Source organism: Phyllostomus hastatus, unplaced genomic scaffold (assembly GCF_019186645.2).
Source record: "Phyllostomus hastatus isolate PE091 unplaced genomic scaffold, TTU_PhHast_1.1 phas_contig_30, whole genome shotgun sequence".
NCBI classification, from domain to species: domain Eukaryota; kingdom Metazoa; phylum Chordata; class Mammalia; order Chiroptera; family Phyllostomidae; genus Phyllostomus; species Phyllostomus hastatus.
In genome coordinates, this window is record NW_025333841.1 from 9,148,338 (window position 1) to 9,292,516 (window position 144,179).

Sequence of the window (144,179 nt, forward strand, 5' to 3'; positions counted from 1 at the left end):
CCAGAGAAATTGCATGTTCACTTGGCTCATGGGTATATAAGTGAGGGTGGTCAGGATGGGGAACTGTTTTACTCAAATTGTGTTGACATGTGGTAATAAGCATGCTGATAAATATCGCTATGCTCTTCCAGGCACCTGTGAGGCATTGTTACAATGAAGAAGGGACTGCATTATTACTATTACTGACTTGTTCAGTATACTTTTCAAATACCATCAAGCATGCTGCTAAAAATTCTAGTATTCAAATATGTGTCATAGATTTAAGAAAACATTGGGAACCCTTGCTGCCAGGCAAGTTTCACTGCTTTTAACCATTCTTCCCCTATGTAGGCAGCACAGGGAAGTACACCTTATTCCTGCTTATATTTTTAAATTAAAAAAAATATGAAGGTAGATAAAACCATAGAATTAAGCTGAATTCACTTATGAGGCAAACAACAGTAACAACAAAACAAGACATATTCTCAAAAGGAGTACTGGACGTGGGAGACCTGGGTCTGTTCTAAACTTTGCAACTAAGTGTGTGACATTAACCAAGTCATTTTCTCTCTCATTGCCTCAATTTTTTTCATCCATAAAATAAGTGGTGAAGTGAATGGCAAATCTGTGATCACTCCATCTGTGATCCTGTGTAAACCCATTATTCTGGATTGGAGATAAATGTGTTGCTTGAAATAAAGTCTTCAAAGGTTAAGAAGTGTTTTGATTCATTTATTGAGTTGGCAAAAAGTCCATTTAGTTTTTTCCATAAAATAAAAGACACATTTTTCATTTTCACCAATAAGTTTATTGATCTGGATATTTTGAGTATGTCGAGTATCTTCCGCTATTGGCTTCTAGTGGGTAGAGGCCAGGGGTGCTGCTAAACATCTTCAATGCATAAGACAGCCCCACAGCAAAGAATTATTTGGCCAAAATGTCAATAGTACCAAGAAACTTCGCAAACCACTTTTGATGTGTTTGATCAGTCACAGCACCTTCTCCAGATCTGCACAAATCTTTTTTTGTTTTTTCAGTTGTGTTTTTACCTTTTTTGAAACAATAAAGCCTAATATGCCAAAAATGTTGCATATTTTCTCCTATCTTCAATATAAAATGGCTGCACCAAAATTCATCAATTTTGTTCAGTTTTTTTAAATGCATGCTGACATGACAGCTGTCACAATACAAATTAACAAAATTAAAAATAGTTTCAAATAAAGTTAAAGACAACTAAGCACTATTAGAGCCATCATACAGAAAAATTAAACAAACTTTTTAGTCAACCCAATATGTCTGGATTTAATTGGTGCCTTAGATGCAGAGAGTTGAATTAATCAAACCCAGGTCCTGCTGCATTTATTATTGTTGGTATCTTGTTGATTTCTTTATTACCGGTCATCCCCACATCTTATTCACATTCTCCTCCCTCCCTCATTAGCAACCATTCTCTTCTTTTTAATGTCTATATTTTTGTTTGTATGTGTTTTTACAGAATGTATAGTATCATTTTCAGTGAATGTCCTTTTGATTTCTCTAACTGGTGTTATTATATGTATAATATATACATATATATACATATATATTATAATATAATATATATTATTATTTTTCTTGATATTTTCACCCAGCATTATTGCTCTATGTACATCTAATCCCTTGCCTCTAATTGCTGAAAACTAGTCCAGAATGTTCGTCCACTTCATTTTGCTTCTCTATTCTCTCAGTGATGAATGCCAGATTGCCTTCAACTCCTTGTCACCATAAATAACACTAAGATAAGAAGCATTCCAATTTAGAAAAGAATTGTTGGTGAGGGTGCAAATAAGAAAGAGAGCTGCTTCTGAGCTGTGGCTAGAATGATGAATAGCCACTGTTAGGGTCTCCTTTTCTCCAGTGTGCTGTGGAGCCTCAGGTGATGGAACTAAGTCCAAATGCTACAACTGGATTAGTATTCATGATTTGGGTTGCTGTAGTGCAAAGTAATTATGTTAGTGGATTTTCTTCACTGAATTGACTTGTTTGAATCAATAAACCCATTTGGTCAGAGATTTTGACATTGTGTAGACCCTCCACTCTCACCTCCAGGTGATGACTTCACACAATCCCCCAAGTGACGCACACCATGGTCTTCTACCTCAAGCTTACAAATTTTTCTGTTTCCCCGCTCAGAGCTTCCTCCCATTCTCCATAGCAGCTATTTTAAACCTCCTCTATCCTATCACTTGTCCTCTCACTCTCAGCAGGCTACATCACTTCCTACTTCATAGAGAAAATGGAAGCTATCAAATGAGAGCTTCCTTAAATTCCTATTACCAAATCTAGAAATTTGCCTGCATCCATACCCACCCTCTTCTCCTTCCTTTCTGTTACAATGAAGTGCCCTGTCTCCTGTGTAAGAGGAATCCTTACATCTGTGCTGTTGGTCCCATCCCCTCCTTCCTTGCTCTATTGGCTGAATTATACCTTCTCCCCCTTAACATTTCAACCTTCATACTTCTATTAGTTACTTCCCATCACCATGTGTGTTCAACTCTTTCTGATTTTAATACTATGTTTTTAAAATATCTCTCAACCTTAATCCCTTCCAGTGACCTTTACCTCCACCACCAACTCCAGCAATTTAGCAACTAAATTTATTGAAAGAGCTACATTGGCCCCCATACATACTCAACCTCTTAAACCTCACCAAAGTTTCCTTGTAACTAAATCCAGAAGACCAATTCCTCTCCTTATACTTCTGTCTTCACCAATATTTGTCACTATTGAGTACTTTGTCCATTGTGAACCTTTCTTTCCTGGCTTGAATGACACTTCATACTCCTAATTTTATTCCTACCTCTCTAGTAACTCCTTCAAGCTGTCCTTTGCAGGATGATCCATTTGTATCTGACCCTTGGTGTTCTGCATTTCTGCACCTACTTGCCTCCATTATTCCACTATGCTATCCCTCTATAACCCCATTCTTTCATTGCTATGTGTATCTTAAAATCTCTATCTCCATTCCTAACCACACCTATCTGCTGCACATGGACATATCCAACTCCCTTCTAGGCATCTTCACATGAATGTTCCACAGGAATCTCAAAATTAGATGTCCAAGACTGAATTTATCATCTTTCTCAACAATCTCCCCTGATCACCTCCACTGTTAGTTTCTGTGAATGAATGTCATCATCAGCCATTTGATTTACCAAGTCAGAGAAACTCATAATACTGTATATATTTTTATCATTACTAAAATTTTAAACTACAAAGCATAGATGCTTGTTAAACGAGTTAAACCAGGGAATTAGGCCCTGGCTGGTGTGGCTCAGTGGATTCAACGGCATCCTAGGAACCAAAGGGTCGCGGATTTGATTCCCAGTCAGGGCACATCCCTGGGCTGTGGGCCAGGTCTCCAGCTGGGAGCATGCAAGAGGCAACCACACATTGATGATTCTGTCCCTCTCTTTCTCACTCCATTTCTCTAAAAATAAATTACATCTTTATAAAAACAATGCATTAGTACATAAAATAAAATATGAAAGCCCCATCCAGTCAGAGGTAAAGCACTATTAACAAGGAGATGTGTATCCTTATAGCCTTCTTTGGGTGCTTATATACGCACATGCATACACATGAAAGTTTTGTTTTTACATATATTTTATCATACTATATGTACTGTTTTGCAACTTGCATTTTAGCATAAAAATATATTGTGAATATCTTTATATTATTAATCATATTGATATAACTTATTTTTTGTATTAGGTGCATACCATCCCATATTATGTATAGCCTACATTTATTTAACTATTATAATATTGTTAGACTTTATTTCCAGTTTTCACTATTCCAGGATTGCAGTAAATAACTCTGCCCATAAATCTTTGCATTTGTTTGCTAGGATAGCAGGCTAGAAACGGTATTTCTGGGATAAGTATATGTACATTTAAGTTTGGATGGATAATGCAAATGCGACCTCAAAAAACTTGTATGGCTTCTCCAAGGAGGACACACAGAGGATCAAGAGACACATGAAAAACTGCTCAATATCGCTAGCTATCAGAGAGATGCAAATTAAAACCACAATGAGATACCACTTCACACTGGTCAGAATGGCCGTCATAAACAAAGCAACAAACAACAAATGTTGGAGAGGTTGTGGAGAAAGGGGGACCCTAGTGCACTGTTGGTGGAATTGCAGACTGGTACAACCACCATGGAAAACAGTATGGAACTTTCTCAGAAAACTAAAAATGGATCTGTCTTTTGACCCAGCAATTCCACTGCTGGGATTATATCCTAAAAACCCTGAAACACCAATCCAAAAGAACCTATGCACCCCAATGATCATAGCAGCACAATTTACAATAGCCAAATGCTGGAAGCATCCTAGGTGCTCATCAGTAAGTGAATGGATCAAAAAACTATGGTATATTTACACAGTGGAATTCTATGCAGCAGAAAGAAAGAAGGAGCTCCTACCCTTTGCAACAGTATGGTTGGAGCTGGAAAGCATTATGCTAAGTGAAATAAGCCAGGCAGTGAAAGACAAATATCATATGATCTCACCTTTAGCAGGAACCTAAACAACAAAACAAACAAACAAGCAAAATATAACCAAAGACACTGAAATAGAGAACAGGCTGACAGTGACCAGAGGAGAGAGGGGAGGGAATTTCAGGGGACTTTCAGGGGAGAATAGAAAGGGTTTGCAGGAACAAGTATAAAGGACACATGGACAAGTATAAAGGACACAAGGACACATGTGCAGGTGGAAATGGGAGGAAGGTGGGGAGGGATGGGTGGGTGGACTTGGATGAGAGTAAAGGACAGAAAGCTGTACTTGAACAATGATTAAAATATTTTTTTAAAAAAGAAGTGAATCCATTCTGTGGGAGATTCAAACCCATAAATAGTCACATTCAATTGTAAGACATGTATGGGATGGGGCCACACAAGGGAGCCACCAAAAAAAAAGGAACAAAAAAAAACTTGTATGGCTTTTTTCCTTCTACTTTTCAATTGAAAGACAGCATACATATAATAAAGTACAGCATTTTAAGTGTGCAGCCCAGATGAACTTTTATATGTGTATATGTACCTGTATAACCACCATCTAGATCAAAGTATATACCATTTCCAGCCCCCAGGAAGCTTTCCCCTTGCACTTTCCCAGTATATACCTCTCTCCCAGAGATAACCATTATTCTGACGTCTATAATCATCAATTATTTGTCTGTTCATATAAATGAACTCATACATTATATACTCTTTGTGTATTATTTGGCTCAACATATTTTTTATGTTTATCAATGTTGTTATGTGCATCCATAGTTCATCTTTTTTTTACCATTATATAGAGTTCCATTGTATAAGCATCCCATAATTCATTTATCCATTCACTTCTTGGTGAGTATCTGGGTTTTTTCCACTTTTTTTGGCTGACTGTTAGGAATAAAGTGGCTATGAACATCTGTGTACAAGTATTTTGTGGACACATGTTTGCATCTTTTTAAGGTATATGAGTAGGAATGTAATTGCTGGTTAGTGAAGTATGTTTAATTTTTTTATTTTTTAATTCTCACCAAGGATATGCTTTATTGATTTTTTTAGAGACAGGAAGGAAAGAAGGGAAGAAGGGAAGAGAGGGAGAGAGAGAGAGAGAGAGAGAGAGATTGATTCCATACGTGCCCTGACCAGGGCTAGTTTTTTTATTAGAAACTATGAAACACTTTTCCAAAGAGGCTATTCCTGTTTGTCTTCCCACCAGTTGTGTAAATTGGAACCACCAATAATAATACATGAAAATATCACACACTGTATTGTTATTGCCCATTTAATTTTTTGTCTCCTCAGACAATTGTAGGAACTGTGTCTTGTTCAGTATGTCAAACACACTGGATACTCAATAAATATTTCTGTAATTAGATTCATAATTAAGTAGCCACTGTTTATTATGTCTAAAAGTCTCAACCACACATGAAAGGTTAACATATGTTACCAAGGACAAATTGTTATAGATATGGACCCCAAAGACAGTCCTAGTTTGTTAGGGGCAGAACTTTAGCTTATTCATTGCTCCATCCTCTATGGCATAGGACAGACACAGAAGAAGTACCTGTAATGACCAGCATGTTATATTTAGGTATATAACAGATTAAAAGAATGCTAAATCTTCCTGAAACCTTTAGTTGCTCACATTTATTGATTCAGATTAAAGGGAAGCAGAGAGAAAAGCACTCATTACCTTCACAGCCACTAGCTCCAATATTAGGAAATATTCCCCTAACCTCAAACCCACAACCTTTCTTTTAAAATTTATACAAGACTATTTATTGCATCATTTACTCAAAATAGCAAAAGTTTGGAAACCATCATTAGGAAACCTGTTTAAAAAGTTATAGTAGAGCCATGCAATGGAATACAGTATAATCTTTTAGAAAAAGAACTTCTTTATGTCCTGATACATTGCTAAATATTAAACAGCAGAAATTTTAAAAGTCAAGATGCAGAAGAGTATGTACATTATACTACCATTTAATATAATAAAGGAAGGGGAGAGAGACTAGGAAGACTATGTTCTGAGTGGAAGATAGCTAGCGTCTAATCCAATTCACTGTCAGCCTTCACAACCTGATTTGTGAGGTTCACTGAAAGACCCAGATGATGCTAGCTGATGAAATCTGCTCCACCATAAAATACAACCCTATGTCTCAACCCCTGAAAAGGTCAGTGTCTGAAGATTTATGGAGCCAGTTACACTAGGTCTTTAGTCTTCCCCCATAACTCCCTCTAAAGCTTTCAATTTCTAGGGGAATTTTTGGCTCATGATTTTTTTTCCAAAAATCTTTCTTGCATGAACTAGACCTTAATCAAAATTCACTAAGATTCATTTCAATTTCTACTTCCATTGCTGCCCACAACTAGCATGATGGATGAGCTGGCTAACATTTTGAAGGTAATATCTATCTATCTATCATCTATCTATCTACCACCTATTTAGCATATCCCCTGATTTGAGTGCCTTCACCCTATTAATGTAGCATATCCTTCAGTCTTGCCTCCTCTCACATCTAAGTGGCATGGGGTGTAAGCAAAAATCTACAGCCTTGTTCCCATGATGAATACTAGGTTAACATAAGAAAATCTTAGAAACTTGGGAATTTGCCAGTCCCAACTTTGTTTAATTTGCATAATTGTTCTCCTAAGACTGCATATATTAAGGAAACATCTGTAGTTTTTCTTTTTTTTAAAGATTTTATTTATTTATTTTTACAGAGATGGAAAGGGAGAGAGAGAGAGAGAAACATCAATGTGTACTTGCCTCTTGCGCGCCCCCTACTGGGGACCTGGCCCACAACCCAGGCATGTGCCCTGACTGGGAATCGAACAGTCGACCCTTTGGTTCGCAGGCTGGTGCTCAATCTACTGAGCCACACCAGTCAGGGCTCTTTTGGATTTTTTAAATAGTCACACCAGAGTCCTCCAATGCAGGGCCTTGAATGTCATATGTCTTCCCCTTTTCTGTGGAACTCACTTGTGAATATTATGCTTTTAGCATGGTGAGAGCAAGAATACAAGCGGCATTCCTTCTCATTTTCTTTTTAGACAAATGTGATCTTTCTAATCAGAGCTAAAGAGTCCTAGAAGTGAGGATCAAAATATATTTTCAAATATTTGGGGAAACTCTTAGAAAGTTGTAGGTTGAAGCATCTTCATGAAAGAATGTAATCAGTTGTCAATTCCCCTGGAGAGATGTGACAACACCATAGACAAACTCATTTCATATATTGATTTTTCTTAGAATGAGGTCAACCTGTCTACCCAAGATCTCTAAAAATCACATTTCTAATAACATTCCTCTATCATTCTTATATTGAGCTCTTAAGCTTACTCAAAACATCCTGGTATACCTTAAGCCTTTAAAAAATAAATGAATGCATATGTGAGGCATGTGGTGTGGGAGAGAGACCACCTCTTTTAAACATTATTGTACCCTTATTGAAGATGTATGTTATTGAGTTAGCCATTCATTCAAGCAAAATACCATCAGTCTATATTGTATGTAGTGGACATATGTGGGTTTTCCTCACCTACTCATCCATTCCTAACAGCACCTTAATTTCTTTTTGCAAGGTGATTTATCCCACAGTATGGGTATTCTTGGTGGAATGGTAAATCTAAGCTTCTGTCTTACAACTATCAAAAACAAAGGGGTCCCTGAAGATGTGGCTTTCTTCTGTCACATCCTTATCTCACTGCTCAACCTATCAGAAATATCTCATGAGATGCTGAATCTTAATCTGGTAACATGAGACTACAAGAAATTACAGTTTATTCTTCCTAGTAGTAGTACCCTCACAAGAAGATTCCCTGCTAGGAGACTACCTCTGTGGTTTCTGATTTGCAAACCTCTATCTTTTTTCAAGCCCTGTTCTTTAACTTTCCCATAAATTTCTTGAGTTGTCAAAACCCTTTCAACCAATGTCCTTTTCTTTGAGTAGTCAGAATGGACAATATTATCAGTTCAAAGACATTTGCTTTCTGTTGTTGGCAGCCAAAGAACTTTGGCTGAAACATTGTGGTAGGCACTGACGGTACATTAGTCAACAAGACAGGCAAGGTTCATGCCCTCATGAAGCCTAAATATTAGTGGAAAACATAGGTTTACTGAGCACTAAGATAAAAAATCCTAAGTAGGAAAAGTCAGTCATTGCTTTCATATACACATGTACTTTACACCATTCATTCATTCATTCATACAACAAATGTTTATGACATGTCTATGAGGTGCCAGACATTGTAAATATGAATTTAATCCATATCATTTGTTTTGCCTAATCAACAGATTTATAACTAGGTCCTTTCCCCATTACTCCAAACTCCTTGTGTCTCTGAAGGTCAGGACCAGAAACATCAATTAACCATAAGACTGAACTGTTGAAGATGCAAGCCCTACCTCCTTTAACCCCTCCATTTCCCAACCTTTCCATATCCCTAGATATAGGGGAGGTAGGCCATCACAGATTGTCACTGCCACCTTTGGGACTTCTGAAAAAAAAACAAACAGTAAGGATTAGGGTCCTGGGCAAGAGCCTCTACAAACTTGCTCCAGAGAAAGTTCAGTACTAGCCAGTGTTTTCCAGTTTGTCCACAGAGTACCCAAAGCACAGTCATTTTCAGGGTACCCAGAGCCAGTACCCTGAAAGCTCCAAGGGGCTTTGTAAATTTGTTGACTTAGTAATGAAGATTTGCTCTTGGTATTGACAAATGGAGTCCTGCCTTACCCAAGCTGTCCCCCAAGAAAAACTGGAGTACAATACTTTGAGCCCTGACTAAATACTGCAACATTTCCTGCTGGTGAAACACCTCTCTTCTACCATATTCCTGTTTTAATCATTCACTACTCCAGTGTCTATATTTGGTCTCCCCAGGTAAATAGTAAGTAGCTGGAGGTAATGGCATAATTATGACATGTCCGAATCTCTCTCTTCATGTCAGGACTCAACGAATGCTTGGTAATTGATTGTTGATTGAAAGCAGCTCAAAGATTCTAAGATCTTTTTTCCACAGTCACTTAGATCTGTCTTCACAGACGTTTCAGCTATTTTGTGGGCCTAGGGAGAGCAAACCAAAGGATGTTTGAAGGATATTTAATCAGTGCTTTCCTGTAATTTCAAACTGCCATCTAATTTATGGTAAACCCATGTTTTACTAATTAGCAGGGGAAGTTATGATAAGAATCATGAACTTTTCTATAAAATAGTATTTCTGTTCTTGACAGCATGTCAGGTCATTATAGACAGGCTGTGCATTCATTAATCCAGCAACAGCAGAACAATCAGAATCCTATTACTCTCTGAAAATAAATACAATCATGGACATTTTCACAGCCAAAAATGATCCCCCAAATCAAAGCATTTGCAGAAGTATGTATTTGTACATTTGCTACTTGCACCCAAGTCTTATCCCTAAATCTGTTTTTGAATGAAGCTGACAATATTTTCAGTTCAAAGATATTTTCTAACATTTGAGACACTTTGTTCATCATTTATGTTAATCCTTATTCACTCACTGACTGGCTCACCTTCCTCTACAACAAAAAAGTACACAAAGCCCTATGGGGAACAAAGGATGTGGAGTTTCCTAAGAGTAAAATTTCATAAGCAAAGAGATTGACTCTGAGGTAGAAAACTAGGGGCCTGAGGGCATACCTACCTTTTTATATTACATGGGATGGCAAAGGGGGGAAAAGAAGAGTTTAAGAATTTTATACCAGTGACAGACACCAGTTCTCCAGTCTATGTAGTAGTTAGTGTTAAAGTTTACTTAAAGGATTCGACGTGGTACCATTCATAGAGCAGACATGGTGGGTGAGGCCATAAAGGGGTGAGAGGTAAGTGGGTGGGGGATAGAAAGAGATAAGGGTTAAAATATTGTTTCACTATGCTAGAAAACTTGTAGACATCATATCACTTAAACCTCACTTCAGCTCAAGGTTGAATATACTATTATTATTAATTCCCCAAGTGTCACATGTAGGAATCTGTCACATCTCTGTCAAGAGCTGGGATTTGAACCTATGTCTGTTGTCTTGGCAGCCCACCACATCATACATACTCACAATGGTAATGGGAGATTAGATGTATGGTACTAAAAACAAAGAGTTTATCTTTCTTTCTAATTGGAAGGGTCCAATGGTCTTTTATTTATTTATATATACATTTATTTATTGTTTGAAGAGGTAATATATTCTCTCAGTACAAGATTTGAAAGATATAAATATGCCCTGTTACACTTCCTAAAGGCAATTCATGATATCAGTTGTTTGTGTATCCTTCTAGAATGTTCATATCTTTACTCATTTTTACCCAAGGCCAAATGCAAGCAGCCTGCCTGGCTGAGAAGCCTTGGCCGCAGTATTTGGAATGGGATTAAGAAGGCCACCCATCATGCTAATGTAAAGCAGGCAAAATTCATCTTCAATGCTCATTGTTTTGCCTTTGGATGACTCTTCTTGTCTCTGTCTCCTACTGTCCTGCTTACCCTGAGTTGTCCTTTCCTCCCTAAAGAGAAATTCCAGCTTCAGATAGTTCTTATTCTGTTACATTCCTCTGAACCCTGCTTACTATTGCCTCACATGCTGTCTTGGCTGAGAAATGTATCCCCACTAGGGAATTCTTGGGTATCTGTGGATTGATGAGCCACCCTTTTCACAAAACATGTTTACATTTTAAAAAGGGGCTACAATCAAAACAATGACTTCGATAATGGGGACTGCAGGTAATTTGTCATGACAGACCAACAGGATACTGAGGGTTTTTTTGTGTGTGTTTTTCCCCCTAAAGGTATCACCTTGTGGCTCTTCCTATCTGCTTACTCTGTGGGTGTCAGGTCAACTTGGTATCCAGAAACTTTGGCCACCTGAAATTGTTTGACTCTCAAGGCAGTAAGGACCCTTATCTTGATTTTTTTCTTTCAACAGTATGTGGACAATTAGATTTTTTAAACTAAATCTCAAAAGCTGTAGACATTTATCCCCTAATATAACTAAAACCTTAAATCTTATCTAAAAAAGAAATAACTATAGCAATAAATAGGAGAAATATTCTGAGTTTAATATTCACTAAGTGCTATCTCATTCTTTCCCTTCCAAAATAATATTTAGAAAATGAAGCTGGAGGAGATGGCTTCACAAATTCAACATTTTCCTCAACCTGGGGGTAGGGGGAGGTGGATGCCTCTTTTGGAATTTATTGAAGAAATCTTTGTTTATGAATGGAATTCATTTTGATTTCCTCAGGTAATATTCTTTCCACACAATAAGACACACCATCACAACTCAAGGGAGAAAAGTAGGGATCTTCATCAAAGTCACCTGTATTAACAAACAAACAAACAAAAAGAACATTTTCAGCCATATCATTGGGGACTCTGCATATAGCAGAAGCATAAGAATATTTTATCTAATGAAGAAATGAATAAAGGAATTTGGAAGGAAGTAAAAGTGTGGTGCTTTCCATAGATAGTTTAATATAAATTCAGGGTGAATTAATTTATCTTGACAGCACTGTTTAGACAATTACAAGTACATATGTTCTTCCTGCATTGTAAATAATAAACTGTGTCATTCACAGCAACCTTAACCTAGGGGATGATATGCATGGGCAAACCTAGGAGGCCTTCAGGAGAGACAACATAAAATGGTAACACGCAAATCTAGATCATCTGTGAATTTAATATTCTTGCTCTGGAAGCTTAGCTGTTTCTCAGCCTGAGAGGGCCTAGTGGTACAGAACACACAAGTTTTCACTCTGTGCTAATAGAATTGAGCTTCTGGCTGCCACAGGTCTGATGGCAACATCCAGATTGCAGTTTTAGAATCTGGGCCTAAAAGGCTAGACTACCTGCCCCACTGGCTGGCTGAGTTACTTTACAAATCCAGGCACCTTAGTTCTCTGGATCTATTGCTTGGTACAACATTAATATCCTGGATGTGGAACTTGCTGCTGTTCCTCATAAGCAAAATGTGTACATTTTATTCATATATTTGCTAATGAAACTATCTCACAGGGACAGCAGGGGAACTGATACTAATCAATCCCTTTGCAAAAATGATTTTACTCTGTATTTTAAAAAAATCTACTCTTTAAAAAATGACTTTACCCAATCAGTCCCAATTATTATGTATTTAAGGAGCTTCCATAGCCCCTACTGTCTATATGCTGTGGCTCCCCAGTGCCTCCATAGGAACACCAGAACATATCTGCTAGTTGGTCAGAGTTTGATGGATACTTGTGGCCAAGGAAAAAATTTTTTCATATGCACCAAATTTTCCATGCAGAAATGTAGACTGAGACTCCATTTGTACACTAGTCCAATTAGCCTAAACTGGAAAATAGTGTTGCCTTAAATAGTAATGAATTGAAGATAGAGTGAATGCAGCTCTGAAGAGAAAAATAATATCCCCAAGGTCAAGATTAGTGACAGAGCTGGGACTTGATTCAAAGCCTTCTGACTCCAGGTTTGATGCTTTAAAAAAAAAACCACCATGCTGATTCCAAATTGGCTGCAGCCCTTGGAAATAGAACTTTCATATGGAACCAACATAATAAAAAATATAAGTAGATAAGGCAGTTTTACAGCCAGTGCTGAGAAGGTGGGAGAATGATTATAGCTAGGCCACCAAATGAATTCTGTGTGTGTGAAGTAGGGTCTACTTTGGTCTTTAAGAAAGCAACCAAAGGCCGCTTCACCATCATCCAGCTGAAAGCACAGAACACAGAGTCATCACATCGACTTGAATACTTAAGTTCTTCCTCTCTTTACCTTTCTCTTCACTTAAGGCCTTTAGGCCAATTATCTCCCTATATTTCCCTCCCAATACCCATCTTCACTTCAACACCTGTTTCTGTACCTAGAAATTTGGCTTCCTATGGAAGAAGGTGAGCATCTATGAGTATTGTACAGCTCAGAGGGTATTCTTGGTAGAGTGTGGTGAGCACTAGCCTGAGAGTCAGGAGACTCAAGCCCTGGCTCCAGTTCTCTGCTGATGGGCTGAGTGACTGTCCACAAGGCATTTTGCTTTTTCTGCATAAGGTTGCTTGCTCACCTATAAAATGAGGAGATTGCACCAGACAATGCCTAAGGTTTCTTCTGGTTTTAGTAATATATATAGTTGTTTTTAATTACCCATTGTTTTTACCTTCAGTCTCTTTTCTCCTCCATTAGTCTAATAATCCCCCAGATCTGTACATACTAAGTGCTTTTATACACATTTTTTTTCTCAGCAAAGAATGAGCTCATGTATGTACATGTGCTTTTAGGTTTCAGAAAGAAGAATTTCCCAAGACCACATATGTGGCCTCATATTAATTCAGAATCTCTGAAATATAACTGTAGACAACACAGCTGTTTCTCTCACCATTTGGAAAGCTTATTTCTGAAGGTGTGCCTTGTGTAGAGCCTAAAGATTTGAAAGTGGAACTAGTTGCAGTTGACTTGAGGGATGGTGTCAACAATTTGTGCTCAAAGGTTTTCTTCACTCTTTTCTGCTTACACCCAACATTTAGCTCATACCTGCAACTCCAATCTGAAATGACACCAAAAAAGTTAAAAACATAAAACTCATTAAACTGTATACTTCATATGGGTAAATTATACCTCATAATCCTGTTCAAAAAATATAAAATCCAATGTACAGAGTATTTGCTCTGGAAGGAGTCAGATTTTCTATGAAGTGGTATAAGCAGAGCCAGTTCTCCTACCAAGGATGCCTGCTTTCCCTAGAGCCTGGAACAGGGACCAGCAGGTTTTACTGACATGCCCAGCATAAAGGAGTAAAATTCCTGTATCACTTATAGAAACTTTGAGTTCAAGCACTGCCTTACCTAAAGGAGTTTTGCATCAAGATTCAGAGAAGCTGCCTGAATTGGATGGAAGAGGCTTTTGATAAACATAGAATTAGTTTGCCTGGACTGGAGATATTCTCAGAGGCTTCATCAGACTCTGCTATAACTCCCACTGTGCTGGAAGGGACACTGGTCCATCCATGGAGCCCTCTAGCCAGGCATGTTAAGGATGCTGACAAGTTCTCCACCTACACCATCCCCTTTTAGTTCCCACATTCACTCAACCCACTGTTGGCTATGGGCCAGAAAGCCCCTGTGACACAGTGCCTAGAACACAATAGGCACTCAATCAATGTTCTTTTAATTGAATCAAGACTCAGGTGACAGCGAGGACAAGCAATCCAAGGAACCTGGGCCAAAAGAGAAGCTTCACTAACTTAAAACATGGCCCAAGTCACATCCTTCCCCTGACTTCATTAGTCTCAGCACAGAAGCACAAATCATTTCCATGACATGGAAACAGCTTCATTTTGATGTTGATGCTGTATGGGCTCAAGTAAGGGGAAAGGTTAATCTGATTAGCTTTATAAAACCTGCAATTTTCAAAACCTTACCCAAACTGGCATCTTACCTGAAGAGTTGTCCAATTGCAACCACCCAGAACAGAAGTATACCTGCCACTGCTCCCGCACACACTCCTTCATCACACAGTGGAACACAAAAATGAGGAATCCTATAACAGAAGAAGGTTAGTCTTTTTCAGCTTTTTTTACTAGCTGTCACCAATGCCTAGATTCAGGTCTACTCTTCTCACCATAGACACACCTTCTAAAAAACCTCATGGCCATTATTGGCTTTCTGATCTCATCTTCCTAGCCTCCCTGCCAAAGGCAGTGATGGCAAAATGATCTGTATCAAGATTTCATGTCAACCCAAGGGCTGATGTCCTTCCTAGAGCTTGAGAGATCAGGTCTGCATTGATAGCTAGCCCCCAAGATGGCTCTCAATGATCCCAACATCCTGGCATTCATATCCTCATATAGTTTCCTCTAGAGGACATGGTAGAAGTAATGGTACATCACTTCCAAAATTAGGTAATACAAGACCTCTCTCTCCCCACCCCTCTCATCACTCACTTTGAAGGAACCCAAGTGTTGTGTCTTTTTTTAAAGATTTGATTTATTCATTTTTAGAGAGGGGGAAAGGAGGAAGAAAGACAGAGAGAGAAACATCAATGTGTAGATGCCTCACACACCCGCTACTGGGGACCTTGCCCACAACCCAGGTATGTGCCCTGACTGGGGATCGAACTGGTGACCCTGTGGTTCACAGGCCAGCACTCAATCCACTGAGCCACACCAGCCAGGACTAAGTGTTGTGTCTTGAGGACACCTTAATAGCCTTGTGGATAAGCCCACATGTGAGAAACTGAGGCTTCCAGTCTATAGCCATGTGAGCGAGCCTTCCTGGAAGCAGATTTGCTAGACTTAGTAAAGTCTTGAGATGATTAAAGCCCTGGCTGGCATATTGACTGTACCTTTGTAAGAGTCCCTGGGCCAGAATCATCCAGCTAAGCTTCTCCTGAATCCATGGCCCTCAGAAACTGTGTGTTTATTGTTTTAGGCTGCTAAAATTTGAGGGTAATTTGTTACACAGCAATAAATAACAAATACATACACTCATCATTTACATAATTACAGGGAGTGGAGATCATAAATTTGGCCCCCTACTTTTCCACTGCCAGCCCTGATTTTTCTCTGCAAGTGGGACAGAGGAGCTGAACATGTCTGCCAGCAATATTGGCCATTTCCCATACCTACCCTCTGAAATATCTTCTTGGGAGATAAAAGTAGGACTCAAGATGATCCTGATTACAATGCCCTAGAAAGCCAATTTAATTTCCTAAGGTTTGGAGGTAGAATGGGCAGAAATAATTCTTGTAAACATCCTGGCTTTTTTTATGGTCCATGGTAAAAGTCTTTTTATTCACAAAGCCTTTCCAGATACCTCAAACTGAAACTCATCTTTCCCTCTTCTGAATTCCCATAGCACTTTGTTATATTTGCTATATTTGGCCATATTATTCTCCATGTATTGTCAATTTCTCCACCTAGCTGTAATATCTTTCAGGGATGAAATATCTTTCATTTTCATCTTTATATCACTACTCCCTTTTCCTCTAGTACTATATGTATCAGCTCAATAGCTATTTGTTGACTTGAACCCCAAGGCACTTGATACACAAACTCTCACAGCCTTCTGCAACCCTAGTAATACCTTCTTGGGTCTCAAACTATTTCTTTTGGCCCAAGTGCAGTTTTGAAACCTTTGTTTTCTAAACAGTGTTCAGCTTGCTCTCTCATTGGCCAGTTATCCTGAAGGCAGCAATTAGTGATGGATCACAGTTGTCTTAGCTCATTGCAAGCTGAGCATGAGTCAACAGTAAATGCCCCCAAAGCTCACTTCAGCTAGGACATTAGTGGGAGTAAAGGATCTTTACTGAGGCAGGTGAGAATTTCCTGCCATCTGCCCTGGTTTGGTACTTCCTCCTACCAGTACCATGCTCTATTTGGGAGACTTTGTTTTAAGAAGATAATGAAAAATTGAAATATTCAAGAATACTTAGAGGAAACAAGAATAGGGATGGACTTGAGGAAACACTGAAAGAGCTGAGTTGTTGTATTGGATAAGAGAAAACTTGGAGTGGGAAATAAAGGGTGGGGAGAGATGGTAGCTATAGTCACAGCTACCATCTGAAAGGGCTGTCATGAAAAGGATAAATTAGGCTTGTTCAGTGTGGTTGCCAGGTTAGAACTAGAAACAACGGGAGGAAGCTACAAACAACCATGTAGTAACAAATCACAGCTAATATGTACTAAGCAATGACTAGACCATAAACTTTGTGCTATTAGTTTTATATTTATAGATGAGAGGTGTTGGAGATCCAGAAGTCTAGTAAACTTGACCCAGTCATCAGCTCAGCTGATGTTGAGCTGGCAGCATTAAGATTAAAGATAGGCAGTCTGGCTGCAAAGACCAAGGGCTTAACCACTCCACTATACTACTATCAGAAAAGGATGACCTGGATAAGATTCAGAGTTGTTTAGAAGCTACAATGGCAATCATGTTATAATATATAAATGTATTTAATGAACATGTTGTACACCTCAAATTTATACAATGTTATATGCCAAATACATTTCAATGTAAAAAAGAGAGAAGTTAAATGTTTTGCTCTGTGGAATAGTCAGCTCTCTGTCACTTAAAATTTTCAGGTAGAGGCACATGCCTTCCTATCACTTGATGGCAAGTTGGATTAGGAAGTTTTTGGTTCCCTGGTCCCAGCCTTGAGACTGTCTGATTCCAGGTGGGAGACAGAAATCTGGAGGCTGAGCAGAATGACAGTCTCACCACCTCCCCTGAAGGCTTTGACTCCACTTGTAACCAAACAACTGTGGTGATGAATCCAGCACCCTTTTCTGAGCAGCAGTCACCTGGAAAGTGGTACAGCAACCCAATGAGATAAAATCCTAGTCTCAGAGCAAGTAAAACTCTTCCAGCTCCAGCATGAAAAGGGGCAACAGTGACAACAAGCCCCTATTACTGCTCTGATTTCCTGCATGGAGTTTAGTTAGTTCTCAGACTTAAAGGTTATTCTGTGAATTCCAATGAGCTGCCTGCCAGCTCTCCCTCTCTGCCTGACAGCCTTCCTTTTTCTTTCCAATAACAGATTGATCTGCTTACTCATTAGAACATAAGCATGAGAGAAAATGTCAGGTTTTTGTCACCTGCATTTTTATTTGTGTATTCCTCCTTCAGAAATGGCTAATTATGATTATAATTTTTTTTCACACCTGACCACAGGGAAACCCCCTTCACCCAAAATTGCAAACTTGCCATCCATCTTTTAAATGGCTAATTTCTTCACTTGCTTCACTGCATTCTTGTTTTGAGTATTTGGGGTGTGTGAGTGTGTCTGTGTGTGTGTGTCTTGAGTTTAAAACTCGGGCCCTGTAAACACCCTTTCTGCATGATGGTATGTTCTCTCTTGTAGGCAGAACTAGGAACTAGGAATGCTTGGTGCTTAGTTGACATAAAGCGTATCTGATAGACAGAGACAGCTTAGCTCTGTTGATGTTGGATCTATGGGACTTTGGTTTTAGTTCTCAGGAAAACTCCAATTGGATTCTGCTTCTACCCATATAGGCTTCCTGCTTAGATACTACATTCCCTTCCACCATAGGAATGAAGTACTTGCTGTTTTGAAAACACCCTTATCTCCTTATAAGTTTTAAAATGCTTTGCTTTCTGGTTCTTTTATCAGCTTTCCCTTTAACCCCTCTTTCCATATGGTAAGTACATTCTCCTCGAAGTGAGTGACCTAGAGAGAAGCCTGCAGTTATTGCTGAGGAAGAAATCTGCATAGGCACCTAGTTCTTAATCTACTCTGTACATTCTACACTGAGACTGGTTAGTTCTTAAAACACCATGATACTAAGACCAAGGTAATCTCAGTGTAATTCAGGTAGTTACATCAAGAGGTAAAGTATAGAATCATCACCAGTGTCTCAGTCAACAATCTAGGATACAACCAAGTGCTGGTAGCCTCAAAGGAAACCAAGAGACAGTGGGGTAGAGAGTTCACAAACATTTTGTCCTTATTATAACAAGGAATAAAAGTGGCATGTGAAGGAAGAACGACACATTTTGTGTTTTTCACAATCTAATAAGAGTATAGCTATATAAGGCTAGCATTACCTGGTGGGACAAAAAGTTTCATTTGATACACCTCACTGCTGCAAAATGAAATAGTTTCTTCAATCACTATATATGCCTTATTCTAGATTGTTCCCCCATTTCCATGTAGCACCTGACAAATACTTGGCATACCATAATTGCACACCAATTCATATTTCCCAAGATTCCTCAGGGGTTAACAACCACAATGACAAAGTGTTCTGAAGTTTTTAAAATGCTGGGTTAAGATAATTTTTAAAGGTATTTTTTCCAACATAATTTCTCAAGACTTTCACCATGTTAATGTATACTGTGCCATTTCAAGAATGGGACATGTAGTTTGCCACATTTCCCAAACTTCTTTGACCATAGAACCATTTTCCTCCTAGAGCACCCTATGGGACCACCAATGGACTGCACTCTGGTAAAAAGCATTTATCAAATGAATAGTTAAAAGCACTAAAGGAGACCCTAACTCAATGAACTGCCCAAGTCGACTCGCAGCCTGCTGCAGTGGCCCAAATCAACTGGGCCAAACTTGAGGATAAGAGCATGGGGTGGAGTTTGTGACTCCCTGGAAATCACTCTTCATGCCTCTTCCAAGAGTTTGTAATAGGAAAAATCAGTCCAAAATGAACATCAACAATTACTCAGAGATATATTAATCAGAACCCCAGCTTTTACTTCTCACATCATCTTTGACCTACCATTTAATTACTCCATTGTTATTTCCTCCTTTCACCAGAAAATAGGAAGGGCATTAAAGAGCTATAGAGCCATTAGTTTAGTATCATCTAATTCAACCAGTTCTGGCAACTTTTTCAAGGTTTATTTGTAACAAAACCAAGACTAGAAACTTAGCCTCTTCCCTTGACACCACTGCTCTTTGCCCTTTACCTTCATTCTCCTGTGACTCTACAATTTCCTAGCCTGGCTCCTTTTTACAATGTATTAGGATATCTGATGCAGCCATAGTCTGTGGGGTCAAAAGATTAATGTTTCTACTGTCCAGTAATTGCTATGTTCAACTGGATAGTGCACTTCAAAATGTCAACACAAGTTCATATCTCTACAGTTATAAGCACAATATTGTTGATGCAATGCAAGAAGAAGTAGTGCCAATCAATGTTTGTTATAGACTTAAAACTAGCTGGAGTTCAGTGAGCTATCTGAGCTTCTCTTTACAGCCCTGAGGAAGAGAGATTGGGCTATTTAATGAAGTCCTAACATCTAGGTAATATTTTTAATGGCTGTCTGCCAACTCATTGGCAGCAGAGACCTCTTGGAGTATCTTTCTTTTTTTCCCTCCTTTAAATCCCTGAAAGATGAGATTATTTTCCAAAATACAAAGAAGAAAATGTTACCTTGCAAAGTATTAAAAATGGCAAAAAGATACAAGAAAAAGATCCTCACAGGTCCCCAAGCGAAAAAGATAACCCCCCAGGTGAGGCCAAGTAAGAATGTCAGGCTTGTTGTGCCTTTGAGGTCATGCAGGATCATGTTCCGCCAAGTCTTCTGGCCTTGAGATTTCATGGAATTCAGTTGAGCAAGAACAGTGCAAAACATGGAGAAATTCATGAGAAATATGAGGCAAAAATAAGCCACAACTGAGATGTAAAAGGTAGAATCATCTTTAATCCAACAGCTGTAAGAGACAAAACAGACAAGACCATTGTGAGGTACAGAAACATAAACTCACATTTTGCAGTGAGAATCTGAAGGTTCCCTAGACAATTTCATTCCACCTGAGAACACCTAGTTGACAAACCTCTGGGACAAGAACCTCAATCTCCTGAGCCACACAGTTCAAGCTTCTTTCTAGTGTCAAAATCAGAAAACCCAGAGGATATTTCTGCCCTACATATTCAGAAACCTCTCAGTCCAATTCCCTAGAAGGCTCTTCTCTTCCTCAACAGCATAAAAATAAGTTATGTATTGCCCCCAAAGTGGCCTTCCTTCATCTTATACCTGAGTTTTTATATGCAGTACAAATTTTGCTTTGCATGATAAATGTCACAATAAAAGGACAAGAGTAATGACGCTTTTCTGAATGTTACATCAATGATAAGCTTATTAGAGTTAATGGAAATGTAACAAAAGAGCTCAGGTTGTATTGCTTTAAAATAATATATATATTTTAAAACTCTAAGCACAGCTACCAGTTTGGACTATAGAAGGCAACACTGGCTACTGGAGTGATTAATGGCTCTACCATTTCTATTTAAAAAGAAATATGTGGTAACTTATGAGAACGGATATTCATCTAATAACATTTCCTATTACTGGTGGTATTACCTCTAATTATTAATATAGACAAGTTTCATTAATTCCTCTGTATGTCAACTTAGCTGAAACCTCTTTTCCAGAACCAGGAAAATTTCTTGTGATCATATTACTTATGTTGATGTGGATACTTTCATGTATGTGTGAGTTTGTACATGTTTGTGTATCTTGGGAAAAAGGGGAGAAGAATTTAATTACCCTAATAGAAGCTTAATACTTAAGCTTCCCTGAATATCATCTTAAGCTTTAAAGGAAGCTATAGAAAACTTTTTTAAATGACAAAGCTATATATATTTTTGCATTTTTCTTTTTAAATTATATTTTATTGCTTATGCTATTACAGTTGTCCCAATTTTCCCTCTCTGTTCCCATCCACCCAGCACACCCACTCCCTCAGGCAATCCCCACACCATTGTTCATGTCCATGGGTCATGTGTATAAGTTCTTTGGCTACTCCACTTCTTATACTGTACTTTACATCCCCATGGCTATTCTGTAACTACCTATTTTTACTTCTTTTTAAAAAGATTGTTTTAATTTATTTTTTTAGAGAGGGGAAGGGAGAGATAAAGTGAGGGAAAGAAACATCAATGTGTGGTTGCCTCTCACATAACCCTGACTGGGGACCTGGCCTGCAATCCAGGCATGTGCCCTGACTGGGAATCAAACCAGTGACCCTTTGATTTGCAAGCCAGCACTCAATCCACAAAGACACACCAGCCAGGGTGACATTTTATATAATAATGGTTTGGTGATGATGAACTCTTTTCATTTTTTCTTGTCTGGGAAGCTCTTTATCTGCCCTTTGATTGTAAATGGTATCTTTGCTGGGTATAACAATCTTGGCTATAGGTCCCTGCTTTTCATGAGTTTGAATATTTCTTGCCAGTCCCTTCTTGCCTGCAAAGTTTCTGTAGAGAAATTAGCTGACAGTCTTATGGGAACTCTCCCATAGATAACTAACTGCTTTTCTCTTGCTGCTTTTAAGATTCCCTCTTTACCCTTAATTTTTGGCATTTTAATTATGATGTGTTTTAGAGTGGGCTTCTTTGTATCCATCTTGTTTGGGACTCTCTGTGCCTCCTGGACTTGCATGTCAGTTTCTTTCACCAAATAAGGGGAGTTTTCTTTTGTTATTTTTTAAAATAGATTTCCAATTTCTTGCTCTTTCTCTTCTCCTTCTGGCATCCCTATGATGTGAATATTGGACCTCTTGAAGTTGTTCCAGAGGTTGCTTGTACTATCTTCATGTTTTTTGGATTCTTTTTTCTTCTTGTTCTGATTGGTTGTTTTTTGTTTCCTTATGTTCCATATCATTGCTTTGATTCTCAGCTTTATTCACTCTACTGTTGTTTCCTTGTAAGTTGTTCTTTATTTCAATGAGTGTATCCTTCCTTTCTTACTGGATATTTTTTATGTTATTGAGGTCCCCACTAAGTTCCTTGAGCATCCTTATAAGCCCTGTTTTGAAATCTGTATTTGATAGATTGCTTATCTCCATTTTGTTTAGTTCCTTTTCTGGAGTTTTGATCTGTTCTTTCATTTGGGTCATGTTTCTTTGTCACTTCATTTTGGAAGCCTCCTTGTGTTTGTTTCTATGTATTAGGTAGAGTTGCTATGACTCCGTCTTGTTAGCATGGCCTATCATAGTAGGTGTCCTGTAGAGTCCAGTGGCACAGCCTCCCCTTTCAGCCATATGGGAATGCAAGGTGTACCCTATGTGTAAGCTGAGTACACCCTCCTCTCCTATTGGGGCCTTGATTCATGTTGGCAGATCAATGGGATGAATTTACCCAGGCCAGTCAGCTTCAATAACTGTCTGTGACTACAGACCACCAACATCCACCCTCTGTGGAAAAATCACCTGTGTTGGGGCAGGGTGGTTGTTGGTGCTCTGATGTGGTCTGTAGCTGTCCACTGGGTGTGCAGGCTCTGGGCTTTCCCAGGTGGTGCAGGCCAAGATCAACCCTCACCTGTGTTTTTCCCAGGGCCACTCTGCCTGAGCTATAACTCAATCTGAGGTGGCTGCTACTTGTGCTGGGCTTGGAGATTCCCAGGTGAAGCCAAGTGTGAATCTTGGCTGGCTGCTGCTAGTATCATGCCTGGGGCCACTTATCAAGAGGCACTGTGACTGGGACTCACTGAGGCTAGCTGTTGATTGTTTGAAAGGATTTAGGAAGTTGTGAAGCATGAGCCAAAACCAGCCACTGATATGGAAAAGCCAACATTTACAGCTGTGAGTTGGGTGGGATGGAGCCTCAGGGGTCTCCAGGGCAGGGAAAACAGTGTTATCCAGGTTGATGGAGTCTCAGATATGGAGTTTCAGATGGATCCTCCCAGCTCTGTGCCTCTGTGGTGAGGGATGGGTTCAGAAAGGACAATGGCGTCTGCCTGCCTTTCTGTCTTGGAGAAAGCTGTCCCCCAGCTCTTAACTTGATGCCCGACACTTCAGTGCCTCCCTATATGCCACTGGTGCCTTTCAAACTCCTACCCTATTGCTGGAGCTCAGAGGATGTGAGTCTGATTAAGGCCATGTGTGAGTTTCTTAAGAGGAACTGCTCGGGACTCCAAAAGTTTCTTTCACTGACTGAATCCCTGATGGTTTTTGCAGCCTGAAGTTGTGGGGATTTATCTTCCTGGCACTGGAACCCTGGGATGAGGTCCTGGTGTGGGGCTGGGACTTCTTGCTCCCAAGAAATCCCTCCTGAATTTTTATCCACCACACGTGGATGTGGGACCAACCCATTCCACGTCTCTGCCCCTTCTACCAGTCTGGATGCTTATGGTTTCTTCAATTCCATAGTAGTCAGACTTCTATTCAACTTGATTTCTGACTGTTCTGTGTGATGCTTGTTGTATATCTTAGCTGTAATTTTGATGTGGTTGTACGAAGAGATATGCTGTAGTAACCTATGCTGCCACCTTGACTGGAAGTCCCTGAGCACTATATGTTTAGATAGAAAATCATCCCCAAGACATAGTGTTAAGTATTGGATTAGCTAAAAAGTCCATTTAGTTTTTTTTCTGTAAAATAAAAGACACATTTTGCATTTTCACTAATGACTTTATTTATTTGATTATTTTGACTATGTCAGCTATCTCCAGTGTGGTAAAACATGATTGTTCTCAATTAATGTTTTGATTTCATTGCTATCAACTTCAACTGGTCTACCACAGAGCATTGTCCAGTGAGAAATCTCTAGCACAAAATTTTGCAAACCACTTTCGACACATTTGATCAGTCACAGCACCTTCTCCACACATTGCACAAAACCTTTTTTTGTGTTTCAGTTATGTTTTCACCTCTCTTCAAATAATAAAGCACAATATGCTGGGAACATTGCGTATTTTCTTCCATCTTCAATATTAAAATGGCTACACAAAAGTTCACCAATTTTGATGTTTGTTTTGAATGCACATTGATATGACAGCTGTCACAATACAATCTAACAAAATTGTTTTCAATGAAATTAAAGACAGTTAAGTGCTACTAGAGCCATCTTACGGGGGAAAAACAATTGAATTTTTTTGCCAACCCAATACCAAGTAATGTATACCTACCATTTGGATAACAAAGTGTGCAAGAGACTATCTACACAAATTTGATTGTTTGTAATAAGAGTTGCATCAAGAGAGAGAAACTGGGTATCTGGGGCTGGGAGTGGAGCCTATTTTCCATCCTCTACCCTTGTATACATTTGAATTTGTACCATGTATTGTATCTGCATTATTTCTTCAAAATATAAATATATATATATATATATATATATATATATATATATATATATATTTTAAAGATCTTAGAACAGTCTGCCTCTTACTAATCATTTCACATATATAAGGCCTTTTTTCAGGGCTAGTGGAGTTAGTTTTGTTCTGACTTTGCTTTTGCTTTTCATCTTTGAAGAAGAATAACCATTAGATAGATAATGGGGGGCACTTTAAGTCACAAAACAGGCAAGAAGGGAGGATGGAAGATTAGATGAGTAGGGAAAAGGGAGAGAAAGAACAGATAACAAGAAATTTTAATTAGAAAGCATATGCTGACAGTAGTATTTTGACCTTCTGAAAACTGTCATGTCAGTATGAAAAACAGAGAAGCCTGGGGGACAAGACTTCCTACCATTGATTTCATTCCAGTGGGAGAGGAAATCTGTAGTTAAAAAGTGCTTGACAGGCAATGCTAAAAAAATATGGATATGGGTAAGTAGCCCTGGGTGGTGTGGCTCAATGGATTGAGTGCTGGCCTGAAAACCAAAGGGTCACAGGTTCAGTTCCCAGTCTAGAGCACATGCCTGGGTTGTAGGCCTGGTCCCCAGTAGGGGGTGCACAAGAGTCAACCACACACTGTTTCTCTTTCTCTCTTTCTCCCTCCCTTCCCCTCTCTCTAAAAATAAACCAACCCAAAAGAACCTATGCACCCTAATGTTCATAGCAGCACAATTTATAATAGCCAAGTGCTGGAAGCAACCTGAGTGCCCATCAGCAAATGAGTGGATCAAAAAACTATGGTATATTTACAAAATGGAATTCTACACAGCAGAGAGAAAGAAAGAGCTTATACACTTTGCAACAGCATGGATGGGACTGGAGAGCATTATGCTAAGTGAAATAAACCAGGCAGAGAGGGACAAATACCATATGATCTCACCATTAACTGGAACATAATTAACAAAAGAAAAAAGCAAACAAAATATAACCAGAGTCATTGAAATTAAGAACAATTTAACAATAGCCAGAGGGGAGGGGACAGTGGGGAGAAGGGTTTTCAGGAACTACTATAAAGTACACATGGACAAAACCAAGGAGGAGGGTGGAAGCAAGGGAGGGAGGTGGGTTTGACTGGGGTAGGGGGTAAGTGCTGGGGGAAAATGCAGACAACTGTAATTGAACAACAATAAAATAATTTTTAAAAAGGAGGTTCTAGAGAGATGAAGCAAAGTAAATGGCTAGCCTCTTTAGCTATAAATGAGAGATCCAAAGGGATGGATTTATACCTCGAAAAAAAAAGAGAGAGAAAATGAAAGAAGAAAGGGAAGAAAAGGGGAAAGAAAGAAAGAGAGGGGGGAGGAAAAGAAAAGAAAAACAATAAGACAACAAAGCTAATTTACAAAGGGAAGAGATGGAGTCATCTTCAGGGGAGAGTTTTGTTGTCTAGAGGTAGAAAATGTTTCAACATGTCTTTATATTTCCTTATAGTGGCCCCTCCATGTCCTTCCAAGTTCTGGAAGTTTTCTAATTATAATAGCTGTCAGTTGTATAGCACTTACCCGTGGAACAAGGCACATGTTTAGCAGTTTATATATATGATGTCATTTTAATTTGAGAGCAAACATTAATATCCCCATTTTCCAGAGCAGGAAATGGAAGTAAGAAGTAGTAAACTAAGTTGCCCAAGGCAGTACAGAGCCCACGCACCTAATCATTATGTGAGTGTGTCTGTGATTGTGTTTAAGCCAGAAAGGCTGAGGCTGAACCTTCCCTGAAGATTCAGCATCAAGACCAAGCCCAGGCCTGGAACATCCTACCATACCCTGTTGGTCAAGAATATCATCACCTAAGAAGCAGAGATGTTGGTACTTACAATGAAGACGTGGAGCTCAGACTTCCATATAGATCTTTCTTCACACTGAGTATGATTGCCACCATAATTGCTGGGACCCCTAGTGTTGGGAAGCAAACCAAAGTCATCCCATTAGGAAGCAGGAGAAATATCCTGATCAATGAGTGACTCTGTGCGCTATGTTAAGACACTGTTTAAATGAACCACGGATGTGTGGGCCTCAAAATACCATTGTTTGCAAAATGTTTGTAAATTCTTCCAAGTTAAACATTTCTAGGAGTTCTCCAATCTGCTAAATTAAACAGCATGCCAATGGCTCCAATACAACACCCACTGGTTATTAAAAATAGCTCAAGCACCAAAAATCAACTTGGCAATAGAAGAATCTAGTTCATTGGAATGCAAGTTCACATCAAGCCTTTCTTCTCAGATGATGAGCCACCAATTTTTTCTCTTGTTCAATACTGCCCCTCATTTCCTGGCATCTTTTTGTCTTGGTCACCTTGCATGAAGGACACAGGCAATTAGCTGCAGCCCTCAGTGTTTTTCTGACAGAGGACCTGTTTTTGCACTCGTTACTAGTTTGACATTTTGACTAGATTGACCAGTTAATGACAAGTCAATTCAGCCAGATTATAATAAAGCAATCTGTTCAGTTAAAGTAGTCAAACAGGATGTGAGTATAGACACAAGGTTTAAATATCCAATTTCATGTATATTTGCAAAGCTTAAATTATTTATTTATTTCTAACAATGTATTTCTCCTAAATAAAGAGCATTATTACATCTGCGCACATTTTAGGGGTTTTGTAAAAAGCTGTTATAGAGTGACAAGCATCTTGAGAAATTCCCCACTGTTCTATTATTTTTGTTAAAATTATATATTATTGATTATGCTGTTACAGTTGTCCTGATTTTTCCCCCTTTGGCCCCCCTCCACCCAGCATCCCTCACTTCCTCAGGCAATAACACCTCCATTGTTCATGTCTATAGGTCATGTATATAAATTCTTTGTCTACTCAATTTCCTATGCTGTACTCGCAATAGCTATTCTGTAACTACCTATTTCTACTTCTTAATCACCTCACCTCTTTGCCCACTGTCTCACACCACTCTCCTATCTGGTAACCATCAAAATGCTGTCCATATCCATGATTCTGTCTCTGTTCTTCTTATTTGCTTAGTTTGCTTTTTAGATTCAATTGTTGATAGATTTGTATTCATTCCCATTTTATAGTTCATAGTTTTGATCTTCTTTTTCTTAAATAAGTCCCTTTAACATTTCATATAATAATGGTTTAGTGATGATGAACTCTTTTCATTTTTTCTTGTCTGGGAAGCTCTTTATCTGCCCTTTGATTGTAAATGGTATCTATGCTGGGTATAACAATCTTGGCTATAGGTCCCTGCTTTTCATGAATTTGAATATTTCTTGCCAGTCCCTTCTTGCCTGCAGAGTTTCTGTAGAGAAATCAGCTGAAAGTCTTAGGGGAACTCATTTATAGGTAACTCTCTGCTTTTCTCTTGCTGCTTTTAAGATTCTCTCTTTATCCTTAACCTTTGGCATTTTAATCATCATGTGTCTTAGAGTGGGCTTCTTTGCATCCATCTTGTTTGAGACTCTCTGTGCTTCCTGGACTTGCATGTCAATTTCCTTCACCAAATAAGGGGAGTTTTCTTTTGTTATTTTTTAAAATAGATTTCCAATTTCTTGCTCTTTCTCTTCTCCTTCTGGCATCCCTATGATGCAAATGTTAGACCTGTTTTGTTTTGTTTTTTTCATTTTGGACCTCTTCAACTTGTCCCAGAAGCTGCTTATACTATTCTCATTTTAAAAAAATATTTTACTCATTTATTTTTAGAGAGAGGGGAAGGGAGGGAGAAAGAGTGGGAGAGAAACATCAATGGGTGGTTGCCTCTCGAGTGCCCCCCACCGGGGACCTGGCCTGCAACCCAGGCATGTGCCTTCACTAGGAATCCAACCAGTGACCCTTTGGTTCATAGTCCAGTGCTCAATCCACTGAGCCACACCATCCAGGGCTGTACTCACTTTTTGGATTTTTTTTTTCTTCTTGTTCTGTTTGGTTGTTTGCTTTTTTACTTTCCATATCATTGATTTGATTCTTGGTTTTATTCACTCTACTGTTGTTTCCCTGCAAATTGTTCTTTATTTCAATTAGTATGTCCTTCATTTCTGAAGGTAAAAATACCTTCATTATGCTGATGAGGTCCTCACTAAGTTCCTTGAGCATTCTTGTAACCACTATTTTGAACTCTGCATCTGATAGGTTGCTATCTTCATTTCATTTAGGTCTTTTTCTGGAGTTGTGATCTGTTCTTTCATTTGGACTATGTTTCTTTGTGTCTTCATTTTGGAAGCCTCCCTGTGTTTGTTTTTATGTATGGGGTACAGCTGCTTTGACTCCGTGTCTTGGTGGTGTGCCCTAATGTAGTACATGTCCTATAGGGCCCAGTGCACATCCTCCCCTATCACCCAAGCTGGGTACTTGGGGTGCATTCTTTGTGTGGGCTGAGTACACCCTCCTCTTGTATTTGAGCCTCAGTTGCTGTTGGCATATCAATGGGAAGGATTTACCCAGGCCAGTCCACTGCAAAGATTGTCTGTGACCATTGACCACCAACCTCCTTCCTCCATGAAGGATCAGCTTTGTAGGTGTAGGATGCTGGTGTTCTAGGGTGGTCTGTAGCTGTTCACTGGGTCCACTGGCCCTGGGGTTTCTAGGTGGTACAGGCCAAGGTCAGCCCTTACCTGTGTTTTTCCCAGGGCCACCCTATCTGAACTAGAAAGCAATCTGAGCTGGCTGCTACTTGTGCTGGGCTTGGAGATTCCCCGGTGAAGCTAAGTTGTGAATCTAGGCTGGCTCCTGCTAGTCCTGGGCCTGGGCCCACTGTCCTATTCTGTAATAAACAGGACAGTCCCTTCAGATATGTATTTTGCTCATATAGCACAGTTCCTAGTATGATGTACACATTTGAAAAAAATACCATTTGGACACCAAAGCGGGGAGGGATCGTGGGAGGTTCACATTACAATGGAAGTTGTGAGGCAGTCCCCAAGCTGTGTTTATACTTTGATAATTCAAACTGAAAAAAAAAAGATTCTTTCTGGTTGTACTTTTTTCAATATGGACAAATCTATTGCTTTGGACAGGGACTTAAATAAAAGACTAAAACCTTTTCAGTTGGTTGCATTATTAGAAAGACAGAACTCCAAACATAAACAGATGCTAATATTCCTTTTCTTTTTTTTTTTTTAATTCTTAGCAATGGAGGTTGCTTTTTTTTTAATCTTTTTTTTTAAAGATTTTATTTATTTATTTATTTTTTAGAGAGGGAAGGAAGGGAGATAGACAGAGAGAGAGAGAAACATCAATGTGCGGTTGCTGGGGATTATGGCCTGCAACCTAGGCGTGTACCCTGGCTGGGAATCGAACCTGGGACACTTTGGTTCCCAGCCTGCGCTCAATCCACTGAGCTACGCCAGCCAGGGCTAATATTCCTTCTCCTTAGTTGATTGTTTATCAAATATTTAAATGCTCCAAAACTCCCTGTGGTGGGACAGCTCTGCACTGGCTCACTGGTGACCTTGCAGGCATCCACTAGGCAAATTCTTGAATCAGAATTAATCTGAATTTTGATGGAATGGCTTCTGATCTTCCACAAATTCAAGAAGGCAGCAGGCCTATGAGGTGCTCCAAGGATATCGCCTGCTCTCCTCTCTATTTCCTCTGGTAGTCTTTCATTGCCTCCAAGTTCTGAGGAGATGTGGAGCTTTGCACCCTGCCTCCTCAAAACAGAGCTGCAGAATATTGTATGGCATAGCTTCAGTTTAGTGCTGGCTATTCAACAACAAGGAATCCCGCAACTCATGTGGCAGCCATCTGTTCCCTTTTGTCTTGGTATCATTCTTCATTGTGTGAGGCAAAGTCTTGGGAACTAACACCTTTAGCTACTCTTCATTTCACTATCAATGTAGGTGATAAACAGAATACAACAGTTGCTTGAGCTTGTGTATGTACTTGACATTACCCAAGTTTTTCCTGCCTCCAAAGTATCAAGCCTTAGCCTTTCCTAACTCTTGAGTACCCTAGGAAGTGGCTGTGGAAGATGATCAAAGTGGTAAGAAGTCAGCCCTGGGGAACACCAACATTTAAGGAGCAAGGATCCGAAAAAGGAAGGGTCTGAAGAGGAAGTTGAAAGTGAATGATGATGAGCGAGAAGGAAGGCCAGTCCTGAGTGCTATTTACAGCCCCTTCACTATTAGCCATATGTGTATTTTCAGCTCTTTGGATTATTTGTGAAGCCTCTTTCACAACTTTTTCAATCTTCCAGTTGACAGTTTACAGATAAAGGCTGCAAGGTGTAAATGAGAGAGTATTGACTACTTTTGGCTCTGTTTCTGACAGATTCCAAAGTGTACTAAAACATTTTTTTAGATTTTCATTTGTTTAGCGTTTGCCTATCTCTGCTTCTCACGTTAGCAGAGATGAGAGCACTGATTGTATCCAGCTGAAAGCTTGTACTATGTCAATGAACTCATTAAAAGGATGAGTAGCTAATTGAAAAGCTATTGTCTTTAGAAAGGCAGTGGAAAATAAAATCTGTGTCCCTATGTATTCTATGCATAACACTTAATATACATCTCCTATGTGTCCAACACATTTTCTGAATTAAAAATCTGTTTCAAATATGGAAAGGGGGAGGGGAGAAATTAGATGAACTGACCCTGTCAGTTAGAAATACAGGAAAACAAACCAATAAAATGACATTTAATTTAGGAAATTTTCATGCTGAATTCCATTCCTGGCTTCTTCCAGAGGGCAGCAGTGATGGTGATAGTCATGAGGTATGGTAAGAATGAGAGCATATCTGATAGAGCATTTTTTCATACATTGCAAGTCCTTTTTTATTCCTTAGGCAATATGATATCACAGAGGTCAAAATCCAAACTGTGAAGACAGCCTCCCTGGTTCAAATCCCAGTTCTTCCAGTTAGTAACTGGTTGTGTGAGTTTTGGCAAATTACCTAATCCCTCTGTGGCTCACTGTCTTAATCTATTAAATGGGAATAATAATGGGATATTTTCCATAGAGATTTTGTGAGGATTAAATAAGTATGTAAAGCACTTAGAACAGTTTCTAGCACATGTAAGTGCTGTATAAGTAAGTTCTTGTTGGGATTGTGACTTCCATAAAGGGAAGGATAAAATCAGACAGGTCACTAGTATAGATCAGCAAATAGCCTATACACAAGCAGGTGCTCACTAAATATTTGCAGACTGATTCCTCATCATGAAGGTTAGAAGTTGAATTTCTAGATCAACATAGGCAAAAAAAGAGATGTACACCCAAACTTCAGTGAGGCAATCTTAATTCCTTGTCTATGATTATAACAGAATTTGACCCCAAATAATTTGTCTAATGGAGCCAGAATTAGAACTAAAGATACACAGTCTTAAAACAGAGGCACCGAGGACAATGGCAGCATACTTACCCCAACCAACTAGGCAAAATTTAAGGATATAATTGGGAGTGTATATGTTGAAGACTTTAACTAGAGCAAAATACATGTGGACCGCCTCCAGGCCCATCCATGTCAAAGAAACAAGCAGGAAGTAATGAAGCACCACTGCTGCTGTAATACAAAGTCCCTCTGTCTGAAATGATGACCAAGAATTGACCAGAAATACCAGGTTTAGCATCAGTAGTGCGGTACACAAATTGATCAGGATTTTGGAAGGATGATCTTTTCGAAGTTTGCTAAAAGAAAAGGGATATGTTTAGTTAAGTGGGGTCTCTGTTTTTAATCAAGACTTGCTACATCCTATCTGCATAATAAGTGACAGAATGAAAACTGCCTATTAAAACTAAATTACTCTTATCACCTTACATGTACTGAATTTTAGAGTCCCCCGCCTTCTTTCTAAGTTGAGTCAAAGTATCCTAAGTATAATGACTTTTATTAACAGGATTAATAATAGCTTCTATCAACTAAGCAGTCTCCTTTTCTTCTTTTACTTTTTGGGAAAGAAAAAGGGAAGGAATATACTTGATATACAATTCTATTATCACTCCTTCTTCAGACTCAAGGCTGTATCTACATATGACCAAATAGCAAGGTGACTATGTAAACCATTTCAAGTAGTTACTTCAATATTTCCAAAGATCCAGACATTTGGCATCATGGAAATATGACCTTAAATTTCACTACATGATTACAATTGTACTTTGTGAAAAGTGACCCTGTATTTTAGAAAAATACACATTTTCCTTTCATTCTTTTTCAATTTCTTTTAAATATTTATTGATTTAAATTTTACAGTTTTCATCTGGTGTTTGTGGGAGTTTTTTAATTGTGACAAATAGTGAAATACATAAATTTCAGGAACATCTATAAATGACATATGGACAAAACCAAAGGAGGGTAGGATCAAGGGTGGGAAGTGGGGATGGCTGTCGGGGGGGGGGATGCTGGGGGGGGGGAATGTAGACAACTGTACTTGAACAACAATTTTAAAAAGTTTAAAAATAATAAAAAATTATAAAACAAGTGAGCATTACTCTAACCTAATTCTAAGGAAAATAATTTCTTGGGGTATAGCTTCATTTTCATTAATTTTTATGGGCCTTTTATATATGAATGTTTTGGAGACAGGAAGTGGAGTCTGGAAAAAATATGTCTCCAACAGTCCAAGGATTCTTTATTATAATATTTTCTTGGAATTTCCTATAGCTTGGGCCCTTTTTATTTATTGTTAATATTTTACTTGTATCATACCAATGTGATTACCATTTGACATGATGGAAATTTGAGGGCTGTTCTCTTTTTCAAGATATCAGAATGCTTTTATATATAACACTTTAGCATGTATAGTTTTAAAAACTGACACTAGTCTAATGTTAACTTTTAGGGCATTTCAGTAATAATAAATGTATTCATTCAACCCACACCAACAACAAAGAACTCAATGAATCTTGACATGTGAATATACCTAAGGAACCTCCACCCAGATCAGGAAGTAAAATATTTTAAACATCTCAGAAATCTCCTACATTCCTTCTCCCATTAAATACCCTCCATTAAAGGTAAGCAATATTGTAACTTCTGTCCCCATAGATTTAGTTTTGCCTGTACTTGGAACTTCATGTAAATGGAACCATCTTATCTTACTTGCTTCCTTTGCTCAACTCTGTCTATGAGAATTAGATATTATGGTGCATTGTGTAGAAGTAGCTCATTCTTTTTTTTTAATCCTCACCCAAGGATATGTCATTATTGATTTTATAGAAAGAGGAAGAGAGAGAAAGAGAGAGAAACATCAATGTGAGAAGAGAAATATTGATTGATTGCCTCCCATATGCACCCTGACCAGGGATCAAACCTGCAACCTAAGTATGTGCCCTGACCAGGAATAGAACGAGCAACTTTTAGGTGTATAAGACAATGCTCCAACAAACTGAGCCACCTGGCCAGGGCCCTTTTTTTTTACTGCTATGAAGCATTTTATTTTATAAATATACCAGAATTTATTAATCTGTCACTTGTTAATATATATTGGGTTTTTCCATTTTTGGCCACTATGAATGAAGCTGCTGTGAATATTCTCATATATATCTTTTGGTGGACACATATAATCATTTCTCTCTAATAGTGATATTTCTGGGTCAATGGCTAGATGATATTTATCTTTAGTAGGTATTGCCAAAGAATTTTCCAAATTGCCTATGCCATTCCTGCATTCCCACCAGCAATGTATGAGTCCTAACTGCCCCACACCCTTATTGATACTTGCTATTTTCAACTTTTAAAGTTTCAGCTATTCTGGTGAATGTATAGAACTATAATTGTGGTTTTAATCAGCATTACCCTGATAAGTAATAATGTTGATAACCTTGCCATATGTTTATTAGCCATTTGGGTAAAGATTAAAGTTTGGCATGGATATCTTCTTGTGTGAGGTACCTGTTCAAGTCATTTGTGCATTTTTAAATTGTATTGCATGTCTTTTGCTTTTTGATACATGAGTTTCTATATATTCTGCATATAAGTCTTTTGTAAAATATATGCCTTAAGAATATCTTCTCCCAATCTATGATTTAACTTTGCACTATTGCAATGATGTCTTTTGGTGAAAGACATTTTTAATGAAGGGGAAGGGGCAAGCAGAGGAGCACAGATGGAGGACTCATGGGCATGGACAACAAGGGCAATTGACTATGGGAGTAGGGTGGTGATAGGGTGGCAGTAAACAATGGGGAAAAGAGCAGAACAACTGTAACTGAGCAACAATAAATTTTCTAAATTTTTTTTTATTTTAATGAAGTCCAATTTATCAACTTTTTCTTTTATGATTAGTGTTTTTGTATCTTATTAGAGAAATATTTTTATGTCTTGACCTTCTTGCTTAAAAAAACTCCATTATAATGTTTTATTTTAGAAGAACCTTGGTTGTTTCCTTTTTTAACCTGTCCACTTCATAATTAGTGGATCTGACCTCTTCCTTTTGTGATGAATCAGAGCCTTTTATGAAATTTACAAGGTTAAAGTAACAACAATGTCCATCAAACCAAATTAAATTTACTTAGAGCAAGATTTTATTAACTTACTGAAAAGCTATATATGTCATCATCACAATTCCTAGGAAAATGGAGGAGATTCCACATCCAGTGTATGTTATAAGCATTAATATCCGTTCATTCACTGTATCCACTGCAGACCTGGATAAATCCTAGGGAAAGCAATGTGTTGTATTTTATACATTTTCCAGAGCAAGTTTATGGTAAAACATTTCTAGTGCTCAATAACAGGCAGTTCTTAGGGTATGCAGCATTATTTAAACTAAAGTATGTAGGTGGGTATATGACAAGACTGCATATTGTTTGTTGAATATGCCTAGTGCAACTTACAGTGTACAGGGCATAAAGAGCCTTCAACAGCACTGAAAGAACATTTAGTCCTTGGTTTTACTATCATTAACATGTTCTACACTTAAAATATAACGAAACTAATAGATGTGAATTGGGGATGCAAAGTGAATCATTATCTGAACTGATTATCCGAAAATACTACACAGATCATCAAAATACAAATGTTTCTTTTGCTTAGACCTTAAATAACTTTCATAAAATTAAGAGATGAAATGGACCTCAGAGATCACATAATCCAGTGATTTCTTAACCTGAGGACAATAAAAGACCTGAAATGGCATAGAAAATAATGTGAGTATGTGTGTACATTGTCCTGAAAAGAAGATTCACAGCTTTTGTCAGATGGTTTTAGAGATTCATGACTCATAAAAGGTTAAGAGGCAGTAGTCTGGCAGTTCTTAACTGGAAGTAATTTTTGTCCCTCTTCTAGGGACATTTGGCAATGTCTGCAGACATTTTTGTTTGTCACCATAGGGGAGGATATTATGGGCATCTAGTAGGTGGAAGCCAGGGATACTGCTAAACACCCTACAATGCACTGAAAAATGCCCTCAAACAAACAATGACTTGCTCAAGAATATCAATAATGGCAAAGTTAAGAAATCCTCGTCTACTCCAATCTTTCACATTTCAGAAGACAGATCTAAGGCCCAAACAAGTGAAACAACATGACCAAGATCACATAAGTACTTAGTGACAGAGCTGGAATATGAACCCTGGTCTTTTGACATCTATGGTAATGTTCCAACCAATTTGGAAGGAGCTAAACAAAATTCTGACAGTTCAAAAAGTATCAGTAGAGTACCTCTTATTTGCTGAGTAAATATGGTAAAAATAAAGAAATATAAAACAGACCCTCAACCCTCAATGAGCTTACCATTAGTAGAATAAGCAACTTATTCATGACACATTCAAATAACAGTATATAACATATAATAAAGTAATTGAAGAGAACTAAGAAAATGCTCATTGGTGAGCAGAGAAGAACATATTTGAGAGCCATTTTGAAGGAAAATTCAGCAAGTCTTGATGTTAAGGAGGACGATAGGGAATGAAGGAGATAGAAGAGTTAACAATGACTCTGAAACTCTAAGCCTTGGTATGTGAATTGCCCTTGTTGGTTAACTACTGCAAGTACTTTTATAAAAAAAATACATCTTTCCTTCACTACAACTTTACAATACTCATTAAAATTAAAAATTTTAATTACTATACTATATACTCCAGCAGTTATACTTCCATCAATTTATCCTACATAAATATTTACAGCAATGATAGATAAATGAATAAAACTGGTTATTATACCATTGTTTATAATGGAGAAAACAGTAACAACTAAAATGCTTACCCATAGAGGACTGGTTAAATTCATTGTGTTAAATATACACAATGGAATAATATGAAGACATTTAAAAATGGAAAGAGATGGATACATATTCTCCTGAAAGGTGTCCAATATATATTGTTAGGTGAAAAGCAAGTGGTAAAAACAGTATAAATTACTTGATCTCATTTTTATAAAACACATATATTTTAATATACATGTAGGAAAAGATTCTGAAATGATATACATAAATGTATTAAAGGTGATGATCTCCTGCAGCGGTTGTAGGAACCTTTTCTGTGATGTTTAAATTTTGAGGAGCAGGCATTAGTTTTATAAAGAGAAAAATAAATATTTACTTTCATCTGCTCTAGTCTAGGTGAACACAGGTGAGCTTTTTTTCCTTGCATGACACTTTTCTATAATTTAGTTCACAAATATATTCCTCACCTGTAATCTAATAAAAGTCAAATTTCTCTCAAGGAATGATTAAGATACAACTCACCATTAAGACTCCAAAATGGGTGAGGTGATCACAATGACAGATTGTGTAATTCACATTTATTTCCTTTACTTTACAGCCTGATGAATTCCATCCACCTTGGCCATCTGCAGGAGACAAAAGGAAATTCCAAAGCCATTTCTTGTTTTCTCAGAAATATTTAACTTTTCATTATATGCACCTTCTGAATGTGTCTTATAATTAGTATTGTTTGTTAAGTCAGCAAGATAGAAGTATAATTGAACAATGGAATTAAATTAAGTCTAGTAAGTCTAGTAAATTAAGTCTAAATTGATTTCAGGGGACTTCATAAGTGTCATAACTTCTTGGCTTTCATTTTTCCTGTTCTTGTAAAGATTATGACAGACTCTAATCATGCACAACAGTCCTGCCATCATGCTGGAGTGATGGAGTAAGGACTGTACTTTTTAAAGTAGCACAAACAGGAAACAGGTAGATCTTAAACTCTTTGAAGGACATGAGTTATGGAATATAAGCTGACACTTGGGCCTACTCAGTGAGACTAGAATAAACATCTGAAACTACCAGTTCAACCCAGAATTCAAATGATATCAAGTGCTTTACATTCAAGCCAGATCATGGTCTGAAGTTCCTTAGGGCCAATATAGCCTCTGGTGTACTTAACACCTGCCTAGTTTCTCCCTCCTGAGCATATTCAGGGTTCTAGCAACTACCTTCAAAACTCCATAACCTGTAGATCTTGGGTAGTAGACCAGATTTAGAGTAAAACCTCCAGGGTAGCACCAGACCAAAGAGGTTATTCTAGGGCAGGCAGCCCAGGATGATTAACATTTTTCCATCCAGGATAATTCCATAGATGCCAGAGGTTCTGGATTCATGTACAGAGGGGTGGGGGCAAAGGGTGGAGCCCAGGAACTGGCATTAATGAACACGTAGATCAAATTATTGATGCTGTTGGGGACACAGCTCATCATTTTTCAGGATTCTTATCCTGGGAGACTTGGAGGGCACAGGAAAGGATAATGCTATTTCTGTTGTAGGAAAAGAGTAGTATTCCCACATCCCAAGGACTTCAGTAGGAAGAGACTTTCTCTTTTCTCTCAGAATTCCAAGAATACTGAAAAAGGACAAGCTCCAGGAAGAGTTATCCACAGGTAGAAGGACTGGTCACATGGCCATTCCTGGCATTCCAGGGGAAATTGATTCTGTGTGGAAGTTTTCTGAGATTTGGCAATATCCCTGAAGATTTCAATGGAGGTGGCAAGTTTAGGATGGACCCATTCAACATCTTATTCCTATCCTCTTCTCTTACTGTCCCCAAACACTCATACCTAGCCAATTGGGAAGGGCCCTTAGAAATCAAGCAGGAAGTCTTATCCCCTCAATGAAAAGATAAAAAGATTGGAGCCCCAAGAGAGTAAATGGACTGCCCAAGGACATACAATCAGGCCAGAAGAGATGAGGAAAATAAGAGAAGGAACTAGTAGTAGATGTTGTAAATCTCCTACAGAAGACATGGGAAAACACAGACAGTCAGGTGTTCATTCTTCAACTTTCTTCAAACAGCTTGAGGTTATTCTGCACTGGATCCTCTAGCCTTCTTTCTTCTAACTTTGCCTACCCCTGTGTTGTGTGATTTTCTGATCTCCTAAATAAGTCTCTTATCAAAAAGAAAGTATTTTTAAAACCCCAATACCCTAATAGTTTATAAAACTCATTTGTATCTTGGTCAATAAGAGTTCTCTGTCAGGTCTGATAAGACAGTAGCTTCCGTGTGACTCCCTCCTTTCAGTTGCCAAACAGGAAAATGGTCAGAGGCAAAGTCTCATTGAAAGCCAAAGACAAAGTTTGCTAAGAAAAATACTTACTGTTATTACCAAAGTCCCAAAAGACACAGTGAACTTGATCATAATTCTAGAAAAAAAGAAAAATCAGAGGTAAACACCTTTCCTTGTGATAGTTACCACACAATGACAACTACACACAAGTGGCTTTTCTCAAAGTTTTTTTGAACACTAGGCACACACCTACACGTGGACCATTTGTGAGTTGGTTTTAAGAGTAACCCCAGGTAACCTGGGATTTACAAGCAAGAAAACAGCATGCTATATTGCATGGTGATCTAATGTGTGTCCTTTAAAATATTTGGTAACAAAGGAATTTTTCACACCCTCCTGGTGTGAGGCCCAGGAGGAGCATGTGGATGGTCGGTGCAGATCTGATGAGTGGTAAGTGTTGCTTGTGAAACTTTTTAATTTGGAGCTCACAGGTGAATTGAAGCCTTATTGATACAAGGTTGAACTGCTTCCTTATTAGGCCAATGAATACTCCTGAGAACTCACCAGGCCCTGTGATCTCCAGGACAAGTGACAATGAGAAATTGTTTATTGGGGTATGTTGGAGAGCTGTGTCCCCAGTAGAATTGAGATCTTACCCACCTAACATGTTTCATTTAGATCTGCTTTTTAAAAATTCCCTCTCCCATTCTTTCTTCTACAATTAAGAGCTGTAAAAAATATGCTGTACCATTTCATCTTTTGGATTGGGAGTAAAGAGAGCTATTAAGACTTCACACTGGACATACATTAACATCAAAGAATGTAATAGTAGTTTATTCTTACACTATGGCTAAATTTGATCTTTTAGTAATACCTTATTTGTTGCCATATGACTATGGTTTTAAACCTTCAGTGATAATTAACACATATTTTAATGCTCTTCATGGAAATTCAGAGCATAAAATGTTCAATTATTTTGAATTGTTGTTTGCCTCACTCAAAAATAAATGGAACTAAATACCATTTAGTGTGGTGGGACAACCAAAAATCCACCTGCCTCTAGTCACTCCTCTGCCAACCTGTCACAGTGCTAGAAGCACACCATTAGTTATCCTGTTAGGCTAAGGCATTATATCTAGAAGTTCCAGTTACAACACACCTCAGCTGCTTGGAATGGAATAATCTTCATTAAGTCTTACATCACATCTGTTAACTAGACAATTATTTTTAATGGGAAAGTCACTGAGGGGTTCTGAGGCCTTTTAATTCTGAGGTGAAAATAGATATGTTACCTGGTTTCCTTCAATATGCTGTAGAGTAATAACTACTGGGTCAGCCAAGTTTTGAATGGTTGTATCTGAAATGCTGGCACTCACAACATATGTGGTTAATGCTTTAGTGACATTTTTCATCTACGAGATGAAACATAAGGAAGAGGATTTCAGGTCCTAAATTTTTAAATATTTTGCATGTTAATAATCAGTGATATGGAAAATAAAATCACAAGAAAGAATTTTTAAGAGGTTATTTAGCTCATCTCCTGTCTTCACATAAGATCTCAATTATACCAAGCTAGAACAATTTATTAATCCACACACGCATCTACATCCAAATATCTATCTAACATGCATTGGTTTTGTGCCTGCTACTTAGTACTGCACTTGCAACCGAACAAAACTATTTCCTACTTTGATAACTCACTGGATCCTGACCTGTTGCAACTTATCCCACTTCTAACCCTCAACCATCCTTACTTTTAGGGACTCCCTCTTTATAAGGAAAATAAATCCATCATGACTTAGTTTTAAGCTACTTCCTGTTCCATCTGCACTGGAGATGGAAGCAGGTTGATCAACATCTAGCTTGGAACAAGTCTTTGAGGAAATTTATCCCCTCACGAGGAGGCCATAAACTCTGAGGTCAGAGCAAAGGCATTATGTGTCCTGTTGTCTCCCACATGGTCTAGCTCATAGTATGTATTTTATTTTGTACCCACAATGAGTCGGTTACTTTGTTAGGTGCCTTCCTTATGCACTATCTTCAGTGCTCACTGGAAAAATATAGCTGTTTCCAGTTAAACTGGGGCTTGTGGAGGCTCAAGAACTTGAACAAAATTCACACAGCTAGTGAGATGCTTAACAAAGGTTGGTTCAAAGGAAATAAACTAGAATGTAGCCCTTGAGATGTGAAGCTTGATAATTAACAGGGCTAATGTCAAGGTTTCAGGAGGCAAGGCAGCTGAAGACTGCCTCTTCTGGGCACAAATGAAGAGATGAAATGTAGGGCAGGAGTAAGACAGGAGGGAGAGGAAGCAAATCCTCTGAGGATTTGTCAAGAAAGCTTAGAGGAGGTGAACCCAGATGATGTCCCTTGAGGAGCCTCCTGGGCCACTTCTAGAAGATGCCAGAACTTCATATTTCTGAGTCATGCAGCCACTGAGAACTGAGTCCTTGTGAACTCACCCTACGTCTCCAAAAAGAAGCTACCCATTTCCTGTTTCTGACCAATTCTGTTCATCTAAAGCCAGCCTAATGTTTCAGGGCTCCCTTCACAAAGGAATTTCTCAAGGTAGCCTGATGTAGAGGTGGATATGATTGAAAAGGCCTTCACTGACAGTCAAAAGATCAAGTGTGAGTACAAGCCACCCTGTTCTTTCAAAGTCCTTTCCCCTTTATGGGACATTGTGACACAAAGGAAGGTGAACCAGACGATATCTAACAACCCTCCCAATTTAGTTCAAGACATACAGTTTTCTATAGTTGAAAGGCCAAAGGAGAAGAAACACAATGACCCAGGACTTAATTAACCTGCTCTCTGGCTTTATTTCCCTTACATATGAAATAGTTGCTGTGCAAGGAAAGGAACTAACTCATTTCTAAGTCTTTCATCCTATGAGCTCTACATTCAAGTTTTACCTATTTCCCTTCTGCACCTTTACAGAAGCCATTTTCTCTGCCTGAAACACTTCTCCTCTTTTTCCTCACTGTCATTCATCTTCTACGTCCGCTCAACCTGAGGTCTCAGCTGACACCTGTCTTACACTAGGCCTTCCCTGATCTCCCAGACAAGGGTAGGTGCCATCCTCTATGCTCCCAGAGTCCCTGTGCCATACTGTACTTTGCCTAGTGGTTTGTCCCTGCACCTGAAAACTGCCACTAGTGGAGGAGTAGAGGAGGAGATACATGTTCTCCAAGAGTAGTGTCTTAAATTTTTTTCGGTAATATGTTGTAGTGACAGTTAAGATTTTGATCAGAATATGTTAAAAGATGCAGTGAGAAAGCAAGTCTGTAAGAGTCAGGACTCAAGGAAATGGTAGTTAAAAGGTGGCACCTCTTGTAAGTACTCACTCCCCAGCAACCAGTGGTACAGGTCCCACTCTTGGGTCACCCCTTTCATTGTTAGAACCTTCAGGTCTCTCTTCTCCCCCATTATACTGTAAGTACCATGAAGGTAGGCATCATATCTCTCTTGGTCACCATTGTATCCCCAGCATCCAGCACCATGCAAGACACATAGTAGGAATTCAATAAATATTTGCTATCTGATAAATAACTGCATGAACAAATGAATAAATTCTGTCACTTTCAGCAGGTCCCTTTCCCTATCTGGGTCTCAGTTTCCTCATTGGTAAAATGAGTAGATGAGACATTATGAGATATAAGCGCCTTTCCTGCTCTGATTTTGATGACAGAATAGGTCTAATCCTTCATCTGGCACTATGATGTCTGTAGGCCAATTTTGGCAAAGATATTTAATCCCTTTAAATGGAAGGTGTTACTGAATTAAAATTACTTATTAGGTGTGAAATCTGTGAAAAACAAGTTTATCTTTTATTCTATGACACAAGCACAACCCTCTAAATAAAGAGAAAATTACCAAAATAATGGCATTTCAGATGATACAGAGAAATTACAAGCCTACCAAAATGGTCAGAGAGCTATGAATCACATTCTTAATTTTTATTAACTTTTTTTCATCAACTGGCTTCTTCTGTCTTCAACTTAATTTTTTCTATTAAAAAGTCTAATAAATATATATGTACTGAAAACATGTTGAGTACCTACCCCTGTGCTGGGTACCATGAAAATAAAACATGTCTGAGCCATGATGTATGACATAGCCTACTTTGAAAACTAGGCGGAAGTATAAAATAAGAAAAAAGTAGGGGGTGTGGAGGAGAGCAGGGACTCACAAACTTCAGGGAGGCATCTGGAATGTTATTTGAGATAAGCCCACAGGAATAAATAGAATTAGATATATAGGGAGGACTGGCTAGAGAATTCCCGTAAAAGAGAACATCCTACACACACAGCTGGAGACGATGTAGTATATTTGAGTTGGTATGTGGTATGGGTATGTTTAAGTTGGCCCAGAACAACTTTCCCCCAAATCCCAAAATAGCTCTGTAAATATTTGACCATTAGAAATTCATTCCTTTTGATAGCCCCATTAGAAAATGCAAACACACATGGGCAAGTTAATGCACTGACCTATTAAATATTTATACTGTGGAGTCAGATAGCCTGGGTTTGAATCCTAGCTTTGCTACTTCCTAGCTATGTGACCTTGGGCAAAATCACTTAACCTCTTTGTCTTAGTTTGTTCAGGCTGCTATAACAAAATATTACAGACTAAGTAGCTTATAAGCAACAGAAATCTATTTTTCATATCTATTCTAGTTATCTATTCTAGAGACTGGAATTCTAAGATCAGAGGGACCATATGGTCGGGTTCTGGTGAAAATCCACTTTTTTATTCATAGATGGCACCTTCTGGCTGTGTCCTCTGGAAGAGGCAATAGAGCTCTCTAAGGCCTCTTTTATAAGGACACTAATCCCATTCACGAGGGCTTCATTGTCATGACCTAATCACCTTCCAAACACCTCCTTTCTAATACCATTACCTTGGAGGGTTAGGATTTTAACTCAAGAATTTGGTGGGGGGGGGGCACAAATATTCAGACCACAGCATTCTTTGAGTCTCAGTTTCTTGTGAGAAGTACATGAGATAATGAGTGTAAATATTAACAATTAATAGGCATCATCATCAACAACTTCATGCAAACTCTGATTGCTTTCTTCCTAACAACTACATGAGAAAGAGCAGGCTAAAGGAATGAAACGTTTGATAGGCAGAGCACCAACAAAGGAAAATAATAATAGCAATCCAAAATCTTACATGGTGCTTATTATGTACCAGGCAATATTCTAGGTACTTTATATATACTTATTCTTTTTTAAAATTTTTATGTATTTATTTTTAGAGAGAAGGGAAAGGAGGGAGAAAGTAAGGAATAGAAACATGATGTAAGAGAGAAATTGATCAATTGCCTCTCCCACACATGCCCTGACCAGGGACCAAACCCACAACTCAGGCATGTGCCCCACCCCGGGAATAGAACTGATGACCTTTCAGTTTATGGGATGATGCCCAGCCAACTGAGCCATACCAGCCTTGGCTATATATTAACTCCTTTGATACTTCAACAGCCCAGTGTGGTACTTACTATTATCTTGTTTTACATAGGAAGAATCTAAGGCACATAGAGGTTGAGTAACTTGTCCAAGGTCACACAGGTGGATTACAGCATAACCACCTTTATATGTAGCCAGTTTGGCAGGCACGTGGACCAATGGAACAGAACAGAGAGCCCAAAAATAAACCCAAGTCTCTACAGTCAATTAATATTTGACAAACGGGGCAGCAACATAAAATGGAGTAAAAATAGCCTCTTCAACAAATGGTGTTGGGAGAACTGGACAGCTACATGCAAAAAAAAAATGAAACTTGAACACCAACTTACACCATACACAAAAATAAACTCAAGGTGGATAAAAGATTTAAATATAAGCTGTGACACCATTAAAGTCCTAGAGGAGAACATAGACAGGGAAATCTCAGATATTTCATGCAGAAACATTTTTACTGACATGTCCCCTAGAGCAAAGGACATAAAGGAAAGAATAAACAAATGGGATCTCATTAAAATAAAAAGCTTCTGCACGGCTAAAGAAAACAGTATTAAAATAAAAAGAGAACCAACTGTATGGGAAAACATATTTGCCAATGATACCTCAGACAAGGGTTTAATCTCCAAAATATATAAAGAACTTACATGACTCGACTCTAAGAAGACAAGCAACCCTATTAAAAAATGGGCAAAGGACTTGAACAGACACTTTGCCAAGGAGGACACACAGAGGATCAAGAGACACATGAAAAAATGCTCAATATCGCTAGCTATCAGAGAGATGCAAATTAAAACCACAATGAGATACCACTTCACACCAGTCAGAATGGCCATCATAAACAAAGCAACAAACAACAAATGTTGGAGAGGTTGTGGAGAAAAGGGGACCCTAGAGCACTGTTGGTGGAATTGCAGACTGGTACAACCACCATGGAAAACAGTATGGAACTTTCTCAGAAAACTAAAAATGGATCCACCTTTTGACCCAGCAATTCCACTGCTATGATTATATCCTAAAAACCCTGAAACACCAATCCAAAAGAACCTATGCACCCCAATGTTCATAGAAGCACAATTTACAATAGCCAAGTGTTGGAAGCAACCTAGGTGCCCATCAGTAAATGAATGGATCAAAAAACTATGGTCCATTTACACAATGGAATTCTATGCAGCAAAAAGAAAGAAGGAGCTCCTACCCTTTGGAACAACATGGATGGAGCTGGAAAGCATTATGCTAAGTGAAATAAGCCAGGTGGGGAAAGACAAATACCATATGATCTCACCTTTAACAGGAACCTAAGCAACAAAACAAACAAACAAGCAAAATATAAGCAAAGACACTGAAATAAAGAACAGGCTGACAGTAACTAGAGGGGAGAAGGGAGGGAATCTCAGGGGAATTTCAGGGGAGAATGGGAAGGGTTTACAGAAACAAATATAAAGGACACATGGGCAAAAACTAGGAGCGGGTGGAAGTGGGAGGGAGGTGGGGAGGGATGGGTGGGTGGGCTGGGATGGGATGGGAGTAAATGACAAAAAAAACTGTACTTGAACAATGATTAAAATAAAAATAAATAAACAATAAAAAAATGCACCCAGTTTGGCCCCACAGTCCATCCTGTTAACCACCACATTATACTGCCTCTCTGTTTTAGTAATGGGTTAGGGCTGGAGCCCTCTGAGAAGGTGCTGTGGAGGTGGTGAGAAGGAGCAACAAATTCCTGCAAGCAACTGTCCTTCTGGACACTACTCAGCTTCAAATAAATTAGCCTGGGAGAGTGGGCATGTTGGCTTTCAGGAAGCCAAGGAGATTTGGGAGGTAAGCACTGACAAGCTGAAGCAGCATTTCATCAGAACTTGCTGTTCTTTTCTTGCTTTCAAACATCATGAGGCTTCTGTTTGGTAACCAGATAATCCTTAAGGTCCCTTCCAAAGCTGAAAAGCTGTGAAAATTTAAAAAACTGGGGAATATCATGAAAGTAGATGTTGATTCATGTAGAGGGCCAGGGGTTGTGACAGGAGACTTGTAGAATAAATCAGAAAGCATATTCTAAAATAAACAGAATGCCATGAAAATAGCAACAGTTAATAATTACTATGAGTCACTATATGTCAGTACATGATAGTTATCAAAGGCAAGAACTTACCTGAAAGAGTGAAGTTTGGCCAAAGAAATTAAACAAGATGGTCTGTATGTTATTAAGAGGCATTCTTTCCCTCAGTGATTTGGGCAAATATATGGAAGCCAAAACCCTCCTCAGAGGGATTTCACTTAAGTAAATCTGCCAAGAAAAGCCAAGAAATAAAAACTAGAGTCATCACCCATGAGCTTAAAGTCCTCTCCACCTCCCACTCCAGCCCAACCTCAGCCTTAGAGTATCACCTGGAGGGCTAAAGGATGAGAACTAGCTCCATAAGCAATGCTATATATTTTACACAGAGACACACACACATGCACACATGCACATTCAGATCACAGGCTAAGACATGACCCAATACACATAGATATAAACACATACACACTATCCCTTCTTTTGTAAACATATCCTTCAGTTTCTTTCCCTTTGATCTGCTTCCACCTAGGTATTTATAGAAGTGGAAAGAGGAATGACAAATTAGGTGATTTGTCATGATTCTCAGGAATAAAGGCCAGCCTTCTTCCATATAGTTCTGAAAGAGGAAAAAAAAAAAACAGAACAACCAAAAACCAATACAATGGCATTAGGCTCTTGCTCCATAGTTTATTCAGCAACACTTTCATTAAAAACTGGGACAGAGCACTGGTTGGTGTGGCTCAGTGGATTAAGTGCTGGCCTGCAAACCAAAGGGTTGCTGGTTTGATACCCAGCCAGGGTACATGCCTGGGTTGTAGGCCAGATCCCCAGTAGGAAGTGTGTGAGAGGCAACCACACATTGATGTTTCTCTCCCTCTCTTTTTCCCTCCTTCCCCCTCTCTAAAAGTAAATAAATAAAATCCTTTAAAAAGCTGGGGCAGGATGGGAGGTGTTAGGCCTTAGGAATTCTTTTAGAGGCTCACTATCAGAAGAATTTTCTAATTTGACTGGTAAAAATGTTTGATAAGTACTGGAACATTTTTGACAGTGAAAGGGGTTTTACCAATAATTACACTAGGACCACAGTTGTAAACCTGGAATCTCCTAGACAAAGCAAAGTATATGGACATCCTTATGTGTAGTCTCTCATTCAATCCCTCTGTCAGCTCCAAAAAGTATGCTGTATTATGCTATCAGGAAATGGGGGCTCAGAGAGGTTAAGTGGTTTGCTTGTGGTCACATAGCTGGGATATAGTTGTACAAAGATGTGTGATTTTGTCCCACATTTTCTCCATTATCTATGCTGCCTCTAAAGGAACTGTTATCTAGCTGGGTGCATCATGGAGAAAAGAAAGTTTATGACATATCCAACAATGACTTGTGACCCCAATAGCCATATAGTTCTTCTGGCACAAATGAACTCTACTATGGCAGTCAAGTACCATAGAGGGGTTATAATTTAGCTTCAACATGTAAGCACTTTGGTACCAAGAATGTGATGGGGGTTCGTTGGCTCATTTCTTAATCAAGATCTATAATAAAATATCCTGTATGTAACCAAAGAGCAATGGGAAGTCAACATCTGCTTCCAGTATGGCTGAATAGTTCCTGATAGACTTGACCCTCTTGTATATAACAACTATACCAAGTGACCATGACTTGAAGGCACTGGAAAATAAACAAAAGCAGGCAGATTCTGGAGAATAATAGACACTTGGGAAAAGATAACATGACAAGGTGGATTAACTGTTTTTATTGCTTTTAGACTGCTGGCAGGCTGAAACTAATACTGTTAAGGATGCTCAAAATTTTGATAGAAATTCTGCAGTCTCTCTTGCATGAAGAACCCAAAAACAAAGGTCTAGACAACCACAGTCACTGGAAGGTCAAAGGTAAATCCTATAGTAAAGAGACCTAGAAAAGGAAGAGTCAACATTCTGAGTATGAAGTCTGCCTGACCTCTGAACCACATATGAATACGACAAACTTCAAGTAAGAATAACTAAGATTTGAGATGCTCCCCAAGAGATGAAATCTACAGTTTGATTCCAATCAAATTAATTGATATGACAAAAATCAATAGTTTTCAGAGGAATATAGTAGAATACAGAGTTTCCACAACAGAACACTCACAATATGCAGGACATAATCTCATATTACTCAATATGTGAAGAAAAAACAAATGTGATTCATTTTCGATGATAAACAATCAATGTAAATCAACTTTGAGATGACTCAGATATTAGAAATAACAGATACAAAAGGGGGTAGGATTGAGGGGGGGAGCTAGGGGTGGGTGGGGAACAGGAAAGTGATGCAGGGGAAATGGAGACAACTGGACTTCAACAACAAAAAAAATTTAAAAAATAAGACATGCAAAAAATAAATAGACAATAATTTTAAAGCAGCTAATATAACTATGTTCAAGTATTTAAAATAAAATGTACTTGCAATTAATACAAAAAGGGGAAGTAACAGCAGAGGAACACAAGCAGAAAAACAAAAATGTGTGAATTCTAGAACTGGAAATAAAAGCAGCAAGAAGAAAGGAGGGAGTTACCTACAAAGGAGCTCCCATAAGGCTATCAGCTGATCTCTCAAAAGAAATCTTGCAGGCAAGAAGGGGCTGGAAAGAAGTATTCAAAGGCATGAAAGGCAAGGACTTACATCCAAGATTACTCTGTCCAGCAAAGTTATCATTTAGAATGGAAGGGCAGATAAAGTGTTTCCCAGATAAGGTAAAGTTAAAGGAGTTCATCATCAACAAGCCCTTTTACATGAAATGTTCAAGGGACTTACCTAAGAAAAAGAACATCAAAACTATGAACAGTAAAATGACAATAAACTCACAAATCAACAACTGACCCTAAAAAATAAAAACAAAAACTAAGCAAACAACTAAAACGGACAAAGTCACAGAAATGGGAATCATATGGAGGGGTGTCAGTGGAGGGAGGGGAAGAAGGGGGAGAAAAGGTAAAGGGAATAAGAAGCAAAAATGGAAGGTACAAAATAGACAGGGAGAGGTTAAGAATAGTAAGTGCAATAGAGAAGCCAAAGAACTTATATGTATGACCCATGGACATGAACAAAGTTGGGGGGATGCTGGAGGGTAGAGGCAGTGGTGCACGGAGGAGTGTGATAAAAGGGAGAAAAAATTAGGACAATTGTAATAGCATAATCAATAAAATATACTTAAAATTTTTTAAATTGCACTGGAAGGGTTCAGTAGTAACATGAAGATGACGGAGGTCAAGGAACCTGAAGATAATTCAATAGAAATTATGCTATCAGAATAATAGATAGTAAAATGATTAAAACATGAACAGAATCTCAGGGACCTTTTGGGTAGCATCAAAAAATATGTTTTTAACATTTTTTATTGTCGTTCAAGTACAGTTGTCTCCATTTCCCTACCACTACTTTCCCCCACCCCACGTACACCCACCTCCCACTCTCAATCCTACCCCCTTGGGCTCTGTCCATGTGCCCTTTATATATATATTCTTTCATGACCCTTTATCTTCTTTCTTACATACATGTAATTTGAGTCCCAAGAGGAAAAGAGAGAAAGAATGGTAAAGAAATTCAAACATTTACACAAGTATTTAATTTTTTAAAGGTGCCAAAGCAAGCCAATGGGAAAGAAAAGTCTTCAATAAGTGGTACTGGAATAACTAGATACCTATAATGAACAAAATGAACTCCAAACCATATACTACACCATACACTGAATTTAATTCAATTAATTAGAATTGTAGTCTTAACCATAAAAGCTAAAACCATAGATCTTTTAAAGGAAGGTATAGGAGAATATCTTCATGAACTGCTGGTAGGCAAAGATTTCTTTTTTTAAAACAGCCAAAATGATTCTTTAAATTTTTTTACTGTTATTCAAATACGGTTATCTCCATTTTTCCCAAAAATCTCCCCCCAACCCCAGCAATCCCCACCTCCTTCCCCTGATCCCACCCTACCTTGGTTTTGTCCATGTATCCTTTATAGTTGTTCCTGAAAACCCTTCCTCCCTTCCCCCATTATCCCCTCCCACCTCCCCTCTGGTTATTGTCAGATTGTTCTTAATTTCAATGTCTCTGGTTCTATTTTGCTTGCTTGTTTGTTTAGTTGATTACCTTCCACTTAAAGGTGATTTATTGGACAAGTGATATGTATTGTTATTCATAAAGAAAAATGATAAATTATATATCACATCAAAATTAAAACTTTTGCTCATCAAAAGACATCATTGTGGAAATAGAGAAGCCAAAGATAAAATATTTTCAAAACATATATCTGGACTTTTATCCAAAGTATATAAAAAATGCTTACAACTCAATAATAAGAAGATAAACAACCCAATTTAAAAATGGGCAAATGATTTTAAGAGATACCTCACCAAAGAAGATATACAAATGGCTAATACCAACATGAAAAATCACTGCACATCATTGACCACTTTAGAAAACAATATCTTGTGTTCTTACAAATTTAAACATACATCGTATGAGCCAGCAATTCCATTTTTAGGATGTATTCAACATATATGAAAATGTATGTCTGAACAAAGACTTTTGCATGAATGTTCAAGGCAGCATTACTCTTAATAGCCAAAAATGGAAACAATCCAAATGTCCATCAACAGGAGAAGAGACAAAGAATCTCTAGTATATCCATACAATGGAATATTATCCAGCAATAGAAAGAATAAATAACAGAAACAAAAGAATGAATCTCAACAACAACAAAAAACAGTATGTTACATGAAAGAAGCCTTATACATGACAGTACATATTAATTGTAATAATTATGTAGAGCGCCATATGGGCTCTTGAACTATCCTGGGGAACACTTTGCAAAGTGTATGATTGTCTAGCCACTATGCTATATAACTAAAACCAATACAAAATAATACTGAATATGAACTGTAATTTAAAAATAAAAATTTTAAAGAGTGGAAATATCCCCTCAAAACAGTACATATTACATGATTCCACTTATATAAAGTTCTAGAACAGGCAAAACTATAGTGGAAAAATATCAGAATAGTGGCTGCCAATGGAGATATTAGTTTCATGGATTGACTGGGAAGAAGCATGAGGGGACTTTTAGGAGTTATAGTAATGTTCCATAACATGATGGAGTATAAGTTACACAGATACACACATTTGTCAAAATTCAGAGAGTGTATACTTAGAATTTGTGCATTTCCCCATATGTAAATTTTATAATTTTTTAACGATAAGTTTAAAAAATGCTGTTCTCTCAAATTGTTTGGAACGGGTGTTGACAGACTATGGCACAACAAAGGCTGAGGTAATGTGGTGTGGTGGAAAGGGCCCAGACTATAATCTAGCCAGACATAAATTTGAATCTCAGCTCATCCATTAGACTGTGAATCCTTGGGCAAGTTACTTAACTTCTCTGTTTCCTTATCTGTACAAAGGAGACAGATGGGAACAATATATAATAAGCACTCCATAAATGGTACCAAATAATAAAATGACATTTGAGATGACTTCAGGTCATGGAACCAAAGGAGGTATCATTGCACATCTCATGGACACTATTCCAACCAAGGTGTTAGCCTACTGAACATTATATATGAACCTTCCCTGGGACATTTGTATTTTCATAAGGTACCCTAAAGATTAAAATCTTAAAAAAAATACCCCTTCTCCCTCCCAAGGAGTAAATTAATGAAGAGTTGGAATAATGCTTGGCTGATTGGCTCTCAGCTACACTCACCTCAGGATCTGTACCTTTTTCATAGGAGCGAATGCTGAAGACCATGCCTTCAAATGTGTGGTCCATCTGCAGGACAGCCAAAGCCAGGCTGGCCACTGTCAGATTTGCTGTCCTCCCAAAAAACTCCATCTTGTGACCAGCTTGCTTGATTATCTGCAGAATTCTGCAAGGAACCACAGGTAGAGAAGAGCATCACTTCCTTTTAAATGCAAAAATCCATCCTCCTTGCAAGATTTCTTCAATGTGAGACTTTTGAGTTCTAATCACTATATTTTTTTGTTTAGGGGTTATTAGATAAGAGCACTGGCTTCTTAGCTCCTCTAATTTCTATGTGGGCAAGTAAAGTAACTTCATTGAGCTTCCATTTTTCTCACTTGCAATGTCATAGGTAATACTAGAACTCTTCTTAAAAGATTGTTTAAAGGTTAAATAAAACTATTGTATGGAGCTCTAGCTGGTGTGGCTCAGTGGACTGAGTGCTGGCCTACAAATCAAGGGTCACCAGTTCAATTCCCAGTCATGGCACATTCCCAGGTTGCAGGTCAGGTCCATAGTGGGGGTGCATGAGAAGCAACAACACACTGATGTTTCTCTCCCGCTCCTTCTCTTTCCCTTGCCCTCTCTCTAAAAGTAAATAAATATATTTGAGGAAAAAATCTATTGTATATAAAGTCAGATCCTACAGGTCCTGATGGACCAAGAAACTTGGACTTTATTCTACATGCAACAGAAAGACACTAAGTAGTTTTAAAAGCAAAAGAATGATATATGATATGTACATTAAAAGATCATTCTGGCTGGTATGTAGAAAATAAACCATAGGGAGGCAAAAGCAGAAGAGTGAGAACAGTTTGCAGGTTACTATAGAAAGTCAGCTGAGAGAAATGGACCTAGGACTAGGGTAGGGGTGTAAAGACAGAGAGAAGTAGATGATTCTAGGAATATTTAAGGAATTTAAAAATCATGTAATAAGGGTTTTCAGGAACATCTATAGTGAACACATGTACAAAACGGAGGGAGGGTGGGATCAGGGGTGGCAGGTGGGGATGGCTGGTGGGGGGAGTTGTGAGGGGAAAATGGAGACAATTGTACTTGAACAACAATAAAAAAGATTTTGTAATACAAAAATGAAAATCATGTAATAGATTCAACACAATCCCTATTAAAACACCAATGACATATTTCACAGGTTTAGAACAAATATTTCAAAAATTTATATGGAGTCAAAAATGACCCCCGAATAGACTCAGCAATCTTGAGAAAGAAGAACAAAGTGGAAGGATCACAATACTTGATATCAAACTATACTACAAGGCTACTGTAATCAAAATGGCCTGGTACTGGCATAAGAACAGACACATAGATCAATGGAACAGAACAGAGAGCCCAGAAATATGCCCAAGTCTCTACAGTCAATTAATATTTGATGAAGGGGGGGAAAGCATAAAATGGAGTAAAAATAGCCTCTTCAAAAAATGGCATTGGGAGATCTGGACGGCTACATGCAAAAAAATGAAACTCGACTACCAAGTTATACCATAAACCAGAATAAATTCAAGATAAAAGACATATATATATATATATTTATATATTTATATTATATATATATTATATATATATATAAGTCCTGATACCATAAAAGTCCTGTAGGAGAACATAGGCAGGAAAATCTCAGATATTCCATACAGCAATATTTTCACAGATATGTCCCCTAGAGCAAGGGACATAAAGGAAAGAATGAACAAATGGACTTCATCAAACTAAAGAGCTTCTGCATAGCTAAAACATCAGCAAAATAAAAAGGGAACCAACCACATGGGAAAATATATTTGTCAATGACACCTCGGACAAGGGTTTGAGCTCTAAAATATATAAAGAACTCACACAATTCAATGTCAGGAAGACAAACAACCCAATTAAAAAATGGGCAAAGGACTTCAACAGACACTTCTCCAGGGAGGACATACAGAGGGCCCAGAGACATATGAATTGATGCTCAGCATTGCTAGCCATCAGAGAGATGCAAATTAAAACCACAACGTGATACCACTTCACACTAATTAGAATGGCTATCATAAATAAATCAACAAACAAGTGCTGGTGAGATTGTGGAGAAAATGGGACCCTAGTGCACTGTTGGTGGGAATGCAGACTGGTGCAGCCACTGTGGAAAACAGTATGGAATTTCTTAAAAAAAAATGGAACTGCCTTTTGACTCAGCAATTCCACTGCTGAGATTATACCCTGAGAATGCAGAAACACCAATTCAAAAGGACCTATGCATCCCAATGTTCGTAGCAACACAATGTACAATGACCAAGTGTTGAAAACAACCTAAGTGCCCATGAGTAAATGAGTGGATCAAAAAACTATGGTATATTACACAATGGAATACTATGCAGCAGAAAGAAAGAAGAGCTCTTTCCCTTTGGGACAGCATGGATGGATCTAGAGAGCATTATGCTAAGTGAAATAAGCCAAGCGGTGAAAGAGGAATACCATATGATCTCACCTATAAGTGGAACCTAATTAACAAAACAAACAAGCAAGCAAAATATAACCAGAGACACTGAAATAAAAAAGAAACTGACAGGGGCGGGGGGGGGGGTGGGTGGGAGGGGATAATGGGAAAAAAAGGGGGAAGTGTTGCCAGGAACATGTATAAAGGACACATGGACAAAACAAAAGGAGGGTAGGTTTGAGGGTGGGAGGTGGGGATGGCTGGGGTGAAGGACAGTTGTGGGAAGAAAATGGAGACAACTGTACTTGAACAACAATAAGAAATATATACAGTTAAATTTAAAAAATAGATAAAATGTTAACAGGTTATCTGGGTGATCTAATTAAAATATAAATAAATAAAAATAAAATTGGTGATTACTGTGTGTGGAAAACAGCAAATATTTTAAATTTCACAAAATAATTTATTTTTCTAAAGTATTAGTACTTACTCATTGGTTACTTCATGCAGATCAGATACTGAATTGTCTTTTTTTTCCAAAACAGCATCGATTATTTGTAACATAATCTGGGTTAGGTTCATACTTATCTCATCACATTGTGAAATATCAGATAATTTAGAAACAATAATCTTTGTTTCTTCTTCATCAAGAGAGGGAGATTCATTTATCAAATTTAAAATGTGCTTGGCAACATCATCTGCATTTTCTAGACAAACAAAATAGAAATGTAAAACCTGCATTACTTAGTTTTGGGCCATGCTAGTCTGCTTCCTTCCCTTTAAAAAGTAAAGGCTGTGAAATGGAAATACACACAAAATAAAGTTTACAGAAGGAAAACGTTGGACCTTAATTTCTACAATAGATGGAGTCTTAGAAAGTAACACATAAGTCAAGGTTTTATTCATTAAATCCTTTTTTAAATACACCAGAGAGAACTTTTTGTCACTGAAGAATTATCTTACAATTAGATTCAATTAAGTTAAGACTTGTGAGCATTATATTTAGTTAAGTATATCCCACTGGTACTCAAATGTCAGCAAACACTCAGCCTACATTTTTATAATCAAGGGTGGTGATAGTTTTTATATCGAGAACCATCAGCCCACAGAAGAATAGCAAATTTGGACCACATACCAATAAAAAGCAAGTTAATTTAGATTTTTCTAGCAAGTAAGAACAATAGATAATCACCCACTTTTTTGTTCACTCTTTGTTATGGAAATTTTCAAACATGCACAAAAGTAGAAAGAATAGTCTAATGAATCCTCATGTACCTTATGAATCATCTTACTTCAACAAGTGTCATTACAGAGCTAATCTGATTTTATCTACATTCCCACCCACCTTCTCCCAACCCCAGATTATTTTAAAGCAAATTCCAGACATTATATCACTTCATCCACAAATACTTCAGTATGCATCTCTAAAACAAAGGACCTATGTTTCTCATAATCACAATATTAGCATCATAGCTTTTAAAGGTTACCAATAACACTCAAAACCATCAAATATCCACCCAGTGCTTGAATGTCCCTAACTGTCTCATAAATGTTTTTTAAAAATAGTTTTTGTTTGAATCATCAGTGACTTTTAAAGTTAAGAGCTTTGTTGAACAAATAACAGAAATTAGAATTTGGTTCAGTACAACCCATATAAAGCTGAGCTCCCTTGTGGTACCATCCTAGCTTAAAGCACTCATATTCCAGTAGAGTAACAAAATAAAATTGAAAATGATTGAAAAATAAAATCTGTTGAGAAAAATTCCAGAGAGCTATTATGTTCATAACACACTTAACTCATGTCACATTACAAACAACCAACTCTGTTTGGAAAAACAGAATAATAAAGCATAAAATATCACTCTCATTCTCTCTCTCTCTCCCCTTCATTGTTAATGTAAATTAAGAAATCTTAACTGAGATTTTCTTAATTTTAGCCCCCCCCCCCATGCTCTTAACCAGGGGTGTAAAACTCATTTCCACTGGGGGCCACATCAGCCTCAAGGTTGCCTTCAAAGGGTCAAATGTAGAGCTCCTTGCCCCTAGTTAAGGAGTAGTTACATTTATACAGTCCTAACATTACATTCAGCCCTTTGAAGGCAACCTCAAGGCTGATGTGGCCCCCAGTGAAAATGAGTTTGACACCCCTGCTCTTAACCATCATTGCAGTCTGCTCAGCAATGGCTTACATAGGAACTGAGTGGGCAGAGAATTCTCTCTGAGGAGATGAAGAAAGAGTGGAGATTGAACAAGGTTGTACTAATTACTTCTAAATTAATATTTTGTCCCTGTTACATCTATCTTGTGATCAGTTAAAGAAACTGAGAAAACAATAAGACTAGGATGGAAGGAAAATATAGCCTGTTCACTCACATATCTTTCCACTGATGTTATTAAATTGTCCAGGCTCTGTTATAAATGTACAGCTAGAGCTGTCTACCTGCAGTCAGTATTCTCTGGGTGGCAGTGGTGGACTTCACTTTATGTAGTCCCTGCTGTGGCAGAATGAAAATAAACAACAGGCCACTAGGAGACCAACTGTACTGTAGAAAGTAATTCTAGACATTTCATCTAGAGTTACATGGTTTTTAAGTAAAACTTTAGGACAATTACACTTGTATAAAAGTTCTAAGTCCTGCCCTGGCTGGCGTAGCTCAGTGGATTGAGCTCGGGCTGCGAACCAAAGTGTCTCAGGTTCGATTCCCAGTCAGGGCACATGCCTAGGTTGCAGGCCATGGTCCCCAGCAACCGCACATTGATGTTTCTCTCTCTCTCTCTCTTTCTCCCTCCCTTCCCTCTCTAAAAATAAATAAAATCTTTAAAAAAAAGTTCTAAGTCCTGAAGCAAGAGCAATAAAAGGAATCCTCCATTAATTATTGTAGGATAAATATATTCCCATTACTTAAAATGGTTACAATTAATCTGACAATCAAAACAATAATATTATCTGTTATTTATTGAGCAATTCTTATGAGCCACTGTTGTAGTTCTTGACTGCTGCATAACAATCCACCCCAAAACTTAATGGCTTAAAACAACAATTTATTATTATCCCTCATGGTTCTGTGTTCTGATTACACTCAGCGGAGCAATTTTCACTTGGTATCTCTCATGTAGCTGCAGTCAGTTAGCAGCTGGGACTGGTCATCTGAAGGCTAGACTGGGCTGGATGTCCAAGATGGCCTACTCACATGGCTGCCAGTAAATAGCACCATAGAATGGTCAGTTGGAGCTCTTGTCATTTGGGTCAGTTGACACTGTTCCTGGTACATAGTCTCTCCCAGTGGCTTAGGCTGTTGTATGGAGGGGGGGTTGGCTTGTGTTGTACTGGAGCTATAAATCATTATCTTTTTCTTTGAAAGAGCTGCTTATTAAACCTTTTCTAACACACCTCTCTTTGGGCTTCTCATGGCATGGTGTCTGAGTTATAAGATGAAGAATCCTAAATGAGAGCATACCAAGAGAACAGAAGCAGAAAATTCAGTCCTGCTGAAAATTAGTCCCATAATTGGCACAGTGTCACTACTGTCAAATTCTACTAAGCTAACCAGTCACAAGACAGCCCTGATTTAACTCCCACTTGACAAGGCGGGAACGGATTGATGGTGGGCGTTTTGGAGAGAAGATACCACAGCAAGGCATTATATGTACATTTCCTCATTTAATTACCACAATAATCCTATGTGGTAAATACTTTATTATTATTCACTTTGTACAGGTTAATAAATTAAGATGCAGAAGTCTAACCCAGATTTTAACCCAGGACTGTTTGATTCCAAAGCTAGTGTTATTCAATATCACTTTCTACTATAGCATCTGTGTTTTGTGTTTTTCTCCATGGTGTTGGGGGTTAGAACAGTTCTGCCTGATGTAGCTTGGAATTACATTATTCAATCTCAATCACACACTATCCTACCCTGACAGTGGGATGCACACAGACAGGAAACAGTTTTGTGAAAAGTTCCAGCCAACTTCATTAGAATGTGATATATCTTAAATATCATGGAGGTACCAAAAACTGATCACAGCAGAGAACCCACCGACCTTTTATATAAGGGTATCTTTTCTAACTCTGTGATATTAAAAAGTTATCAGAAATGAATATTTAAGTGGAAAAATGATGAGTTTTTTCTAACAAAGTTATCAAATGCTTGTCAGCAAGATTGAAAGCTAAAGAAAAAATGTTTCAATGTCAATGTATTTTTTCCTTTATACTGTACCTCTTTTTCATTAAGCTTCTAACTTACAAAGAGAAAAGGATTCCTCCAACGCTAATAAACCTAAAAAGTTATCTTTCAGTTATAGGTATACTTACAACTACCATGCAACTGTCTTCTTCCTCTGCAGTTTTTTTTTACAACATGAGTTCTCACAGTTAATTTTCTAAAAATCCCAACCCAATGCAATGCTTCTGTTGTTACAGTTGTTAACATTTTCTTCCACAGAGAAAATTCTATTAGCATGTCTAAGAAAAATGTATCACTGAGAAGGAGGGAGGTCAGCATGAAACGCAGACCTCTCTCTCTCTCTCTCTTGCCACCCACTCCAAGTTGCAACACTTCCTATTGCCCTGACTCATGATTTCAGATATAGAAACCATCAGGGCTGTGCTTGCTTTTCTAATTCTTCTAGATATTCTATGGCAAGGATATCAAATTTAGATCTTAACATCTACAACTATGGAATTAAGAAACCACATTGAAACTGGTGGGATGCTTGAAGATGTGGAATGGTATGGTCCCACACCCATGTATGGTGGATAAAAATTGGAAGGGGGGTCCCCCCTGAGGAGTGAGAGGGTCCCAGCCGCACACCAGGATCCCCATCCCAGGGCTCCAGTGCCAGAAAGAGAAGTCCCCATAACTTCTGGCTGTAAAAACCAGTAGGGGTTGAGTCTGAGGAAGGTGGACGCTTCTGGAGTTCCAGGAAGTTTCTCTTAAAGGGCCGCCAGCACACAAACTTACTTGGATTCACTCCCTCCCCGAGCTCCAGCTTGGGGAGTGAGGTGAAGGCAGCTTGAACAGCACCAGGGACATACAGGGAGAAACGGAATTGTCTGGCATGAGGGTGAGAGCTGGAGGGGCAGATTTCTCCCAGACAAAAGTGCTGGCAGAGGCCATTGTTCCTTTGATGAGCCCTCCCCCTAGAGAGCCAGCAGGTGGGTGCCATATCTGAGAATCTATCAATCTGGTTCACATGGTTTGCCCCATTTTGGTGATTCCCTGAGGCCCTGCCCCTCCCAAGTTTTGGGCCTACACAAGCTATTTCCAGTGGCTTTTCCAAACGAATGGCTTGTCCTGGCTTATGTTTCAGATTTTCCTATATTCTCTAAAACAAGCAGCATCTGGCCTCAGCATGCCCCATACCTCTTGCTAAGTGGCCCCAGGCCCAGCACTAGCTGTAACTAGCCTTGGCTCACAGCTTGGCCTCACCTGGGCACCTCCAAACCCAGCACAAGTAGCAGCCATCTGCAGATCACTTTGTCACTTATGCCAGGTGGCCCCAGGCAGAATACAGGTGTTGGCTGACCTTGGCCTGCACCTCCTGGGAGGCCCCAGTGGACAGCTTCAGACCACGCTGAAGCACCACCACCCAACCACCTCCACAAGTAGTATACTCAAGGGGCAGACTCAGCAGGCACCAGAGCCCTGCTGAAGTAAGTCCTTCTCTGTGGGAAGCATCCTATAGGATACCTACTACATTAGGCCACTCTACCAAGTCTGAGAGACATAGGAGCTTTACCTAATACATAGAAACAAACATAAGGAGGCTGCCAAAGTGTGAAGACAAAGAAATATGGCCCAAATGAAAGAACAGAACAAAACTAAAAAAAAAAGAACTAAACAAAATGGAGACAAGCAAGCTACTGGAAGCAGAATTCAAAACATTGGTTATAAAGGTGCTCAATGAAATTAGTGATAACTTCAACAGTATAAAAAAGCAGTCAAAAATGAAGGATACACTAACTGAAATGAAGAATAATTCACAGGGAATCAACAGTAAAGTGAAGGAAGCTAGGAATCAAATGAGCAATTTGGAATATAAGGAAGCAAAAAACAACTAATCAAAACAGCAAGAAGAAAAAAGAATAAAAAATAGGAGGCTAGTGTAAGGAGTCTCTGGGACAACTTTAAGTGTACCAACATTCACATCGTGGGAGTGCCAGAGAAGGAAGACAGAGAGCAAAAAATTACAAACCTATTTGAAAAAAATAATGACAGAAAACTTCCCTAGCTTGGTGAAGGAAAAAGACACACAAGTCCATGAAGTGCGGAGTCCCAAACAAGATGAACCCAAAGAGGCCCACACTAAGACACACCATAATTAAAATACCAAAGGTTAAAGACAAAGAAAGAATCTTAAAAGCAGCAAGAGAAAAGAAACTAGTTATCTATGAGGGAGCCCTCATAAGATTGTTGGCTGATTTCTCAACAGAGATTTTGCAGGCCAGATGGGAGTGGCAAGAAATATTCAATGTGATGAAAAGCAAGGGCCTACAACCAATATTACTCTCCCCAGCAAAGCTATCATTTAGAATCAAAGCACAGATAAAGAGATTCCCAGACAAGAAAAAGCTAAAGCAGTTCATCACCAATATCATTTGAAATGTTAAAGGGTCTTCTTTAAGAAAAAGCAAAAAAGATTAAAAAAGATGAAAACTAATATGACAACAAATACACATCTATCAACAATTGAATCTAACAAACAAAATAAATGAACAAGCAGAACAGAAACAGAATAGACACAGAGAATGTTTTGATCGTTGCCAGATGAGAAGGGTATTAGGGAGATGGGTGAAAAAGTTGAAGGGATTAAGGAGTACAGATTGGTTGTAACAGTCATGGGGATGTAAAGTACAGCATAGGGAATATTGTCAATAATATTCTAGTAATTATGCATGGTGTCAGGTGGGTGCAAGATTTACCAGGATGGTCACTTACTATTTAATATAATGTGTAATCAATGGGGTGTACACATGCAACTAATATAATTATGCATGTCAATGTAATTGAAAATGAAAAATGATTTAAAAAAGAAAAGGTGATATGTGTGTGTGTGTGTGTGTGTGTGTGTGTGTGTGTGTGTGTAATGGAATATTATTCAGCCACAAAATTAAACAACTCCTGCAATTTGGAACAACATGGATGAACCTAGAGGATATTATGTTAAGTGTAATAAGCCAGACACAGAAAGATACTGGATCTTTCAGAAAGATCCAGTATCTTTCTGTGTCTCTTATATGTAAAATCTAAAAAAATAGTTGAACTCGAGAAGCACAGAGTATGATGTGGTTGTCAGGGGCTAGGGCAAAAGGAAATAGGAAATAACTAATCAACAGATATAAAGTTTCAGTTAAGCAAGATGAGTAAGTTCTAGACAGCTGTTGTATCACATTGTATCTATTAAAGTCAATAGTCATTTACTAGTACTTAAAAAATTATCAAAAGGGCCCTGACTTGGTGGCTCAGTTGGTTGGAATATCATACCATACAGCAAAATTTTGCAGGTTTGATTCCCAGTCAGGGCACATACCTAGGTTGTAGGTTCAATCCCTGGTGAATGTTTCTCTCTCACATCAATATGTCTCTCTCTCTCCCTCCCTCTCTCTCCCTCTCTCTCTCTCTCTCTCTCTCTCTCTCTCTCTCTCTCTCTCTCTCTCTCTCTCTAAGTAATAAACATATCCTCAGGTGAGGATTTTAAAAATTATTTTAAAAATCATCAAAAGGGTAGATTCATGTTAAATATTAATACAAAAAATAAAATTAAAGAAGAAACGAAGTTGATTACGTGTTTCCAGGGGCTGGAGGAGAGGGGAATGAAAGATGACTGCTAATGTGTACAGTGTTTCTTTTTGGAATGATTAAGACATTCTGGAATTAATGGTGATGATGACACAGTCTAGAGAAAACACCCAAAACCATAAGATCTCACCTTTAACAGGAACCTAAACAACAAAACAAAGAAACAAGCAAAATATAACAAAGACACTGAAATAGAGGTCAGGCTGACAGTGCCCACAGAAGAGAGTAGAGGGAATTTCAGGGGACAGTGGGAAGGGTTCAAGGGAACAAACTTAAAGGACACATGGTCATAAACTAAGGGGAGGGTGGTAATGGGAGGGAAGTGGGGAGGAGTGGGGGGCTGGACTGGGAGTAAAAAGGAGAAAACTGTATTTGAACAATGATTAAAATAAAATTAAAAAAAAGAAAAAAAAACACCCAAAACCATGAAATTGTACACATTAAACAAGTAAATTTTATTATATATGAATATCTCCATAAAAAGGTTTTAAACTACTTTGAGATATCAATTTCTACTTATCAAATCACCAAAGATCCAGAAATCTGATATTATGATGTGTTGATGTAGGAGTTCTGAAACAGGCACTTTCATGCCTTGCAAGTGGTAGTATAAATTGGTACAACTATTATAGAGAGCATTTTGACACCATCAAAAGTATGATTGACCTAGCAACTTTACTTTAGGAATTTATGCTTCAAGAATACTGAATTTGCACAAAATGACATATGAATGATACCCATTACAGCAGTTTTTTTAAAAAAATGTTATTAACAACTTAAATGCCCATCCATAGGAAACAGGTTAAAGAAATACACACAGAATAATACAATGCAGTGGGAAAAAGAATGAGGAAGCCCTTCATATACTAATATGATCATTTCTTCAACATATTTTCTTTCTGGTGTGGCTCAATAGATTGAGTGCCGGCCTATGAACCAAAGGGTCACTGGTTTGATTCCCAGTCAGGGCACATGCCTGGGTTGTGGGCCAGGTCCGCACTAAGGGGCACTCAAGAAGCAACCACACATTGATGTTTCTATCCCTCTCTTTCTCCTTTCCCATCTTTCTAAAAATAAGTAAATAAAATCTTTTTAAAAAAGAATAAAGCAAGGTGAAGAACAGCATGTATGCATGGTCCATTTTGTATATAAAAAGGGAAGGAGAATATACATATATGTATATTATTGGATATGTATATATATATATACATATATAAATTTCCTTAGAGATGCATAAAATATATCTGTGGATATTAACTGAATGACTGGAATCAGCAGTAGGAAGGAGCTTTTTCTCAGTATTTGGGGGTTTTTTGCAATATTAAACTATGTGAAATATTATATATTAAAATTTTGGAAAGTGAAATGAAATAAAAATAATAATTAGCTAAAAATTATAAAGTAAAAACATTATGAAACAAAAACACTGATAGTCTTAACTTGTCATGCTCCATTCCCACCTCCACCAACATTAACTACCTAGTTTCTGAAACTGGATTTCTGTAAGGTAGATTTTCCTATGTGAGGTTTGCTTGTACTCTTTCTGGTCTCAGGTCAAGTAGACTAATTGAGGTTCTGTTATTTCTTCAATTTGTACAGAAAAGCCTTACCATCACTGATAGTAATATTAGCAAGATCCACAATCTTATTAGAAAGGTCTTGAAGCAAGTAGCATTGTTTAAACTTTGGTTTTTCCCACTGAGATTTGCCAGTGTCCATACTGATTGAGCTGGAAAAGAGAGGAGAGAGGAAGAAAAGATTTCATCAGCGGGTGATGCCAAAATATTCTTAAACCAAATGGCGAAGGACCATGGTTTATCTTTGGCATGCCTCACTTCTTTATCCACTCCCAGCCTCCTGGCTGAGATAGCAAAGGTGGGAGCCTGGTGCCTGCAAAGTGAAGAAAACTGATCTTGGGGAAGAAGTGAATCTAGGGTCCCCTGTAGGAGATATAAATAGGCAAAAGAGCATAAGATGGGCTATGACAATGTCCAGCAGACCAAGAGTCAAGGCAGAGATTTTGCCCTTCTGGACATGACTCCTTACCCTCACTTTCCCTTCTTATCTCCATTCCTGTTAGAATGTGGCCTCTATCTCAGCATATTAATTTACTCAAGGCAAATAGTGTAACATTATCTGTACCTCATTGGCCCTCATCATCTACCCTTCTGTATGCCTCATCCAATTCAAACCAGTTCATGTCAAGTCAACTAACACATTTGTTGAGCACCCACTATATTCTAGTACTGGTAGTAGGTAGTGAAGACAAACAGGACAGGGTCTTATCCCTTGAGGAGCTTGTAATTTGTGGTTTGAGACTGTAAATGTAACTACATTTAACAGGCAAGATAGGAGAAGAAAAGCAATATTAAACAAAACTGACTCTATCAAACCACCAAGCAAGGAAAACATATTTGCAACCACTGAGCTAAGCTGTTCACTGAAAGGACAGAGATGGAAAAAGCTCCCCCACCACCAGCAGCAGCAGAGCAAATGGCATAAGCAGAGAAAGATACAAGGAAGCATCCACTGAGTCCACAATTGGCAAATGGCCCTTTTTGGCTGCAAGCATTAAAGAAGGGAGTCTGTGGTCTAGAGTACTGTGTTTACTGGTGTTTGGACTTAATTCTTGAAGCAATGTGAAACCAGGGTGAGAAAGTGGCATGATGACAACCACCCTTTAGGAAAATCACACTGACTGTGGTATGGAGTATAGGTGTGGGTGAGGGTGGTAGTGGACAGCTAGAATACAAGAGGACTGCTCTAATAGTGGGCAAGAGATAGTAAGGGGCTGCACCAGGGTAGTGGCTGTGTGGATGTAAAAGACAGGATAAATGTGAGCTCTGAATTTGACATTCTGTAAAAGCTCCTTGATTCATTGACTGGTTAGGTGTAATCAGTCAATGAATCATTGAGAGAGAGTAAGAGATAGATTACAATTCAAAATGTTGCCCTCTAAAAGAGAGCTTTTAATTTCTGTCAAAACCTGCTTCCCCTCTGGTATGTTCACTTAACTTAATGGCATAAACCATTAAAAATCAGTGAAAAAAAAATAGAGGCTAATGATTTTAAGAAGGAAAATTATAAAGTCTACCAAGAAGAGTGACTTGGTAAATTATTATGGTCAATTGATAAGTTAGCTTCTGAGGCAGTTTTACAAAATTGTCATTAAGAAGATCACTGTAACCCTGACCAATGTGGCTCAGTGGGTTGGGCATCAACCCACAAAGCAAAAGGTCCCCAGTTCTATACCTGGTCAGGGCACATGCCTGGGTTGCAGGCCTGGTCCTCAGTTGGGACAATCAACACTTCTGTCACACATAGATGTTTCTCTCACTCTCTTTCTCCCTCCCTGCCCCTCTCTCTAAAAATAAATAAATAAATACAGTCTTTTAAAAAACATGGAAAATGTTGATAAATCATTGAGTGAAAGGATAAATTCCATTTTTGATATGAGTACTGATCATCACTACATAAAACAAAGGAATGAGAGACTAGTTAGCCTGAAAACAGCTGTGTTCAGATGATGGGATAATGTGTGACTTTTTTCTCTTCTGTCTTCTCAGAAATTCTTGATTGTTACAATGTTGCATTGTATGCTTAAGTACGTCCAAAAGAAAGAAAGAGTGGCAGTAGCAGGGGAGAAAAGGAACATGGTCACACAAATGACACAGAACATGCCCCCAGTTCGCAGATATTTGTGTGTCTGAACTAGCATTTAGAACTTGGCCAGTACATACCAGATTCTAGTAGCTTTTCCAGACTCATTTTTTATGCATCTAGTTTGTGCTGTCTCAGTAGGATTGGTTAAGAGCCACTTATACGTGCCTTTGTATTTAGAGGCTGTCTCCTCAGCTTTGCACTTTCCAGGCTCTACAAAGAAAACATGTGCACATTTTAAAGAGCAAAAAGGCACTTAAAAGTATTACGAACATCCATTATGATCCATCATTATTACCTGTACACAAACATCAGCAAATAAAATAGGAACCTTTTTTACCAGACCTTTTAAATCAGGCTTCACTGAAAATATCATTAAATGGAGTCTTTTAAAAAAATAATCCTCCCAGTACACCGTCACATTTAGCCAGTCCTTTTCATTAAAACTACCAATTGACAGGAAAGAATTTTTGGTTTTGTTTTTTAAAAATGATACACATACCTTAAAAATAATTTAAGCCACACAAAGAGGCATAGAGTAAAAATCAAAGTTCCTACCTGGCAGTTGCCCTTCTTCTGAGGCACCCACTGTTAATTGTGAGTTGCAGTGACAGGAGACTAAAAGCTGACCTCTTTCTGGATGGCTCTTTGCTTCTTAACGGACTCTGGCATGGATTTGGTTTTAGTAAACTCAATGCATCTGCCATCACGAACATAGACAAGAGCCTGTTCTGATATTGGTGCTGAGGGCAAGATTTTGCTGCCAAGTTTTGTCATCTTAAGAAAATATGACCTGAACTGTTTATGCAATAAGTTCCCAGTTTTTACTAACCACCCACTGGGTTGTGATCTTGATTCCAAAAATCTCTCCCTCAAGGTGTTGACAGAGTGATCCAAGAAGTGGTCCAAATAGCCTTGCCCAGCCATCCCCATCTCCTCTCTGAAAGAGGATGAAAGGGGCCTTCTGTTCACTCTCAGGACATATGCATTAGCATCATTTGTATGGCACCTCTGCCTGTGGCTTCAACACTATTCTGCCTTCCATCTCACTCTCATTTGCAATCATAGCCTGCCCTCCACCACCTAATTAGTTTGTTCCCAAGAATTGTGTTCTCTTATGCCCATATGTGTTATCTGGGTTACCTCAATATTTTTACCACATTCTATTGGGGAAAAGGAAGAAAGCAGGCATCAATGAGAAGGAAGTGGAGTGGCCTGACAGTTTTTCTCTTTTACCATTAAAGCCTTGCTAATCTAAAAAGTAAATGTCCCTATAAGAAATTCTGGACCGTTCCCAGATCAATTTCCAAAATGAACAGGCTGGCTAAATCAATCAATAAATTAGCAAATATCTATCGGGCAGCTACTGTGTGTAATTAGGAAGCTATCCAGGTGTCTGGATATTATGCAAGAGAGACAGTCATTCCATGCCATTGATGGACAGAGTTGACCAACAGTCTCTGTTAACCCCTCTGGCGCGCTCTCTCTCTCTCTAGACAGATAGATATATAGATGATATAGAGAGAGATAGAGCTGATAGAGATAGAGATAGAGATGGAGATGGAGATAGAGATAGAGATAGATAGAGATAGAGATAGAGATAGAGAAAGAGATGATATAGACAGATAGAAAGGTTTTCAAGTCATTTGGGCACTGAGGATGTAGAAAGGAACATGAAAACCACTTCTCCACCCTCTGAATTCAGGATCTCTTACTATATATGCATTATGAGCTTTATAACAAGGGGAGTGAATTAATATGGAAATACCCCTACCCAAATTACCTAGTTTTTTCACTGCAACATGTTCAGACTTTACTAATAATGTCAGTTGATCTTGTTTGAAGTTTCCATGAGTCAAGTTACCATGTATTTTACTTTTGATCCTGTTAATCAATTCAGTGGATGCCAAAGGAGAGTTGGCCTTTATGATGACCTGACAAACACAGCTGAAAAGCAGAACAAAAGAGAAGTATGTTGCAGTTATGTCAACAGTGTGCAAGTTGGCCTGTGGTCATGAAATTTTGTCCAAATGATTTAATTGGTAGTACATAAATATCAAACATTTTACAGCTATTAAGTGGCAAATCATAAGAAATGATGGAAGACAGCATACTGAAATCTCCTGATAAATTTTCTTGTATCCAAAGCAAACAACTCAAAACCCATTTTCAAAAGAACTGTCAGCAACATTTGCATTATGTTCAAATTGATTACACATACTATTTCTCTAGGAGTTTGTGATAATTAATAGAGGAGATGAAGTACTCAGGATTTATTACTTCATAGAAAACCTTTTATCTTCCTGGTCTCCAGTGTATGCATCATTACTACAATAAGGTAAATAGGCACTTGCTCAATTATTCTATAAAGATGTATTCTACAAAAGGCCTATTTCTATAATATAATAATAGTTATGATAATGACAATGATAATCACAGTAGCTAACACTTGTGGAATTCTTGCTCCACATGTTTTCATTCATGTTATCCTCACAACAGCCTTATGAGGCAATGCTATTATCATCATTCTACACATGAGAAAACTGAACCTTAGCCAAGGTCACAAAGATCTGTTATATCATTTCTAAATACTCTTCCCACTAGAAGACATGTTATAACAAAAACAGGGCTGTCCTTGACCTTAACCTCTGTAGCAAGGTCCTCAAACATTCTAAATTCCTGTACTGCTCCATTACAGAGCACATTTCAGGTTCACAAACTTACCTGTACCTTTTCTCCATTTCCATTTGTAGATACATCTTTTTTAATAACACATTTCCTATGTTTCCTACCAGCTTTTGAAAGTTAGATGTGCCTGAGTACACTCAAAAATTCTATGTCAAATCTAAGACATGCTCTCACACTGATCCATATTTGCTGAAGTCCCTGTTCATCCTACCTATTTCATTTGAAGAGTATCTCTTCTTAGCTTTCATCTTTCCAGTCTGAAGAGGACTCCTCTTCTTTAATCCTCTCCTCTTGCTGCAACAGACTCTCTATTCTTAGCACTGTGGACATTTAATGACCTTCCCATGAGCCTTCTTTGGCTATAAGTCCTTCTTGGGTTGCATCAAACAACTCAATAGCTGGTGTTCTGGGAGGAGCTGGACCTCAAGTCTGAACAGGACCAAGGATGCTTTTTGTGTTGCTTTTTCAATTTCCCTGCTCAGAATTTTGTGGACTTTTTTGATGACAACAAACACTTTATTACCCCACCTCCAAATTATGACTCCCTTTGACTTCATTTTTCTTCTCTACAAAGAGGCAGCAGGCAGGATGCTAGGCTGTGCCATGACCAACTGAAACAACTTATTTCATGAAGGCAAGAGCCCAATTACAGAACTGTTTTTGCAGCTGCCACCTCTCTCTAACACCAGCGCCTCCTCTACCTTGCTGAGCTCCAGCCAAAGGAGAAGCAGGTAAGTAAAGAGGTCTCTATTCCATTGCTTGTACAAAGTAGACTGCCTGCAAATCCACTGGTGGTAAAGCACCGAGGAAGCAACTGGCTACCAAAGCTGCTCACAAGAGTGCGCCCTCTACTGGAGAGGTGAAAAAACCTCATCCTTACAGGTCTGTTACTGTGGCACTTCATGAAATCAGACATTATCAAAAGTCCATTGAACATCTGATTCACAAATTTCCCTTCCAGCATCTGGTGTGATAAATCGCTCAGGTCTTCAACAGAGATCTGTGCTTCCAAATGGCAGTTATTGATGCTTTGCACGAGGCAAGTTAAGTCTACCTGGTTGGACTTTTTGAAGACACCAACCTATGTGCTATGCATGCCAAATGTGTAACAATTATGCCAAAAGATATCCAGCTAGCATTGCCACATACATGGAAAACATGCTTAAGAGTCCACTATGATAAGAAACATTTCATTCTTTAAAAAATTATCTTCTGATCTTGAATGTGGCTAGTCGTGTTGGAGGTCCCAGGGCCTCGCCATATTCAGTGTGTCAATTGAACCTTAAAGCGTGGAAGAAACTCGACTTCTGGCAAGATGGAGGCATAGGTGGACGCACCGTATCTCCATGCACAACCAAGATTAGAACAACAATTTAGAGGCAGAATAACACCCAGAACTGACAGAGAATTTATCTGAATGGAAGTCAGACAGCCAAGATGTTGAAGTAGACCCATTCATCCAGACCAGTAGGAGGGGCAGAGACAAGCAGCCAGGCGCGGGTTGCAGCATGGGTCCCAGCTCAGAGAGCAGAGAGCAGTGGGTGCATGAGGCAACCGGGAGCCCGTAAGGCATACAGGGTGCGCAGAATCTCAGTGGGTCGACCCTGAGTACTCGAGCGGCAGCTGGCGGATCTAGTGAGGCGGCAATTGTGGACCGGGACAGAGCGTGCAGCCCAGGATCCCAGGGAAGGGACTGTGGTCCCAGGAGAGTGGAGCTACCGCCATTATTCACCCCTGCCCCCACGTACAACTTCACAATCTAGCGACTGGGGTGCCCAGCCCCGGCGAACACATAAGGCTCCGCCCCTCACCGTAAGAGGAGCGACCAGACCAAAAAAAAAAAAAAAAAAAGAGAGAGAGAGAGAGAGACATGTCTCAAACAGAAAAACAGATCAATTCCCCAGGGCTCATCCTTTTGAGCAACCAAGAGATAGCCAATCTATCAGATGCACAGTTCAAAACACTGGTGATCAGGAAGCTCACAGAATTGGTTGATTTTGGCACAAATTACATGAAAAAATGCAGGTTACCATAAAAGAGATGAAGGAAGATGCACAGAGAACCAATAGTGATGGGAAGGAAACTGGGACTCAAAACAATAGAGTGGACCAGAAGGAAGAAAAAAACAACCAAACAGGAAAGAATGAAGAAATAAGAATTCAAAAAAACGAGGAGAAGCTTAGGAACCTCTAGGACATCTTTAAATGTTCCAACATCCGAATTATAGGGGTACCAGAAGGGGAAGAGGAAAAGCAACAGATTGAACACATATTTGAACAAATAATAAAGGAGAACTTGCCCATTCTGGCAAAGGAAATAGACTTCCAGGAAGTCCAGGAAGCTCAGAGAGTCCCAAAGAAGTTGGACCCAAGAAGAAACACACCAAGGCACATCATAATTACATTAGCCAAGGTAAAAAATGAAGGAGAGAATCCTAGAAGCAGCAAGAGGCAAGGGGACAGTAACCTACAAAGGAATTCCCATCAGACTGTCAGCTGATTTCTCAAAAAGAGACCTTATAGGCAAGAAGGGGCTGGAAAGAAATATTCCAAGTCATGAAAGACAAGGACCTATATCCCAGATTACTCTGTCCAGCAAAGCTTTCATTTAGAATGGAAGGGCAGATAAAGTGCTTTTCAGATAAGGTCAAGTGAAAGGAGTTCATCATCACCAAGCCCTTATTTTATGAAATGTTAAAGGGACTTATCTAAGAAAAGAAGATAAAGAAAAATATGTATAGTAAAATGATAGCAAACTCACAATTATTAACAACCATACCTAAAACAGAAAAAAAGAAACTAAGGAAACAACTAGAACAGGAACAGAACCACAGAAATGGAGATCACATGGAGGGTTAGCAACAGGGGAGTGGGAGGAGGAGAAAGGGGGAAAAGGTACAGAGAATACGTAGCATAGATTGTAGGTTGAAAATAGATAGGGGGAGGGTAAGAATAGTATGGGAAATGTAGAAGCTAAAGAACTTATAAGTATGACACATGGACATGACTAAAGGGGGGGAATGTGGGTGGGAGAGGGTGTACAGGGTGGAGGGGAGTGAAGGGGGAAAATGGGACAACTGTAATAGCATAATCAATAAAATATATTAAAAAAATAAAGTACTGAAATGAAAAAAAATTATCTTCTTCCTGTTAATGGTGGTTCTGACTGTTGGATATTTATTTCCATGGGGTCAAAAGGTAGCTAAGTATATGAGTGCAAGTAGAAAATGGGGGACAGATATCAGGTATTGGCAGTTTTTCCATTTTCATTTGTGGGTGAATTTTTAATATAAATATGGAGACATAAAAGCATTGATGCAAATCAAACTGTTTCAGTGAACAAGTTTCAGCAGCTCAACTTTCCAACAATATAAATAAACCTGTTAAATTTTTCTGGACAATGCCAGCACTTGGGTTTTTTTAAAACAAGTAAATTCCTTATTGATGGCAAAAAAGAGCCCAATCACAGCCTTGTAAAATGACCACCATACCTTGATCTAGTCCTGACAACTCTGACCAACAAGCTGTACATAACAGAATTAAATGGAAGGGAAATCAGAACTAAATATACCAGCTATGAATAAACTCAGCTCATACCTGTATTGTACATGGGAAACTGGAGCCATCTCTTGCGCTTCTCTCTGTTCCAAATAATGCAAAAGAAAAGTGCATAGTCACTGAAATCTTTAAACAAAAGTCACAATTGAGTACAGGGCTTATTGTTAACAACAATAGTCATAATTATGTTTTATATTTATGTAACACATTGCCATCTTCAAATCACCTTCAAAAACATCAATGCATGTAGTCCTCAAACCAACCCTGTAGGATGGGCAATCCAGGGCTTGTCACCCCATTTTCTACATGAGGAAGCTAAGTCTCAGAGAAGTTTAACGATCTGCCCAGTATCACACAGTGGATGAGTCAAAAAACTGGAAGTGAAATCTAAGCCTTCTGGATCAGAAGCCTAACATAGTGATGACAATAGTAAATACTACCAAGCATTTACTATGCTTTATGTCCTGTGCTAAGCATTTTACATAAATTTTCTCATTCTGTCTTGCCAATGGCCCTGTGAGGAATGGTAATATTGTTATTCTCATTTCACAGCTAAGGAAATTGAGGCACACAAAGGTTAATTAAGTAGTCCGAGGTCTCACAGTCAGGAAGTGGAAGAGCAGAGATTCTAACCCAGGCAGCCTTATTCTGGGGACCACATTATCACCAAAAGACTTTGACACCTATTATTTGAGAGGAAGTTTATGTCATGTTATCTGTCATGTATTAAATTTAAAATTCTGACTCAGCTATTTATAGATAGTATTTTAAATGATGACAGATATTTGGAATTCACTGATTGCATTTTGTATAGCCAAAATATGTATCTCATATTTAAATACCTTAAAATCTCTGTGCTTACTAACCCTTTCAGAGTCTAACATAGTAGACCTTTCAGGCATAGGAATAAGCAGTGAGAATTGGGACAGACATGATGGGAGATACTTTTGTCACATCCTGACTCCAAATGTATACAAACAGAGGGTGAATTCATTATGTGAATGTAAGCCTCACAAATAACTGTGTCACTCTTGGAAAATCCAGGTTTTTCCTTTCTTTGCAAGAAGTCCACAGCCAAGAAATTCCATTTACCATTTACAATCCCAAAATCATTCCATACTTCTAAAGCTTATAAAATGTGCCTCAAAAACTGCCACATAGATAATTCAGAAAAGCAGAGGATGGTTTCCTTAATGGCTTTTTATGCAGATTCTAAGGAAGATAGTGTATTTTGACCCTTAGTGATCACAACTGAGCCTTGCCTAATAATTTACACTTGGATGGAAGAGCTATTTACTTACATCTAATCAGGTATAGATGGGTAACAAGTACATTTGTTTTGAAAAATTACTTACAAAATTTTGGTCCATGGTTATTTCTTCCTCAGAAGTGTCTCTGTATCAAAAGCATCAAAATTATAGAAAAATGAAATAGAGTACCAAATACACAGTGGCACAAGTTCAGGAGAAACACAACTCTCAGGCAAAACAGTACACTCCCCCAGCTTGGAATTCACATGATAGTAGGGTTCCAAGGAGACACTTCAAAAGAACTTGCTCGTTATTTGCATACCAAAATGGTAAGCCTTTGACGCAACAAACCCACTTCCAAGAGTCTATCCCATAATACAGTACCGACAAGCATACATAAAAATATGTGTGTACAAGGATGGAAATAACTGAAACAGTAATTAGATAAATACACCATAGCACACCCATACAAAGAATCCTATTCAGGCATAAAAATGAATAAGCTAAATATGTACATATTGGCCTGAAAAGATATAAATGATGTATTCTAAAGCAAGAAAAGGAAGTTAGAAACACATGAGTAGGATCCCATTCTCTTAGTAAATGCATGGCAACAAATCTAGAGGAATATATAATGTAAGATGTTAACTAGAGTTCTTGGAGTGAGTGGGGAAAGGTGGGTTTTTGGAGATTTCTACTATCCAGGTTGTATGTTTCTGTAAAACTCTAAGATTTTATAATGGTCACATATTACTTTTGTAATAAGGAAAATAATTGACATAATTTTTAAAAGAATGCTGCATACTGCAAACACCCCCAGTTTTCTTTTACTAACCTAACATATATTTACTTCTATTACTTTCTATAAACCTTTTTTAAGTTTATGGTTGTTCAGTTACAGTTGCCCCGCCTTTTCCCCCATTGCTCTCCCCTACCCCGACCCCCTCTACTCCCACAGTCAATCTCCCCCATCTTCTATGCCCATGAGTCCTCTATTCATATTCCCTTTTTGCCCCTTTCCCCTTTTCCCCCATTATCCCCCTCCACTGTGGTCACTGTCAGCATGCTCTTTATTTCTAAGTCTCTGGTTCTGTTTTGCTTGAACCTATTTATATTTCAACATGCAGTAGAAACCAAAATCCCAGTATGGAAGATAAGCAGTCACATTTACGGTTTTAACAATCAGCTTACATGGTATGCCAGAGGCATGCTTATTTTTCAAAGGGATTTTTCTGATGTTCCTTTAACAGAGGATTAGTATATGTGCAGTGCAAGAGCAGAGGAAATATTTCTTAGATGGCCAATTGCCTTGGTCATAGTCTCCTTGATACTACTTAGTGCCTGACAATTTCACTGCAATCAGATCTCCAATTTTGTGCCCCAGGAAAGTCTTGGACTAGTCAGAATTCCTCACTTTAAACATTTCAAGTTACCTTTGGAATTTCCAATTCCTGGAAGTGCATTACCCAAAAATAAAAGATCTTATAAATTCTCCTGCATTGGTTATTCTGAGCCTTTCATATTTTAAGGTATGATTTTTCCCCTAAGTTTTAGAATTATATCATTTTTAAAAATATTTTATTTATTTTTAGAGAGAGGGGAAGGGAAAGAGAAAGAGAGGGAGAGAAATACCAATGTGCCTCTCATGTGCCCCCTACTGGGGACCTGGCCTGCAACCCAGGCATGTGCCCTGACTAGGAATTGAACCAGCGACCTTTTGATTTACACTCCACACTCAATCCACTGTGCTACTCCAGCAAGGGCATAATCATAACATTTTAAGGCTCAAGGGGGAATTAGAGGTAACTGAGTTCAATTCCACTGTTTCCCTACTTATTTTATTCACTTTTGTTCTCCCATTGGCTTTATACCCTATAGTAATAATACAAATTTCTTTCTTATTCCAAAGAGAACCTAACATTCAGAAGGGGAGGTGCAACTCAAAATGCAGCAGTCTGTACATCTCACACAAAAACAAAAGAAATCTCTTCTGGGTAATAATAAACTCAGAGTGCCCTCAAACTACCCTTCAACCCATAGAAGTTGACACTCACATACCTGCTTTTAATTTGAATAGCCAGATTAGCAAGAGAAAATTCACTGTCCTGAAATACAGAATTCAGCTGCAAAAAATAAAACATACCAGTTTTAGTATTCCCACTCCTCTATATTAACCCAGAAAAGTTACCTAAGATCTTGTTATTATTAAGCTTCATTCATTATTTCAGTTGGTTCAACATTGTCTTCTGATCCACTTGGTTTATACCTACTGTTATGAGCTGAATGCTGTTCCCCTAAAATTCATATGTTAAAGCCCTAACCCCCTAATTTGACTCTATTTGAAGACAGGGCCTTTACAGAGGTAATTAAGACTAAATGAGGTCTTAAGGGTGAAACCTTAATCTGATAGAAAAAGACACCAGAGATTTCTCCCTCTCCCTCCCCCTCCCTCTCCCTCTCCCCCCCACCTCTCTCCCTCTCTCTCTCCACACATACACATAAAAGGCCATGTGAGGACACAACATGAAGGTAACCATCGACAAGCCAACAAGAGACCCCACCAGAAACCAACCCTGCCAACATGTTGATCTTGGATTTCCAGTCTCCAAAACCCTGAGAAAATATTGGGTTGGCCAAAAAGTTTTTTGTTTCAGTAAGATGGCTCTAGTAGCACTTAGTTGTCTTTAACTCCATTCTAACAATTCCATTAGATTGTATTGTGACAGCTGACATATTAGCATGCACCTTTTAAAAACTTAACAAAATTGGTGAATCTTTGTGTAGCCATTTTAATATTGAAGATGGAAGAAAATATGCAACATTCTCAGCACATTATGCTTTATTATTTCAAGAAGTGTTGAAACACACACACACAAAGATTTGTGCAGTGTGTGGAGAAGATACTGTGACTGATGGAACATGTCAAAAGTGGTTCATGAAGTTTCACACTGGAGACTTCTTGCTGGACGATGCTCCAAGGTTGGGTGGACCACTTGAAATTGATAGTGATCAAAGCAAGACTTTAATTGAAAACAATCTATGTTATACCATGTGGGAGATAGCCGACACACTCAAAATATCCAAATCAATAAAGTTATTGGTGAAAATAAAAAAAAAATGTATCTTTTATTTTATGGGGAAAAAAAAACCTTACAGACTTTTTGGCCAACCCAAGACACGTTTGCTGTTCAAGACACCTAGTGAATCATACTGTTATGTTATGCCAACCTTAGTAGACAAATATACTCAATCATGTCAAGCACTTATATTCATGTCATATACACTTGAAAATAAATGCTGATGGGGAGAGAAGGGAAATAGATATGATCGTTTACTATTGGTAGGGATGCAAGTTTGTATCACCTATCTGGGAGGTCATTTAGCAATAGCTATTAACATGTGAAATGTTTATGATTCACAAAGCCCAATTCTAGGAATGTACCCTATAGAAACTCAAGTGGTTCCCCCAAATTTATCACAAGAGCATTATTGTCAAAATTGTTTCCAAATAGAAATAAATAGAAACACATGAATGGCCACCAGTGGATATCCAGATTAAAAAATACTACTTTACATCATCTAGGGAAGTCCTATGCATCTGTTAAAGTGTATGAGGTGTCTATATTTATAAACATGAATATGCTCAGAGATAGGTGGTTAAGTGAAAAAAAGCAAGTTAGCATAATTAGTATGATACCCATTATTTTTATAAAAGAACATACATGCATCAATGTCATTGAATGCATAGAAAAAATCTGAGAGAATATACTTCAAACTATTCAGAGTAATTAATACAAGGAGCAGTACTAAAATCGACATATACCTTCTGGGTTTCAAACTTCAGTTTTTTTATTTTTACAAAGAGTATGTAGTATTCTTATGATCAGAAAAATGTAAGAATAAGTAAAACATTTATTGTGTAAGAGAGAAAAAAAGTTAAAATTCAGAAAACAAAAATATCTAAATACAATGACATAGACTTTGTTATCACTGCTCTCCTAGTTTCCCCAAATAGGAAAATTTGGCAAAATCCAGAATTTGTACAAGTGGAAGAAAATGTACACTTCTAAACAAATTAAAATATTAATATCTCATAAAAGCTTTCAACATTGGTGCTATGAAAGAAAAACCACATACATCTTCATGGTGTTGATTACAGAGTGGATAGACTTTCAGCAAAAACATCAAAACTAATTCACTGTGAAATGTATATGGGTAGAAAAAGTAAATCCTAGTTTTAATGTACTCAGTCTTTGTTATATATATACATATATATTCACATATTTTATATGTACCATAAATATTTAAAAGCTCAATGTACCCAATTTTCTGCTAATCCATTTACAACACTGGTAATAGGGATCGCTGGCTCTTCATCAAAGATAGAGAAGCTCATTCCAATATTATAGAAAGAAACTGTAATTAAAAATAAGGAGATTAATTTTATTTATATAGTAAAGACATTTAACTTGTATAAATTTGGTCAAAATTATCTTTATTTAAAGAAACCAAACAGTGAAATCTCATTCTTAAACTTAGCTTAATTTAACTCCAAGTTCAAGAACCAGCATCTTAGCTTCATATTCAAAAGCAAATAGGAATAAACAAAACAGAAACAGATTCATAGATACAGAGAACAGACTGGTGGTTGTCAGAGGATAGGGGGGTTGGGGAACTGGATGAAAAAGGTGAAGGGATCAAGAAGTACAGATTGGGAAAAAGGGAAATACAGATTTGTAGTTACAGAATAGTCATGGGGATGTAAAGTACAATATAGGAAATACAGTAAATAATATTATAGTAACTATGTACTATAACTATGTACTATGTACGGTGCCAGGTGAGCACTGGAAATATCAGGGAAACACTTGCAAAGTACATGATTGTCTAACCATTATTTTACAGACCCAAAATTAATGCAAAATAATATTGAATAAAATTTTAATTGAAAAAAAATTTAAAATAATTTTAAAAAGCAAAACAGGGTGTACCATCACATTTTTAAAATTATTTGGGAAGTTCCCTATGCAGTTGATAGACATTCTACAAACCTCCTAAACTCTCCATTTTCATTGACCAATGGATTTCCAATCCATTTAACAGCCAAGTTAAACATGATCTCACAAAATCATTTGTCCTGAGGAAATATTTCTTTTTTCTGGTCTGTCTTTCTGTTTCAGGTTTTTCTCTTGGTAGTTCCTTTTTTCTTTTGTCTGCCCTATCAAATTTTAATGAATGTAAAAAGTTGAAGGAACATCCAAACTTTGGGCAATATGGAAGCCAAATACTCCATGACTCAAGCCAGCTGGAGATGAAGACTAGAGAAGGTTGAGATTTGTATCAGAGGAATTCCAAAAGGACAAGCTAGAATATCTTCTGGTGATTTCTGGAATGTGGTCAATATGTTGCTCCTAAAACTATATAATCCTCTTATTGGGAAGGGGTGAGGTTCCTGATCTATGTTCACATTGTTAGAGTTAGGGTCAGAGCATCAGAACAAAATGGGTGAAAAAGAGACTTAGAAATGTCACACTGAGTAAAAAGATACATTTGTATTATATTTCAATAAAGCAAAAATGAGAAAGATGGCTAAAGAGTTCTGTATTTGAGTAAGGTATCCACTATCTGATGGAGATAATAAATGCCCATGCCCCTCTTTATCCTTTTCTGCCTTCATAAAACTGGCCACCTTGGAGAACACATGACTCATTGTGCATGCATTCTGTTAGTGATACACTGCACACATTGTGGGACATACCTGTGGACTCAGTGGCAATAGGTGAAGTTGATGTTTCTGTAGATAGAAAGGAAGGTGTGAAGTCCAGCCAGGATGTCTCAAAAGAGGAGGAAAGTAATGAAGACACTGTTGCTGTAGAAGGATGTGTTACTCCAGTAGATATGAATGGATGTACTTCAGTAGCTGTAGGTATAGTGGTTGTTATATTTGGAAGGGAGTCCACTGTGGGCTTATGAAAAACCAAAGTAGGGGATGCTGATGCAGCTGGGATTCTGCTCCACACAGATGTTATTGTAGGGTTAGGCAGAGGCATGGAACCAATAGATAGGGTATGATCAGTTGTAGGAGGTGAACTACTCATTCTGCTAATGGATAAAGGTTGAGACACAGTCCTGGAGTTGGCAGTCACAATGGTTCTGGAAGAAGCCTGAGGGGATTTGGAAATGTACAAGAAGTCATCTGTGACTTTTACAGACATAGGGAGAGAAGTTGGGAAGCCAGTAGTGATACCACTTACTGTAGTTGTAAGAGTGGTTTTGGTAAGTATGGGGCTTACAGTAGCAAAGGATAGTGTTGTAAGGTTAGTGAATGGGTATGTTGGTGTCATGTCAGAAGTAGGAAATGTAGATTTTGGCATCTCTACTTTAGAGGAAGTTATAATGTGAGGAGTATTAGAAACAGATACCAGAGGAGAACGTGACGAGAGACTAGATAAGATCCAGGTCAGCATGGGTGTAGTAGTAGCCTTTGAAATTATAGATCTTGAAGTGGCACCAGAAGGATTTGATGGGGGTGTGGTTCCTGGAGTTATAGATGAGGTAGTCTTCTCAAATATCTGTTTAATGTCAACGGAAGTGGTAGGGATAGATCTTGAAGATATTGACAATGAAGGGTTCTCAGACATCTGCAAAGTAGGAAGAATTCCTGATGTGGAAAGTGATGACATTGCCATAACATATCCAGATACAAGACCAGTCTGTGAGGCTGTGAATGTTGACAAAGACCCAGGAACAAAGTATGGAGTCTCTGTTTCCATCTTGTTGAGTGTAGGAACATGAGTAGTGGTGATGTTTGCTAATTGAGAATCTTCAGCTATGGGTGTATTCCAGGAAGTCATAAGCAGAGATTGGGTGTTACTAGATGTGGTTTTTGTTCCCAGAACTGGAAATTCAACCATTTGGGATATAGGAGGAAGATAAGTCTTTGGAGTAGAGAACTTGGTTTTAGTGCTATGAGGTGAAACAATAAATGGTGTAAAAGAGGGCAGAGTTGCACTGGATGAAGTCCATAGATGGTATGAAACAGGGGTATTCACAGATGCAGCACCTTTTGTTAGTTCAGCTGTAGAAGTATTTTCTGACAAGGAAGTAATTTTTTGTGTATTTGAAGAAAGGGAAGTGGTGGCTTTTATACTTTTTGTGGGCCCAGGAGTGCTCTTAAAGCTAGTCAAAGATGGGGAAACCTGAATATTCAAGGAAGTATGAAGATTCTCTGAAGGAGTAGATGAAATCACACTTTTAGGAGCAGCAGTTCTGGAATAAGTATTTGTGAGACTCGTTGCTCTACCACTGCTTACAGTAGATAGGGAGTTGTTAATAAGCCCAGATGATATGCCCAGAGTTGTAGCCTCATATCCTTGGGATAACTGTGGTTTTGTTGATAGAAATGGTGAAAATGTGGTTTTTGGAATGGAAGAAATAACTTCAGTGTTCTTAGAACCAAGTAGAAAGGAGGTAGTGGTGCCTACAAATGGAGTCACCACCCCATCCATAAGAGCGGTTGGGATGATTTTTACAGAAGAATAAGTTGGCTCTGTTGGAGAGGGGAAGGACGTAGTTATGATCCTGGAGGACATCTCTGCCATTTCTGAAGTAGTAGAGGAAACCATTGTGGTTTTTGAAGTAGGTCCAGTATATGTCAAAGGTGTGATATCCAGTGTAGATGTTTGTACCGTCATAGTAGTCCTAGGGTTAACTGAAGACAATAAAGTAGAAAATGATCCAACTGTTGTGAAAGTGTCAGAAGAAACAGCTGGAGGTGAGAAATCAGAGTCATGAACTGACATTGAAGATATCTCAAACACAGGACCAGAAGTGGCTATAGAGGGCCTTTTCAAACAATCTGGGTGTGATGTTTTAGAAGACTTGGTCACTAGTATTGTTAAAGTGTCAGAAACTCTTTTGGAGGTGAAGGCAGTGACACTAACTGGCATTGAGGACATGTGGTAGATAGGAATGGATGTTGCCATAGAGGTTTTACCAAGAAGTGCCATAGTTACCTTTGGAGCAGAAAGGGCTGTAGTGATCCTGTCAGTAGAGATCATTGTAAAATTGGCACTAGATAGTCCACTTGTGGAAAGAGACAGGGACTCAGGGGAGGTCTGTGTGCTTTCAGAAGTGGGAGAAGCAACTGAAATCACCTCAGGTTTAGTCCTGAATGAAAGCAAATGTGAAAGGGTTGTGTTTACCTTTATAGGATATGATATTCTGGTTGTTCTGGAAGTTATAGTATCTACAAATGAAGTATTCTGGTGGTATGAGGAAGGGTGAGTAACAGAGGTGGTGCTTACTGTGATATTCTCAGTCCTGGGAATATACACTGAAGGGACACTACTGCTTTCTTTTTCAGGAGACAAAAATGTGGTAATTGTCAGAGGATGTGAAGGGAGAGCTGTTTTCCCAAGACTGGTAGACATTTCTGAAATGCGAACATGTGTGTTACGTGAGGTCCAGGTGGTAGGTGTCATCTGTGTACTCCCAGAAGTGGGAGATAAAGCTGAAATCCCATCAGGTGGAGTCAGAAGTGGAATCTCTGAAGGTGAATGTGTGTGATGACTGGAAATTTTTGTGGTCTCAGCAAATTCTGATTCTGTCATTTCCAAGGATGAAGTAGTCTGGGACTGTGAAATAAAAGGATTCTTTGATGGAGGCATTTCTGTCACCCCCATAGTTCCAGAGGTGTTTCCTAGAGAAGTGGTCATCTGCTCTTTGTCAAAAGACAAGGTAGCAATGTCAGTCACTGATAGGGTGGGGACCAGTGTGCTTGTAAGATGTGTGGAAAATTGAGAAATGTGACCATCTGAAGCAGTAAGCTTGTTGGCAGAGGTGTGTGAGGGCATGATCTCATCAATAACAGAAGTTTCTGTGGTGCCAGTAACCAAGCTAACAACCTGTCCATTACCACTGGAAGTATGTGGAAAGCTGGGTACATGGGGAGAAGTCTCCTCCACTTGAGATATGGGCTGGGTTGCTACTGGTGTAGACATAGTTGAGATCATATGAGTAGAGGACACAACAGAAATATTGTCAGGGAGAGATTGAGAAAAATCAGGAGTGGGTGTGAATGAAGTTACTGTGTCAGCTGAGGTGAAGAAATAGGTAGTCTTAGCCTTAGTTGCCGCAAGAGCAGTAGGTCTCAGTGAGGAGACTGGAGTTTCTGTCAGAAAGGAAAATGCTGTGGGTGTCATCTTGACAGAGTTCACTGTGGCTTCTAAAGTGGTGTGAGTAAAGTCTCTGTGGGTAGATATGATATTGCTTGTTGTGGAAGCAGTCTGATCCAATGGTGGCAGCAATGCTGTGGTCACTGTAGCTGATGACAGAGTTGGGACATCTGAGAGTGCAGAAGTGGAGGAAGCTGTCCTTAGCGCAGAAGGTTCAGACATGGTCTCCTCAGACACTACCACAGAGGTGACACCAGAGACATTAACTGGCAATGAGGACATATGGGTAATAGGCCCAGGAAATGCTGAGGAGTGAGTAGTTGTAGGCTGTGGAGGCAAGATACCAGTAGATGAGGATATAGCTGTCCTGTCTGTAGGGATAGTAGTAAAACTGCTCTCCAGTATCCTTGTGGTAGAAGAAACCAGGGGCTGAGGGAATGTCTTTGTGCTCCCAGAATTGGGGGATGGAGTTGGATTCCTCTTATGTGGAGTCTCTGAACTCCAGTGTGTTGTGTATATGTGGGTGGAATTAAAAATTTCTGTAGTTCCATTGTATAAAGTCTTAGGTGTGGTTTTCACTGATTTTGGAGAAAGCCAACTTACTCTCACCTCAGTAGTTTCCATTTTATTATCCAATGGGGTAATCAATGTTTCTAAATCAGGAAAAGGGGAAATGGTGACAGAAGCAGTCACCACTTGCACAGACTGATTTGTTGTTTCTACCATTGTTGAAAATGGAGAAACCTCAGTTGTTGCTGCTATAGTTGATCTTCCCTTAAGATAATGGGAAGTTGTTTCTTTCCTTGTCACAGTAGCATTGAATCTTTGTGTTGTTCCAGACTCTGGAACAGGGATTGTTGTCTTTCCAAATGCAAGTGTACTTTTTATCTTCATTTGTGTGGCCTCAGAAGCACTCTCTTCAGTAGAAAAATGTGGCTCAGCATCAGGGAGGGCAGATATTATATCTACTGGTGGAACAACTGTCTCCCTTGGTGTTGAAAGAAGTTCATTTCCAACTACTGTGGACACAGGGGTTGTTCTTAGTAGTAAGGTAGAAAGTTTAAACTCAGGCAGTTTGGCTACAGATGTGGTTCCAGAAACTATGGAGAAATTAGCCAACCACAGAGATGTCAAATTGGATAGAGATGTTGTATATCTGTCAATAATGGCATCAGTAGTAGTAATGCTATCAGTGGTAGTGCTAGCCTCACTTTCTGTGGATGCTTCTGGTTGGACAATACTATCAGTAATTGTGGATGAATGTTCTATGTTAGGAGTATTGCCATGGAATGCTGATGTCAATAGGGTCTGATCTTCTCTGGGAGTCCAAGTGACCTCACTGGTGAATAGATGGGCACCTTCATCACTTATTGATGTGGGGTCAGATTCAGATGCTTTGGATGTGGAAGCTGGTCTGGCAGAAATGAAAGAAAACATGTTTTCACCACCTGTGGGTGTATTCTGGGTATATACTTGCCCAGAGACTGTAGGAGGAAGCATATTTTCAGCTGATGTAGGTGCAAGTGTGATTCCAGAAGTCAAGGCTCTATAGGTTGTCTCAGCATCAATAACTGTCTGTATACTCTGAGTTCTGGTGAATGAAGAGGGTGTCTTGAATGAGAGGAATGTAGAAGGTGCCTCTTTTGGCATGGAGATAAACATTGATTTCTCCACTCTGGGTGAAGAGATATCCTGGAAATTTATAGATGTTAATTCTGTTTCAGCTGTTCTTTGCTCAGGAGTCATCTCAATAGGCTTAGTTGGGAACGTCATTGAATGAACTGTAAGTGATAGTTTCTTATCAGTTGTTGCCGATGTAGATGCTGTCTGATCTCTAGGAAATATAGTATCCACTGGAGCAGCTGTGGATATGAGCACAGACTCAGGCGGGGATGCTGATACAGTCCCAATGTGAGTAGAAGTCTGTCTCACCGTGGACCAAGGTACAGTTGTATCAACTGTAGATGCAAGAAACTCCTGGCGAGCTGTGGAGCTAGGGAGTACTCTGATGCCTGTGGATCTGTGTTTGGGCCAAGATGTTGTAGACATGGATGCTGACTCTATAGATGAGAATAAAGGCGTTGTCTTCATAATAGCTGCCTGAGATCCAATCACTGAAGTTTTAGATACAATTGAATTCTTGGTAAATCCAGATGTATATAGAAAATTAGTAGCTGTAGTTGGATGAAAGGTCTCAGTAACAATGACTTCAGCCTTTTTGGTTGTCATTGTGCTCTCTGAAGATGGGGATTCAGTTGTTTTCATGGCATTGGTGGTAGTGCCTATGAAGGTATTCTTGGTAGGTAGAACAATGGCTGCTGAAGTAGACAAAATGTCTGCTGCAAATGTAGCTGTCTCAGCTGTGGATGTCTTTAAAAATTTTGGTGCAGTCATTGTTTCCAGAGGTGGAGGTGTTGTACTGGAATATGATATGGTTGTATAATTAGTTTCAAATACAGGCATGCTTTTAGGCATCATTGTAGAAGAATATATAGTCTTCTGTGGTTTTAATCCAGTAACTTGGGATGGGGTTGTCGAATCTATTTGTTGTGAAAGAATTGTACTTGTTTCTTGAATTGTTACATTTTCAGAAACAGCTGCAAAAATAGAAATCCTGTGTTACTTTGGACTCAACTTTAAAACATAAGAGACAATTCTTCAAGAAACAGCTGTATAATGTTTTCTCCAATTTTGTCTTATATTTTTAAAAGATAAATATCAAATATAATCAAATCACTTAACTACTTGTTTTGTCTTACAATGATTTTCTACTTTCTAAAATCTCTATATGGTTTTCATAATGCCCTGGTTAAGTAACAAGTCTACTTTACAGTCTCTCCATATATGTGTGGGGGGGTGGGTGGGGGTGTGTGTGTATACGTATGTATATACATACATACACACATATTCCTGAAAGAGGTTCACATGCTACAGTAGTGCCTAATTGAGAGGATTAGCTTTGGGAAATGTACTAATTTCTTGAAAGACACAAATTATCAAAACTTAAGAAGAAATAGATAACTTGAATAGTCCTATTAGATCTATTAAAGAAATCAAATTGTATAGTTAATATGATTTCATTTGTATGTAGAATCTAATGAACAAACTGAACTAAGAAGCAAAACAGAGACAGACTCATAGATGGAGAGATGATAACTAGTGGAGGAAGGGGAGGTTAGGGGTGTAGAGATTAAGCAAAAAGGAAAAAGGACTCATGGAAATGCACAACAGTGTGGTAGGTGATTGCTGAGGGGAAGGAAGTATAAGGGGACTAAATGGTAATGGGAAAAAATACAGTAAAGATTAAGCCAAAAAAATTCTTTGAAAAATAAGACCACCTTTGGATTAAAATAGATGTAGTTTTTTTTTAAGATTTTATTTATTTATTTTTAGAGAGGGAAGGGAGGGAGATAGAGAGAGAGAGAGAAACATCAATGTGCAGTTGCTGGGGTTCATGGCCTGCAACCCAGGCATGTACCCTGACTGGGAATTGAACCTGTGACACTTTTGGTTCACAGCCCGCGCTCAATCCCCTGAGCTATGCCAGCCAGGGCTTAAAACAGATGTAGTTTTAAATCCTGGCTCATCACTTACTCATTATGTAGCCTTGGACTAGTTACTTAACCTCTCTGTGTTTCAATGTCTTCCTCAGTAAGATAATAATGCATGCTTTATAAAGCATGTAAGAGACTGTGCATAGCACCTGGCAAACAGTAAGTAATAAAAATAATTAACTGTTGGAAATAAAGGTATGCTGTTTTTTCCTTTATTTATTTATTATTCAATTTATCGGGGTGACATTGATTAATCAGATTATATAGGTTTCAAATGTGGATTTCTATACTACAGGAGCTGTATATCACATTGTGTGCCCACCATGGACTTGCTATTTTAGACTTGGTCAAATTTCTATCATTCATATAAATACTATTAATAAAAAATGTTTCACCTTGGACAGTGTGGCTGTGTTGGAGCATCATTCCATAACCAAAAAGTTGTTGGTTCAATTCTCGGTCAGGGCACATATCTAGGATACGGGTTTGATCCTAGGTTCAAGCATGTAAAGGAGGCAACCAATCAATGTTTCTCTCTCACTTCAGTGTTTTGTGCTTTCCCTTCCTCTCTTTTTAAAAGCAATGAAAAAAAAATGTCCTTGGAAGAGGATTTTTTAAAAATGAGTTTTTTTCAAAGTTCTTTTTTTAAAATTTCTATTTATTTATTTTTAGACATAGGGGAAGAGAGTGAGAGAGGGAGAGAAACATCAATGTGTGGTTGCCTCTCACACACTCCCTACTGGGTACCTGGACCCAGGCATGTGCCCTGACTAGGAATCAAACCAGTGACTCTTTGGTTTGCAAGCTGGCACTCAATCCACTGAGACACACCAGCCAGGGCTAAAAAAATGTTTTGATTTGGAACTGCAATATTAAAATTTCTTGAATATGCATTTATTTTTGTACCAATTATATATACATGTAATAATAAATTTATGATATTATAAACATACACAACAAAAGAAATGTCAAAGGATATGATAAAATAAGTATACATGGAAGTTTTACAATATTTTCTTCCTGCACTTGAATGTATTGTGTGTATACTGCATAGAATTGTGCATCATATTTTGAAGACCACTGGGGCCTATCTTATGTCTCAATTCAAGTCAATTAAATTTAACAAGTACTGTGAACACTAGGTCCTGTGAAAAATATATAGAATTTATAGCATGATTCCTTTGCTCAAAGAGCTCACATGTTGAAAAAAAATCTAAATTTACTAAAATATTTTAAAATATTTTATTTATTTATTTTTAGAGAGAGGGGAAGGCAGGGAGAAAGAGAGGGAGAGAAACATTGATGTCTGAGGGGACCAGGCCCACAACCCAGGCCTGTGCCCTGACCATAAATCAAACTGATAACCTTCCACTTTGCAGGACAATTCCCAACCCACTGAGCCACATTGTTCAGGGCAACTACTAAAATATTTTTAAATAAAAACAATGGTAAGCAACAGTTGTAAACAATAATAAATAAATAATATATGAATAAACTGTGTTTCATATGCTCAAAACTGTAAGCCTACTTTTGCCCACTCCTGTACAACATGATTTAAAAAAAAAACAATAAAAACATAATAAAGTAATAACACCATTTACAATAAATTGAACAATAGAATTTAACCAGGTTCCAGAAGTGCAGTGGGGTCACTGCAATGAGAGAGCAACTCTGGCTTCAAGCTAAGGACAAAGCTTTCTCTCAGAAGATATAGGCCTTTGAGAAGTGATGGGGTTTGGGTAGAGAAAGCAAGACATGGGGCAATGAATATGGAGACAGTGAAAACATTAGTCTTGCTGGGAGGGAGTATGTTGGATAGGTGTGAAAAAGAATATCAGACTAGGATGAAACCTGAAGAGGAAGGTGGACAGACAGGTAAGAGAAGATAATATAGCAACTTTCATGCACTTATTACAGACCAAACACTGTGCTACTTGCTATCTCATTTAATGCACCTAACAACCTTATGAGGTAGATATCACCTTATTACTTTTAAGATTCTCTCTCTTTAAAAAAGATTCTCTCTTTACCTTTAACCTTTGGTATTTTAATCATGATGTGTCTTTGTGTGGTCCTCTTTGCATCTGTCTTATTTGGGACTCTCTGTGCTTTCTGAATGTATATGTCTATTTCCTTCACCAAATTAGGGAGGTTTTCTTATATTGTTTTTCAAATAAGTTTGCAATTTCTTGCTCTTTCCTACTGGCACCCTTATGATTTGAATGATGGTATATTAAACATTGTCCCAGAGGCTCCTTAGCCTATCCTCATTTGGGGGGATTATTTTTCTTCTTGTTGTTCTGATTGAATGTTTTTTCTTCCTTACATTCCAAATCATTCATTTGATTCTCATCTTCATCCACTACACTATTGATTCCCTGTAAACTTTCCTTTATTTCACTTAGTGTAAACTTCATTTCTGCCTGGGTCTTTTTTATGCTGTTGGAGTACCCAATGAGTTCCTTGAGCATCCTGATAACCAGTGTTTTGAACTCTGCATCTAATAGACTGCACATCTCCATTTTGTTTAGTTCTTTTTCTGGAGTTTTCTTCTGTATTTTCATTTGGGCCATATTTCTTTGTCTTCTCATTTTGGCAGCCTCCCTGTGTTAGGTAGAGCTGCTTTGTACCCTGTGTTAGTAGCATGGCTTATTGTACAAACGTGCACCCATAAGTTGTATGGGGGAAAGCCTTAGGTAATCACCAGGGCAGGGCAACCCATGTAAAACAGGTTGATGGAGTCTCAGATATGGTGTTGGCACTCTGTGGCTCTGTGTGGGGGAGGGCTCAGAAAACAGACAATGGCCACTGCCTGCTTCTGGAGTTTTTTCCAGGAAAAAGCTGTCCTCTGGCACTCACCCTGATGCCAGACACTTCAGTTCCTCCCCGTATGCCATGCTGCCCTTCAAGCTGCTGTTCTGGTACTGGAGTCCAGGGGGATTGAGTCTGCATATATCCTAAGACTGTTGCAGGCCTTTTAAGAAGAGACCTCTGAGAATCCCACAGTTTCTTCCACTGCCCTGACCCCTACTGGTTTTTATAGCCAGAAGTTATGGGGACTTCCCTTCCTAGTACTAGAACCCTAGGCTGGGTGGTCTGGTGTGGGGCTGGGATCCCTCATTCCTGAGGTATCCCTCCTGATTTTCATCCACCACACATTTTGAGACTGCCTGCTCTGCACCTCTGTATCTCCATGTCTCCTCCCCTCCTACCAATCTGGATGAATGCGACTTCTTTAATTCCTTGGTTGTCAGACTTCCATACAGCTCAATTTTCTGATGATTCTGGGTGACAGCTGTTTTTTAATTTAATTGTAATTTTTGCTGTGGTTGTATGAGGAGGCAAGTTGTGTTTACCTACACCTCCATCTTGATTAAAACCAAAGAATGGAGCAGAAGAATGTAGACACAGCCAACATAGAAAAACATTTGTTACAGAACTTTGAGAGAGAGAAAATCAAACTGATGACCTTCTACTTTAAAGGAGGGTAGATATTATATCTACTGGTGGAACAATTTCTGTTTAAACCTAATACTATACTCTTCCCTTCTCATACTCCATTCCATATTCTTCATTCCCTTTTTTATTCATGATGTAAATTTCACTTTCTTTCTTCACATTGCTCCATCTCCCAACCCTTATTAGTGCTCCTCCCTCTACACTCTCAAAATCATTTTTCTTTCAGTAGGTAATCTCATATCTGCTCTCATTTCTTAAAATAGTTTTAATCTCTTTACACCCTTATTGATACTGGTTCATTTGCTGTTGATAGTGGGATTGTGGGGGCTTATATTTTTGCGGGTCTGGGTGTGCTTCCTGGGCTTTGTGGTTTTGTTCTGGCAGCACCTGCACAAGAGCACACAAGATGTGGTGGGTGGAGTGACTCTCAGTCAACCAGGTAGAGGGAAAGACCTACCAAAGAATGACTCAACAACAATCAACACCCAATAACATCCAGAGAACCAAAATAAATGGCATAAAGGGCATCCCAAGAGCATCTAGTTCAGGTGATCAAGGAGAATGCACCCCTGAATCTCACAGGCCTCCTACCATAGAAGTTCACATTACAAACTCAGGGAGTCAGAATAGATCAATTTAAGAAGCAGAGGCAAACAAGAAGAGTATCACAAATAATGGAAAGACAAAAAAAAAACCCAATTGAAAGGAAAGGAGCAATCCCCAGAAAGAATGCTAAATGAAATAGAGCCAAGTCAACTATCAGACACTGAGTTCAAAACAATGGTTATAAGGAAGCTTAATGAGTTCAGTGTGAATTACCAAAAACTACAGGGAAATGATGAGGAATTTACTGTAAACTACATCAGCAAAAAAGGACATAGAAACAATCAACAAACACCAAGAGGAAATGAAGAATACAATATCTGAACTGAAGAACACAGTAGAAGGAATCAAAAGCAGGCTAGATAGAGCAGAGAATCAAATCAGTGAGCTGGAGGACAAGGTAGAAAAAAACTCCCAGAAAGAGCAAGAAAAGGAAAAAAGACTCAAAAAGAACAAAGAGGGGTTAAGGGAACTGCACAACAACATGAAAATGGAATAATATCCAATAATAGAGACACCAGAAGGAGAAGAGGAGCAAGGAATAGAAAACCTATTTGAAAAAGTAATGATGGAAAACTTCCCTTATTTAATGAGAAGAAAAGCCACACAAGTCCAGGAAGTAAAGAGGATCCCAATCAAGAGGAACCCAAAGAGGCTCACTGCAAAACACATCATAATTAAAATGAAAAAAATCAAAGACAAAGAAAGAATCTTAAAGGTAGTAAGGGAGAAACAAGAAATAACATACAAGGGAGCCCTGATAAGGCTAGCAGCTAATGTCTCAACAGAAACATTATAAGCCAGAAGGGAATGGCAAGAAGTATTCCAAGTAATAAAAAGCAAAGGCCTGCAACCAAGACTACTCTACCCAGTGAGGCTCTCAATTAAAATGGATGGTGAAATAAGGAGTATCCCAGACAAAAGAAAGCTGAAACAATACTCCTCCACCAAACCAGCATTGCAAGATATACTAAAGAGATTGCTTTAAGAGCAGGAAGAAAACAGTGAGGGAGAGAGGAACACAGGTGCAAAGGGGGAGAAGTGAGTAAGTAACTATCAATAATAACCTTAAATGTAAATGGATTAAATGCTCCAACAAAAAGACATAGGGTAGCTGAATGGATAAGAAAACATGATCAACACATATGCTGCCTACAAGAGACCTACCTCAGAACAAAAGACCTACAGAGACAAAGAGTGAAGAAGGGTTGGAAAGAAATAGTCCAAGCAAATGGACAGGAAAAAAAGCCAGGGTAGCAATACTTATATCTGACAAAATGCACTTCAAAACACAGGCCATAAAAGAGACACAGAAGGACACTTCCTAATACTCAAGGGCAGAATCCATCAAGAAGACATAAGCATTGTAAACATATATGCACCCAACATAGGAACACCCAAATACATAAGGAAATTCTTGGAGGACTTCTAGAAAGATATTGGCAACAACATAATTATAGCGGGGAATTTTAACATCCCACTATCAAAAATGGATACATCTTCCGAACAAAATATCAAAAGGATACTGTGGCATTGAAGAATGTCGTAGATCAAGTGGACTTAACTGGCATATATAGAACCATTTATCCAAAAAAAGAAAAATACATATTCTTTTCAGATGCACATGGAATATTTTCAAAGATAGACCACATGTTAGGACACAAAACTAGCCCCAACAAATTCAAGTAAATTGAAATCATATCAAGCATTTTTTTCAGACCATATGGGCTTGAAACTACAAACCAACCTCAAGGAAAAAATTCAAAAATATTCAAACTCATGGAGACTGAATAGCATGCTATTAAACAATGAATGGGTTAAGAATGAGATCAAGGAAAAAATGAAAAAGTTCTTGGAAACAAACAAAAATGAGCTCACAACAGGCCAAAACTTATGAGACACAGCGAAGGCAGTCTTGAGATGGAAGGTCATAGCAATCCAGCCCTATCTAAAAAATACAGAAACATTTAAAATAAACGACCTAACCCTGCATCTACAAGAACTAGAGAAACAACAACAAACAAAGCTTAGAGTAGACGGAAGGAAATAATCAAGATCAGAGCAAAATTAAAGGACATAAAGAGTAAAAGAACAATTCAAAGGGTCAATAAATCCAGGAGCTGGTTCTTTGAAAAGATAAACAAAATTGACAAGCTTTTAAGCAGATTTATCAAGAAAAAAGAGAGAGGAGTCAAATAAATAAAATTAGAAATGAAAAAGGAGAAATTATTACTGATATCACAGAAATACAAAGGACTGTAAGAAATGATTACAAACAAATACATGCCAAGAAATTTGAAAACCTGAGTGAAGTGGAAAATTTTCTAGAAAAGCATAATCTTCCAAAAGTGAATGGAGAAGAAGCAGAAAGATTAAACAGACCAATAACAACTGGTGAAATTGAAGCAGCAATAAAAAAACTCCCGTCACACAAAAGCCCTGGACCAGACGGTTTCACAGGAGAATTTTACAAAACACTTAAGGAGGACTAACGCCTATCCTTCTCATACTACTCCAAAAAATCCAAGTAGAGGGAAGACTACCAAACTCTGTTTATGAGGCCAGAATCATCCTAATCCCAAAACCAGGTAAAGACACAACAAAGAAAGAAAACTATAGGTCAATATTGCTGATCACTACAGATGCTGAAATCCTCAACAAAATGTTGGCAAACAGCATCCAGCAATACATTAAAAAGATCATACACTATGACAAAGTGGGATTCATCCCAGGTATGCAAGGATAGTACAATATTCAAAAATCAATAAATGTAATACATAACATAAACAAAAGCAAAGACAAAAACCACATGAGCATATCAGTACATGCAGAAAAAGTATTTCATAAGGTACAGCACCCATTTATGATAAAAACACTCAGCAACATGGGACTAGAGGGACCATTCCTCAACATAATAAAGGCCACATAGGAGAGACCTACAGCCAACATCATACTCAATGTGCAAAACCTAAAAGCTTTCCCACTAAGATCAGGAACAAGACAAGGATGTCCACTTTCACCACTTCTATTCAACATAATATTCAAAGTCCTAGCCACAGTGATCAGACAAGAAAAAGAAATAAAAGACATACAAATTGGAAAGGAGGAAGTAAAATTGTTACTGTTTGCAGATGACATTACTGTGTTCATGGAAAACCTAATAGACCCCACCAAAAAACTATTTGACCTAGTAAGTGAATTTGGCAAAGCAGCAGGATACAAAGACAATATTCAAAACCTGAAGGCATTTTTGTACACCAAGAATGAAATATCAGAAACAGAAATGAGGAAAAAAATACCATTTGCTATAGCTACAAGAAAAATAAAGTACCTAGGAACAAACTCTACCAAATAGGTAAAATACCTGTACTCAGAAAACTATACAACACTGAAGCAATAAATTAAAGAAGAGACAAATAAATAGAAGCACATACTGTGTTCATGGATTGGAAGAATTAGCATCATCAAAATGTCCATACTACTCACCTGGCTGGTGTGGTTCAGTAGATTAAGTGCTGGCCTGCGAACCAAAGTTTTGCTGGTTTGATTCCCAGTCAAGGCACATGCTTGGGTTGCAGGCCCAGTCCCAGGTTGGGGTGCAGGAGAGGTAAACATGCATTGATGTTTCTCTCCTTCTCTTTCTCCCTCCCTTCCCTTTTCTATAAAAGTAAATAAATAAAATAAAAAATGTCCATACTACTGAGAAGAGAATCTATAAAGCAATTTATAGATTCAACACAGTCCCTATCAAAATACCAATGACGTATTTCACAGATATAGAACAAACACTTCAAAAATTTATATGGATGGTTTCTCTGGCTGTTCTTGGTTGATTGATTTTATCTTGTGTTTTATGTGACTTTTTTTCAATTCTTATTATTTTTATCTCGCAATCCCTTATGTTTCTCTTCCATTCAACCTAATATTATTCTTTCCACTCCAAATTTATCTCTCCTGCACTACATTTTCTGCTTTTCTTTCCTTTTTTTTTAATTGTGCAAGTTACTGTAAATTTGTATTATCTTTTTCTCACTTTTCCGACATTTTTTGTTTTAATAATATTTTGGTATTCTTTTTCTTTCTGTATAATCTTCTTTGCTTGGCTGGTTATACTGTCATTTGATAGGTTCCCCCAGGTACCTCAGTCACAAGGTGTTGATAAGTTAATATCCTTCATCTGTGTTCCATTAATACACCTCTCAAGGTTCTATACTCTTTATTCTTGTTATCTAGACCTCATCGATTCTGCCACAAGACTGTCACTTTACTATTACTGCTAGTAAGACCTAGTCTATACAATTGTAAATGCTTCTCAATACCCCCTACCTGATCTCAGCCCACTTTGCAATTTTCTGAACTATACTATTGTGGGGGGTTGTCTCTATTCTTTTACTCACTACTCCTATATTCTAATCTTTAGTCCAACCCTACCTTAGAAGCTGACCTCCCACAGCCTCACAGCTTTCTAGATCCAACTAACAATCCTCTCGGCCCCAATAAGAGTCTTACCTTCTTTCCATCCTTTCTAAAACGTGGATAGTGGGGTGGAGGATCACGGTTAACACTATAAGGAGCCAAAGGATAACCCATCTCTTCTCTACTGGCTGCTAAAGTAAATATCACAGTATACTTTCTTGCTGTTTTAAACCATTTTGCCTTACTCCTCCAACTGATCACAAAAAAGAGTAGGGGGAAGCTGTGAACATCAGGATACACGAAGGAGATTGCGCCACCGAAACTCACAAATATTCTACCACAGAAGTTCACACCATAATTACAGGGAATCAGAACAGTTCAAATTAACAAACAAGAAGAAAAAAGAAGAAACCCACGAACAATGAGAAAACAAAGAAACAACCCCCCAATTGAAGGGAAACGAGGAAGCCTCAGGAAAAATGCTAAATGAAATAGAGGCAACTCAACTATCAGATAGTGAGTTCAAAACAATGATTACCAGGAAGTTCAATGAACTCACAATGAGCTTTCAGAAATTAGAGGGAAACTATATCAATCTCACTGCAAACTATATAAACAGGAAAAAGGAAATAGAAACTCTCAACAAAGGTCAAGAGGAAAGGAAGAATACAATTTCTGAACTCAAGAACACAGTAGAAGGAATGAAAAGCAGGATTGATGAAGCAGAAGATCGGATTAGTGAGCTGGAGGACAAAGTAGAAAACAGCATCCAGAAAGAGCAAGAAAAGGAAAAGAGGCTCAAGAAGAATGAAGAGGGATTAAGAGAAATGCAAGACGATAAGAAACGTAACAATATCCGTATAATAGGGATACCAGAAGGAGAAGAAGAAGAGCAAGGGATCAAAAACCTAGTTGAACAAGTAATGAAGGAGAACTTCCCCAATTTGATGAGAGAAAAAGTCACAGAAATCCAGGAAATGCAGAGAGTCCCAATCAAGAGGAACCCAAAGAGACCCACCCCAAGGCACATCATAATTAAAATGACAAAATTTCAAGACAAAGAGAGAATCTTAAAGGCAGCAAGGGAGAAAAAGGAAGTAACATACAAGGGAGCCCCAATAAGGCTAACAGCTGACTTCTCAATGGAAACACTTCAAGCCAGAAGAGAATGGCACGAAATACTCCAGGTAATGAGAACCAGAGGTCTGCAACCAAGGCTGCTATATCCAGCAAGGCTCTGGATCAAGATAGAAGGCCAAATAAGAAGCTTCCCAGACAAAAGAAGTCTGAAAGAATACACCTCCACCAAACCAGCTCTGCAAGAGATTCTAAAAGGACTGCTTTAAGGAAGAGAGAAGAGAGAGAGAGAGAGAGAGAGAGAGGAACACACGTATATAAAAGACAATGAATAAGTACCTATCAATAATAACCTTAAAGGTAAACGGATTAAGTGCTCCAATCAAAAGACATAGAATAGCTGATTGGATAAGAAAAAATGACCCACATATCTGCTGTCTACAAGAGACCCACCTCAGGATAAAAGACCTACACAGGCTGAAAGTGAAGGGCTGGAAACAAATCTTCCAAGCAAATGGACAGGAAAAAAAAAGCCAGGGTAGCAATACTCATATCAGACAAAATAGACTTCCAAAAAAGGTCCATAAAGAGAGACCCAGAAGGTCACTTCATAATACTCAAGGGAAGAATCCTTCAAGAAGGCATAAATATTGTAAATATATATGCACCCAACATAGGAGCACCCAAATACATAAAGAAAATCTTAGAGGACTTCAAAAAAGATATGGACAGCAACACAATTATAGTGGGAGATTTAACACCCCACTATCAAAAATGGACAGATCTTCTAAACAAAATATCAACAAAGATACTGTGGCATTGAACAATACCCTTGATGAAATGGACTTTACTGATATGTACAGGGCCCTCCATCCAAAAGAAGCTAAATATACATTCTTTTCAAATGTAAACGGAACATTCCCAAAGATAGACCACATGACAGAACACAAAACAAGCCTCAAGAATTTCAAGAAAATTGAAATCATACCAAGCATTTTCTCAGACCACAAGGGACTGAAGCTAGAAACCAACCCGAAGGAAAAAAATCAAAAACACTCAAAATCATGGAGATTAAATAGCATGCTATTAAACAATGAATGGGACAAGAATGATATTAGGGAAGAAATCAAAAGGTTTCTGGAAACAAATGAAAATGAACTCACAACAACCCAAAACTTATGGGACACAGACAAGGCAGTCCTGAGAGGGAAGTTCATAGCGATACAGAACCACCTAAAAAAGTTAGAAACATTCCAAACAAACAACCTAACCCTACGTCTACAAGAACTCGAGGAACAACAACAAAGGCAGCCCAGAGCAAGCAGAAGGAAGGAAATAACCAAGATCAGAGCAGAATTAAATGACATAGAGACTAAAAGCACAATCCTAAGGATCAATGAATCCAAGAGCTGGTTCTTCGAAAAGATAAACAAAATCGACAAGCCCTTAAGCAGACTCATCAAGAAAAAAAGAGAGAAGACCCAAATAAACACAATCGGAAATGAAAGAGGAAAGATTACAACAGATACCACAGAAATACAAAGGATTGTAGGAAATTACTACAAAGAACTGTATGCCAAGAAATTTGAAAACCTAGGTGAAATGGACAAATTTCTAGAAAAATATAATCTTCCAAAACTCAATGAAAAAGAAGCAGAAAGCCTGAACAAACCAATAACAACAAAAGAAATTGAAGCAGTAATCAAAAAAACTCCCAACACACAAAAGCCCTGGACCAGATGGTTTCACAGGAGAATTCTACAAAGCATTTAAGGAAGAGCTAACCCCTATCCTTTACAGACTATTCCAAATAATCCAAAAAGATGGGAGTCTCCCAAACTCTTTTTATGAGGCCAACATCATCCTAATTCCAAAACCAGATAAAGACACAACGAAGAAAACTTCAGGCCAATATCACTGATGAACATTGACGCTAAAATCCTCAACAAAATACTGGCAAACCACATCCAACAATACATTAAAAAGATTATACACCATGACCAAGTGGGATTCATTCCAGGGATGCAAGGATGGTTCAATATTTGCAAGTCAGTAAATGTAATACATCACATAAACAAAAGCAAAGACAAAAACCACATGATTATATCAATTGATACAGAAAAAGCATTTGACAAGGTACAGCACCCATTCATGATAAAAACACTCGGCAAAGTGGGAATAGAGGGAACATTCCTCAACATAATAAAGGCCATATATGAGAGACCTACAGCCAGCATCATACTCAATGGGCAAAAATTAAAATCTTTTCCACTAAGATCAGGAACAAGGCAAGGCTGTCCACTTTCACCACTTCTGTTCGATATAGTACTGGAAGTTTTAGCCACAGCAATCAGACAAGAAAAAGAAATAAAAGGCATCCAAATCGGAAAGGAGAAAACAAAACTGTCACTGTTTGCAGATGACATGATAGTATACATAGAAAATCCTATAGACTCCACCAAAAAACTGCTTGACCTAATAAATGAATTTGGCAAAACAGCGGGATACGAAGTCAATATCCAGAAATCAAAGGCATTTCTGTACACCAACAATGAAACAGCAGAAGCAGAGATAAAGGAAAAAATTCCATTTGAAATAGCAAAAAGAAAAATAAAATATCTAGGAAGAAACCTAACCAAAGAGGTAAAAGACCTGTATTCAGAAAACTATATACACTCAGGAAAGAAATCAAGGAAGACACAAACAAATGGAAACATATACTGTGTTCATGGATTGGAGGAATTAATATCATCAAAATGTCCATACTACCCAAAGCAATTTACACATTCAATGCAATTCCTATTAAAGTACCAATGGCATATTTCACAGACATAGAACAAACACTTCAAAAATTTATATGGAATTATAAACGACCCCGAATCGCGGCTGCAATTTTGAGAAAGAAGAGTAAAGTAGGAGGGATCACAATACCCGACACTAAACTATACTACAAGGCCACTGTAATCAAAACAGCCTGGTACTGGCATAAAAACAGGCACATAGACCAATGGAACAGAACAGAGAGCCCAGAAATAAGCCCAAGTCTCTATGGTCAATTAATATTTGACAAAGGAGGCAGCAACATAAAATGGAGTAAAAATAGCCTCTTCAACAAATGGTGTTGGGAGAACTGGACAGCCACGTGCAAAAAAAATGAAACTTGAGCACCAACTTACACCTTATACAAAAATAAATTCAAGGTGGATAAAAGACTTCAATATAAAACATGACACCATTAAAGTCCTAGAGGAGAATGTAGGTAGGAAAATCTCAGATATTTCACAAAGAAACTTTTTTACTGAATTGTCTCCTAGAGCAAGGGACATAAAGGAAAGAATAAACAAATGGGACCTCATCAAAATTAAAATCTTCTGCACAGCTAAAGAAAACAGTATCAAAATTAAAAGAGAACCAACTGTATGGGAAAACATATTTGCCAATGATACCTCAGACAAGGGTTTAGTCTCCAAAATATATAAAGAACTTACAAGACTGCGCTCTAAGAAGACAAGGAATCCAATTAAAAAGTGGGCAAAGGACTTGAACAGACACTTCTCCAAGGAGGACATACAGAAAATCCAAAGACACATGACACGATGTTCAATATCGCTAGCTATCAGAGAGATGCAAATTAAAACCACAGTGAGATACCACTTCACACCAGACAGAATGGCCATCATAAACAAAGCAACAAACAACAAGTGTTGGAGAGGTTGTGGAGAAAAGGGGACCCTAGTGCACTGCTGGTGGGACTGCAGACTGGTACAACCACTATGGAAAGCAGTATGGAACTTCCTCAGAAAACTAAAAATGGATCTGCCTTTTGACCCTGCAGTTCCACTGCTGGGACTCTATCCTAAGAACACTAAAACACCAATTCAAAAGAACCTATGCACCCCCAATGTTCATAGCAGCACAATTTACAATAGCTAGATGCTGGAAGCAACCAAGATGCCCATCAGTAAATGAATGGATCCAAAAAACTATGGTACATTTACACAATGGAATTCTATGCAGCAGAAAGAAAGAAGGAGCTCCTACCCTTTGCAACAGCATGGATGGAGCTGGAAAACATTATGCTTAGCGAAACAAGCCAGGGAGTGAAAGACAAATACCATATGATCTCACCTTTAACAGGAACCTAAATAACAAAACAAAGAAACAAGCAAAATATAACCAAAGACACTGAAATAGAGGGCAGGCTGTCGGTGACCACAGGGGAGAGAAGAGGGAATTTAAAGGGACAGTGGGAAGGGTTCACAGGAACACACTTAAAGGACACATGGTCATAAACTAAGGGGAGGGTGGTAATGGGAGGGAAGTGGGGAGGGTGGGAGGGGGGACTGGATTGGGAGTAAAAAGGAGAAAACTGTATTTGAACAATGATTAAAATAAAAAAAAAGAAAAAAAATTTATATGGAACTATAAATGACCCGAATAGCCACAGCAATTCTGAGAAAGAAGAACAAAGTAGGATGGATTACCATATCTGACATCACACTATATTACAAGGCCATGGTAATCAAAACAGTCTGGTATTGGCATAAGAACAGACACATAGATCAAAGGAAAAGAATAGAGAGCCCAGAAATAAACTCAAGTCTCTACGTTCAATTAATATGTGAAAAAGGGGACAAAGCATAAAATGCAGTAAAAACAGCCTCTTCAACAAATGGTCTTGGAAAATCTGGACAGCTACATGCAAAAAATGAAACTTACAACATACACGAAAATAAATTCAAGATGGATAAAAGATTTAAATATAAGTGGTGATACCATAAAAGTCCTAGAGGAGAATAATAGGCAGGAAAATCTCAGATAGTCCATGCAACAATATTTTCACCAATATGTCTCTTAGAACAAGAGACATAAAGGAAAGAATAAAGAAATGGAACTTCATCAAAATAAAAAGCTTCTACATGGCTAAAGAAAACATCAGCAAAATAAAAAGGGAACCAACCATATGGGAAAATATATTTGCCAATTATATCTCAGACAAGGGTTTGATCTCCAAAATATATAAAGAATTCACATGATTCCACTCCAGGAAGACAAACAATGCAATTGAAAAATGGGCAAAGGACCTCAAAAGACACTTCCCCAGGAGGACATACAGAGGGCTCAGAGACATATGAAAAGATGTTCAGCATCACTAGTCATCAGAGAGATGCAAATTAAAACCACAATGAGATACCACTTCACACTGGTCAGAATGGCTATCATAACCAAATCAACAAACATTGAGTGATGACAAGGTTGTGGAGCAAAGGGAACCCTTGTACACTGTTGATGGGAATGCAGACTGGTGTAGCTACTGTGGAAAACAGTATGGAATTTCCTCAGAAAAAAAATGGAACTGCCTTTGATCCAGCAATTCCACTGCTAGGATTATATCCTAAGAATCCTGAAACACCAATTCATAAAAACCTACACACCCCAATGTTCATAGAAGCACAACTTACAATAGCCAAGTGCTAGAGGCAACCTAAGTGCCCATCAGTGAATGAGTGGATCAAAAAAAATGTAGTACATTTACACAATGGAGTACTATGCAGCAGAAAGAAAGAAGGAGCTCCTACCCTTCATGACAGCATGGATGGAAGTGGAGAGCATTATACTAAGTGGAGTAAGCCAGGTGGTGAAACAGAAACACCAGGAATAATAACAGGAATAGAAAGTTCACTGAAAAGGATATACAGATGGCAAATAATCGCAGCAAAATATGTTCAACACCATTAGGCATTAGGGAAATGCAGATTAAAACCACAATAAAACATCACTATACACTTACCAGAATGGCTAAAATAAAAAATAGTGATAACACCAAATGCTGCAAGGATGAAGAGAAACTGGATCACTCATCCATTGCTGTTGGAAATGTAAAACTGTCCAGCCACTTTGGAAAACAGTCTGAAAGTTTTATATAAAACTAAATTTGTAACCACCACACAACCCAGAAATCATACTCCTGGGCATTTATCCCAGAGAAGTAAAATTATGTCCATCCAAAAACCTGTCTACAAATGTTATTAGCAGGTTTTTTGTTTATTTTTTTTTTTTAGAAAGAGAGGAGAGGAAGGAGAAAGAGGGGGAGAGAAATATCAATGTGTGGTTGCTTCTCAAACACCCTCTACGGTGACCTGGCCTACCACCCAGACATGTGCCCGGACTGGGAATCGAACCAGAGACTCTTTGGTTTTCAGGCCTGGGCTCAACCCACTGAGCTACACTAGCAAGGGCAATAGCAGGTTTTATTTTTAGTAGCCAAAAATCGGAATCAACCCAGGTATCTTTTAACAGGTTAATGGCTAAACAAACTCTAGTATATCCAGATTAGCATCTAGGTTGCTTCCAGCATCTAGCTACTGTAAATTGTGCTGCTATGAACATTGGGATGCATAGGTTCTTTTGTATTGGTGTGTTAGTATACTTACGATAGAGTCCCAGCAGTGGAATTGCTGGGTCAAAAGGCAGATCCATTTTTAGTTTTCTGAGGAAATTCCATACTGCTTTCCATAGTGGTTGTACCAGTCTGCAGTCCCACCAACAGTGCACTAGGGACCCCTTTTCTCCATAACCTCTCCAACACTTGTTGTTTGTTGCTTTGTTTATGATGGCCATTCTAGATGCCCATCAGTAAATGAATGGATCCAAAAACTATGGTACATTTACACAATGGAATTCTATGCAGCAGAAAGAAAGAAGGAGCTCCTACCCTTTGCAACAGCGTGGATGGAGCTGGTAAACATTATGCTTAGCGAAACAAGCCAGGCAGTGAAAGACAAATATCATATGATCTCACCTTTAACAGGAACCTAAACAACAAAACAAAGAAACAAGCAAAATATAATCAAAGACACTGAAATAGAGGACAGGCTGACAGTGACCACAGGGGAGAGAAGAGGGAATTTCAGGGGCCAATGGGAAGGGTTCACGGAAACAAATTTAAAGGACACATGGACAAAAACTAGGGGGAGGGTAGTAATGGGAGGGAAGTGGAGAGGGTTGGGAGGGTGGGCTGGACTGGGAGTAAAAGGGAGAAAACTGTACTTGAACAATGATTAAAATAAAAAAAGAAATACTACTTAGCAATAGAACAGAATGAAATATTCATACAAGCAAGAACCTGGATGGATCTCCAGAGAATTATGCTGAGAAACAAAAAAAGACCAATCCAAAATGTTACATACTGTATTATTCCATTTATTAACATTTTTGAAATGACAAAACTTTAGAAATGAATGACAGATTAGTGGTTCTCAAGAGTTAGGGATGCAAGGAGTAGAGTGGAGTGGTGGGAAGGGTAGAAGGGAGGTGGGAGTGTTTATAAAAGGGTAACATTAGGAATCCTTGTGGTGTGGAAGCTGTTTAGTGTCTTGACTGTGGTGGTGGAGAGAAGCATTCACAGGTGGAAAAAAACTGTATAGAACTTCATACACAGAAATGAGTACAAGTAAAACTAGAAAAATCTAAGTAAGATTGGAGAATGTTATCAATGCCAATATTCTAGTTGTTATACTATAGCTTTGCAAAATGCAACTATTGGGGGAAACTGGGCAAAATGCACAAGGGATACCCAGCTCAATGAAAATTCAACTAAAAAAATCAAATGCAAAAGCCCACACTGTGCAAGCAGTTGAGCAACTACTGAGTATTCATACCAAAAGAATGGCAAAAGCCATGGAATCTGACCTCCATTTTTAAAGGGTTCACAAACATGTTTTGCCACATTCATTCTGTTTGCATTTGTGAACAAATGATCACTTGCACAAATGATATGCATAAGCCATCTCTGTATTTTAAAGTGGGGACAATCCATGCTTATTCATAGGGGCCTGTGGGTTTAATTGCCATTTGTTCCTTCACTATATACAAAATTGTATTACTGCAACCATTGGAAGCTGGAGAACAGAGGTATAGAATAGCTGAATATTTATGAGGCATTTTGTTGCAGATGTACCTGCCAACAGAATGTTAAGCAGAACATTTGCTAAAGTACCCAACTTTCCTTGTGATTTGGGCATATCACCTCATATTAAATCTTTGTGTTTTTCCAACCTACATATTATATCTGGTTTTTCTTTCAATCACCTCTGTAAATATAATTCTGAGTATGTTCATTAGATTTGTGATAGATAATGGTGACCAGAAACTACCACAGACATATTTACCTGTTAGGTAAATACACACACACACATACAACGAGCATCTTTAAAACGATGAGAAAAATTTTTTTTCCAAGTTGTGTCTGTATTCAGTTTTCAGGCAAGGACATGAAAAAATGAATTCTGTGATAGGGAGAGAGACTAGCTAGAGCTTCCATCTCTGAATCTACAGGAGAATGCCACCCTGTGCAGGAGAATGCAAATAAGAAGGTTTGAGCAAACTACCGTATTTTTTGGACCATAAGACACACCTAGGTTTTAGAGGAGGAAAAAAATGTGGTAAAATATTTAATAACATAAATAACATAATATTTCACCAATGTAAGTGTAAATAGAACTCAACAGCAGCATTACCAACCATTTTACCTACCAAATTTGAAGGAGTGGAAGGTGCGTCTTATAGTCTGAAAATACAGAGCAAAGAGTCCCAGCTTATAATTATGATGAAAAATGACACTAGCACAGAGAATTGATGTACAAGGGCAAAACAAAATTACCCCTTAGTCAGTAGAGTGCATCGCCATGGAACCTTTCATACCAAAGCTAATAAATGGATAGAAGGCTTAATAGTGGGTCAAGTGAAGGCCTTAGAAAGCACATAAACTATGTAATCAATCTCTGCACATTTAAAGAATGGTACATTAATAAAGTAATTGAAAGCAGCTGGAACATTATATCAATTAATAAGTCCTAGCAAACCAATAGCTCCACAGATACAGGGACCCTATGTTTTGATACAGTATAAATTTCCCAGGATGGACTCAATTCATGTTATTTCATTCTTTTCAAAGAGGTATTTATCAAAGAGGGATAACTCAGAGTAATTTAATCTGCATATTTTTAGGAAGACTCTTCATACATTCACAAGTCAGAACAAATACTTTATTGGATCATGTGAACTGAGGTTAGGAAATTATTTTCAACATACCCACAGAGGAATTTTAGCCTATGATCAATCCCTAATGGTCACTTCAACAAACTGCTGTCACCATTCATTCCTTTTAATAATATTGTTGACTACTGTCAGAGCTAAAACCTGAAAGCAACTTAACAGCTCTGAGAAGGGAGCTTATTCAATGAATTATAGCATGATCTTATTCTATCATGCTAATCAGCATCACCCCTCATAATCAGATAGCTCTATGTTTTCTGATATGGAAATATCTCCAAACTGTGTTATTAAATGTGAAAAAAGATAGAGAAGACTATATATATAATGATAATTCCAACTGTGGAAAATAAAAAACAAAGATCAAGTGATCCCAAGTTTCAAATTGTTTCTGCAAAAATATATAAGAAATTGTTAACAGCTCTGGTGTGGCTGGTCTGGCTCAGTGGATTGAGTACTAGCCTGTAAACCAAAGGGTTGCCAATTTGATTCCCAGTCAGGGCACATGCCTGGGTTGCAGGCCAGGTCCCCAGTAGGGAATGTAAAAGAGGCAACCACACATTGATGTTTCTCTCTATCTCTTCCTCCCTCCCTTCCATTCTCTCTAAAAATAAATAAATAAAGTCTTTTAAAAATAAACAAAAGAACTATTAAAAATAGAAAATCAAATTAATTTATAAAAGTTTATATCCTTTTCCCTTGAAAGTCTACTTTTAATAATGTGTCCTATGAAATTACAAGCCCACAGATACCAAGATGTGTATATAAGGTAATTTGTTGTAGCATTTTTGTAATTGCAAAAAATTGAGAGCAAGTTAAACATTCATCAATGATGAATTAGTTAAGTAAATTATAGTACATCTAAATGTACTTATGTGTCCATGATAACATGGTAAAATAAATTAAACTGTAGAACAATACATATTTACATACATATTATTTTTTTCTTATTTTTATTTATTTTCTTTTAAGATTTTATTTATTTTTAGAGAAAGAGCAAAGGAGGGAGAGAGGAAGAGAAAAAACATGAAATAGGGACTATAATTGAACAATAAAAAAGAACACAAAAAAATGAAACTCGACCACCAACTTACACCATACACAAAAATAAAGTCAAGATGGATAAAAGACTTAAATATAAGCCATGACACCACAAAAGTCCTAGAGGAGAGCATAGGCAGGAAATTTTCAGATATCCCATGCAACAATGTTTTCACCGATATGTTCCCTAGAGCAAGGGACATAGAATAGACAAATAAGACTTCATCAAATTAAAAACCTTCTGCATGGCTAAAGAAAACATCAGCAAAATGAAAGGGGAACCAACTATATCAGGAAATATATTTGCCAATGATAGCTCAGATGAGGATTTGATCTCCAAAATATATAAAGAACTCACACAACTCCACACCAGGAAGACAATCCAATTAAAAAATGGGTGAAGCCCGGCTGGTGTAGCTCAGTGGATTGAGTGTGGGCCTGAGAACCAGTGGGTTATCAGTTCGATTCCCAGTTGGGGCACATGTCTGGGTTGAGGGCCAGGTCCCCAGTAGGGGGTGCACAAGAGGCAACCACACATTGATGTTTCTCTCCTTCTCTTTCTCCCATCGTTCCCCTCTCTCTAAAAATAAATAAAATAGCCCTGGCTGGTGTTGCTCAGTGGATTGAGCGTGGGCTGCAAACCAAAAGTTCACAGGTTCACTTCCCAGTCAGGGCACATGCCTCAGTTGTGGACTGGGTCCCCAGTGGGGTCCATGTGAGAGGCAACCACACATTGATATTTCTCTCCCTTTCTTTCTCTCTTCCTTTCTCTCTTTCTAAATAAATAAATAAAATCTTTTAAAAAATAAATATATGTAAAAATTTTAAAAATGGGCAAAGGATCTGAACAGACCCTTCTTGAAGGAGGACATACAGAAGGTGCAAAGTCATGTGGAACTTTTTATTACATCTTGATGGCAAGTGAATGTCCTTGCTGAAGAAAAAAGTACTAAGTAACCTGTATTCCTGTTCTTCTAGTAATTAAAATTATTTTTTAAATCATTGGTAAAAAGGAAGAAAAAGAAACATTAGTGTGTGGGTGCCTCTCATGCACTCCCTACTGGGGACCTGGCATGCAACCCAGGCATGTGCCCTGACTGGGAATCGAACCAACAGTCCTTTGGTTCACAGCCTGGCACTCAATCCCCTGAGCCATACTAGTGAGGGGTTTTTTTGTGTTTTGTTTTAAACTGTACACATCCATGCACACATACACACATACACACACACTTACTTAAACCCAGAGGAAAAAAATCCAAAAACAGACATCTCCATGGAAAGGATTTGGGGTAGGTTTTACTTTATACTTCATGTACTATTGTATTACTTGAGTTGATTTTATTCACAATCATAACATACACATTTGTCATTTTTAAAAATAAAGACTAAAACTACTCCAAAACTAATTACTAATGACTAGCAATTTTGCTGTTATTATTATTTATCATTGTGCTCTTTAAATATCCCTGAGACATTTCTAACTATATGAAGTACTTGTTTATTAAACCCAGGTAAGGTTCACAGGTTTCAGCAAATGTCCCCCAAAAGCCTTGTTCTCATGAATATATAAATATATACATACATAATTTATGTGTAAGTAGATTTATTGAAATTTTTAATCTAGAAATGTGCTCATTAAAATTTATTTTTAAATGTCATAATCCTTCTATGGGCCATAAATAACAATTTTTTAGGTGAAAGCTAAAGCTAGACATGTTGTAATCACTCCTAATGATTCATGTAATTGTCACTTTTTTCTCAGATGTCATATGACCAAGATAGAAGTAGAAGAAATTCTATGGTGTTACAGTTTCTTCAATGTTGAGCAGGCAGTGATTGCAGCTGGCATCTTAATTTCCCCAGGTGGGTTATCAGCACCAGTAATACCTACCAAAGGAAAATTTTAAGACACTGATTCATAACATTTTGGGGGTCCAGAGCCTCCCTTGAGGAAGTACTAATGATGTGGGAGGTGAAAAGAACATGGGCTTTGCTACCAGACAAATCTCTGTTCAGATCCCAGCTCCACTACCTATTTGATGGGTAACCTTTAAATAAGGTTACTTGACCTCTCTGAAAAATGCCTGGAATGCGGTAAGAACTTAGTAAAAAGCAGTCATTATCATGTTCTTTTGATAGATATGATAGAAACTATAGACCCTGTCCTCAGGAAAAAAATACATCTTGCATTTTTAGGATATTGCATACAAGGGCTTTGTGCACCTATCAATGCCATTCTAGACCTGAGGTGAGGAATCCCTGGTCTAAGGTTTGGAAAGAACATTTTAAGAAATCTGAGTAGTAGAAGTAACATTTTGTACTCCTTTTGCTGGTTATTTTAGATTGTATTTTCTTTTGCTTGTTTGTTGTGTGAGATTATTTGTGTATTATGGCTACCAGGATTTAATCAGACCAAAATGATATATTTTACATTAAGTGTACAGAAGAGCAAAATAAACGTGGGTTGTCTAGCACTTTGACACATCAGTTAGATTTACTGATTTACCAGCAAAGTGGTAGGAAGGGTCATGGCAATTCTCTGTCAGATTAGGTTTTCAAAGACCACTGCTAACCACATGGATTTAGTGGAATCATACTTCTGGTTCCTTGGGTCAAAGATAAAATCACTTTAAACTGATTTGAGCAAGCTGTTCAGACTTCACTTTCCTAGTACTCAGCTCAGTTTTATAATGAGAGCCAGGTAGTACTATTCTCTTTTATTTTCAAGGCTTCAGAAAAAGAGAACAAATGTATTCAGGTAGTAAGTAACTCAAAGGCATAGCTGTCCTATTCCTCTGCATTAGTCTGATCTCAAAAGAAACACAGCAACCCTCTGGAATGTGCCTCTGCCATTAGCTGAAACAACAGCATCAAGACAATTAGTAAAAACATATCTCCATATTCTGTGAGAGCTCTATTAGGCATGGATCTAGCCCCCATTTCCTCACTAATTAACCCCCTACCTGAAATGCCCAAGATCAGTAAATTATACTCCTCTAAGAATAAGTGAACATTTCAGGAAATGAGCTAAAGTCCAATCTTGATACTGTTATCACTGACTTTACCCACACTTCAGGACTGCTGTGCTGATGATGCAGAAGATTGGACTTGAGGGGATTGTGGAATTGTACAAAGAAAAAAATCTTATATTCCTAATCAAAATTGGAAAGAAGGGGGGAAATACATGGGTAATTCCAAAAAGCCAGTTTTCTTACAAGAACTCCATTCCAACATCATTATTGTTTTCAAAATAAAAATGAATTGGTTCATAAATACCATTCCCTGTTAAAAGGAACCAGGGCTCTTTGGTAAAATTGCCGATTCCTGAGCTGAACAGAGAAAATACAAGATGAGCCTCTAACATCTTGCTGTGCTAAAAGTAAGGAAATGCTCAAAAAATTATGGGAATATGTGAAAAGGACACAAGAGCCACATTGAAGGATTCCCGCCGGCCAAATCTGGGCCAATTTGAACATCAAAATAAATAATAGCAATAAATTGTAACCTAAAGTAAGAGTCCATGAGTTTATGCTGATACAAACACATGAACAACTGAAAAAATAAATACGTAAATGGGAAGAAGGGAACACTCTTACCTACAATAGAAGTCTAACTAATAAATGTAGAAAAGTGATGGAGTTTTAAAAATCATCAATTTGCAGCCATTAAAATAATAAGTGATTGAGATAAGAATCATCAACAGATGTAAAACTACTGGGTAAAAGTTTGATAAGAACAAGATGGTTGCATAGCCTCCAAATGTCTCCCCAGAAATTACTTTCAAATTACAAAGGAAAAAAATAGTAATTTGACAATGGAGAAATCTATCAATCATTATCAGAATCAAATGATCAAAGTTATCATCACCAGTAATGGGACAAATTGACATCATGAAAGATGAGGAAAGAATGTTCTTTTCTAGATTAGAATCTAATGAGACATGATAATTAAAATCAATGTGTGATCCTGGAATGGATCTTGGACCAAGCCAAAAATAGCAATAAAGGAAATTATTAGGACAATTGGCTAAATTTGAATGTGGACGATGTATTAGTCACATTAGTCCACATTAGTCACATGTGTCAATGTTTAATTTCCTGATTTTGATCATTGCACTGTGGTTACATAAAAGAATGTCCTCATTCTTAAGAAATACACACTGCGATATTTGGGTGTAATACTTAGGGATAATGAGATGTTATGTCAGCAACTTTCAAACTGTTAATAGTGTGTGGGGAGGAGGGAAAAGAAAGAGAAAGACAGGAAGAATGATGAAACATATGAGGAAAATGTAACAGTTGTTGAATCTGGGTAAAATATAGAAGTTCTTTGTCCTATTGCAATATTTCTGTAAGTTTGAAGTCTTATCAAAATAAAAGACAAAATAGTATTTGTTTTATATTACAAAGTAGATGACAAAACTGTAGTAAGCTTTGGCCTCTCTGAGGAACACAGCACCATAGCATAGGAGTGGGTTATTTGCAGTAGGGAGCAGAACAGTATTGCATCATTGCTACCCTTGCTAAGGAGGATAGTTTGTAAGTTACTCACAGCAGCGCAGTTTCACATCAGCAGTTGGAATGATGTTGTTGACAAGCCAAACATCTTCTTCCCAACTAACTACATTTCCACCCAAGCACTTCATAAATTCCTCCTTTTCCAGGATGTGGTCCCAGAGTTGAAAGTAGTATAAGCTGCCAGTGAAGGGAGGCACCATGCTTTTAATTTGCATGTCCCTGTTCTTCAGAAAATGCCCTAGAACCAGAGTTCCATTGGGTGTCAGGTTTTGTGGTTGATCCATTATTACTAGTATCCTTTTTTTATTCAGGAAGAGCTCTAATCTGCCCTTCACACCATCCCATATCAAGCATACTGTATGCCATTGAAATGGGGTCAGATGGTAATGGATAAAAAAGGTCTTGCCCAAGTTGTATAGTATTAAGTGCTGATGATCTCCTGAAAGTCCAAGGTCTATGTCTTCTCTCATATTATTAGTAATATAAGAAAAAACCATCCAATCACTTGATTTGCCATTCACAAATACCAGGTCCATGCATGCTGTGAATCGACTGAGTTCAGGAATGGTTTTGGTCAGGCTTACATATGTGTCAGCTCTTTCATAAAAATCCAGCCGTTTTCCTTTTAGTGAAAGTGCATCTGTCCAAATTTTGGGAAGGAGAAAGAGAAAACAAATGAAATTTTAGTATCAAAAATCAATTTTGTAATCTTCTTTAGCCATATAGTCAAATTCAGATTATGCAATACTATTATGAGTCAATACTGGTGTAAATAAGCCAAATAGTAGATATACAAAAATCATCTCTATTTCACATTGGTATGTGGCTTTTTTGGCATAAGAGTTTATTCCTAATTATATTTTGCCTGGGGTAATGTGAAAACTTAGATTAGTGTTCCCAGGGCACACACAAGTCGGACAGTTTGGGGAGGCAATTAGAAGTGTATGGCTGAATGCGAGGAGGCTAAGAAAAAGCCAGCTTGGACTTAAAATTTGCTGCACATAATTCTCACTTACATAGTCAAAAGATAAAAATTTCTGTTTACCTAACTGCCTTATTATATTCATGGTGCAATAGCAATTTATTCCTCCAAAGCCTTTTCCTGAGCCAAATTATCTGATTATTCTGTGTCTGAAGACCGCTTCTCACTGAAGGCACTGACAAGGGCCTGAAGGACGGCCAGCTGGACAATACTGAAATGCCAGGGCTTCTGTTTGCACCCAGGAATGGGAGATATGGAACAACTCTGAGTGTATCCTGATTCCATCACTCTATTTCCTCAAGAGGGGCTACAGCTTTAAGCAGCAGCTTTAAGAGGCTCTAGGTACCATGGAGCCAGTTATCACTGGCTCATGAGTCACACAGCTTGGGGCAGAATGCCAGCCCTGACATTCATCATCTGTGTAACTTTGAACAAGTAATTTAACCTTTGAATGCCTGTGTTTACTTCAGTAAAATTGGGATCCAGGGACACAGTGTTGTATTTATGCACAACTCTAGAGGCCACCATTCACATTATTATCTATGCTAGAAAATACCCCTACCTACTGACCTCAAAGGATTGTTTGAAAATTAAATGAGTCGATACATGCAAAGTCCTCTCAAACATTGCTGAAGAGTATGTCCATTATTACAGTATTTTGATGGTTAATTTGGCAATATCTATGGAAATTAGAATTCCTGGCTGGTGTAGCTCAGTGGATTGAGTGCGGGCCTGCAAACCAAAGGGTCACCAGTTTGATTCCCAGTCAGGGCATATGCCTGGGTTGCAGGCCAGGTTGCCAGTTTGGGGCATGCAAGAGGCAACCACACGTTGATGTTTCTCTCCCTCTCTTTCTCCGTCCCTTCCCCTCTTTCTAAACATAAATAAATAAAAATAAATAAATAAAAGTAAATAAATAAAATCTTTAAAAAATAAAACTACTTTAAAAAAATTAGAATTGAGTATGCTATTTGTTTCATATAGAAAATTATTGATGAATTACTATATTATCACCATTATAACCTTCACACCCTAAGCCACTAGGCAAATATATGATTGCTGAACATCAACCTAATTTCAGTCCCAGCACAGCATAAGATAAATAAAAAATAAAAAGCTTTACAGCAAGAACAGAAATCCAACTTCTCTCTGAATTAGAGGTATAACGTTGAGACTGCCAATCTAAAACTAACAGCTATAACAGCACACTACAGAAGTTGGCAAGAAGTGACCACTCCCCTGCTCTAGGAGATGTCCACAAATTAAACCTTCAAGATATTCTCTGTCCTCGCAGTATTCTCTCCCTCCATTGCTCCACTGAACATCTTTCAAAAGCAAACAAATACATGCCTGCCCACACACATTCACATACACAGTCACCTGCACACACATGCACACATATACACATAACCATGTGCCAGAACTCATACCATTCACCTGCTAGGGAGCTATTTCTGAACTGTCCATGGTGGATGAAAAAATGCATATATCTGTCCCTGGCTTATGTGAATATATTATCATCTTTTATGTGGCTAATAAATCAAGAGTGAATTCCAACAAAGTGATAATTTTGAAACCCAAGGCTTGATTGTAGTTAGTTAACATTGCTTTTCTGTTCAACCCTACAAAAAATGTCAAGTACAACATTTAAGAATGAGTTTTATGATGACCATAAATCTCCAGAGCTTATTTGTCATTGAAAAGAGAATGTATTATAATATTATATTGTCTACAAGGGCCTCTCCTCCCTGCAATATATTAATATAAAACAAACTGAAAGGACATGAAGAAGCAACTGACTAAATCAGAAATATAAAAACATGGCCTCTTGCCCTGGCTGGTGTGACTCAGTGGACTTAGCACCAGGCTGCAAACCAAAGGGTCGCTGGTTTGATACCCAGTCAGGGCACATGGCTGGATTGTGGGCCAGGTCCCCAGTAGGGTGCACGTGAGGGCCAACCACACATTGATGTTTCTCTCCCTCTCTTTCTTTCTCCCTCGCTCTCTAAAAATAAATAAATAAAATCTTTTAAAAATATATTTTATTGATTATGCTATTACAGTTGTCCCATTACCCCCTTCATTCCCCTCCATCATGCACACCTTATCCCACCCACATTCCCCCCCTTTAGTTCATGTCCATGTGTCATAAGTTCTTTAGCTTCTACATTTCCCATACTATTCTTGCCCTCCCCCTGTCTATTTTCTACCTACCATCTATGCTACTTATTCTCCATACCTTTTCCAGCTCTCTCCCCCTCCCACTCCCCTGTTGCTAACCCTCAATGTGTTCTCCATTTCTGTGGTTCTGTTCCTGTTCTAGTTGTTTCCTTAGTTTCTTTTTTCTGTTTTAGGTATGGTTGTTAATAATTGTGAGTTTGCTGTCATTTTACTATGCATGTTTTTTATCTTCTGTTTCTTAGACAAGTCCCGTTAACATCTTATAAAATAAGGGCTTGGTGATGATGAACACCTTTAACTTGACCTTATCTGAAAAGCACTTTATCTGCCCTTCCATTCTAAATGAAAGCTTTGCTGGACAGAGTAATCTGGGATATAGGTCCTTGTCTTTCATGACTTGGAATATTTCTTTCCAGCCCCTTCTTGCCTATAAGGTCTCTTTTGAGAAATCAGCTGACAGTCTGATGGGAATTCCTTTGTAGGTTACTGTCCCCTTGTCTCTTGCTGCTTCTAGGATTCTCTCCTTCATTTTTACCTTGGCTAATGTAATTATGATGTGCCTTGGTGTGTTTCTTCTTGGGTCCAACTTCTTTGGGACTCTCTGAGCTTCCTGGACTTCCTGGAAGTCTATTTCCTTTGCCAGAATGGGCAAGTTCTCCTTTGTTATTTGTTCAAATAACTTGTCCACTTGTTGCTCTTCCTCTTCTCTTTCTGGTACCCCTATAATTCGGATGTTGGAATGTTTCAAGATGTCCTGGAGGTTCCTAAGCTTCTCCTCATTTTTTTGAATTCTTATTTCTCCATTATTTTCTGTTTGGTTGTTTCTTTCTTCCTTCTGGTCCACTCTATTGTTTTGAGTCCCAGTTTCCTTTCCATCACTATTGGTTCCCTGTGCATTTTCCTTCATTTCTGTTATTGTAGCCTTCATTTGTTCATCTAATTTGTGACCAAAATCAACAAATTCTGTAAGCATCCTGATCACCAGTGCTTTGAACTGTGCATCTGATAGGTTGGCTATCTCTTGGTTGCTTAAAAGTACTGGTTCTAATGACACCTCAGACAAGGGTTTAATCTCCAAAATATATAGAGAACTTACACGACTGCACTCTAAGAAGACAAGGAATCCAATTAAAAAGTGGGCAAAGGACTTGAACAGACACTTCTCCAAGGAGGACATACAGAAAATCCAAAGACACATGACACGATGTTCAATATCGCTAGCTATCAGAGAGATGCAAATTAAAACCACAGTGAGATACCACTTCACACCAGACAGAATGGCCATCATAAACAAAGCAACAAACAACAAGTGTTGGAGAGGTTGTGGAGAAAAGGGGACCCTAGTGCACTGCTGGTGGGACTGCAGACTGGTACAACCACTATGGAAAGCAGTATGGAACTTCCTCAGAAAACTAAAAATGGATCTGCCTTTTGACCCTGCAGTTCCACTGCTGGGACTCTATCCTAAGAACACTAAAACACCAATTCAAAAGAACCTATGCACCCCAATGTTCATAGCAGCACAATTTACAATAGCTAGATGCTGGAAGCAACCAAGATGCCCATCAGTAAATGAATGGATCCAAAAACTATGGTACATTTACACAATGGAATTCTATGCAGCAGAAAGAAAGAAGGAGCTCCTACCCTTTGCAACAGCGTGGATGGAGCTGGAAAACATTATGCTTAGCGAAACAAGCCAGGGAGTGAAAGACAAATACCATATGATCTCACCTTTAACAGGAACCTAAATAACAAAACAAAGGATCAAGCAAAATATAACCAAAGACACTGAAATAGAGGACAGGCTGATGGTGACCAGAGGGGAGAGAAGAGGGAATTTAAGGGGTCAGTGGGAAGGGTTCACAGGAACAAACTTAAAGGACACATGGTCATAGACTAAGGGGAGGGTGGTAATGGGAGGGAAGTGGGGAGGGTGGGAGGGGGGGACTGGATTGGGAGTAAAAAGGAGAAAACTGTATTTGAACAATGATTAAAATAAAAAAAATTTAAAAAAAAGTACTGGTTCTGAGGATTTCATTTCTCTTTGAGCCATCTTTTTTTTTCCCTTTGGTCTGGTCACACCCGTTACATATGAGGGGCGGAGCCTTAGGTGTTCACCAGGGCTGGACACCCCAGTCGCTGGGTTCTGACACTATATGTGGGGGCAGGGTCCGAGAAGGAACAATGGCACTTGCTGCGCTCTCTGTTGGACCTCATTCCCTTCTGCCACTTCCCCCAAGCAAACTGGGCCCCTCTGGTGCCAATTCCCGTGTGGCTGGGCTTGTGCACCCTGTGGGACTTTCCAAGGACCTCTCCTGTGAGGCTGGGAGTCTCTCCCTGTGCCTCAACCTCCACAGGTGTTTTCAGTCAGTGCCCCAAGGCTCTATTTCCCAGCGCTGGGATCCTGCGTTGTGCACAGTGCCTTGCTTCACAATCACCACCTCACTGGGTCTGCTGGTTGGCACCCCTCAGCCAGGGTCTGCCAACTGCCACTTGCACGCTCAGGTTCCACCTGCTGTGGTCTTGCACACCATGGATGCCTTATGTGCCCAGTCCCAACAGTCCCTGTTCTCCCTGCGGTGACCCGCAACCCATGCCCTGCAGCCTGACTCCGCCCTCCTACCGGTCTGGATAAACGGGTCTATTTTAACTTCTTGGTTGTCCAACTTCCATACAGTTCACTTTTCTATCAGTTCTGGTTGTTATTCTGTTTCTAAATTATTGTTGTCCCTATCTTGGTTGTATGAGGGGGCACAGTGTGTCTACCTATGCCTCCATCTTTGCCGGAAATCCTAAATAAAATCTTTTTTAAAAAGATGGCCTCTCACTATTTTTAAAATACAGGTTAGAACAACAAATAAGATACCTTTTTTTTTGCTTTTAAAATAACATTTTAGACAGAATACTGTCTGATGGGCCTATGGGGAAACAAATACTTTATTTCTTTTTAATTTTTATTGTATTTTTTCCATTACCATTTAGCCCCCTTATGTCCTTCTCCCCCCAGCAATCACCACACTGTTGTCCATGTCCCCAAGTCCTTTTTCCTTTTTGCTCAATCCTTCTACCTCTAACCTTCCCACCTTAGCTGTCATCCTGTTCTCTATCTATGACTCTGTCTCTATTTGGCTTGTTAGTTCACTTTGTTCATTAGATTCCACATATGAGTGAAATCATATGGTATTTGTTTTTCTTCAACTGGCTTATTTCACTTAGCACAATATTCTCCAGGTTTATCCATACTGTCACAAAGGACAGAAATTTCTTTTTTACAACTGTGTAGTATTCCATTCTGTAAATGTCCCATAGTTCCTTCACCAACTCATCTACCGATGGACACTTGGACTGCTTCCACATCTTGGCAATTGTAAATAATGCTGCAATGAACATAGAGGTTCTGATGTTCTTTTGAATTACTGTTTTGGGTTCCTTCAGGTGTACTCCTAGAAGTGGGATCAGTAGGTCAAAAGGCAGACAGATTTTTAATTTTTTGAGGAAATTCCATAATGCTTTCCACAGTGGCTGCACCAGTCTGCATTCCCACCAATGGTGCAAAATGGTTCCCCTTTCTCTACATCCTCGTCAGCACTTGTTGTTTGTTGATTTACTGATCATAACCATTTTGACAAGTGATATCTCACTGCAGTTTGAATGATGCATTTCTCTGATGATTAGAGACATTGAGTATTTTTCCATACGTCTATTGGCCATCTGTATATACTCTTTGGAGAAGTAACTATTCAGATGCTTTCCCTATTTTTAATTGGGTTGTTGGTTTTTTTGATGTTGAGTTTTGTAAGTTCTTTATAAATTTTGGATATTAACCCCTTATTAGGTGTATTGGAGAATATGTTCTCTCATTCTGTCAGTTGTCTTTTTATTTTGTTGATGGCTTCCTTTGCTGTGCAAAAACTTTTTAGTTTGATGTAGTCCCATTTGTTTATGTTTTCTTTTCTTTCCCTTGCTGGAGAGATATATCTGATAAAATATTGCTACAAGCAATGTCTGAGATTTTGCTGCTTATGTTTTCTTCAAGAGTTTTTATGGTTTCAGGTCTAACATTTAAGTCTTTGATTCATTTTAAATTAATTCTTGTGTTTGGTGTACCAAAATGGTTTAGTTTCATTTTCTAGGTGTATCTGTCCAATTTTCCCAATGCTATTTATTGAATAAACTATCTTTAGCCCATTGTATGTCCTTATTTTCTCTCTTGAATATTAATTGACTATAAACATGTGGGTTTATTTCTGGGCTCTCTATTCTGTTCCATTGATCTTTGTGTTGGTTTTTATGCCAGTATAGTATAGTTTCATATTAGGTAATGTGATTCCTCCAACTTTGTTTTTCTTTTTCAGGATTGCTATTGCTATGCAGGGCCTTCTGTGGTTCCATATACATTTTTGAAATATTTGTTCTAGTTCTGTGAAATACGTCATTGGAATCTTCATTGGAATTGCATTGAATCTATAGTTTGCTTTGGGTAGTATGGATATCTTAATGATGTTAATTCTTCCTATCCAGGAACACAGTATGTGCTTCCACTTATTTGTACCTTCTTCAATTTCTTTCTTCAATGTCCTATAATTTTCCAAGTACAGGTCTTTTAAAACTTTGGTTAGATTTGTCCCTAGGTATGTTATTCTTTTTGAAGCAATTGTGAATGGGATTTTCCCTCCCTTTCTGTTAGTTCATTGACATATAAAAATGCCACTGATTTATGGATATTAATTTTATATACTGTTACTTTGCTGAATTCATTATATTAGTTGAAGTAGTTTTCTGGTGGAAACTTTGGGGTTCTCTATGTATAGTATCATATCATATGAAAATAAAGACTTTTATTTCTTCCTTTCTGATTTGGATGCCTTTTATTTCTTCTTCTTGTATGATTGCTGTGGCTAAGACTTCCAATACTGTGTTGAATAACAGAGGTGAAAGAGGACATCCCTGTATTGTTCACAATCTTAAGGGGGCCACTTGTAGTTTTTGCTTTTTGAGTATGATGCTGGAAGTGGGTTTCTCATATATGGCCTTTATTACATTGAGGTATGTTCCCTCTATTCCAACTTTGTTGAGAGTTTTTATCATAAGGGGGTGCTGGACTTACCAAAAGCTTTTTCAGCATCAATTGATATGATCATGTGGTTTTTATCCTTCATTTTGTTTATGTGGAGAATCACATTTATTGATTTGTGAATATTGTACTCACCCTGCATTCCCAGAATAAATCCCACTTGATCATGGAATATTATCTTTTTGCTGCATTGCTGTATTCAGTTTTTTAATATTTTGTTGGGGATTTAAGTGTCATGTTCATCAAGGATATTGGCCTACAATTTTCTTTTTTTGTAGTGTCTTTATCTTGTTTTGGAATTAGGATAATGCTGGCCTCTTAAAATGAGTTTGGGGGACTTCCCTCCTCTTGAATTTTTTGAAATAGTTTGAGAAGATGTGTTAGGTCTTCTGAAAATGTTTAATGAAATTCACTAGTGAGGCCATCTGATCCAGGGCTTTTGTGTGCTGGGATTTTTTTTATTACTGCTTCAATTTCACTAGGTGTCATCTGTCTATTCAGATTCTCTGATTCTTCCTGATGTAGTTTTGGAAGGTTGTATGTTTCTAGGAATTTATCCATTACACCCAGGTTGTCCAGTTTGTTGGCATATAGTTGTTCATAATATTTTTGTACAATCCTTTGTATTTCTTTGGTGTTAGTTGTTATCTGTCCTCTTTCATTTCTGATTTCACTTATTTGGTTTCTCTCTCTTTTTTCCTTGATGAGTCTGGTTAAAGGTTTTTAAACCTTGTTTATCTTTTCAAAGAACAAGCTCTTGCATTCATTGATCCTTTGTGTCATTTTTTTTACTCTATTTCATTTATTTCTGCTCTGATCTTTATTATCTCCTTCCTTATAATGACTTTGGGCTTTTTTGTTGTTCTTTTTCAATTTCCTTTAAGTGTAATTAAATTGTTTACTTCAGCTTTTTCTTGTTTCTTTTTTTTTAATAGGCCTGCGATACTATGAATTTTCCTCTTAAGATTACTTTCCTTGTGTCCTACAGATTTTGGGTTGTTGTGTTCTCATTTTCATTTGTTCCAAGGTATCTTTTGATTTCTTCATCGATCTCATTGTTGACCATTCATTGTTTAGTAACATGTTAGTTAGCTTCCAAGTCTTTGCATGTTTTTCAGTGTTCTTCTTGTGATTGATTTCTAGTTTCATAGCACTGTGGTCAGAGCATGATGTGATTTAAGTTTTCTTAAATTTATTGAGACTGGAGTTGGAAGATGACAACAAGATAGGTAGGAACTTAACACACTTGCTCATGCACCTAACTGGGACACCTAGCCGATCTTCTAAAGAACAGAGTGAACAGCAAATGGAATCCCAGCTTACATTGAGTTAGGAAGTCAAAGACTGCAGAGGACATTAAAAAAATGGGCAGTAAAGAAATTTGTAGGCAGATGGGCAGGTCGCAGGACCTGGTGCCTGGGACCATCATGTGGAGGCTGTGGTCCTGGTCCCTACTGCCTTAGGAGCTTTGGAGGAGAGTCAGGTCAGCAATTCTAACTTCACAGCTCCCTCCCCTCCCAGATCAGGAAAGCCAGTTCTGCCTAGGAGAGACCTGGAAGCTTGAAGTTGCTGGGGGAATAAAGACACAGTGGGAGACACACAGCAGGGGGTATTCCCCGCCTTGGACTGTGGTCACTGACTGGAACAGTACCAGAGAGGTTGGGGAGTAAGGAGACACCTGGAGATGGGAGAAGTGTTGGGTCGCAACTGACTATGGCCCAGAGAGTGTTGGTACTGTTCAGAGAGTTGGGCTGTGTTAAAAGCTGGGTGCTTGTTAAGAATTGCAGCCCACAACCTAGGGAAAATCACTGAAAAAAAAAAACCCAGCCCACAGCCACTGTGAAAGGACTTCTGCTGCACAGTAGTTGAGCCAGCAAAGGAGGAGGAGGAGGGGCACCGCACAGAGTGATCACAGGAGGGCAGCAAGGGCTCAGAGAATTAGCAGTGCCCAGAGAGACTTAATTGGGGAACTAAACTGCTGGGAAGGGACTTTGAGAGTGTGTAACATCCAGGCTAGCAAACAGAGAGTAGGAGAGGTGCAAGTTGCTCCAAATCAGTGCACCTCACAGGTGGCACAATGTGGTAGATTACAGGCACCAGGCTGGCTCAGATGGACAGTGAGGGCAGCACAGTGCTCTGACTGCTTGGGCTAGAGCCTGGCATCTGTGAATATTGCAGCCCCCATTCTCACAAAACCAGAGGAAAGGAAAAAACTGAAGCCCACCCTCCCTCTGCCTGTAGCATCCAGGAAGACCAGCAGAACTCGCTTGGCTTGGCGGGTTTGAAGTCAGCAGGATGACTTTTTTTTTTTTTGCCCCAAGTGTGAGACAATAAGACCTGGAGCTGTAAAAGGACCAACAACTGATCCAGAGAGAGATCATAAGGCTACTGCCAACAACTGAGAAACTGAGACAAATTTCACTTTGCTAGCCTACAGAACTTGCATTTTATTTTGTAATTTTATTATTTTTTCATTATTTTTATTTCTTTTCTTTTTTTATTTCTCTTCTTTTTGATTAGTTTTCTTCATTTTGTTTGTTTGATTGCATTGTTTGACTGGTTTTCTTTGTTCTCCCTTTCACATTGCACTTTAATTTTTCTTCTCTCACTTCACTCATATTCCAATAACACACTACTCTTGGTCTTTTACTTTTTATTCTTTTTATTCAGACCATATATTTCTTGTCACATTACTATTGTCCCTGTGTTATTGTAAATAATTGTTGTTCCATATTATTGTAAATCCGACACAGCACCCCTCCCTGGTCTTGGCCCATTTCACTATCTTCCTGAGCTTCATTATTGTTGTGGTTAACTTTATTTTCTCACAAACTATGCCTAGTTTCTATCTCTTACTCTCACTATATCTCACCATCTAACCTCACACAAGCACTCTGTTTTTTAAATTAAGCTCATATTTCTTCTCCCCTCTAATAAGAATCTTATCTCTTTTTCACCTTTTATGAAAACTGGCTACTTGGGTAAAATATCATGGTTATCTCTGTACTTCTCCAAATGATCTCCTATCTGTTACCTACTTGTTAGTACTTTAAATTCCATAGAATACTCTCCCGTTGTCTTACTCCATTTCATCTTCACCCTGCCACTAATCACATACAAGATAAGATGGGAGTTGTGAACATCAGTATACCTGCTGGAGGAGAGAACCCACAAACAAAGGGACCACCAAGAGGTAAAACCCAATTACAACAAGAGAGCCCACACAAGTGGAAGAAAGGGCAACACTAGATCATCTAGACAAGGAGATCAAAGAGACCACACCACAGAATCCCATAGAACTCCTACCATAGAAGTTCACCCCACAAAGACAGCTAGCAAAGCAGAGCATCAGGATGTGCAGAAACAAGCAAAAAAAGTCACCTAAAATGGGGAGACAAAGAAATAACCTGCAATAAAAAGTAATGGAAGACACCCCACTAAAAGGGCTAAATGAGATGGAGACAAGCAAACTATCAGATATAGAAGTCAAAAGAATGGTTATAAGGATGCTCAAGGAACTCATAGATGACTACAAGGAACTGAGTGAGAACTACAACGGTATAAAAAGGAAATAGAAACTGTAAACAAGAACCAGAAAGAAATGAGGAATACAATTTCTGAAATAAAAATTACACCAGAAGGAATTACAAGTAGGCTGGCTGAAGCAGATGGCCAAATTAGTGAGCTGAAAGACAAGGTAGAATGAAACCCAGGTAGAGCAGCTGCATGAAAAAATACTAAAAAAATATGAAGACAGCTTAAGGGAACTGAAAGACAACATGAAATGCAACAACACTTGAATCATAGGGATACCAGAAGGAGAAGAAAAGGAACAAAGTATAGAAACCTTGTTTGAAAAAATGACAGGGTATTTTCCGAACCTGGAGAGGGGGAAAACAATGCAAGTTCAGAAAGCACAGAGGATCACAATCAAGTTGAACCCAAAGAGGCCTACTCCAAGACACATCATAATTAAATGCCAAATTTTAAAGACAAGAGAGAAACTTAAAAGCACCAAGGGAGAAACAAGAAGTAACATACAAGGGAGCTCTGATAAGGCTACCAGCTGATTTCTTAACAGACACACTACAGGCCAGGAGAGAATGACAAAAAATAGTCCAACTAATGAAGCAAAGGCCTGAAATCAAGACTACTCTACCCAGTGAGGCTCTCAATTAAAATGGATGGTGAAATAAGGAGTATCCCAGACAAAAGAAAGCTGAAACAATACTCCTCCACCAAACCAGCATTGCAAGATATACTAAAGAGATTGCTTTAAGAACAGGAAGAAGCCCTGGTTGGCATAGCTCAGTGGATTGAGAGCGAGCTGGGAACCAAAGTGTCCCAGGTTTGATTCCCAGCCAGGGTACATGCCTGAGTTGCAGGCCATAACCCCCAGCAACTGCACACTGATGTCCCCCCCCTTCCCTCTCTAAAAATAAATAAATAAAATCTAGAAAAAAAGAAAAAAAAGAACAGGAAGAAAAACAGTGATAGAAGAACACAGGTGCAAAGGGGGAGAAGTAAGTAAGTAACTATCAATAATAACCTTAAATGTAAATGGATTAAATGCTCTAATCAAAAGACATAGGGTAGCTGAATGGATAAGAAAACATGATCCACACATATGCTGTCTACAAGAGACCTACCTCAGAACAAAAGACCTAAAGAGACTGAAAGTGAAGGGTTGGAAATAAATAGTCCAAGCAAATGGACAGGAAAAAAAAGCCGGGGTAGCAATGCTTCTATCTGACAAAATGCACTTCAAAACAGAGGTCATAAAAGAGACACAGAAGGACACTTCCTAATACTCAAGGGCAGAATCCATCAAGAAGACATAAACATTGTAAACATATATGCACCCAACATAGAAGAACCCAAATACATAAGGAAATTCTTGGAGGACTTCTAGAAAGATATTGGCAACAACATAATTATAGTGGGGAATTTTAACACCCCACTATCAAAAATGGGTACATCTTCCAAATAAAATATCAAAAGGATACTGTGGCATTGAAGAATATCGTAGATCAAGTGGACTTAACTGGCATATATAGAACCATTTATCCAAAAAAAGAAAAATACATATTCTTTTCAGACGCACATGGAATATTTTCAAAGATAGACCACATGTTAGGCCATAAAACCAGCCTCAACAAATTCAAGAAAATTGAAATTATATTCAGCATTTTCCTCTCCACTTTCACCTCTCTTACTCACCATAGTACTGGAAGTTCTAGTCACCACAATCAGACAAGAAAAAGAAATAAGAGGCGTCCCAACTGGAAAGGAGGAAGTAAAACTCATTATTTTCAGAGGACATGATAGTGTACATAGAAAGCCCTATAGTCTCCATCAAAAACTAGTGAATTTGGCAAAATAAGGGATACAAGGGATTCAGAAATTGATGGCATTTTCGTACACCAACAATGAAATATCAGAAAGAGAAACTAGTGAAAAAAATCCCAGTTACTATAGCAACAAGAAAAATAAAGTAACTAAGAATAACTTTAACCAAGGGGGTAAAAGACCTGTGATCAGAAAAGTATAGAACACTGAAGAAAGACATTAAGGAAGATAGAAATAAATGAGAGCACATAATGTGTTCATGGATTGAAAGAATTAATATCATTAAAATGCCCATACTATCCAAAGCAATATATAGATTCAATGCAATTCTTATTAAAATACCAATGACATACTTCACAGATCTAGAACAAATATTTCAAAAATTTATAAGTAACCAAGAATGACCCCAAATAGCCTCAGCAATATTGAGAAAGACGAACAAAGTAGGAGGGATCACAATACCTGATATCAAACTACACTGCAAGGTCACTGTAATCAAAACAGCCTGGTACTGGCATAAGAACAGACATATGGATTAATGGAACAGAATAGAGATCCCAGAAATAAACCCATGTCTCTATGGTCAATTAACATTCAACAAAGAGGGCAGAAGTATACAATGCACCAAAAATAGCCTCTTCTGTAAATGGTATTGGGAGAACTGGACTAGTACATAAAAATATGAAACTAGACCATCAATTTATGCCATACACCAGAATAAACTCAAAATGGATAAAAGACAAATATAAGTCATGAGAGCATAAAAGTCCTAAAGGAAAACATGGGCAGGAAAATTTCAAACATGCCATGTAGCAATATATTTGCTGATACATCTCCTAGGGCAAGGGAATAAAAGAAAACATAAACAGATGGGACTACATCAAACTAAAATGCTTCTGCACAGCTAAAGAAAACATCATCAAAATGAAAAAGGAACCAATGGTATGGGAGATCATATTTGCCAATGATACGCTGAACAAAGGTTCAATCCCCAAAATATATAAAGAACTCATACAACTCAACACCAGGAAGACAAACAATCCAATTTTAAAATATGGGCAAAGGACATGGATAGACACTTCTCCAAGAAAAACATATAGAGAGACGAGAGACATATGATAAGATGCTCAGCATCACTAGCCATCACAGAGATGCAAATTAAAACCACAATGAGATACCACCTCACACTGTCAGAATAGCTATCATCAATAAGTCAACAAAAAAACAAGGCTGGAGAAGTTGTGGACAAAGGGGGACCCTAGTACACTGTTCGTGGGAATGTATACTGGTGGAAAACAGTATGAAATTTCCTCAAAAAACTAAACATGGAAGTGCCTTTTGACCCACCAACACCACTGCTGGAATTATACCCTAAGAATCCCAAATCACCAAAAGAATTTATGCACCCCTATGTTCATAGCAGCACAATTTACAATAGCCAAGTGCTGGAAACAGCCTAAGTGCCCATCAGTAAATGAGTGAATCAAAAAGCTGTGGTACATTTACACAATGGAATACTATGTAGCAGAAAGCAAGAAGGAACCTACCTTTTGTGATAGCATGGATGGAACTGGAGAACATTACACTAAGTGAAATAAGCCAGTCAGTGAAAGACAAATACAATATGATCTCACCTATAAGAGGAATCTAATGAACAAAAATAAACTAACAAACAAAATAGAACCACAGACGTGGAAACATGGAACAGACTGACAGTGACTATAGGGGAGGAGGGAAGTGGATAATGATGGAAAGAAAGGGAAAGGACTAGTCAAAGAATATGTATGAATGATCCATGGACAACAGTGTGGGAATTGCCTGTAGGAGCAGGAGGTCGGATGGGCAGAGGAGAGCAAAGGGGGAAAAATTGGGACAACTGTAATAGAATAACAATTTAAAAAATGATATAGGTCCGGTGAAGATGGCAATGTAGGTAGACATGGCTCACCTTTTCGCAAAACCACATAAAAATTACAACTAAAATATAGAACAACCATAACTCAAGAATGTTAGAAATTGAGTTGGATGGAAGTCTCACAACTGTGGAACTGAAGAAACCACATCCATCCAGACTGGTAGGAGGGGCATGGATATGAAATGGGCTGGCCCTACACCCACATGGATAAAAATTTGAGAGGGATATCTTGGGAGTGAGGAGTACCAGATCCATACCAGGACCTCATCCCAGGATTCCAGTACCAAGAAGATAAGTCCCCACAACTTCTGGCTGTGAAAACCAGTGGGGATTGAGTCTGTGAAGGAGGCTGCTGAAGCCCTATGCAATACCTCTTGGGTAACCCACACACAGTCTCACCTATTCAGACTAGCTCCCTCTGAGCTCCAGTACCAGAATGGTAACTTGAAAGACACCAGTGGCATACAAGGAGAAACTGAAGTGTCTGGCATCAAGGTGAGCAGAGGCCACTGTCCTTTTCTAAACCCTCCCTGCACAGAGCCCATAAGCTGGTGCCATATCTGAGACTCCATCAACCTGACCAACACTGTTTGACCCACCTTGGAGATCCACAGAGGATCTACCCCTTCCCAACTTATGGGGCCACCCAAGCTGCTCTTCCATAAGAATGGCTGATCTTGGCTCCTAAATCCTATCAAACAAGCAACAGCTGGCTTTAGTGAGCCCTGGCAGCAGCCAGATTAAAGTCACAGCTTGGCTTCACCTGGGAATCTCCAAGCCCAGCAAAACTAGCAGTCATCTCAGATTGTTTTACAGTCCAAGCAGAGTGCCCCAGGAAAAACACAAGTGAGGGCTGACCTTGACCTGCACCACCTGGGAAATCCCAGGGCCAACACACCCAATGGACAGCTACAGACCACATAAGAGCACCACCACCCTGCCCCTGTATAGCTGATCCTCCATGAAGGGTGGAAGTTTGTGGTCAGTGGTCACAACCAGTCCTTGCAGCTGACAGGCCTGGGTAAATGCCTCCCATTGATCTGCCAACAGCAACCAAGGCTCAACTACAAGAGGAGGGTGTACTCAGTCAACACAAAGGGAACACCTCAAGTACCCAGCTTGGGTGATAGGGGAGGCTGTGCCACTGGACCCTCCAGGACACCTAATACCTTAGGCCACACTACCAAGACAGAGTCAAAGCAGCTCTACCTAAATACATAGAAACAAACACAGGGAGGCTGCCAAAATGAGGAGACAAAAAACATGCCCAAATTAAAGAACAGATAAAAACTCCAGAAAAAGAGCTAAATGAAATGAAGATAAGCAATCTATCAGATGCAGAGCTCAAAACACTCTTTATAAATATGCTCAAGAAACTTAGAGAGGACCTCAACAGCATATAAAAGACCCAGTCAGCAAGAGCATAAAATGGAGTGAAAATATCCTGTTCAACAAATGGTGTTGGGAGACCTGGACAGCTACATGCAAAAAAAAAAAAAAAAAGAAAGAAAGAAAGAAATGAAACTCAACCACCAACTTACACCATACACAAAAATAAACTCAAGGTTGATAAAAGACTTAAATATAACTTCTGACACCATAAAAGTCCTAGGGGAGAACATAGACAGGAAAATCTCAGGTATTTCACGCAGCAATATTTTCAGTGTTATGTCTCCTAGAGCAAGGGACATAAAGGAAAGAATAAACAAATGGAACTTCATCAAACTAAAAAGCTTCTGCATGACTAAAGGAAACATCAGCAAAATGAAAAGGGACCAACCATATGGTCCCTTTGCAATCCCCGCCCCTAGTTTATCATTGGCAAACATATATTTGCCAATGATACCTTAGACAAGGGTTTGATCTCCAAAATATATAAAGAAGTCACATGACTACACCCCAGGAAGACAAACAACCCAATTAAAAAATGGGTAAAGGACTTGAACAGACACTTCTCCAAGGAGGACATACAGAGGATCCAGAGACACATGAAAAGATGCTCAGTACCGCTAGCTATCAGAGAGATGCAAATTAAAGCCACAATGAGATACCACTTTACACCAGTCAGAATGGCCATCATAAACAAAGCAACAAGCAACAAGTGTTGGAGGTTGTGGAGAGAAAGGGACCCTAGTGCACTGTTGGTGGGACTGCAGACTGGCACAATCACTATGGAAAACAATATGAAATTTTCTCAGAAAACTAAAAATGGATCTGCCATTTGACCCAGCAATTCCACTGCTAGGATTATATCCTAAGAACCCTGAAACACAAATCCAAAGGAACCTATACACCCTAATGTTCATAGCAGCACAATTTACAATAGCCAAGTGCTAGAAGCAACCTAGGTGCCCATCAGTAAATGAATGGATCAAAAAACTATGGTCCATTTACACAATGGAATTGTATGCAGCAGAAAGAAAGAAGGAGCTCCTACCCTCTGCAACAGCATGGATGAAACTTGTGACACCATAAAAGTCCTAGGGGAGAACATAGACAGGAAAATCTCAGGTATTTCATGCAGCAATTATGCTAAGAGCATTATGCTAAGCGGAATAAGCCAGGTAGTGAAAGACAAATACCATATGATCTCACCTTTAACAGGAACCTAATGAACAAAGCAAACAAACAAACAAAATATAACCAAAGACACTGAAATAGAGAACAGGCTGACAGTGACCAGAGGGGAGACCGGAAGGAATTTCAGGGGGAAAGGGGAAGGGTTTGCAGGAGCAAGTGTAAAGGACACATGGACAAAAACTAGGGGCGGGGATTGCAAATGGGAGAGAGGTGGGGAGGTTGGGAGGGTTGGGGGGTGGGCTGGGATGGGAGTAAAAGGCAGAAAACTATAGGTGAACAACAATTAAAATTTTAAAAAAGAAGAAAAAAGAAAAGAAAAAATTCATTGAAATTTTTTTAAAAAATGGGCAAAGGGCCTGAACAGACACTTTTCCAAGGAGGCCATACAGGGGGCCCAGAGACTTATGAAAGGATGCTCAGCATCACTAGCCATCAGAGAGATGCAAATTAAAACCACAATGAGATACCACTTCACACTGGTCAGAATGGCTATTATAACCAAATCAACAAGCATTGAGTGATTACAAGGTTGTGGAGCAAAGGGAACCCTTGTATACTATTGGTAGGATTGCAGACTGGTGCAGCCACTGTGGAAAACAGTACAGAATTTTTTCAAAAAAAACAAAAATGGAACTGCTTTTTGATCTGGCAATTCTGTTGCTGAGATTATATCCTACGAATCCTGAAACACCAATTCATAAAAACCTACACACCCCAATGTTCATAGCCGCACAATTTACAATAGCCAAGTGCTGGAAACAACCTAAGTGCCCATCAGTAAATGAGTGGATCAAAATGAGTGGATCAATGAGTGGATCAGCCCTGGCCAGTGTGGCTTGGTGGATTGGGTGCTGTCCTGTGAACCAAAGGGTGGCCAGGTGGATTCCCAGTCAGGATGTACATGCCTGGGTTCTAGGCTGGGTCCTCAGTGGGGGCATCCAAGAGGCATCCACGCATTCATGTTTCTCTCCCTCTCTTTTTCTCTCTCTTCCCCTCTGTCTAAATAAATAATTTAAGTGTGGTATATTGACACAATAGTATACTACGCAGCAGAAAGAAAGAAGGAGCTCCTACCCTTCATGACAGCATGGATGGATCTGGAGAGCATTATGCTGGGTGAAATAAGCCAAGCAGTCAAAGTCAAATACCATATGATCTCACCTATAAGTGGAACCTAACCAACAAAACAAACAAACAAGCAAGCAAAATATAACCAGAGACATTGAAATAAAGAACAAACTGATAGTAACCAATTTGGGAGGTGGGAGGGTAGGTGGGAAAGGATAACACAGGAAAAGAGGGAAGGGTCATCAAGGAACATGTATAAAGGACACATGGACAAAGCCAAAGCAGGGTAGCATCCAGTGTGGGGTGGCAGGAGTGGTCGGGGGAAATAGCAACAACTGTACTTGAACAACAGTAAAAAAAAGAATGTTATTAATATTTAAAACATTAATAAATGTTAAAAACAAAAAAGGACCCAGTCAGAAATGAGGGTTACACTAATTTATAGGGAAACAAGAGTAGAATGGATAAAGTCAAGGATCAGATCAATGATTTGGTACATAAGGAAGCATAAAACAGCCCTGGCTGGCGTAGCTCAGTGAATTGAGCTCAGGCTGCAAACCAAAGCATCGCAGGTTCGATTCCCAGTCAGGCCACATGCCTGGGTTGCAGGCCACGGCCCCCAGCAACCACACATGGATGTTTCTCTCTCTCTCTCTCTCTTTCTCCCTCCCTTCCCTCTCTAAAAATAAAAAAATAAAATCTAAAAAAAAAAGGAAGCATAAAACAACCATGCTGAACAACAAAAAGAAAAAGAAATCCAAAAAAATGAGGATAGTATAAACAGCCTCTAGGACAACTTTAAGAGGTCCATCATTTGCCTCACAGGGGTGCCAGACAGAGAAGAGAAGAGCAAAAAATTAGAAATCTATCTGAAAAAATAGTGAAAGAAAACTTCCCTAATTTGGTGATGGAAATAAACATGCAAGTCCAGGAAGTACAGAGAGTCCCAATTAGGATGGATGCAAAGAGGCCCACTCCACAATACGTCATTACTAAAAGGCCAAAGGTTAAGGATAAAGGGAGGCTCTTAAAATCAAGGGAAAAGAAGTTAGTTATGGGAAGGTTGCCAGGTGGAGGGGGTGGGGTAAATAGGTGAGGGGATTAAGAAGCACAAATAGGTAGCTATGGGGATGTACAGTAAAATATAGGAAATGGAGTAGCCAAACAGCTTATACTCATTACCTGTGGACATGAACAATGATGAGAGGATTGCCTGAGGGAGTAGAGGGCACTGGGTGGAGCAGGGCAAAGGGGGAAAATTCAGGACAACTGTAACAGAATAATCAATAAAGTATAATTATAATTTAAAAACATCTAAAAATTAATTTAAAAATAATGATAAAAATTTGAAAGCCGAATGGAGGGTGGGGAAGCTGTCATAGCAATTCTTATACCAGACAAAATAGACTTTAAAACAAAGGCTATAACAAGGGACAAAAAAAAAGGACCCAGCTATTCCTCTTCTGGGTATTTAACTGAAGAAACCCAAAACACTAAATAAAAAATATATATTCATCCATATGTTCATTGCAGCATTATTTACAATAGCGAAGATACGGAAGCAACCTAAGTGTCCATCAACAGATGAATGCATAAAGAAGAAATGGTCCATGAAATATGACTAAACCATAAAAAAATGAAATATTGCCATCTGTAACAACATGGCAGAGAAATACAAATGCCATATTATTTCACTTATATGTGGAATCTAAAAAATAAAACAAGCTAACAAACAGACCAGAAACAGAGTTAGAGATACAGAGAACATTTTGATGATTGCCACATGGGTAGGGGGTTTGGTGGATAAGGTGAAGGGCTTAAGAAGTACACCTTGGTAGTTATAGAAAGCTATGGGGATGCAAAGTGCAGCATAGTGAATGTAGTCAATAATATTGTAATAATTATGTCTGGTGTCATATGAGCACTAGATTTATTGGGGTGATCACTTCATATTGTATATAAGTGTCTAATTACTGGGTTGTACACCTGAAACTAATATAATTTTGTACATCAACTGTGATTGAAAAATTAATAATTATTTTTAATAGAAATGGAGAAAACAGTTTCTTGCCTTTGAGGAAACAATCAGGGAAAAGATAAACCAACATTTTAGGGGGAGAGGTATATAAGGGGACTAAATGGTAATGGGAAAAGTATAATAAAGATTAAATTTTAAAAATTAAAAAACACATTTTAGCAAGTAGTCAAGGCCAAGTATGAGTTACCACTGTAGTGGCTCCATAGGTCTCATTTCAAGCTTTAGTATAAGAAATATTGTTTCCCATCAGGCCATGCACATGGCAGGAAGCCACTCATTGTTTATTGTTGATGGTGATGATGATTTGGTATTTTTTCAGAAGATTTGTTCTTTAATCTGCAGGCTGTACAAAATAAACCCCAGGTCTATTTTTATCAGAAATTGTCACTCACTGGCACATATGACCTTTTAACTAAAGACTGATATGCTAAATAAGAATGGTATCAACTGAATTTACCTAATATGGATGAGATTGCAGTTTTCCAAGACAAACTTTTCCTTCAGTCTCCCAATTACCAGCTACTTTAGTTGAACGGTCTTAATCATTTACCTACTGCAGAACAGAAACAAAGACAGAATCTATCTCCATTCCTGTCAGATTCAAGGCAAGGTCTTGACCTTCCCAGAACATATGGCTGTATGTGACCCAGAAACCAACTTTTGGAATACCTCAGTTTCCTCATCTGTGTTCTATGATTGTTGCCATACATGTATAATGGAGACAGAAAGATGGCATCATGATGCTACAGAGAGATTAATATAAAGCATTATTCATGAAAGGAAAGAGCCCAAAAGGAAACCCAAAGCTTTGGTTAGGTGTGCATTAATCCACCCAGTGGCATTTCAGAATTACATTAGATGTCAAAAACAGTAGTGCAAACTATCTACTTGCAGTCAATTCTCTATCAGCCATGCATAATCCTGAGTGAGTGGATTCACTGACTGAAGCTCCGGCTTGTTCTACAGCCATATTTACCAAAAGGAAGTCATTGAGAAGCAGCCCACCAATTTTTCAAATGGGTTATTTCTATAACCTGCTGTACAGGAGACATTGAAAGAGATAATACAAATACTTCTTACCTGTGAGAAAGATAAAACTCCACATGAGAATCAATCCATAAAGCCTCTGATGCATGATATGTCCTTTTATTGTCTAAGCCTGTGTTCAAAAAGTCAGAAATATGCCCAGCTCAGATTCAGAACAATTTCTAGGTGTATGCAACCACACTTGTTCACATTTCATTAAAGGCTTTTTCCTATTGCTTAAAGCCATTCAGTCAGCCACAATATAGACACTTGCCAGAGTTACACAGCCTGGTTCACCCCTCACAGATTGATTTATTTGCATATACACTCAACAAATTTTATTGAGTGCCTACTATGTGGAAGACACTGTGTTACACACTGGGAATACAGTGCTGGGAAATCAAGAGAGTGATACCTGTCCTCATGGAAAAATTAGCCCAGAGGAGAAGACAAACATTAAATGCATAATTATAAAATGTGATTCATTCAATCTTAATGTACACAAGTTCAACATCACAACTTCCATTTTAATGACCCTGATTTTTAAATTTTATTTTTATTATTTTTTATTGTTAAAGTACAGTTGTCTCCATTTTCCTCTCACCACTCCCCCCATCCCAGTAATCCCCACTTCTCACCCTTGATCCTATCCCGCTTTGGCTTTTTCCATGTGTCCTAAATTTTTTGAACAAAGCACACGCAAGAAGAACTTAATGGCAAAAGTAACTCATCAAATCCTTTCTATTTTTAAAGCAGATCTGTTTTGGGAAACCTGACCATTTCATTATGTTCACCCAGCTTCTCTCCTTAAATAATTGTAAAGAAAGCTGCGTATTTGGGAAACATATTGCAAATCCCCCTTTCTCCAGTCCAAATGATGTTAAAACTCAAGATTCTATGGAAACATATTATACAAGCTTGGCAGTAGGGTGCTGATGGACACTTTCTGATTTTAAATAAAATGTACTTCTGAATGATTTACTACTAATATAAACATTTCTTTTTCTATGTAATAATGCAACATATTGTATTTCTTTCTACATAAAAGTGGAGCTTGGAGTGAATAGACTTACTTTATATTTAAAGTAACAGAAGCCGATTAGGAAACCAAATGAATCTTGGCTTGCTATGAGCACCAGCCATCAATAGGCTCTTCACATTTACCAAGCATTGAACTGCCATTCTCACTAGAATAATAAGGGAATTTGTATGACTTGGGTGGATATTTTCTAAACTACAACCTTAGAAGTAAGGGCATGTCTAAATCTTTTATGACTTGCAAAATAAAATGCAACCTAAATTTACAATGTTGTTAAGAGTACCAGATTGAGAATCTATAACTATCTGTGAACCTGTATTTCTATTCCTTCATTTCCCAAGACAACAGTTTCCTTATCTATAAAAATAGAGATAATAATCTGCCTACTTCCAAAAGCTGCTATATAAGAGAATCAAATGGTGTGATATTTAAAAAGCAATTTTCAAAGTATAGAGTGCTATAGAAATGGATATGATCACTATTTATAAAATGGACTTTTCAACAGCAAACAATCCAATTTCTATTTTTCTTGCATTTTCTCTAAACTTTTCTAACAATTCCAAGGTATATTTCAGAAACTTACTTGGCACCCAATAAATAAATTATGGGACATTCACACTACAGAATATTATGTTGTCATTAAAAGGAATAAGGTAAGTCTACATGTCTGTCAGGCATAAAAATGTGGGTTGAGGAAAGGGGGAGGATGAGGATCTTCCATTTTATGTAACAAATAATTCTGTACTGCTTGATTCTTTTAAAATTATCACAATTACCTATATAATTTTAAAAGTTGAAAGAAAGAATAAAGGAAGGAACAGAAGGCTCGAGAGAGAGAGAGAGGGAAGACAGGAAGGAAAAGAATGATAGAAAGGAAAATGAGAATTAAATAAGTTTCTTTTAACATAGTACCATTGTGTGCTGTTCGATTATTTTACAATGAGCATGAATTACTTTCACAAATTTTTAAATGAAAGAAGAAAGAAAAGAAGAAAATAAAAGAAAGAAAGAGAGAAATAGTAGAGATTAAGGACTTTTATACCATACCTCATACAATTATATGTAATTTGGTCCTTTTACGATGAATATTTCTTACTTTTGTAATTTTAAAAAATTAAAGGAAGGAAGGAGGGAGGGAGGGAAGAATCAAGGATGGGAAGGAGAGAGGAACAAAAGAAAGACACTCACCTGAGAACTGGACTCTTTTAACCTCCCACCCCTGTGTCACTGTGGGATCCAGAAGAAGAATTTGCTTTACGAGTGAGCAGATCTGGTCTCTAAATCCCTACATTTGAGGTGAAATGGAATGAGGAAAAAGCAGGAGGCTCATCATCTGTGGGCAATGCCTCAGTCCCCTCCTTTTCTGGATCAAGCGAACTTCTGTGCTCTTAGTTTTATGGGGCTTGTTGACCAAGGCAGATCCTCTTTTTGTGTCTCGCAAAACGTCATGGGGCTGCTCTCTCAAGCATGAAATCAGCATGAGCAAAGTTCTCAGTTTATTACATGCCTGCAATAATGCATTAATTTAAGGTATCTTTCCCAGTTTTCATTAAGGATTATCTTCATCTGCTAGTTGATTATCACTTTAATTCAATTGGATGTATTAAGCGAGCACTTGCTCACTTAACTAAGGTTCATTTCACTTTATTGAGAAAATGGGGGGGAGGGGTTGAACTATGAGCAGAAAGTGGAGACCAAGGAAGTATTAATATGTTCACATCTCACACTGTCAATAAGGTGATGCCAGCTGTTTATATTCGCTGCAGACTCATTCTTCAAACTGCCTTCAAAATAAATAGATTTACCAAACTAGTTTTGTATCATTCTCAAGAGGGGGTTGTAGTTTTTGCCCCAGGTGTCATTATAGCCCTTTTGGGATGATGGAAGTTTCATTAAATCCCATCAAGCATCCAGAGATGTTCTCCACCAGCCTCTGCATTTCTAAAATCAGGACCCAGAAGTCCAGAGTACAGAATGACTTGCTGAAGGTCATAGAGCTTATGAGAGGCAGAGCAGGAGCTAGGAATGAGGGCTCCTGACTCCCAGAACAATATGTTTTTCTCTTCATCTTACACCTTAAATGGAAAAAAAATCAGTTAATAAGAGGCTCAGTCAAACTACTGTCTGGCTAGTGGTTCTCCAGAAGGAAAGTGGAAGGAGGGGATGTGTCAGAATCACCCATCACCCACTCCCAAGCCCAGAAACTGTTATCAATGTAGTGGATGAGAGCTCAGGTTTTCAGAAAGACAGACGAGTTTGAATCTTAGTTGTGTGATGTAAGACCAGTTGCCTTAACCTGTCTGGAGCCCCCAGTATTCTTATTTGTAAAATGTTGATAATGACACTCACCTCCTATCACTAGAGAGATTATGTCAGATAGTGTGTATAAAGGGCCTAGCCCAGCACCTGACACAGGGGCTCCAGTGCCACTGCTTCTGCCTAGAGCTCCACTCCCTCCCCTCTCCACTAGTCACCGGGCTGTTTTTTTTGCCTGCTCCACACATAAGGTCACATAGCTTACAAGGAACGTGGGTTCATTGCCAAGAATCATCTTGGCACTTCCTTGGCATTGGTTTATATTTCACACCATGCCTACTCATCTATCTTTCCATGCTGCCCCCCACCCCCGCCAATACTAAGAACTCCATTCAGAGGATCACACACTACCTCGCACACAGAGAGCGCTCAATCAATATTTGATAAATGAATGGCTATGCCTTTCTCCCCTACCAAAGTGTGTGCTTACTGAGGACAGGAAAACATATCTCTGTTCTCCTCATGCCTTACCCCAAGAGTTAGCACAATACCTGGCATATACTAGGTACTTAATCAATATTTGCTCAATTGAAAAAGAGTGCAGAATACACACACACACACACACACACACACACACACACACAATCCTCTAGAAGGAGACCCTGCTGACAATAACTCAATTTTAAAAATGAAACCCTAGCTGGTGTGGCTCAGTGGATTGAACACCACCAGTTCAATTCTCAGTCAGAGCACATGCCTGGGTTGTGGACCAGGTCCCCAGCTGGGGGCATGCAAGAGGCAACCGATCATTGTCTCTCTCCCACATTGATGTTTCTCTCGTTCTCAACCCCTTCCCCTCTCTCTAACTATAAATAAATAAAATCTTTTTAAAAGGAGACTGAGAGGCCTTCAATGGGAGGGCAACTCACTTTCTCTGTATATGCTGTTGTACTGTTAGATTTTTTTGTACTGTTAGAATTTTAATTATCTGCATATGTTGCTTTTTTCTAAGAAAAACACTGTATTTTTTAAATCCAATGTAGTAAATGAAATAATTGACTGGAAAAGGAAATATGTAGAAAAATGAAGAGGTTGGAACTCTGGTCAGGAAGAAAATGCCACCTGAAAGGAGAGGGCTTCAATGGACATCTTCCATTCTCTGGAAGGTTATATGTAGAATGTTGACCATCTGTTCTCCATATTTACAGAGTAATAGGAAATAGAATGAAATTGCAGTGAGATATGTGAGTTAAACATAAATAAGTCATTATTGACTATAGTATCTGATAAACACCCAAAAGGCTATCACAGGATGTTATGAGCCTTCCATCCCTGGAAACTCAAAGGTCTAGATAGCCATATGGCTCTGCTGATTTATGTGGCCTCTCACAGAGAGAGAAAGAAGGCTGAGTTTGTTGAAACTTTGTCCCCCTTTCTGACAGTTGAAGAAAGTCCAGGCTGTCATCTTACCCTCTTCCTTGTCCTTGTGTGAGCATCCCACCAGGCCAATTGGGGATCAGATGCTTTTCACACAATATGGCCCCCAATTGCAGGCCTGCCATTATACTCAGGGGTCAACTATAAAAACTGAGAAAGGATCTGATGCTGGAGGATAAATCATTTGTGTTGGTGACTTCCTTGGAGATTTTCAAGGACAAATTTGATTATATTTATTGTTATCTTAAATACAACCATCCAACTTGCTGGTTGTCATTATCATGTATACCTTCACACTTTTGCTACACATTTGGGCATCCCTTAACAATATTTTATGTAATAATACTACAAGTTCTTAAACATCAAATAAATGTATATTCTTTTAAACATGATATAAAATGTATCACACCACAAGAGAGGTGGCACAACATAGTAGTTGTCCTGGCTGAGTGTATTTATGTATGTTTCAGTGGATTGAATACCGGCTTGCAAACCAAAAGGTTGCCAGTTCAATTTCCTCTCAAGGGACATGCCTGGTTTGCAGGCCGGGTCCCCAGCTGGAGAGTTCAAGAGGCAATCCATCAATATTTCACTCACACATTGATGTTTTTCTACCTCTCTTCATCTGTCTCTTCGACTCTCTCTAAAAATAAACAAATAAAATTTTTAAAAAATAAAATACACTCTGGATCCAGATTGGGTTCCCTCATGTCTCACTGCCTCAGCTTCTTCATCTGCAAAATGGGGATGATGATGATGATGATGATGATGATGATGATGATGAGTAAGGTATCCATCTATAGTACTTTTATGGTATCAATGAGATAATACATGTAAAGCATTTAGAGCATTGCATAGTACGTAATAAGTTTATAAGTTTTAGCTATTAATAGCTATTCTTTTGTAATTTATTTGGTCAGGAACATTTGGTAATTTTAAATTCCTAGGGATTCAGCTGTGAACAAAAAGATAACTTTCTCTCCTTATAAAGTTTATGTTCTGATGGGACTAGATGAAAAATAAACAAGAAAAAAATAAAGCACATATTAGGTGATAAATGCCACAGAGAAAAATAAAGTGGGAAAGAACTTCTGAAAGAAGGGTGGAAAAACTAAATTTAAATAAGGTGATATGGATATCCTCACTGATTAAATGACATTTGAACAGACACCTGAAGGAAATGAGGGAGTGAGCCAAGGGACACCTAAGAAAAGAGCATTCCAGACAAAGGTAAATACCCAGAGCACAGCAAGGCACTTGAAGCCCTTCTAGAAATAGTACTGAGGGTCATTGTGCTGGCAGCACAGTGAGCTAAAGAAAAAAAAAGTAGTGAAAGATGAAGCAAGACACTTAATGGAGGACCAAATCTCACAGTGCCTGGTGGGCCGTTTTAAGAACTTTGGCTTTACTGTAGAGAAATGGGAAGTCACAGCAGAGTTCTAAAAAACTTTCAATTTTGAAATAACATCAAACTTATAGAAGTGTTGTAAGAAAAATACAAACAGTTCTTGTATATCCTTTATCCAAATTCTTCAATTGGAGTTCCTGCCAAGACAGGTGTAGGCAAAAAACACTTGGCTTCCTCACACAACCAAAAGAAAAATAACAACCAATTTAAAGACAAAGAGCAACCAGAACTGCCAAAAAATTATTTGCATGGAAGTCAAACCACCAAGGAGTTAAAGAAACATATGTCCAGACTGGTAGGAGGGGCAGAGATGGACACCTGGGGCAGAGAGGACATGACAAGGCAAGGTGGTGAACCACGTGGGAGATCCCACATTTGCAAGCAGATAAGGTGAAGGAGCAAGACAGACCAAGAACCCAAAGTTTCATCATAGGAAACTAAAGACTGAAATCCCTGACTGTAAAAAATTGGTGGGGATTGCAACAGCAGGGGCAACTCCCAGTCTCACACAAGAGTCCTTTGGAGAGCCCTGCAGGGATCCTAAAACACACACAAATCCACCCACCTTTGAATCAGCACCGGAAATGGCACAATCTGCTTGTGGGGAGTGAGGGAAGTGGCAGAAAATGGTACAAGAGCCAAGTGGGTGGCATTGTTCTCTCTCTGACCCCTCCCCCACAGACAGCACCACAGCAAAGAGGGTTGCCCCACCCTGGCAAATACATCAGGCCCCACCCCTTACAATGTAATAGGTGTGCTGTGACAAAGAAATATGGCCCAAATGAAATAACACATCAAAACTCCAGAAAAAGAACTAAGCAACTAGGAGATAGATAACCTATCAGATACTGAGTTCAAAACACTGGTAATCATGATGCTCACAGAATTGACTGAGCTCAGTCACAAAATGAAGGAAGAAATGAAGGCTACACAAAGTGAAATAAAGCAAAATATCTAGGGAACCAACAGTGAAGGGAAGTTGGTTCATATCAGTGGGATTCAAATCAATGATTTGGAACAAAAAGAAGAAATAAACATCCAACCAGAACAGAATGAAGAAACACGAATTCAAACAAATGAGGAGAAGCTTAGGAATCTCTGGGACAACTTGAAGTGTTCCAACATCTGAATCATGGGGTGCTGGAAGGAGAATAGGAAGAGCAGGAAACTGAAAAGTTATTTGAACAAATAATGAAGGAAAACTTTTCCCATCTGGTGAAGGAAATAGACTTCTAGGAAGTCTAGGAAACCCAGAGAGTCCCAAAGAAATTGGACCCAAGGAGGAACACAGCAAGGCACATCATCATTAAGTTACCCAAGATTAAAGATAAGAAGAGAATCTTAAAAGCTGAAAGAAGAAAGGAGAGAGTTACCTACATAGGAGTACCCATAAGGCTATGAGCTGATTTCTCAAAAGAAATCTTATAGGCAAGAAAGGCAAGGACCTACACCCAAGATTACTCTATCCAGCAAAGTTATCATTTAGAATGGAAGGGCAGATAAAGTGCTTCCCAGATAAGGTCAAGTTAAAGGAGTTCATCATCAACAAGCCCTTTTACATGAAATGTTCGAGGGACTTATCTAAGAAATAAAAGAAGATAAAACTCTGAACAGCAAAATGACAACAAACTCACAACTATCAACAATTGAACCTAAAAAAAAACAAAAACTAAGCAAATAACTACAACAAGAACAGAACTGCAGAAATGGAAATCACATGGAGGGTTATCAATGGAGGGGGGAGGGAAAGGTACAGGGAATACAAAGCATAAGTGGTAGGTACAAAATAGACAGGGGGAGGTTAAGAATAGTATAGGAAATGGAGAAGCCAAAGAACTCATATGTACAACCCATGGACATAAACTAGGGTGGAGGGGAATGCTGGAGGGTGGAAGGAGGAGGGGGGTAAAGGGGAGAAAAAAATTGGAAAAACTGTAATAGCATAATCAATAAAATATTTTTTAAAGAGAGAATCTGTTACAGAACACAACAAGGGGGGCCTGGGACAATATACTATTATTGAAAGAAGGCCCCGGGTCCGTTATGTCCGCCGCCAGAGGAAAGACATCTCTCAATGCCAGAGATTCGTGAAAAGGAAAGGAAATGTTTATTTAATGCTATACTAACTTAAAGTAATGACCTAATGTCTTTATCAAAAATCCCAAAGTCCCTTAAAACACCCACAAACAGACACAGTCCTTCCTTCCTTCCCCCTTTGCCCAGTCCAGAGTACCATATCTCAGGAAGGAAAACGAAGTCCATGGCTCAGACAGTCCTCTGGTTCTTAGTTAGTCCTCCATCTCGACTGGGAGACCTCCCTGGGTTCCCGGCACCCTCGGCTGAGTCGCCGGGATCTCTGCTAAAACCAGGTGGTGGTTCCCCCTTCTAAAGCTGCGGGGGTCCCCACTCTGTCCAGGCCTCATGGTTCTCTCTCTCAGGGCTGCGGGAAGGGGAGAGTCCCCACTCCGTCAAAGCCGCGTGGTTCTCTCTCAGGGCTGCGCATGGCTCTCCTTCCTAAAGCAGCATGGTTCTCTTTTCAATGGCCGTGATCCTCTCTGCACCTCCACAGCCACATGGTTCTCCTTCAGGGCTGCGGGAAGGGAGAGTCCTCACTCTGCTAAAGCCGCATGGTTCTCTCTTTTAATGGCCACCAAGTCTGGGTTTTAAATCCCCGCAGCCAATCTTCCTCTGCAGCCTCATTTCCAACTCCTCCCACACTCGGCTTCACATACTGGAACTTGTCTCCTTCCAGCTTTACTGGGCTGCCATCTTGAGTCTGGGCAGGCGTGGCCCCATGTCCTGGAGCCAATCTTCGAGTTCCCACGCAGGCGCTGTAGCTTGGGGGATCTGCCCCCAGTCACGTCTTGGTGGGGAAGTTACTTCCATTCCCCTGGCTCAGAGATGATCACAGCTATTTAACATATCTAAGCGACCAGCCAAAGGCTATAGATATGTTAAATGACCACAGCCAGAGAGTAGCTGCAAGGCTGTTGCTATGCAAAACAGCTCTCAATGGCCCTGCTCCATTTGTCCCTTCCCCCAACCCACACCCTGGGTGGGGGGGGATGGAGACATCTTAAAATCTCCTGGACACCTTAAGTTCTGGACCCCATTTCAAATGCCCATTTGGGGTCCCCCCTCTTGGCTGCACCCTGTAACAAACCTAGGAGGGTAGAAGAAAGTTTCTTCCTCTCCCACGGTATATTTGGAGGTGTTCAAAGGGCCCTGCAGGTTTTGGTTCTGTCCATTACTCACATTTACAGTTTACTAGTAGTTAGGACAGGACAGATAGGACTAGTTCATTGTGTTACAGTAGGTAGGACAGGTTTTGGAAACACCTTTAACAATACCTCTAAAATTACTCCAGAAACATTAGTGTAATTGCATAGCAAATTTATCTTTGCTGTTGTGAATAATGACATGAAGAATTCCTGCTAAAATCCATTTTAAAATGTTAGGTACTACTAGTTACTCACACTGAGAATGCCAAATATTATCTTTATGCAATGAGCCTTCAAATTTTTCCCAGATATCTATTTTCCTAATTACAGGCTTATCTCTGACAGCTAACAACAGTTAATAGCAATCTTAGAGGAGGCTATCAATTCCTCTGAGGGCTCTTCTTTCTGAGTGATTACAATAATTATCTTGGGAAAGCTGCTTGTTTAGTATAGTGGTCAGCTAAGGTTTTATCATGAGATTCTGGGTTTTTGTGTTTTGAACGACACTCCACCTTTATTATAGCTATATTTATTTAACAGCATCTAAAAAGTTATTCAATTTATCCATTTCATAAGTGTATCAGTCAAGGTCAGAAAACCTCTGTGCTTCAAAGCATTTTGAAGTCAGAATAACCTAACACTATGTACTTATTATCAATATAAATATTTATTCTTCTATTTTCTGTCAGTTGCTAAGTCTAGGAAAGGACAACTAATTAGGCCATCTATGCCAATTTTTGTATTTTATTTATTTTTTAGAGAGAGAGGGGATAGGAGGGAGGAAGAGAGGCAAAGAAACATCAATGTTCACACATCGACCAGTTGCCTCTCTCACACCCCCAACTTGGGACCTAACCTGCAACTCAGGCATGTGCCCTGACCAGGAATCAAACCCTCAACCTTTTGGTTCACAGGCCAGTACTCAACACACTGAGCTACACCAGCCATAGCCTATCTATACTATTTCATTTCTGTGAGAAGTTTATATTTTAAGAGTAAATTAAGTCTGTAATAGCATATCCTCTTTGTCAATTTTTTGTTTTACTTTTTATGTATGAACAATTAACAAACACTTAAATTAGCATTACTCATGGGAGTCTCTAGAAGGTCTATGCAATGTATGGATTTTTTTAAGAGGTAAGCAATTATGGAGTTCTTTTTTCAGACAAAGGGAAGAGGCTGGGTTTATAGTGTTGCAGCAATAGACAGTGATGTCTGAAGGAAAACACTTTATAGGAGGTAGGTAATAAACTAAAAAGTGGTGAGAATTGTTCTTTAAATACAAAGGGTTTTACCATATGGACAACCATTAAGTTTAAGTTAGAACTAAACTAACTGAAGTTTTTGTGTGTTTTGTTACTGTTACAGCTCTTAAGCAAGGGAGATATGTCTTGGCAATTGGGTCTAATGAAAGACTGAAATAAAGAATAGGCCTCTGATGATTCCCATGTAACTAAGGCAGTATTCCCAGTGACTGTACAGGCTCCTTATGAATAAAAGGGAGAGCAGGCTTATGAATCTAGAATACTGAAAAAAAACTTATGGTAAACAGTCTTTGTGCTTATACACAAAAATGCTTTTTT

General features: G+C 38.5%; 1 protein-coding gene across 1 annotated transcript; it reads right to left on the reverse strand.

Annotated features, from left to right (window-relative positions):
* Positions 1 to 11,720: 11,720 nt before the first annotated feature.
* Positions 11,721 to 112,286, reverse strand: ADGRG4 (adhesion G protein-coupled receptor G4). The gene is given in 23 exon segments (XM_045839369.1): positions 11,721 to 11,845; positions 13,892 to 14,059; positions 14,950 to 15,051; positions 20,420 to 20,700; positions 26,923 to 27,001; positions 32,416 to 32,681; positions 35,529 to 35,650; positions 37,679 to 37,782; positions 39,526 to 39,571; positions 40,728 to 40,847; positions 47,053 to 47,187; positions 52,705 to 52,867; positions 55,656 to 55,872; positions 64,578 to 64,696; positions 66,708 to 66,840; positions 68,411 to 68,574; positions 72,912 to 72,991; positions 74,228 to 74,267; positions 76,181 to 76,245; positions 78,444 to 78,538; positions 79,881 to 85,895; positions 111,054 to 111,659; positions 112,169 to 112,286. Coding segments are annotated over 23 exon segments (9,363 nt in total).
* Between the last annotated feature and the right edge of the window lie 31,893 nt (positions 112,287 to 144,179).